Here is a 144,179-nt window from a genome sequence, read left to right as displayed (position 1 = left end):
TCTTCAAATTGTGTTGCTTTTAGTAAACATTATACAGATCACAAAATAAATAAAACAATTAAACAACTAGACTTGCCAAAACTTTCTGTTTATCATGTAGCAGATTGCTGAATTTTATTGAAGGTTAATAATTAATATATTTTCCGAAGTAATCTTATATATAAAACTAGCGACCCGCCCCGGCTTCGCACGGGTGCAATGCTGATACTAAATACACTACAGAAAAACTTTTAACGTTGTATACATATAAAAACATAGCGGCCCGGCCGGCCGGTACCGCCGCAAACGGTACGTCCCGCAATTTTTAAATCTGTAATATCTTCGAAAATATTTACTTAAATCATACGGTGTAAAGGGCCATATATAGATCTATATTAAATGAACAATGTATTCAAGGTATTTAATTGGTTAAGGATTAATGCTGTATTGGTTAAAATCGCTTCGAAAATTAGCCATTATTTGTCGTAAAAAGTAAATGACAAAAAAAAGTTATTGTGGGTTATCCATAAGAGATAGACATATGCCATCACGGACTTTTCTGTAGACCTTTTCAATGTGTACATTATTAGTACATTATTTTGATAAAACTCGTAGGGTTCAGCCTGCGTTTGCAATGTAAGCGGAGGAAATGTAATTATTTACGACATCACATTAGAAACCTCAAAAATAACAGTACTTCTCCACTATTTAATGGATGTTATTATACATATAAACCTTCCTCTTGAATCACTCTATCTATTAAAAAAAACCGCATCAAAATCCGTTGCGTAGTTTCAAAGATCTAAGCGTACAAAGGGACATAGGGAAATAGGGACAGAGAATGCGACTTTGTTTTATACTATGTAGTGATAGTGATAGTGATAGTGATTCTCGTGTCACAATGTTAGTCTGCATACTCCTCCGAAACGGGTGGACCGATTCTCATGAAATTTTCTGTGCATATCGAGTAAGTCTGAGAATCGGCCAACATCTATTTTTCATATGTACCACGGGCGAAGCCGGGGCGGACCGCTAGTATTTTATAAAGATATAAGGCATAGGCATTGTTAAACCTTCTATGTTTAACATATAATAATATATTATAGTAAAAATCAAATCAAAGTGTAATGTGAGCTTACTATTGTACCTACGTACAAAAAGCCTGTCAATAAAATGGGCATAATATTTTCTTGGTTTTGTTTGACATCGTAAAGTAAATCTTCCTTATCGAGTGTAACTACTGTACAAATGTTCTGTTTATTTGCACGAACGAAACAAAAGGCGGGAAATATTAAAACATGTAACGTCCTATGAAGGCGAACCGTTGTTTATCTTAGGCTCCCGATAAGGCAAGATCACAGACATCCCCCGTGTTCAATGCTACCATTTAGATAGCGCGCTCCTTTAAAACCTTTTCTCTAAATCTTGGTGGTGTTAACTGTAATGTATTTGGTTATCTTAAGATCGTCCATTATCCAGGTACGCCGCTAATTTTGCGTTATTTTCCTTAATTTCCACCCCATAATTTCGAGGCTAATTTAATTTCCTGTCAGAAAATCTAATTATTATAATTTTATACGTAATTACATTTTTCATGTAATTTAATGAGCGTCAATCGATTTGATTGTGAATTTCTTTGTGTATTAGGTATTATTTATCACAGTTCACGTGTATTTTTATCTCTTACAATAAATTGTGTTATGAAAACTCATTTCAACCATAGAATATATTATATTCTATCGTTTGATATTGTAAATTGTAAATGTTCGATTTTGAGATGTTAATTAATAAAATTAATAATAAAAACAAATTAACTTACATTAAATACATATTTATATTCTTGATCCTTGTTCTTTGGTCTGTGTTTCTTAATTATATTTTTTTTATCAAAACAAACAAGACTAGTTTAGTAAGTAAAGTCTACTGGAATTTAATTGTTATACCTAGGTCCTATCTACCTAGGTATATAACTGGTCATCCGTCTGGGTAAACCTTTTAGTCAGTTTTTCAAATTATTATCCTATTCTAAGATCTGAACTGGCCTTTTTTTGCTGGGTACAGTCATAGAGTGCTTCTATTTTCCTTGTTATTTTTTTTTTTTTCTTTAAGTATAAATTTTCCTTCTGAATTAACAAAAATATGAAAAAAAATAATTAATCGCACTGTTAGAGCCGCTGTCGAGTTTTCACATCGGCAGTTCATTATTAGATATTATGTTGGAACCTATAATAAAAATAGATTTTCAGAGAATTACTAGGCATAAATGTCTGAATAAATTTCAAAAATCTGGTTGTCTTAATTTCATTCAACTTTGTACTCAGTCATATTGTATAATAATCACTTAAATCATATGATAATTTTCTCAATACTAAAACTTTTTTTATATCTGCCAGGAACTCAGGAACCTGCATCGTTGATTTTGTTTTATTTTCTCATGAACCAACTTTTATTAGACGGTCACATACAAAGCGAGCAACTCGGGAATTTTTTTTACCGCCCTTATAATTGACTCGAAAGTAAATTGTAAGTAAGCTATATCGAAAGGATAGGTACATCTACCTATTCGGAATTCTATTCATAATAGTTAATTACAAATTCTCATCACAATTCGGACAATCGATATGAATATATAGAGATATTTCTAATAAACCCAGCAGCAATATATTATCTATCCACTTCAGCATGTCGCCAATACTTATTCGCTGACAGTAATCTTGAAGCCTTGCCAGGTTTTGAACCAAAATATATTGGACCTCGCAGGCCCAAGAGACTACATAGTGCGTGTTTCCGCAAAACTCTTTTCTATAATTCATGGAAATGTCAACTCTATTCGGTTCGCACAAAGCCTCAATCAGGTTTGCTCTATATATGATAGGATCGGACTATCAACGTTTATTTTCTAGGGACCATAGATCGTTTTACGAGTAATTTGTGTCGAGCGTGTTTAGAATAAAAATGGCACTTGCTAAATATTACATCGGCGATTCATTGTGAGGACGGAAAGCCAAATAAAAATCATCGTAAATCCTATTTACACGTCTTCAATTTAAAATACTTTTTAGTTAATATAGGTTCTTATTGTTTGGTAGGTACGTACATTATATTTTATCAGTGTTAGTTGGACACAAATAAAAAAGAGTATGTTTTAACATGTTTTTTTTTTTTCGCTTGGGCTAGACCTATTCTTTAGCGATGAATCGGGAAATTTCATCTTTGTCAGTCGCTTCAATAACATATTTTCTTAAGTATTCGATCAACAATATAGAACCACAAATCACTAAAGCAGAAAACGTTCTAAGAGATCTATAGCTTTGGTTTCAAAACCTTTCAAATCAAGGCGAACGAGCAGCTATCCACACACAAATATCTTAGTCACCCATCGCGTCGTAGAGATAGCATATAAACACCAAGATTTAGGGTATGGACGAACACTAGTGACAATTTATTCTCAGATACGTAAACTTTTATTTAATCTGCTAATACCTAGGGGATTTAATAAATTACATTTAGTCCAAAATCCAAATCCAACAAAAAATTACGACGAATTTTTAAGGATTAAAATTTTTACTTATTATGATATTACTTAATTAATTTTATTTGGTGAACATATTCTGTTTTAAAACAAAAACTTAAAAGTTTATTTACGATATTAAAATAGTGCACGTCGGTACCGAGATTGCTTTCTCAAATTTACGAGTAAACCAGGAGGCAGGTCGAACACGAAGTGTATTTCAGTGGGAACGGTGTACCTAAGTAATAAAAAAGATCTCACGCAATCATATTTTATCGGGAAGGCTATTTTTCGCAGGCGGATACAGCTCGTTCAAGCGCTTATATGAAATATCTCAATTTCCATCGTCCTACATAAAACGACGTGTTAACAAAATTATATTTGGAATATGGATTTCGGAAACCGAATAGTAAACATTTCACAGAACCTTTTTGTGCTTGTATTGTTATTTTTTTTTTTATTTTGCGTCAATATTTACTATATGTACATCAAAGGCACTTTTGATCATTTTACTTCATTGGTCCAAATCCAAATTGTAATTTAACAGATTTTTGTTTCTGCTCTGTTCCATTTTTATGATGTCTTCATTTGAAAATGAAAATTAATATTGTTGCACCCAATCACATTTACAGGATTGTTATTTTGTTTACATATTATTTCCCATTTATTGCCTATGCACATTAACATTAATCTACTACATATTTACTTTTTCGGAGCAAAAATTCGTGAATTCACACCGATGACCGAGAGCGAGAAACTTACAACCTAGGTAGGTTTTTATGGCAAAACTAAAAGTCCTAAAACACAGATTATGTTTGGTATTTTCTGTGAGTCCTGTTTACAGGATCAGTATTCCTCGCTACGTCCGTCATCAACAACATAGTTGGAAAAGTTTTGTTGCTTAGATTTTTATTATTTTGCAGTACTAATTTTTATGCACCTATAAAAAGAAACCTTCAGAAATATACCTTTTACATGAGTTCTAAAATTACTTTCCCATGTATTTTACGTCTTATTTTATTTCATTGTTTGGGTCCAACATGACGACGTAGGTGCTCATAAAACCAAAGATATAGTCGAACACATTTGCTTCGTTTAACAAAGGAAGCATTTTTCCAAATAAAATATTTACTGAACCATTCGGGGATCTGATTGCCGTTGTTGATATGGATACTGTTTATTTATTGTGTTGTGTGTATTTAAACTTTTTAATCGGCATTATGAAAGTTTTACTGGACCTATTACAAAATTATATTTTAGCCAAAAATGAAAAATTATCCGAAAGTGGAATTAAGTGGTAAGTATCCTTAAAATGTCTTAATTTAGTTACTTTAGTTATCAACTTATTTTTCTGTTCCATCGTCATCTTGCCTTCTTACTAATCTTCGCATATTTAGCAGCTATAAATTTTCAACATTAAATATTAATTTCAGTCAACATCTTTCACCCGAGGAGTTGAGCACGATACATATAGCCCCTAAACTTACCGCCTTGTATTACATTGATATGAATAATGCTCCAAGTTGCTAGTTCGTAACGTAAACATCACGTGTACGTTATAAATTTTGTGGCACTTTATTATGTTCACATTATCAGGGAATTTTGGAAACGTGACCGCACGTACAGGCGGTAGGTACAGGTAGGTGGTGGCGCTGGCAATAATTCAATCAAACACGGCTTAAATGGCCTTCTTCATGTTTACCAAACACGAACCCTTATCATACTGCACTGACGACGTTATCCTACTCGCATAGAACGTCTTAACGATATTAATTATTAACCTCCTACTTTCAACAATCACCTCTATTCTCCAGATGGTAGAGATCATTTCTAGCTGATAGCGAAATATGTGGACTATGTAGGGGAAATTTAAAGCAGTTGTAAAATTTTGAATAATGAGAGCGTACACGATTTTAGCTTTCGTCAGCGTTTGCTTTTTCAAAGTGTATTGCAGAGATGAGGATAAGATTTTAAAAGGTAATTAAATTAAATTAAGTGTATCTGTTTAACAAATATTACTATGCCCTATGAAATTAATACAATACTTAAGACAAATATAATTTTTAGAAATGCATTCGTATGTACAGTTTGCTTCAACGTCAATCAAACATAAAACTTAATATTATAAATAACAACAAAACAAATAAAACACCCCACAAATATTCATTTTCAATCAGCATGTTATTGGCCCAACGAAGTGTTCGAGCCGTGCTTCGGGGGTTGCGCGGAGGTCTCATGTGACAACCCGCGCAACCACCTGCGCCCCTGCTACCCGTACTGTGAGCCGGGCTGCGTGTGCGAGGAGCCCTACGTGAGGGACGACCGCACGCACCAGTGCGTACTGCCGCAGGATTGTTCACCGTATGTAATCTATTAAATAATAACCACAGTACTTATAATTGTAAATACGAAAGTTGTAATAAGTTTACATATGCTTGCTACAAATCATACAAAACTATATAATAATACATACGTTACATACGTATTTCCTGGACTAACACAGGTGCCTTAATAAATAAGTAAACACATTTTAAATGGCCCAGGATCATTTAATAATTTATTATTAAAAATAAGATATTTAAAATTTTGAAATATAAATGACATTTCTAGAACACAAATGGGAATACCGGTACCGACTAGACGATCTAGCAAATCGAGTTCAATGAAATACAGCACAAGAACACAACGACGGCACGGGAGAGCAGATGAGCTTGACATCGATGACGGTCCCCTCCCAACTCCCAACCACGTAGACAATAGTCTAAAGCAACAAAAAGCAGCAGAAATTTCAAGGATGGGAAATTATTTCAATATAGTTATAGCTCCACCGCCTATAAGAGCTCTTCAACCGAGAAAAGTGATACAAGGCGATCCTTTCCGAATTTCTTCTAAACAAATTTAGGGTATAGTTCTCCAAATAAGTAATTTTGTATATCATTATCTAGATGGAAATAAAAATAATGTATCTGTAAAAGTCAACGTTTTATTATCAACTTCCTGTATCCAATAATTCTTTTTTCCTTTTTACTAAACATCTACGTTCAACATACAACGAATTACCAACACAAACGTGTAAGTCACATTATGGACTGATAAGGAGCAGAATGAGGAAGTTGTTGTTATTAGCTCTCTTATTATGTGCGTATAAGAGATGAATTTTAATTTTATTATTAATTTACAAAAAAAATAGTATTTAAAATTATGAATGTTTCTAGATGACGTTGTAGAAGGAAATAGATTAAACAACTACGATTACGACGATATGGAGAAGAGACATTCGTTTATAGATGAAAGGAGGAATTGGAGGAAAAAGGCACTTTTAAAATCACTTGACCCTGACCACAAGGATTGGGATGAAAGAAGAAGATACGAACAAGAGAACCTCAGATATTACGATGATATAGATGGGAAACCTGGTTCTATTAGAAAGGGTGAATATGACATTGCAGGTGCATCTTATGGAAATCAAAAACAATTGGAAGAAATGGACAAAGCACATTTACAGTCCAGATACAGGAGCAGTGAAACAGGCCACGCAATCTCGCCTACGTAAAAATAACTTTATTGTTCTTTTTATTAATCTTAACAGTTCCCACGTGTCATTTATTTAAATACTTTGTTATCTTTAAAGGGACAAAGACGGTGAAAGAAAAGTTCCATTTACAATGAATTGTGAAAGACCGCATGAAAGGTAAATGAGTAAATGTAAACTGTTATATGTAATAATATTTTTTTATTTTGTTTGTTCCATTCGTCATATAACTAATGCGAAACAGAAAAATAATTTATTTTTATTTAATATTATAGATATGAAGCATGTTTTTCGGGTTGCGCTGCTATAACGTGTGACAACCCGCGAGAAAGATTACGACCTTGCTACCCGTTCTGTGAACCTGGCTGCATCTGTATGCAACCTTATGTGCGCGATGACAGGACTCATAAATGTGTACTGCCGGAGGATTGCACCAAGTGAGTAATTATTAATACTATAAATATTGCAAATGTTTAAACATTTGAGAAGTCAATTTAAACAAGTCATAAGAACTACTTCCGCTCTTATTATACCAATAAAAATCTCGAACTCAAATAAAATTAAAAAAAAAACCTTTTTTTGCAGGGGTCTTAAAGGTATTCCAGATTTGGGTGAAGATGTGTAAAGAAAACAGGTCTAAAGAAAAGTTTAAAAACAGCAATTGCATTAAAAAATTCCACATAGTCATATTTTTTTTCATTTGAAATTCTGTATGTACATATTTTATAAATAACGTGACGACCAGAAAAAGTCGACAGTATTCTATCCCACTCACAAAAATTGTTTTTTACTGCAGCTGTACTTCAACTATTGTTTAGTAATCTACAGGCAACAAAACGTTTTACTATTGTTCACGTCACTTTTCAATGCTAAGCCAAGTGAAGTGAAGTGTATTCAATATTTTGAGTATTTTAAAAGCTTTCATTTTCCTTTTCATTTTTCATCGTAGTTTCTTTGTGACTATATTTAGAACAATTAAAACATTTAAATGACGTACTTAAAACATTAAAATAAGGCAGCATGTTATTTCTTTTACTTATCGGCATTAAATGCGTGATTGGCGATGGACAATTTGGTGAGTAATGATATAAATATATTCTTACTTATATTAATTATTAACAATAATTGTTATATTTTAAGGGCCACAAATAATCGTTATTATTTATTTATTGCAGAATGTGGAGAACACGGCAGATTTGAATATTGTATAGATGAAATTCCAGGTTGCGTGATAGGATGCCATTGCCACCCGGGATATTATTTTGATACGGATTCTAAAATATGTGAACCCAAGTATATTTAAATTGTCTTTACGGGCTTGATAATTTTCTGAAGTTTTTCAATTAAGTCAATTTTATTTTATTAAATTAAATATAATTATATTTCAGCATTAAATTAACCCAAAATTACCGAAGATATTATCAAACCAACGAACCTACGCCAGCTGAAATTGCACACAAAGAAGTTGAAAGCACCGAACCTGTTCCAACCCTTGATCCCATTGACAATCAAGTTGACGAAATAACAAAAAATGCTGATGACTTAGGCGACTGGTTATATAACCAATTCTTTAAAACTATCGAAAATCAAGTCATCAATAAAACAAAAGAAAATAATGTTCCAACGAGAAGAAACGGGATTAGCCCTCTCGAAGTTAAAAGTATAAGCAGAAGAAAAATGTCGCGTAAAAAAAGAAAAAAATCAAAAGACAAAAGAAAAAAATCAAGCATGCGAAGGAAGTTACTGCGCATTACTGAGAATGACAGTGTATTTGATTCAACATCAGAAGAATCCGAATCCGATTCGAGCGAAAGTGCATCTGATGACAGTGGAACGTTTGAAATCGAGCAAGGAGAAGATAAACACACCGATGATAAAGAGCATGGTCACAAAAAGATTGTTATTATAAATAAGAAACCGAAGCCACCGCTGCCCTCATTTATTTTTTTACCGAATATGGACACGCCGTTCTATCCACCGATAGGACTCCCTCCACCACCAATTATGCCTATGTACCCATTTGTCCCTGTTCCACCCGTGCCCGCATTTCCCTGTCCAGGTACGTTAATAGCTTCAAGTAAGTATACTTATTACTTAACATGCAGCAGTGGCATGAAACTAAATTCTTTGATTACACTGTAGATCAAGAAGAAAATGGAGGTAGTACAACAACAGCTACAGTCACTACGACTACCTCAAGTATAACAACGAATACGGTACCTTCAAGTCTAACAACAGAACAACCTTTAACAACTGTCTCTACTATAGATGAACAGGATGCTGAAACATCTATAGATATTGGTACCACTGAAAAAGCTGTATCTGAAAAAGGGTAATACTAAAAATATTTTTATGAATTGGTATGTTCAAAATTAGAATTTTTACTAAATTTTATTTTAGGGTACGAGCTGGTCGCTACAAAAAGAAGAATAGAGCATCAAGACTCAAGCAACATAATATGGATGAGCCGTATCCTGGGTATAATTACATAATTATTTTTATTTTATAGTTATTAATATTTCAATAAATCAATTATAATTAATTGAATACATTAACATACGATAAAAACAATACAACGCTAACTAGTTCCATTTATAAGTTAATCGTCTCTACTAGAGTACTAATTTACATCTTCAGTATGTACGATAGTTTAATTTAAATAATTTAATTAGACATAGCTTTACTTTATTCATATACTCGTATGTTTCAGTTTTACTAAAAGTCATCCACTGCAAGGATCGTCTAGAAGTCGATCGAAACTTGTAAGTTTTTATTGATAAAATGAACTTAATAATAGTTAAATTTATAAGTTACCTGACTCCGGCAGAATCAGGATTATTAATATATATTTGAAAACACATTATTTTAGCTACAACGTTTACGCCATAAAATGAAGAATTCCGCACCAATTCAGCCCCCAATAGAACATGAAGAAAATACAGAGATTTCCTTTTTGGAAAGTGATGGTTTTGACGACACTCTAAATAATGAAATACAATCAAAACCTAATAACAACCCGAAATCTGAAAATGTAGATTTTAAGTATATCAGTGAATTAATACATAGAGTCAACCTCAACAATTCTGGTAATCCAATGAAATACAATCCAAGCGATAGCGTTGAAGTATATAGCCCAGCTAAATATCACAAAATGAAACACCAAAATTTTAATAATCCCAAGGATTCGCGTAGTGGTGATTCGGATAACTCATATTACACTAATTTAGGAAGACAAATTGCTTCAATCATTCGAAATGCAGACGCACAAAATCAACAAGTTAATATAGAAATTGAACAAACAAACCAGAATACTGAAAATCATGTTTTCTTTAATGAAAATTCTCCAAAATCATTTTGGGAAAGATCTGTGAGATCTCCAGTTAAATTTATTAATTCAAACAAAAACAATTATGATTATCTTAAAAGAAGTAATGAGTTATTATTTAACATTGAAAACAAAGTATCAATTATGGCAACTACAGAACCATCTTTAAGTTTACAAGATATAGAAAACATAGTTAATGTCATGGCAAAAGCGCAGAGAAAAATAAAGCACAACCAACATGATCTCAACAACATTAGAACTTCCAATAAAAATCTTAATTTCAATCTATGGCCGAAAGAAAGTCAACATTTAGAAAGCAATCTCCAAAACATTCAAGCAAAGCCTGTATTGCATGAAAATGAGAAAAATGTTTTTAAAAAATTGCCAGAACTACATGGTGTAAGCATGCAAAATTTTCATCGATTTACAGCTTGGTTAAGTACAGGAAAAAATAATGAAACATACAAAGACAAAACGTATTTGACTGAGACAAAACCCATAGAAAGAAAATTTATCAACACAATGGATAAACAAAGTCAATTGCCAATATCTGCAATTTCTACACGACCCGTGGCTCTAAGATCGAATAGTTCTATGATTCCAAAAATACCAATTATAGACCACCAGTCCTTCCATTCCATGTTACCAAACTACAAATATATGGAAAGAAAAAAATATTTTCAAGACAACAGTAATGCTGGAGTCAATGACGGATATGTTATTCCAATGAAACCTGTTCATCATTTTTTAAACATGCCGTTTGATCCACAACCAACATATTTTCATCATGATATAAGTCATTTTCATTATTTCTAATGTTAGATAAATCTCATTAGTTAGATACATAACATATATTTCGCGTGAAGATTATTTTATATTTACAATTAATAAGTTTTAAAAATTTTATAAACTAAAATAAATAAAAATGCACATGAATAAATAAAATTTTATTCCGTCTAATATAAATCTACTCGATTTCTTTACATTTACTTAAGGTATGTGGCATTTGCAGTATGCGGCATACATACCTAGGCTAAACATTGTGTCATCAGTGTACATATTTACAAATTCTATGAAATATATGTACATATATATCTTTACTTAACTACTAAAATATTGCAGTTTCATCGCTTTAAAATGGTATCCTTACAATATAGAACAAAATACTAATAACTATGATACCAATTTTGATTCCGACAATTCCACAAATACCTGTGCTCTTTCCGGAACAGCCGCTCGTTTTCCAATCACAACTGACAAGCTCGGGATTGTGAAAATTGAGTTGTATAAAAAAATTGTACAAATATTGATGAAAATACTCTAAAAGCTGCCGCAAAAGATTGGGAATAGCAACGGTTTATGATAGCGCTGCTGATTTCAATATGCATTTTTCCTATAAAAAATCCTCGAGTATAAAATATTCTCGTGGCAAATTTATTGAAATGGATCTTAATATCTTATAAAGGTATATTTTCTCCAAATATTAATTCCTCTCCTCGGAAAACAAAATATTTGGATGGACTATTTTAAAGTTGCTAGAGATGTCAACTATCATTGGAAATAGAGCAAATATATGAAAAGTAATTATAGAGCCATATCGTAGTATAACATAATAATATAATTAAAAAAAAATAAGAATCGAAGAATGTATTTAATAGTTAATACGTCAGAATCAATCAAATTCGTAAGTTCCACAAATACTTAATCACAATATTTTTTTATATTAAAAGATTATTATTCAATGTATGTATTAAATAAATAGACTTTATTGTATACTCGTAACAGTATTTATTATTTGGGCCGTAATCACAGTTTGAGGAAATCTGTAACAAAGTCAGAACCAACAATCTCAGAATACTAAACAAAGACTTTTCTGGGAATAATGATCTCAAGGCACCAGTAACAAACTAATCCTCTCTTAGGAACGGTATCTATTCGTTAATTTTCTGCGCGGACACTTAATTTCTCGCTTTCATTTCTCGGCTCGAGGCTCGTGCTGTGAAAATTAATTACAGAAATAAGGAACTCAAAATTTTATTATAAATAAATAAATATTGTCTTTTGAACTATAAACCGTCGAAGCAATATTTAATAAAGGTACTAAAGGTAAGCTTCAGCAAATTCTTATATATTTTCTATTGTTATTGTGTTTTAGCTGAAATAAAAAACTGATATGTATTATTTATTCACAAATATTATACGGTGGATTTTAAACTCAATCAGAATATACTTTAAATAGTAATAAGCATATTATTTCATTATACCTAAAGCTGATTCGGGAAATTTAGACAAATGGAAAGAGTTTGAAATGTAGTTACGTACCTATACTGGGTGAAACACTAATTAAAGGGGATCCGTAAAGCAGAATGGATTTGGAAACGTATTAAACTTTGAAAAGGCAAAACAACAAACTATTTTCCTACCTTTCCCATTTGAAACATGTGTGTATTGCCTTATAGTTTTATACTATGTTTTTAAGAGTAGTTTAGCTTCGGTGTCCATTTCATTTATTCTAGTATTTTCATTATACTTTCCATACAAATCATTACTAATGTAAAGGTTAAATTTTTAATGTGCCTATTCAAGCTCTCACCGTTATTCTGTCATATTCTTCAAGTATTAACATAATCATCACATAAATTATCTATAATATTATGACTCTTTTATCAAACGTTATGATAATAATAAATATGTATGTATCGTCCCGAATAAAACGTGTATTACTTCCTTGATTCAATGTTTTCTCTATAAGATAGGTTTATTGAAAGGTTGTATCGTATAACATCAGCTTTGCAAATGGAATCACAATTTATTTGGATGAGAATCGCACTATTTCCAATTTTCATATTTTCGACGAGGCCCTACTTCTATCAGTAAATCTTTTTTTACCCACTATAATGTATTAAAAAGAATTTATTTGATAGTCGATTTATGAAGATTTTACAGAAAATGTATGTATATGTCGTGGCCATATCGTAGATTTGCTCATTTCATGAAATGGCCAACATAGTTTGGCCAGATCGTTAAATCGTCAACGTTTCACGATTTGGTCATCGACATTTGGCCAGATCGTATAAAATATCTTAGAAAGTCCATAAAACATTAAAAAATTCAGAATATTTTAAGAACTTGTTTATTGTCATTTAAGTTAGTGCCGCGGTAGCGCCGGACGCGGCGAATACCAGAAGCGAATGGTTTTTTCAATAGAAAACAGTTAGGTTAGGTTAGGTTAGACTGTAATAAACAACGCACGAGCCGAGCGAGCAAAGCGAGCGTGCCGCGGCAGCGGCCGGCGAGTGCCAGAAGCGAATCGCTTTTTAAAAAAGAAACAAAAATGGTCGCATTTCGTGAAATGGCCATCCACGTTTGGCCAGATCGACGATCCGGCCAAATGTGGATGACCAAATCGTGAAACGTTGACAATTTAACGATCTGGCCAAACTAAATTGGCCATTTCATGAAATGAGCAAATCTACGATATGGCCACGACATATATATAAGAAGTAAATACGTTGTATAACTTATTTTAGTCCCACGATGGAAACAGATAGGTATAGAACAGAAAAGGATAAAATAAAGAGATCTAGACATATGGCTTGAAAGTTTAGGAAGGGTAATAAGAAGTTAAACATCTACAATAAAACTAGAAAAAGTTCCTATATTCATCGCATTGTGAAATATTTAACTTACATGAATAAAACAATAAAAAAAAAATACTCACAAAATTTCTAACTATCGTTACACTAAAACTGCTCTAAAAGAATTCTGTAAAAACAACGTAACACATTACGTCTGTGTTTGTGAATTACATCTAATGCAGACTTACTTTTGTAGTATTTCCCAAAGGTATGTTTAGGTGGAGCGCCTCTGAAAGAAAGGTCGCCTCTCACTAATTCAATCTACATTCGGTCCACGAAGTCATTAGCGGTGATTCTGTCATCCCCAACTTAACCAAATTTAGCGTTTGTACTCTTTTTTCTAATGCTACATATACCGTTATGCGCTATACAGGGGTAATTTTGTATCACAATTTCACTTGTTAGATAATATTATGGCGTTTAATGCAGTAATACGTATAGATCACTACAACTACTTACTTAGAGAAAGAATATCACTATTTACATACTAATGACATCGACTGGACTAACTACTGTAATGTGTATTAGATAAGTTTATTAATTAAATGACTATTTTTGAATTTGTCCATCCGAACTCTACATTATGTTTAACACATACAACTTTTTCATATTGTGCTTTGTATGCTTGTTAAAAATGGACTTTCTATGAGCGACGATCTTTAGCTGAGCGCATCATCACAACGAAATTTTCTAATGAAATATTCACAACAGTTACAGAACAAAGGCAAACCGCAAAAACTTTTCAAGTACTCAAGTAAAGAAATCTGATGTTTCAGGTAAGTATCTACCAACTCCGCTTGGAGTTATTTCTCGTGCAGTATAATTTAATTTCGAATTCGGGTATCTACTGCGTAATATAATAATGAAGCGTAATGATAATTATCTGTATGCGGCGAATAGTAATCGTGTTCAATATTAGATTAGATGATTTCATTAGAATTGATTAATTATGAAAACGAGAACACATCGTGGCGTTCATATGAGTTATAGTTACTTAATTTATGTACGGTGTACGTAACATCTGCCCCCCTATGCAAGTGGCTTTCTGTTAGCGTAGCGTTCAATAGAATAGACTACGAATGTATGAGATTGACGTAAGCTGTAGATACGTCTTACGTCAATCTCATACATTCGTAGTCTATTCTATTGAACGCTACGCTAACAGAAAGCCACTTGCATAGGGGGGCTGTTGCCGAATATCCAAGCGTGTTTCGCGAACTTTATTTGAAGGCTGTAGCATAATACTGTTATCGTGAAACAAAGTTCATTTCGCTTGCTATTTATTTTTAAAATGTGCTGAAAAAATAATGGAGCTACAACAACAATACAACCTATTTATAAAATCAGTTAAATTCAGTCAACAGACAGCTGATAAAATCAGAGAGATTATAAGAATTATATTTATGACATGATGTCTTTGTACCGACATAAACATAAATCCGCCCATTATAGCCGACATATGTATAAGAAATAGTTCTTTGAGTTATAAAAATAGCAGATCGTTTGTAATCGTATCAAGTCTCGAGAGTCGAGAGTGTGACATTGCCCTCGGGGTAGCAAGACGCGGGTCCGACATGACTAGCCCTTTATACCCTTTCTAGCGATATTTGAAACACTCACTTCATATTATATGCTTTAAATACAGAGATAGAGATCCTGAGTAACTATCATAATATTTACATCTTACTATAATAACTTTATTAATTCATTGATTTTCTGACTTATAGACTACAAGCCCGCATAGGACAAAAATATGGGTCAAATGAACCACCAGGGGACATATCTAGAACGATAGCAGAGCAAAAAATAATAAGATTCATCACTATGCCGTCACTTGTAAGCTGTCCAACTGAGTGCAGATGAGAATTGAAAAGTACAGGTAGACTCGGTAAATTTTGGTCATATATTTTTGTACGGCATTCTTAACCATCGATAGATCCATTAAAAATAATAAGAAACCGCTCAGTGCCGTACAAAAATGTTGGTCCACCAAGTCGGAATTTTAATTTAATTTCCGAGAGTTACCGGGGGTAAATTTGGTCATTTGACCATGTACGGCATCTGTGTCATACTATTGCTATACTGCTTTTAATCCATTATTCCGCAACGCCGTACAAAAATCATGGGGACAAGGGGAAAAAATCGAGAGTTGCAATCCCCTCTCTTTCCCCACTCCAGGAGGTCATTTGACACAACACGAAATAAATTTATTTTTAAAGTATTTTATGCATAGATAATATTTTTTCATGTGCCGTACATTTTCGTTGGTTCAAAGGGGAAAAATCTGGAAAAGAAAAAATCCATATAACGAAATGTTTGCTTTATATTTTGATAATAAAATATAAATATACATTAATATTAAGAAGCTCGAGGTGGTTAATTATCACCTTGGAAAGTCGGAGTCAGGTGGAATGGACTCCGTTAAATTGATGAACTAATAAAAAAGCTATGAACGAAAAGATGTGAATTATATGCAATCAGTCCATGAATACAGGTAAAGTCACAAGCATATGCTAGTAATATATACATATTCAAAATGTACAAGTAAAGCGCTTTCAAATGATACCAAACAATGCATATTTATCTTAACTTTATTTTTTTACTCTGTATGTTTTGTCCGCTAGAGGGCGCCACATTAGATTTTGTGAAACCCCATATAGCCTTTAGCTAGCTGGTCGCTGGTTATCCAGTGAACAATTTAGACGCTTCTAATGATATGTCATTTGTCGAATTCTGATAAGTAGTTTAGAAGTTACGAGGGAATAGATGAACATACATACATGACCTGTAAACAACCATAACCCTCCTTTTGCTTTGCCGTAGTTGGGTAAAAATATGTTAATGCCGTACTGTATCAAATGGCCATAAAGCACCCTTAAAATTGTAGCTTTCGTCGCTTTCATCAGCCTAAAAGATGTGGTCTGCACAAAAATGTACGGCATCGTTTTTTCCTAATTTATCTATGTTAATACTATTTAAAACAACGGATAAAGTGTAGAAAACTATTATATTTCATTAATCTACGATGTTTAAACTTTAACAAAATTTCTGGTTTTGCATTTCTCTATAACTTTTTTTAGAACGGTTTCTTTTGAACGGCAATACTATACAACAATTGAATTTTACAATATCATGTTAAAAAAAAAGTTCCCGTACAGGGTCAAATGACCTTACAGCTCTTTATATTAAGAATTCGATGAAATTAAGATGATTATTGGTATACATTAAAAAGAACAATTATTTTTTGACGGCATTGCTTTTAATAGTACTTTTGAGTGCTAGATAATGTTTTGGAACCGAAGCCGTACTTAGTCAAATGACCCCCTGGAGTGGGGAAAGAGAGGGGATTACAACTCTCGATTTTTTCCCCTTGTCCCCATGATTTTTGTACGGCGTTGCGGAATAATGGATTAAAAGCAGTATAGCAATAGTATGACACAGATGCCGTACATGGTCAAATGACCAAATTTACCCCCGGTAACTCTCGGAAATTAAATAAAAATTCCGACTTGGTGGACCACCATTTTTGTACGGCACTGAGCGGTTTCTTATTATTTTTAATGGATCTATCGATGGTTAAGAATGCCGTACAAAAATATATGACCAAAATTTACCGAGTCTACCTGTACTTTTCAATTCTCATCTGCACTCAGTTGGACAGCTTACAAGTGACGGCATAGTGATGAATCTTATTATTTTTTGCTCTGCTATCGTTCTAGATATGTCCCCTGGTGGTTCATTTGACCCATATTTTTGTCCTATGCGGGCTTGTAGTCTATTAATTCACATCTCTATAATAAGAATTGTCAATATGTAAAGCTTAACAATTATTATATGCTCTGATGTTTTTTTTTTCTTGTATATAGGTATAACCGGTATAACTGAGGTAGTGCCATAGAATACATAATAATACAGTGTTGCCAGTTGAGTGCGTACACTCTTGCCTCTAATTGGGTAACGCCATTTCGCCCGAGGTCTATCCGGCTTACAGCTTTGCCCTAATAAAATAAGCAGTTTTTCGGATTCGATGTTTCATCTTGTCGCTTCGTATTCTGAACGCAACTTTCGTTTCGAGAAAATTGTGTGCGGCGGCGCGACGGTCTCTTGTGAATTGTACGAACAAATTACCTTCGGTTACACGTTGTAAACATAAATGTAAACAGCATTTATTGGCCGCACTACTTATTCAAATTTTAATGCCAAATACAACGCGACGTGAACTAATAATAAATAAATAAATAAATAAAATCTTTATTTGAATTCATACATAAGTTTGACATATTGGATTGGGGTTCAGGCCCCCTTACTAGGTATAACCTGTATTAAGGGGACCTGTTCCTTCCCTAATATTGATCCCAAGTTTGCATGAATTAAAACATAAATTTAAGAAGTTAAGAAAAAGCTAATCCAAAGTCCAAATTAAACAGTGTGTGTATTGATGGGTGTATGAATATGAGTTCGGTTGTGCGTGAATGTGTGTGTGTGTGTGTGTACGTGTGTGTGTGTGTGTGTGTGAGTGTAAGTGTGTGTTTGTGTGTGTGTGTGTGCGTGAGTATTTATAATAATCATCTAAATACGTAATATATTTTCAAGACTGTCATAGTCATAATTTTTAAGCCAGGTTAAAACCGTTTTTTTGAATATATTCCTATTGAGAGCTTTGACTTTATGTTTTTCACTTAACATATTGTAAAATCGAATCGAACTAAATAGATGATTTCAACTAAGGCCCTATAATATTCTTTATTATCAAGTATTGGAGATATTTTTAATAATTTTTATGAATAATGACCAAGCAAAAACCTGTGTAACCTAAAATACTCATGGTTGTTAAACGTGTACGAAATGAAGACATATTAATATAATATATAATTTTATAACTATAATATATAGGCATAACGCTAATGTTATCTATTAATGCAGACAGAATACATTACCTAAATAAAAATATGCAATTGAATATAAAATATTCATAGTTTACAATAAAACATCTGACTTTTCTTATTCTTTGTTATATCCTTGCCTAAAATTTATCTAGAAATACAGGTGCGAAATTCAAATATTTTATAGGTTTACAGAGCGACAAATGAGATGTCCCCAGCAGTACGAACGGATCCTTTCTTGAGTTATGCTTTTAATACCCCACTTGCGGTTTCATATTTATCGTCTGCGGAAATTGTATTGGTTCGGGTATCATGGAGGCAAAAATCTCTCCCGACATTTTCATATTATTGAGAGTTATCCACGCACTAGATACGAAAATGTTTATGTGCATATGTACCTACATACGGTGATCATTCAAATTCACAACTTACATTTACCAAATATGAGATGTATCAAAGACAAATTGTCAAAGGCAAAAGCTTAGTATAGGATCAGATCGTGCCGTGTGTGAAAAATTGTCCTGAAAAAAAAATATTTATTTACAAATCCAACAAGACAGCGACGCTAAGCAACGTTCACTACCTATATAATCTCCAAAATAAATGGATACATGTTCATATTAAATTAACTTCAGTTCACAGAATACAAACGTTCCATCCCTAATTAATTTGGATTATGAAAAACATAGATATCCATATGTAATAAATAATTTCACCATATACAATAATTGCCAAAGTGGTTTGCCCGAAAAACAATTTAATTCTATTCGGGCAACGGTAAAATAACATTTACGATACGTCCTAAAAACATAATACGTCCCTCATCTAATCCTAATTTGTTGGAGGATTTGATCCGAGATCGAATTCATTAAGGGATGCGGGTTTGGGGCAAATTTGGCCGGTAGCCGATCTAAACTTTCCACGTGTGCACTGCCAATTATTTGCTCAATTACACTAATAGTTCCTAACAAAATGCTAGCAGCTAGTGTTCAAATAAATCAAATATTATTAATAAATGAAATAAATTGCCTTTTTATTATATCATATCTATTCAATACCAGATTTGAGAGAGGTGGAAATTGTAGTTAAATGCTATTTTAGATAGGTACATTTCCTAATATTGAAATCACATAATATTCAAAGTATGGTCTCTACAATCTATCACTAACAAGTATAATAATATACCTAATAAAAATAATAATATAATATTAATTTTGTGTTTATATCACAGAAAATAATTTATAATACTAAACTAGTGTTTATACAATCTAAACACGATACAGTAACAGAAGTAACAAGATACATCAGTATCTTGTTAGATATTAATTATGAAAGTTGTAGTGGATAGAGGTAGTTAAAGCAGCTTAAAATGCACCGGTGACGCTGACAGCCATAACGGCGAGCTGGTGCAAAAATTTTCTAAGTTTACCAGTTTCAGTTTAATACTGAGGCGAGATATTTGAATTTTTCAGCCGTTACCTGTGTCTATAAATCAGGTGTAAAGTCGCCCTAAGCACTGTAGAGCTGCGAGCGCCGACATTTTAAAATTCAAATTACAAGTCTTTACCGCAGCATACATGGTTAAATAGATTGTCAAAACAGGAATATTTTATATCAAGCGGAAAATAGTATAAGCATAATATTTCTCTAAACTTTGCTTTTTTTTAATACAATGAAAAAAAACTTACTAGAAACTACACACAACTGTTTTATATAGATGACTCTACCATTGCTATATTTTGATTGTAACCTAAATCAAAATAATCGGAGTTGGCAATGTAATCACAATTTTATGAATAGATATGCATGAATTCATAAATTGTACTATTGTTGCGTACGGAATTTATTTTCTTTGCTTCCTGGATAGTAATTAGTTACAATGCTTTCCATGATTAAATAATTAACTGCAACAGATATTGAACAAAGTTTGGATAGAATTTATTTTATAATTTCAAAATCGTCGCTGCACCAGCGCTGTACACGGTGTTCATATTTTGTGGTAGTATTTTCAGCCATACGACATACCTCATACATACTCATACATACCTATACTTTATATCCTAGATATATTGCAATTGTTTTCAGCGCCATCTTCACAACATTTCTTAAATCACGATTCAGCCATGCGGGTCTGTTGTAGAACCATTTATGAAGTGAGTGGAATCTGGTAGAGCAGTTTTAGAAAATGTTTGCTATTGTCAAAAGGTGGCAATTAATATAATAAATGTAATGGTACACTATCGTTATAATAAAAGAATAAAAAATCGGGTCTTATGACAATAAAGTTTTCTTTGGAGATCGTAAATAAACTATACAAATGCCTGAATATCGTGTAAGAACGGTACGTTTACGCTAAACACTGAGCATATTCCTACTTGATACCTTATATTTGTATACGTAGTATATTATTATTAGTCTGTGCTTATATGTACTTACCTAATTTTTTATAATTTATGTGACATGATTTATTGATTTTAACGCAAGTTTTAACGACATACCTAATTAAGTACACTACGACATAAAGTAGATAAGTATATATATATACTATTTATTGAATCAAAACACTATTAAAACAGAAGGATTTTTTGAAACTGCTACAAAACATAGATTCCAACCATTCTATTTCATATTTATGTGGTGACTGGATTAACTTAAAATAAAATAAAATAAATATATGTAATTCGTATTATTTATACTTAATCATCAAAATAATTTTCAATTAGCAATAGTAATAGTAGTACCGCTTGAGTTTAGCCTCCGTGTGGGAAATTTGTTCAATTAAAAATTTTCAAAACTGATATTAGGAAAACATTGTCTTATAAAAAATATATATTACCTACATACTTAAATTCAAAGCAAATAATTTATGGAAAATGATAAAGGTCATAAGGGAGATGTACCCAATGGTTACGTCATCCGTACTAGACGTCATACCATTCATTGTTCGCTTCTCAAAGGGTCGAAGATATAACTCCGAGGAGTATGCGCAGTAGAGGAAGCCGCATTGGCGGGCTTTGCGACACTTTCAACCCTTAGACCATTCAGAGTACCAGTGTCCTCATTATTTTATTAATATCGTGTTTGTTTTGACAGAAATCACACATAAAACAGCAACAAAATTAAACAGGTAGGCCGTTTTGCATGCTGCTAGACCATTAATTGTTATTTATATATCCATCTTTTATGTGAGAAGTAGTTAGTTAATAAAAATATAATGTTCACAAACTTTAAAAGCAAACATAACGTCATGTCATGGTAATTTGTTACATAACGTTCGCTTTGACATCGTTTCTAAAGAGGAGGTCAAAACGGTACTGAAGTATAAAATATGTAAGTCCATACCTACTGTTGTTCTTACTTCTTAGTCAATACACGTTTTAACTAACGAGTTGAAATGCATTGTATTGTATTCTTGTATGTTATTTAGGTAAATTTAAATTGTTAAAACAATAACGGCTTTAAGAGCCAGCTGAATAGTACCTATAGGCTATAGGTACATATTCTTACGTGTCTCAAAGTTCGTGCTCTAGGTAGAGCAAATTACATACCGTTTGTAATATTTATTATAGACATCTTAAATTCTGTCTTTTTTTAGTATTTTATTGTGTTTCTTTAATTTTATAATCTAGGTCCTATAATAGGTTAATTGCAATAAGTAGATGAATTAAGAGGACCTACAGCAGGTCTTTTATGATTTATAATTTATTATAATATACTAGCTTTCCGCTCGCGGCTTCGCCCGCTTTGTCTAAAACATAGTAAATTATATACTAAAACCTTCCTCTTGAATCAGAGCGGGGGCACACGATGCGTTGCGGCGGCGGTGCGGCGCCGGAGCGGTGTCGCTGCGTCGTCTTACATAGAAATATCTGTGGCATGTCACACGATGCGCTCCGGCGCCGCACCGGACTTGTAACCACCAAGACGAGGCGGGGAGGGGTGAATGCGGTGCGACGTCGGAGCGGCACCGCTCAGTTGTTTTGCATCACAAGGAAGGACACGCTGTGCAACGCTGCTACGACGCCGCTGCGACAGAACAACGTTACGGCGCCGCACCACTCGTGTGCCCACTGACACGGTGAAATCTTTGCGGTGCGGCGCCGCAACGCATCGTGTGCCCGCGCCCTAACTCTATCTATTTAAAAAAACCGCATTAAAATCCGTTGCGTAGTTTTAAAGATTTAAGCATACATAGGGACATAGGGAAATAGGGACATAGGGACATAGAAAGCGACTTTGTTTTATACTATGTAGTGATTTATATAACAATGAACTACTACTATACGAATATTTATACTTATCTACTATATGAATATTTATTCATTTAAAATACTGTTTTATAGAAAAATGCAAAAATATAACGAGTTCCGAAACAAACGATGCTGCAATCACAGTGGGCAGCTAACTACAAACTACATAGTTTAAAAAGGCAACATCTTTTGTGAAGAGCGCACGTTTCACGCGTATCAATTCTAAACATAAATACAAACAGCATTATTTTTAAACTTGGTTAAATATAATATAATATAACCAATATTAATAAATTTATTTATTTTTAATTATCACAATTGTCAGGGGTTTTTCTTAAATACATCATCAGGTGAGTGAAAATTTTCAATATATTTTGAACAAATTAATATTTTTTTTTTATGTAAAATATAATTGTTACTATTTCACACATTTTGACAAAAGTATTAACGTATAGAGAGATATTATTTAATTAATTAATGCGTTCGAAGTTTTTTGTTATTGCTTAGTGCGTTCTCTATGAAACATTTTAATTTTAAATAAAACAAAATAAAGCAATCAGAATAATCTTAATGTTCAAAAATATATCAATATAGTTAACTACCACTTAGTTTTAAAATAAATAGGTTTATGTTATAATAATTTGTTACGCAAACATTAAATTACTAGGCCGCGTCCCGTCATGTCATACGTTTACCTAAATTTAGTCGCCTATTTTTCGTAACGTTTGTATACATTTGTGTGGACTGATACACTGACAAAGAGCTAACTAGGTCAAAGATAATCCACCCGCGCAATGCGCTGGGTCACCATATACTATGTAACTATTAAACTTTATAAAATATACATGTATAATATGTTTTGGGGTTATTTATATGATTTTTTTTTCATTGGCTACAACTGACAACTAGCACAATGAACAGCTCAGATACCTAGCAGTATTTTCCGCATACTTTTGTATATTATAATAAAAATTGGAAAACCTATTCAAGATTTAATTGAATTTCAATATAAGATTTCCTTTCATTAAGCATTTACCTTTTTTAATGAATAATGTTATTATTTATGTAAACACATGCAATAATTCGATGTGTATTTTTGGTAACATAAAATAAAATAAATAATAATTGCAACAAATTTAAAGAAAGATTGCGTTTAGTCGGTCAGGGTCAACCTTTATCGTACATTGATTAAGCTCTATTGGCTGCAGTCCAATCGAATAATTGATAATATTCCATACATCATGGTATAGGCAACTTTATTATAATGTGTACATATCTACCTATAAGACCTTATAAGACTTTATTACAAGCATAGAAATACATGTTTGCATCATTTTACTTGAAACCTATTTACAAGACGAAAGTTAATAAGATAACTCACTACATTAATAGGTACTGTATTTTTAAAAATTAAATGTTAACTTACGTTAGGTACTGTATTTTTAAAAATTAAATGTTAACTTACGTTATGCGATGCATAATACAGTAATACCTACGTCACAAAAGCATAATGCAATTACCTACTCAATTAGGTACCTACTCTTAGTATTTTCCCCCTTGGTAGGTATGTGTTATTGTTTTTAATTCCAGCGACCAAGGTTACGCTGGTGAGTTATATAAAATAGGATAATACAAGTTCAGTCTGGCTAAAGGTTTAATTCCATTCTAGTAGTTATGTCGTGGCCATATCGTAGATTTGCTCATTTCATTAAATGACTGATTTTGGTGGTAAACAAACATTTACCACGGAAAATGACATAGGTACTAGATTTCCACCCGCAGTTTCGCCTGTGTTTCGTGTGTGGGATCTCCGGGATAAAAAGTAGCCTGTCTTATTCTGGGTCTTTAGCTACCTTCATACCAAATTCATTGTAATCGGTTCAGAAGTTTTTACGTGAAAGAATAACGAACTTCCATCCATCTATCCGTCCATCCATTGTCACAAACTTTTGCCTACCTAGATATGATTTGATTTTGTTAGAATACCTAAAGAAATAATTTTTTAATTACAATAAAATAGGTAATGCTGCCCATTGTGAAGAGGGCCCCTAATGTGATTTTGTAAATAACTTTTTGTGAGCATTAATATGGTTAACAAAACAGTATCATATTATTTCAAGCATATGTAGGTATGGAGAGCAAGTTAACAATAGAAGGAAGGAATATAGGTACTTGTCCAAGGAACAAAGACTAAACCTACGACCCGTAACGAAGTCTTGGGTGCCTATATCAACTCATTCCTTTGTCTTCGAAACACAAACAACATTGTTACTACAACCTTTTTCATCTTTACTAGGTTTCGGTTCTGTCCGCCTTTCTGGCATCAGGATGTACCTATCTCATGAACCGTGATTGTATATTATATTTGTCTGGAATTCGGTCATTTTGTACCGCGAGGTTGACTCGCACCTACTGTTTTTTATCCCTACTTAGGTACCTTTACACAAATGAAGTAGATAACCCGTCATAATCCTATTTTATATTAATTTATTTTCAGAATGACGTCACCAGCTATAAGTAAGACTCCTGAAAAACAGAAATCTGAAAGCAAATCTCCATCTCACGCATCGGTGGCCACTCAACAGGATCTCCAGGCTTCGTCGAGGTCTAACCAACAAATGCAAACAGATCCACTCGGCTGCTTTAGAATCTTCAAACTAGCGGGCCTTATGATGAAGCAAGGTTGTTAATCGCATAGTTATTAGGACGCTATGTTGCTGTTATCACAAATTGTCGAAATGAAACCTATGATGAGATTTGATTAGCCGTAGTCAGTAAACGGTTTATATTTATATTCATAAAAAAGATATTATCTTAGACCGAATAGAAACGGTTATATCACTAGTATTTTAGTATGGAAGTGTTTAATGTTTTATCAATAATAATATATGAGACTTGACAGTACTTTTTCAATAGGTAGGATGAGTTATTTTTTTCCTATTTATTTATTAATAGATTTCCGAGGCGATTTCTAAAGAAAATTTCTACCAAATTGTATTACCAATAGTTTGGATCAATTCCTAGTCACACACAAAATATTGTTGCCAGTATTTATGCGTTAACATTATTGGTACACATCTTTGAAATGTTTAATGTTATGTACTACGTGACCAAGCCAACTAGACCCTTTTCAACTGTGACGTCACCCGCCCATGTCTCGGGTACAGATAGCAAAAAAAAAATATTAATAATATCACTGTTCGCTCTCCGCTATGAATAGTCTTATTTTTCCCCATTTCGAGGGCTGTCTATGAATAACAACACAGTAAAAACTTAAACAAATAACAACAAAAAACTTAACAGTCAACAACAAGCTTTAACGATTAATAATAAAAAGTACAGAAATAACTAGCGATGCGTAACGTACGAATGCGTCGATGTTGCGAACCGTACTAAGGCGAACGCGGTACCTGAGGCGGTAAGCGGGCGGGGAGGCCGCATTCCACCCGAGCGTCTAGTTGGCTTGGTCGAATAATATATATTTTGTATGTGTTATATTTGATTCCCATGAAGTTCCCGTGTATTTTATTTAATATTAGCATTCTTTTTAAATTTTAGTTCATAAGATTACCATGTTCATTTTTTTCCTTTCATATGTTATTCAATGAAACAATGTTTTTGTTTTCAATTGAAGTTATGAACATATATTTGAATGTTATGCAATTAAAATGTAAATCTTAAAAGGACATTGACAGTTTTTGTATGGGAGATGGACCAAGTGCTGCCCAGAATGAAGACATGGTACATTTTGTTCCTCAGGCCAATACTAACATGTAAACCAAAGCGCATCAAAATCTATCCCAGGAGTCAAGAGAAAAAAAATATTTTGTTTTGAATTATTTATTTAAAAAAAAATTATTTTAAGAAAAACATGTAATAAATACACATTTTTTATGTGTAACAGGTACAGAATACGATACATAATATAAATACTGCATATTGGTACAGAATACAATAATTATACTAATCATCATCGTCGTCGTCATCGATAATAATTCTATCTAAGATTGACTAAGAATAAAGCAGGGCACCTTATCACGTCCTGATGCCTAGCCCACCCTAAAAACCATACTAAGCACATGGTGTGCGCACAACAGCCGATAGTCCTCCGACCCGTAAAACATGTGCAACAATAGTTCCTTATGGCTGCCAGTCCGGTATTGCTGGAATCGACTAATATATAGGAATGGTAGACTTAAGACGATGTATGTCTACTTCTTAAGTTAAATCTGAAGAGGTGGACATTTTCAGACGGCATATTAAATGTTGATAGATCGCTTAAATCTCTGTTATATTGTTGGATAACAAATGTTTCTACATTTCGTATATGCTCGCTATAGTAACTCGGAGCGAGTTTTATTTGGTATTTACCAACTGCGAATAAAGTCAATTCCTCAGCGGTGAGAACTGGAAATATGTTGACATTGTTCTGAACAACATTAATGTTATCAAAAGCGACTCTGTTTCGGTTTAGTCTATTGGAATCGACGTAATCAGCCAAATCATTATTAGAGTCCATCCCCTCTCTAACTATATTGATGAAATCACGGCAATGAGGATTATCTAATAAATCCACATGAAATGCATTAGTGAGCGCAGTGGCGATTTTAAGATCGGAAAAAAAGTGAGGCAAGGATATGTTGCAGTATTCCTAGCGAAATAACTTGAAATCCCGTTTCAATCTGCCGTTTACCACCTCGTAAAATCGTGGATCGTGGTTAATTGATTCGATCCCCTACTTTGAGACTGAGGCATAACTGGACATAGTAACAAGGAAATAGGTACGCACAGCCGCAACAAAACACAAGTGACGTGAGACTGCCTGCGAGCGAGCAAAACGTGTGGGCAGACTGCAGAGTGACCATCACCGCGTCGCCGCGTGCGTAGGTATACAGAGAGAAAGAGACGCAACACAAAAAAAGAATGGTGCAAGCGAGACAGTCGATGTGTATGCTAGTGAGGCATTATAATAAGGCAGAAACTATTTAATGAAAAATAATTATAAAAAACCATTTTTTTATATGTTTTCCAGGGGGGGATTTTTTTTTTTAATATTTTTTCTTTATGTATATTAATGCTAGGATCCCATTGCAATTACATTCATTCCTGGGCAGCACTTGGTCCAAACACTGGCAATGTCCTTTATTGTCAATATAGCTATTTATTTTAATCGTGTTTTCTTTTCCCAATCTATTGGTCTAAGAGCCCGTGGGAGATCGTCCTTCACCGATCTGATAACCAGATGAGACGTATTTTTTATTAAATACTAGAGGTCCGCTCCGGCTTCGCCCGTGGTACATATTTCGCAATAAAAGGTAGCCTATGTCCTTTCTCGGGTATCAAAATATCTCCATACCAAATTTCATGCAAATTGGTTCAGTAGTTTAGGCGTAATTGAGTAACAGACAGACAGACAGAGTTACTTTCGCATTTATAATATTAGTATGGATTTTTTATCAACAAATATGCCCATAATTGCTTGCCTATCGAAAAGTTTCGTTTTGTTAGAACTGCACATTTGCTTAACTTTTTTAATAATGACCGACACAAGTAATTTTAAAATGTATCAGATTTTACCTGTGGACGTCGTCAGTTCTTTAAATCAGAAATTGTTTATTATGTTTAGAATGGTTTATCAGTAAAATTAAATCTTAAAATTACTTGTATCGGTCATTATTATTATAAAAATGTAATCGTAATTGAAAATAATTTGGAAAATCCAAAAGTGCACGCCTCATAATTTTTTTTAAATAAATATTTATTAATTATTATTTTTGTTTATTTAATAACAATTAAACCACATCGAATCAGACCCTGAAAAATGAAAGGGTTCTATTCCTGAGCATACTCAAGCGTAAGAGAAAAAAAAAAGACTCGATTAGTAAAGTATTTCGGTCGCTATCGTGTTAACAAGAAAAAGGATCCGCACATACAGACACACGGACGTCCAAGACAGAACTTTTTTAAACTGTTTTTTAACTAGTTTAAATAACAAAAATGACATCAAAAATATCATGAACGTTAAAAATAGTGTTTTTTCTTAATATGTGTGTGTACATGTATTATGTTACAAGTGCAATGTATGATACATAAAGACATTTTAAGTTTGAAAAATCAGATGTTTTGCGCGAAGTGACAGTAGTACCCACCTCAACGCTTCGCTTATGAGGCGTGCAAAAGTGAAGCAAATGAGCAGTTCTAACAAAACGAAATCATAGGGATATTATTATTCTATGTTATGTTACTAGGTTACGTTGTTGAATTTTGTTCAACTGTCAATATGTTGCCTATTAAAATGGCTCTACTATAATATTTATAAGGGTGCCAGGTCAATAAATAAAAACACACTTTTATGTATTATTTTTTTAATAGTATTGGTAGGTAGGAGGTAAATAACACGCAGGAGTTCTGGGTTTTTGGATAATGGGAAGTAAAGATACAATACTATTTCAATATGTACAAAATATACAATTACCTCTAAATTCTAGCATTTAAAGTTACAGTAGAAATATGATCACAATATTTTTTATTTTCTTACTTTTCGATACATTAGAGCTAAGGAGGGGCGAACGCGTTCGGGCGCGGCTCGTGCGGTAACAGTCTAGCCCTCACTTTCACTTTTGCTGCACACTTGAGATCAAATGTTATTTTTACATTTATATTAATAACCCTATCAACTCGCACGCGAGCACGAGCCGCGGCCGAAGGGCGCGCCGCATCGCCGCTCCATCCCCATGCGCCGACCGACTTACAACTAACTATATTATACTTCTCATGTAACTAATCTTACGTCTATTAAGTCTGCATTACGTTACATTACTAGTTAACATCCGAGAAAATCCAAATATAAACGCTACAAAATGATGCTTTGAAATATGGGAAATCTTTTGAAGAACATTTTATATAATAGTAATTGACATTTTTGCATAGCAAAGAATTTTGGATGCAATTACTCGTCGGGCAAATTATATTTCTATTACATTTACCGTACGATCGGTTACTTATCGATAATTACATATATAGCTTTAATTGTCACCAAAAAATAATTACATCCCAGTGATGAAATAAATAAGAGTAAATACAGATTTAATTTGAATAAATATTTCTTTTTATTATTTTCGTGTGAAGCTTAATTTATACGTGTCTCTTAATATCGAGTCTAAATATTGTATTGCTATGTTTAATGGAGTTTATTTACATCGAGTTCCTTCATAAGGAAACAAATAATAAGTGTACACATTTGGGCATCCGTTTATCGATTAAATTATATTTTTAAAATTAATGGACGAAGTAACGAGTTCGTTAGTGTTCTTCTTAGCTAAGTCGAGAACTGTTTGCGACGGAAATATGACAAACCATACACGTTTACACACTTACAATATAGTAACTCTTAAAAGAATATACATACATGGCTGTGCTGTAATTGTTTATATAAAAATTACATAAAATATTTTGTACTTTAGTTTTTTCAAACGACGCCAGGGTCGTACATTTTCTAACTATACAATGCGCAATCCGATCAGAAGAATAAACAACAATCGAATGATAGATAGCATTCATCGCTGAAGCTACAGTCGAGACTCGGTAATGTGCAGACGTGGGAAGTCACGAGAAGTACAATATATTGTTACAGTTCATGTCCAATTTAATGACAACTAAAGTGTTACTTTGAAAGCATAAAAAGGTCAATTCCATAAACTATGTAACCTAACAAAAAATATAAAAAAACTTAATTTTAAAATTATATCAAAAAGAAATCAGTGTCAATATTTTTTGCCGCTAAAGGATTATCGACTCAAATAATTTGATAATAATCCTTCAGTGGTAAAAATATTAAAATTACGCAAAAAAAAAGAAAAGAAAAATAAATGATCACATTAAAAGTAAGTAATTCTACTGCGCTATCACGAATCTTACGAGACGGTGACGGCCGGTAGAGCAAACAAAGAGAAACAAACGGAAACACATAGCTTACGGGACCTCTGTACGGGTCTGCGCAAAGCAGAAGCGACAGCGGTAAATGAGGATGGGCTATGGCAGCGAGCAGGCAGTCTGCCGCGTGGAATGATACAACCGAGCGGCCGGACGGCCGACCATCGCTCTTATATACATATCGATCTGTAAATATACTCGAGAGATAACTATCATTTAATCAGTACACACATTGAACAGTATTTGGATCGGACGATTGTTTACCATTGTGGACGTTTCGTCGTATGCACGTTAGCCTCGAGGCGGAGATTAACGTTCATACGATTGAAACTTTCTAAACTACGCAACTTTTATTAAATAAATAGTAGAAAACCATCTGAACCGGAAAAGAACTGGTTTGATGTTTAAAAATTAAGAGAGTGCTATGAAACTATCTATGCTTTAAAACTACTAAAATGTTGTATTCTCTAAAGGGCAACGCCGCATGCGCCGTTGTTCGTACATGTACTGCTCAGCTTTCTTTATAACTAACTATATCCTACGTTAAAAGTCAGAATCACAGTTTATTTTCCACGTGTATTTCCATATTTTTATAATACGTGCAAATAGCCACATTTTTTACAACTTTAAAGAACTATCATTCGACCCAGTTTTAATTTTTCCATTAATTAACTACGGTTATCATCTAAGTGAACAAATCAAAGTTTTAGTACGTATGTATAGTATCGCTATTTACACATTTTAAATTACTTTAGACCTACACTTAAAACAAAATAACAATTTACACTAACAATAAAAATGCTCGATAGATCGCCACTCATCTAATCGGAACCCAAATTAAATACGATACTTTTATGAACTTGACTTCGCTTATTGATAGTTTTTAATAAAAATTTAAACTCCGAATAAAGTCGAACGCAGTCGACCACAACAAAATATTTTACAAAATGACGTCTTATCTATCTAACACTTAAATAAGTGACGGCTCTTAAAACTATCTGAGACTTTATACAGAGCGCACAGCGCGGCGCCGGATCAATAAATACACTATAGATACATCACCACGAACGTTCACTTCACGAGGTAATATAAGCAATTCCGGAAACGGTCGTCTCGCGTCCGCATAGCGTTCATCGTATCCACGGCGGCTTCACACCAGGTCGACCGATAACTAAATTTTAGAATAAGTTTTCACAACCTGGATTTTATTTACAATATTTTATGAAAAATAACGTCTGTATTGTCACGTCCAGGATAAAACTGTTAATCCGAGAGCATTTCGTCTAGTCCGATTTAGGTCACATCCTTGAGTGTACGCGCACTCGCGAGTGGTCGCGGCGACGTAGAGGTATCGATTGCACAGGCTCGTAGAGGTATCGATTGCACAGGCTCGTAGAGGTATCGATTGCACAGGCTCGTAGAGGTATCGATTGCACAGGCTCGTAGAGGTATCGATTGCACAGGCTCGTAGAGGTATCTTATGCACAGGCTCATAGAGGTATCTTATGCACAGGCTCGTAGAGGTATCTTATGCACAGGCTCATAGAGGTACCGATTGCACAGGCTCGTAGAGGTATCTTATGCACAGGCTCATAGAGGTACCGATTGCACAGGCTCGTAGAGGTATCTTATGCACAGGCCGGCGCGGAGTGCAGCTCATCCGATGGCCGTAGCGATGACGATGAGCAGGTGCGCGATGTTGGCCACGCGGTGCATCAGGTCGGGCGCGATTCGGTTCAGGTTCTCATTGGCGAATTCGCACGATGGGAATATGTGAACTGTGTACATAGACTGAAAAGAGGAAATACGTATATTAACAAACTGTATGTATTATATAAGCCAGAATTAAGCGGAGAACGTTATACGCCTTCTATTTTACAAGAATAGACTTTTGGGGGCAAACACACACGAAAGATATTCAATATGCGAATAGCGTAAAACGAATAGATAATTGAGTTTGCATTTTTCATATTTTTCAGTCGATAATGTAATGATAATATTGTACAAATCGGCGAACTGTAACAAGGCACAACAACAGCGCGACAATGAATGAATGAAAGAATGAATGAATGAAAAATTCTTTATGGCACACACAGACAGACAGACAATACCTGGTGGTGTCGCGGCGAGGGCGCCACGTTGACGATGCCGGCGGCCTGCTTGCGCTGCAGGTAGGTGATGAAGCCGGCCGACAGGTTGGTGGACTGCTGCAGCACGTCCATGTGGTCGCGCCCGCACGGCAGCGCCAGCAGCATGCAGTGCTCGTTCTCCATCTGATAACGATATTCTGTTAATATTCTGTCACTCTTGCAATCGCGACAGTCTCGTGAGAAGTCGTATCGGATATTTAGTACATAAAAAAACACATGAAAACTCAGTACATTTTAGATTTTGTACGAGATTTTGAGACAGGTTAAAAAAACTATGCATCGATATGTATGGCGCACACGAATACGACACGCACCTTCATCTTGCGGTGCACCTGGTCGAGCTGCGCGGGCTCGAGGCGCATGCGCTGTGCGATGCGCAGCAGCGAGGTGGCGGCGCCGTCGGCGCTGCGCGACAGCGCGTCCGCCGCCACGCCCGCGCTGCCGCCCACGAAGTGCATCTGCACCGCCGCCGAGTCGTTCTTCAGCGCCAGCAGCCCTTGCCACATCACCGGGTAACGCTAACCGACGAATCACATTATACACGTTTCATTTTTACCCCTTTAAAAGAATTTCTCAAAAGAGCCTTCGAGGTCGACTTAGGTTACGAATTTCCTTAAATAAATTACAATTACATAAAATATATTTTACTATTTCACTTTTCGACGACTACTTTAACGCCACAAAAAACTACGACGAAGTCGTTCGTTCAAAGAATAGGGTTGACGTTTTTAAATATAGTTAAAAATTTTACGTTTCCAATTTTTAGCCAACATTTTACAAACGTGTGCATAAAATTCGGGTAAAAAAAAGCGATAAGGCGGCGGCGACTCACCCTCAGCAGCATCTGCAGCGAGTCGGCCTCGCGCGGCACCTGCGAGGCGTGCGGCGGGCCGGGCGCGGCGGGCGGCGGCAGCGCGGACGCGGGCCGCCCGCTGCCGTGCGCCGGCGGCGGCGAGCGCCCGCACCGCACCGCGTACACTGCACGCACACATCCAACACCTTCACTTATTTGTCTCATTCAATGTATTTAAAAGTTATCGAAATATATATTTTAGAACAGACAGACCGGTAGACTATAATAGTGTACGTATTTCAAACAAACAAACAACAAAAATACTTTTTTGTGCACCACAGAGAAAAGTACAAGTAAGGACACAATAACGCTCAGACAGCGATCTCTTCCAGACAACCTGGTGAACAAGGAGACGCAGTGCAAAAGTTATAAAAAAAATATAAGTATTTCGTATTAAAATTCAAAATGTCTAATATCTATATTTGTTGTAAGCTAAATGTTTGCGTGATTATAAGACAGGCTCGTGCACTCACGTATATGGCGGTCGGCGGGCGAGGGCGAGTGCGCGGGGCGCGGCACGCGCGCGGAGGGCGGCCGCCGCAGCTCCAGCGGCGGGGTCGGCGCCTCGCTGCCCTCTGCTTCTAGACCTCCCCTGCACGCATGCAAATAGTGTTTTATTAAAATCTGATTGAGGGGCTGACAACATCAAATTGAACTTATTTGAGCAGTTTTTTAAGAAAAGATATTTATTCTAGCCCATCAAAAAAAATATATGTTAATATTCATCATATTTCGAAGAACGTAGACGGACTCGATACATAATTGGACGAAATCGGCTCGATAGAAAATAATTGCAAAGATTGGTCTTAAAATCATCATTAAACGATTCTATTTTAATGATGAGTCTTTATTTTTTGACGTACAGGTCTGCAATTTAAAACACGAAGTGAACTTCCATAATACGAAAATATTCAGGAAAATTGATGATTTATTTATTCAATTCGTGCCATTCAGACTTCCTCTCAAATACTATAGCAAATATTAATCAAATATCACATAAGCACTTAAATCTTCAAAATCCCAAATATTTACCTCGTGAAAGGGGACGCGCTAGCCCGAATTTCTTGTTGGGTCGCGCGGAAGTGTTGTTGATACATTTGGTAGTGGTGGTGGGAGAAATGTGGGTACATTCCATCGCCCTGCAAAAAAATCAATTATTAGTTACATTTACTTCTTATTCAATAAGTACTTATGTTACATACACATAAAAAGATTATAACAAATATTACGAAGAAAGAGGATATTTGATGCATTTATTAAAATTACATTGTAGTATACCGAAGTAATAGGAGATGTCTGTTGATGTGCAGGTGGAGGGCTTCGAACAAAATCCGTAGACTATTCCGAGTGAGCATGAAAGTTACATGGAATGATTATTTTTAACCTTTGTTCATACCAAAAAATAAAATACTGCGACAAAAATAGTATTTAAAACTCACCATATTCATTTGTCCTTGTGGGCTGATCGACGGGACACTCGTGATGGTGACTCGAGAAACTGGGGATAAATAAAGATTAAATAATCGTTTGCGAAACTCGAAAAAATAATTTTTAATTAATAAAATGAACTCGAAATAATAATAAAATTAATATCATTCAGCGAGTACTGAATTGAAATTTTGTTTTTATTTACAATCGATACAAAGTCAAGAAATACATAGAATTGATATTTATATTGAATACATTGAATAGAGTTCTTTCAGTAATAGTAGTGTTACCGGGATGGTGGTGTTGCGGCCCCACGACGGCCACCTGCTTGGCGGGCGGCGGCGGGTGGTGCGCGCCGCGCGGCAGGCTGGCGGGCCCGGCGTACGCGCCGCGGTAGCCGCGCGCGCCCGCCGCCCCCGCGCCCGCCGCCCCCGCCACCTCGCCGCCCTCGCCGCCTTCGCCCCCGCTCCTGGTTAACGCATACATATTCTTATTGACACCTGCCTTTCATTGTAACCTTCGTTTTGGACAGGCATCTAAACGATACTATGATATTTGTCAAGAGATTAGATGAACGTTAACAGAATTCTAAGAAGTTCCGTGTCGGACGACATGGACGACGAAAATTCATGTAGCACAGCATTATTAAAACTAACCTGATCAGAACCGGCGTGGCGCGATCGGCGGGCCGATGCGTCGATGGCGGCCTGTGCGGTAGAGCGGGGGACTGCACTCGGGCGTCCGTCGCCTCCGTTGCGCCCACGGGCATCATATTGGATGGCACGTTGTCGACTATCCGACGTATGTGACTCGCTTCTGACATCACACCGGCGATATCGGAAGGCTCGCCGAGAGAGATCGGTTCTTGCACCGAAGACATTAATTCGGCAGGTCTAGGTTCCCGTGGAGGTAAGATGAGTCGATCCGTTTCTATTCTTCGCTCTATTTGCGGTGGCATCAAACGCTCGAGATTCGGTGAAGCGGTCGAAACGGCTACCGGGACGGGCGCCGGTGTCGGTGTAAGGATCGGAGCCGATATAGCCGCGGGAAGTGGAGCGGCGGCTGCAGCCGTTTCGAAGGCGCACGCTAACTTGGCACTTATTTCCGAAATCATCTTTTTTGGTGGCTTCATAATAGGAGTAGGATTTGTTGGTTGACAAGAGTTCACAACTACCGGCGGCGTATGTTTAACAATAGGTTCCACTTCAGTGACGACTGGAACGATGGGCTCCGCAAGTTTTGGTATTTTTGCATCCCTAACCATTTCCTCTTTTCTCTGGTTCTCATCTGCACTATCAATAGAAGCATCAGAAAGGCTCCTATCTCGAGTTCTTTTAGTTGCTCTAGGTGATTTTCTTGTCTCCGATAGAGCTTTTTCCGTGTTAGGTTTGAGGCCAGCTTGTCTTGTGGGTCGCTTTCTATTTGTTTCTCTTGTATTCCTGTTATTAGTTGGTGTTCCTTTTACAGCATCATCCATTACGTCGTCTGTTGTACTTTTTTGAATATCCTTCTCCTGAAGTCTTCTAGATTTACGAGTATTCGTGGACGGCGATGCAAATACTTCACCCTTTTCCTCTTTAGGTTTTTCATTTAATTTAATATTTTGATCTTTTTGAGCGATGCTTAGAGTCGATGTAGGAATTGCTCCGGTATTGCCGGAAAGTGGGCTTTTAATTGTGAGAATTAACCTCGGTCGAGACTCAGTTTTATTTGTTGAAGATGTGGTTTCATCGCCAGAATCCTCATGGAAATCATAAACATCACCTGGCATATTATGAAATGTACTGCTAACAAGACTTTTTACTTTTTTGTCTACTTTATTAGAGCGACCCCTTCCACGTTTCCCATTGCCACCTCCTCGAGCCGGCTTAGAAATTTGACGCGTTTGAATTTTATCTGATTTTCTTCCCCTATTACTACGTCCACCTCTCTTACTGGAAGATGGTGATGACTTATCTGTACTTTCTGACGCATTGTTAGCGTCAAAAGATAAGTCGGTGTTATTTTCGGATGTTATAGCGTCAGATTCCTTGCAAATAAAATTATGCTGAATATGTTGTACTTGTGTTGTATTAGGGTCTGATACATAGGTATGATTTTTGGCAATTACATCTATACTATCATTACAAAGTGAATCGACTTTTTTAATAACTGATTCGATATTGAGATCTTTAGTACTCCAAAACTCGTTTTCTTCCGGAGTTTGGATGTCATGTTCAGTATTTTCTTTATCATCTGTTGATGCACGAAAAAGTGGGTCTTCATCGACTTTTACTTCTAAAACAGAGCGAGGAGGTAAATCTGTATTACTGTCTTGTTTTTCCACACAGTCAGTATTATTCATTTTATCCACGGGTATATTTTCTACGGTATTTTCTGATTCTGAACATTTATCTTGCTTTTCTTCCAAACAAGAAACAGTTTTATCTTTGACATTTGGTACTTCTTTTGATTTCATATTTACCTCCCTATTATTTTCATCACTTTCCTTTGCATCTTTCTCAACAGAATCCGCTGTTTGTGGTATTAAAAGTTTATCAGAGATGTTTTGTTTGTTTTCTAGGCTTACATTGTGTTTCTTGTCATTGCATGGTGATATAACAGTGATAGTATTTCCGACATTCACTTCCAATTTTTTTTCTGGGGCATTAGTAACTTTAATTTCATTTGTATTATCTTTTAATAATTCCTCAAAGTCAGTTTCACACTTAGATATTTGCTCCAGAGAATTGGATGTAACGGGAGTAGTATTTATTTCACCATTTTCAGCAGCCACATTTTTATCACCTAATCTATCTTCTTCATGACCAATTATATTAATAGACGTAGAATTACTTTCAAGACTTTCTTTTCTTGGACTTAAGCGAATAGGTACATTAGTCTTTGTTGTTTTTAGTAACAGCGGAGTCATAACAACGTTTGTTAGCGTTGATGTTGAAACGACTACTGCATTAGACGCTTCTGACTTAGTCAAAACTGTCGGCGGTCGAATAGTCGCAACGGATAGTACCGTAGGCTGACCCTTGCCCTGGTCAATTTGCATTACGTTATTTAACGAGGCTCCTGCCGTTATTCGTTGTTGGTTAACGGAGTGAATTACATTTTGACTTTGCCCCCTATTATGAGTAGGTTCTTGAATATTGCACATGATTGGTTTTGATCCACTTTGTATTATAGATGTTGTGGATTGATTGACGTTTGCAACATGAATAATTGGCGTCGAATTGAAAGATAGACCGGGCTCTGACTTTTGGTGCTGATTATCTCTTTTTTCTAAAAACGTGCCTTTACTGTTAATTAAAACTTTGTTAGATAAATGTAAGGAATTCATAGAACCAACATGTAAAGCATTTTGCATAGGAAGAATCCGATTTTGTGGTATAACCGAAGCATTCGATGTCTGCTGTAAGCGTGTTGGTGACAAAATAATTTTGCTACCATCATTTACGTTTTCTGTTTTTGTACACTCTGCACCGACAACCTTTTGTTGTAATATTTGTGTATTTTGTATATTGATATTTTTATTTTGCTGCACCAAATTGGAACCCAGCTGTTTTGATATAGGTGCTAGGACAGGAGTAACAGGAAGCCGATTAAAGTGTATAGGAGTACCTTGGGTTTGTACTAAAACAGAATTAGGTCTATTTGGTGAAATCATAGCTCTTGTGCCATGCGGAATATGCATTGCTTGTATAGGACTTAGAGGTGGTTGTTGCATACGAACGACTGTAACTTGCCCTGGAGATCTTTGCTGCATAGCATTTTGTGGAGCTATTCCAGCAGAATTTAAATTTTGTGGTGACGTTGTTAATATAGCCATATTAGTTAGACGTGGTGATGTGAGTCCTTCGTTTTGCGTAGTCTTGGGACTTTGTAATCTAGCATCCCCAGACATTCGCGGCGAAATAACAATTCCCTGTTTTTGATATAAAACATGATTATCAGGTATTTTGATCGTAGGCGGTTGCATATTTGATACTTGAGGTCTTATCATATGGTTTATAACCTGATAAGGTGAACTAACTCTATTTGCAACAGTAATTGGTCTCAAGGTATTTGCTGCTATTTGTAAACTTTGGGTCGGCTTAATTTGCAGAATATTTGCTGTAATTCGTGTTGGTTTATTATCTTCCTTAGTTGTTGGTGCGTTTACGGTATGTGTTTCTATTTTATTATTAGTTAATGTCCACGATGTAATAACTGGCGTTGCCGTTGAAGTTATCTGTGTTACGTTTTCTTCCTTAGACACGGCAATGTTTTCGCATTCTGTTTGTTTAATGTTAGCATTACTAGTCTGGGTCAAAACAGTTTGAACTACTGGCGTTTTTGGTTTAGATACAATAACATTAGGTGAATCCGATGTTCTGGTTTCCGCTTCTGATTTTGTATTATTATTAACAGTTGGAGAAGTGGCCATTATAGTAGCTGGTAATTTTTCTACAGCATCTTGAGATGCGTCCTCTGTTTCTTCGGTATCCGTATCTATTAAAAGCAAATCATTATCTGAAACGGGAGTTTCTGGTTTAATTTCCATTTCGCACGCATTCAAATTTTGAACAGCTTGTCTCATTTCCTCTGCATCTTCTTCTGGAATGTTTTCATTTTCAGTGGCAGATGTTTCTATTTCTCTTTGATTGTTATCATCACTGACAACCTCTTCAAAGCAATTCCCAAAAGTATCAGTTTTTCCCCCAAAACTCTCACCCAATAAAGCTGCAACTGCGTCTTCAGTTTCTTCTTGCGATATAATTGCTCTTGGCTTTTCTTCACTCTTTTTATCAGCCTTCGCCGTGTGGTTTTCTGTAGGCGAATTCTCTCTTTGTTTATCGGATTCACTTTCAATATTGGGTATACTCCGGACTGCATCTTCACTGACATTTTGAGGCAAATCAAATGTTGGATTCGAATTATCGGAGTGAGATGTGTTAGTGTCTGTCTGAATCATTGGAGGGTCTTCGGGCAAAGGTACTTCGCTTATATCTTGCACTATATTATTTTCAATAGGAGGAGGCATTGGAATGTCATCAATCTCAATGCATTTTGCTTCATCAAAACTATGCACAGAAATTATATCATCTGATGATAATTGACTAGCACTGACAGCGTCGTTATTCTTATCATCGATTAGTTCTTCGGGTTTTATTTCAAAAGGTGGGCTGTCGGTTAATCTTGGCAAACTTGGAGATTCCGAAAGGGATTTACTATCATCAGATTTTTCATTGATTTCAATCTTTTCATTAGGAAGTGGTATGTTTAAAATAGTTTTCGGTGACATGTCTATATTTCTTTCAAAAGCATTGCTGTCAGTCTTATTAATCTTCTCACTATAGTAATGGTGTTCTTTCCTACTTTGACGATCATCTCTATGTTTCTTTTTCTTCTTCCTTTTTTCCTTACATTCTTTCTTTAATCTTTCCATAAACCTTTCGCTATTAGTCACCGAATCCAATTTTATATTCATTTCGTCGTATTTGGATTTAGTTTTCATTACATCTTGTTGATCATCTGTTCTCCCATCATTATTTACAGTATCAGCAAATAATCGTGCCTCTATAGCTTTGCTAACTGCATCCACATCCAAACTATTATCATCATCTTTAATAAAATGTTTCCTTTCTTTGCGTCTTTTCTCCTTCCTTCTTTTACTGTCTTCTTTGTCTTTAGATTTTAAGTCATCGCTATGATCGTTATTCAAGTTCAACCCTTCATATTCAACTGCAGGTAACTCTATTTTATTGGATATATCTTTGTCAGACTCGTCTGACAATGGACCAAAGATATCTTCCATTTTCCCTTCTCTTTTAGCATTACCAGAAGGCGTTTCAGGCATGACATCTGTAGATGGGCGTTTATCTCTCTTTGTTTTAGTTTTATCGTCTCTATTATCATCTGTATCAAAACTGTCTCGGATACGTTCTTTCCGCTTTTCTTTCTTATTATGCCTGCGCATCTTATCTATACTTTTCTGCTTAATATCGCGTTCATTTAATAAGTTTTCACTATTATCAATTTTAACATCCTCATCAGAAAATGTGCTTTTTTGTTTCTTTTGCTTCTTTTTATGTTTTTTACGAGCATCACAAGAGTTTCTATTGGAAGGCAAAGATTCATTTTCAGATGAAATATCATTACAAATAGATTTAACAAAAGACATTTTATAATCACTGTCGTTTTCTGTATTTGATTTTACTTTATTGTCATCGCTATCACTTTTACCAAATAAATTTAAAATAGATGTTTTCTTAACTTTGTCTTCCACAATAGATTCATTAATAAAATTGTTTATACTCTTACATTCACGCGTAGATTCATTTTCCGATAAGTAGTCTCTTTTTCCACCTTGGCCAATAATTCTCTTCATTGTTTCATCATCTGACGAATCCGACATAATACGAGTGCGGGAATTTTTGCGAGAAAGTTTACGCATATCATTTTCATTTCCTTCTAAACTAAAGTAATCATCAATACTATGACGTTCATAATCAATTGAACTGCGTTGAAAGTTTTCGAGCCTTTTACTATTTTGCGGCAGATGGTCATCATCTGAGGAACTATCGAGTGAAGATTTTAGTTTTTGTCTATCATGATCAGATTCACTATCTTCATCCCAACTTGATCTTTTCTTTTCTTCTCGCTTTGCTCTGCTTTGCTTTAATTGGCTAAATTTAGCTTTTATTTTTTCTTGTCGCTTTTCTTCTTCTTGTTTTTGCATATTCTTACAAGAACGAGCTTTAACCTTATCATACATAGAGATATAAGTAGGTTCATCGTCGATTATATCAAATATAGAATGTTTTTTAGGTTCATCGGAGTCAGAGCTATCTGTACTTGTTTGTTTTCTATTTTTACGCTTAATTTCCGCATCTTTACTTTTTCGCTCTGTAGACATACGCTTTTCACGGGCAGCCTCTTTCTTCTTTTCATCTTGCTTATGCTTCTTATCATCCTTTATTTTATTAACTTGTTCTGAATTTTGCAGAGCTCCTTGCTGCATTTGTAGTTCCTGGATCTGTTGTAACTGTTGTATTCTCTTTTTTTCTTTCATTTCCTTCCTTAATGCTCGTTGCTTTTCATCTTCTTCACTTGATCTCAATTCAAAGATGGCAAGAAAGTCTAAATTATTATGCAAGTCTGAACGCATTTCCGAACTTGAACTATTTTTATCATCTTTTTTTATTTTATCATCAGTTTTACCCTTACTTTTTTCTGAAAAATCTTTCATCTCACTTTCTTTTGTTGGAGTAAATAAGTCATCAGGAGGCTTCACTTGGTTTTTCTTATCATCTTTTGTTTTACTCTCCAATAGTTTAGCAAAGTGACCTTTGTTAAACTTAGGTGTTTTATGTCTCTCACTGGATTTCGTGTCTTTGGACTCACGCCTCTCGGAACATTTAATGTCATTTTTACTCTTTTTAATATCTTCATTTAAACACTCTAAAACGTCTTGAGATGACATTCTCCTTTTATGGCCACTAATATTTGATGGCAAACTTGAACAAGAATTTAAGCGTTCTTTGCGTTTATTTTCTGCATTTGTAGAGTCAAATGAATAGTGTCTTTGTTTTTCATTATTTTCAATTTTACATTTAGAAATATTTTCGAAAGAGTTAACAGATTTGTTTTTTGAATATCCATCAATTAAATCTTTTTCTTCTTTAATTTCAGATCTCATTTTTATTTTATTTTCAAGATCTAAGTGATCATAAGCAGTTTTAAAAATAGGAAGCTTGTGGTTATCAGTTTTGAAATGCGTAATTTCCGTTTCATGCTTAATTTTTGGCTTTATATCTTCTTTTGCATCATGGTGTTCCAAATCTTTGACCTTAGGTGAATCGTACGAAACTCTGGATGTCGAGGAATCTGTTGAATCTTTACGATTAACATCCTTAGATGATTCATCTCTGGATGATTTTCTAGTTTTACTACCATCGTTTTCTTTTTTTATATCACGTTTATTATCGCAGTGATCTTTTTTAGATCGATCATGCCTATGTTTTTCATCTTTTTTACTTTTACACGAAAATGGGTCTATTTCGATAAGTTCTCTTCGCCTTTCTTTTTCTACCCTTTCCTTTTTATGATTCTGACTCTCGGATCGCGAATTTTTATCATCTGTTTGTTTTCCTTTCTCAATTTCCCGGTCTTTGTTAGATGAGCTATTCAAATTGAGAACATCAGTTATTCTATCAACTTCTCTCTCGTTTTTTATTTTATCACATCTATCTAAATTCGGTTTACTGAGTGGTTCTTCTTTTATTTTCCTGTCTTTTTCGTGTTTTTCTACTTTTATGGATTTACTGTTTTTATTCTTATCTTTATTAAGCTCATTTTTATCCTTTTCACTGCGATCTTTTGCATATTTTGATTTATCACGTTCTTCTACATCCTTGGTCGAATCTTTTTCACTGGAACCGTTATCACTGTGACTTACTCTCCTTTTCTCTAAGCCTTTGACGGAATCCATTGGTTCCTTTTCAACTTTTTCATTACATAATATACTGGGCGCAGTTAAACTATGCTTTTCCTTTACGTCTTTATCATTTTTTTTGGAATCGTGATTTACATCAGAAGATTTTTTATCTATAGAATTCACCGTATTCAATTGGTAAGATTGTTTACTAATATTACCAATATCTTGACAATCTTGACTGTGTATATTTGTATCTTGAAAACTTTCTACTTCTTTTTTAATTTCAATATCGATTTGGCCAATCTCGTTTTCATGATTGTTTATTTGTTTTTCTATTGATTGTGTAACTGGTGGTTTAGTTTCACTGTCTTTTTTAATGGACAACTTATCACTGATGTTTTCATAATTTAATATTTCTTTCACACTATGGCGCCTGGAACCCCAAAATGGCAATTCATCCCGAATTTGTTCTTCAATATTATTCAGTTCACTGACCGAACTCCCTATATTATCAATATTTTTTTCAGTTTTTATTATGGTTTCAGTTACAGTAGACACTATTTCACTATATTTTGATTCTGTTTTTACATGGTGAGTATTTTGTAATTCTCGAAAAAAGTTGCTATGGGGTTTTAGTTCAAAATCAAACTTTTCAATAGGTGCATCACTATCGAAAGACTTCACTTCTTCATTAGTACCCAAAATGGAATTGCGCCTTTTTTCGGATCTTAAACTATCTATGTCAGATTCTTTAGTATCTCCATAGGATTTTTCCGTAGATGGTGTACGTAGTCGAAGCCTCGCTTGTAATGAATTTTCTGTTTCATTTTTAGGGCCAATATCTAATTGTGTCGTTCTACTTAGACGGGGATCCGATCTATCGCTATCGTTCGATGGAGTCGACGTTTCCATAGATGTCACCGAACTGTCAGATGGAGGCGGTGGGTGCGTCGGGAAAGGATAGCGTAAAGCCCGCGGCAGTATCGGTTGTAGAATGGATCGCGGACTACCGCACGGACTGGGCGGTCTGACGGCTCCTTCCAATCTTTCAGTATCTTCGTCGAACACAGATCTCTTAGCCAGTAACGATCGTACCACTTCAGAGGGTTTCACTTCGTTTATGTCTAGCTCAAAGAGCCTGCTCCTGAGTCGGGAGCGATCCGGGGCGTCCGCGTGAACGCGCGAGCCGGACCACCGTTCATACTTTTCATCGAGGGAACGAATTCTCTCTTCTAGCGAGGGAGAATGTGGCGCGGAGCCGCTGCTCGAAGAGGACGCGGAGGGCGGGCGCGGCGGCGACGCGGGCGCGGGCGCAGGTGCGGCGCGCGGCGTGCTCGGCGCGGTGCGCAGCAGTTGCAGAGCGAACTTGGGCAACGGAAGGATCATGGGCAGCGGCGGGCGCTCGCGGGGCGGCCTGCGCGGCTCGGCGGGCGGCGCGTCGGGCTCGTCCCGCAGCGGCGTGCCCGCGCGGGAGGCGCGCGACGTTCGCGAGCCGCGGGACCCGGACCCGTCGCGTCGCTTCCGGTGACGTCGCCGGGAGCTGTGCCGTTCGCCCCGAGACCCGGAACGGGACCTTCTCGAGCTGCCGCCTGCGCTGCGATGTCTTTCCTGAGAAATAGATAACAATTTATATTTTATTTATAAGCACAGGCAAAAAATAACATTACTTGGCCCTAGATTGTATGTATTACCGGCCGGCTTGACAGGCAGCAGGTAGTGGCCCTGCCTTCCAAGCCAGAGGTCGTGGGTTCGATCCCCACCTGGGGCAAATATTTGTGTGATGAACATAGATGTTTGTTCTGTGTCTGGGTGTAAATTATCTATATATAAGTATTTATTTAAAATTATATATATATGTATGTTTATCAGCCATCTGGTTTCCATAACACAAGCGAAAGCTTAGTATGGGATCCTGATCATGCCGTGTGTGAAAATTGTCCCGAAATATTTATTATTCATTTTATTTATTACGAAAAATATTCATAACGATTATTCATGTAAATTACGAGTATTCATAATTACTTTAGAATGTTTCCTATCTTCAGGGCTGGAGTCATGTCGATGTCTATGCGCGCGATGCGGTGACACGACAACAGACTGCAACCGATCATCATAGGGAGCCTCGTCCGTTGGTGGACTAGACCCCAATTCTTCATATACCCTGTTAAAAACCAATATATCATTTAAATAACGAATTAACCTTAAATAGGTAAGTAAAATTAAGGTAGGTTACAATTTGGAAAATCAATACTGACCTGTATCTGCGATCGGCGGCATAGTCGGTTGGATCGTAATGATCGTGTGTATATCTGGGTGTTCTCGACGAACCTCGCCCAAAACTTGGTGCACGAGATCGTGATGTGCCGGTCTCATATCTGTGTAAATAGTGTTCATTCTTAAATTATTAATAAGAACCATTAAAATATATTTGAATTACCGCGACGGGATATATGATATCCTCTCATAAATAGAAAACTTTTAATTTCGTCTATGAATGAAAGAATAATTAGATGTACCACAACAAGTAATCCAGTCAATATTAATAATTTATAATATAATATGAATCACTTTTCAGAGTACTTCAGTGCTAACCGTAATCTGTGAATATGTATTGCTACTGCTTATCAATTATGTTCAATAATTTTGACTCTGTTTGAAATAAAAGTAATATGTATAGTCGGCACGGCGAACCTTGATTCCTATGACAGTTCGTGTTAATGATGGGTCGTATGATGTGTCGTGTGGATACTATACTATTTTATAGCCAAAGGCGGGGCTCGCATTCAGCCACGTAGTACAACATGTTTTTACAAATATTATAAAATGCATTTTTAACCAAGATTTTTAACGTCTGTTATGTTGTTGTTAAGTTATTTTAAGTTTTTTAACATAGATTAAGTAGGTAAAACGAAAATTTTCCAAATAAAAATGCAACTTAATATTTCCTTGTAACTTTTAACCTGTTAACCCTTAAATTGATTTCGTCAGTTTTAAAGGACATAGTATTTACACACATGCTGGCGCTGTTGTAGCAGACCTAAGCTTCGCAAATTGGTATATTGGGAAGGTACTAGCTATGTCCTTCGCGTACATGCAGGTTTTTTTAGCGAAGCGAAGTACAGCCGCGAATGGTGACCATTTGAAAATCGCAAAAAACGGATCTCTTGACTCTCCTGATAAAATTGATAATAACTGTAAGTATTTTGGCTATTTTGCTTATAATGTTATATTATTAGTTAGAATACGATTGTAAGTATAGTATTTTGACATAATTTTGACATATTTTACAATATTTGGAATAAAAATCTTAGTTTATTTTTGATGTCCTATAAAACGGACGTTGACAACTTGGAGTATACACTAGGGTATTCTTCACATGTCCTATATAACGGACGTTACCAATAACGCCTGCCATTTTCAACGTCATCATTATAATATATTTTTCTCTATTTTTATTATTTTTTACAGGAGCATAACTTGGCAATCAATAAAAAACTCCATCACTACCTCTGGCGGAAGCTGAAGAGTCTGGCATCGAGTTGAGATGACGATTTCAAAGGAAATCTAGACCTACGGGGATGTTTTCACAATGATTACAGTGTAAATCATCTGCCCCCCGCACCATACGCCCGGAATTATACAACATATCGATTTTAGAGACAATGAAGACCCAAAAAGTAGGAATTTTTACCATCAACAAAATATTATTGCTGCAGAATTACAGCCATTACATGCGGTGCGAAATGAATCTTCTCCACTCCTCAGTAGTACTTCAGCCACAGCATCGTGTTACTTACCAGAAATACTACCCAATGTTTGAAAATTTAAATGATAATACCTTACAAAGTAAAAAAAACTGGCAGCATATGCCAAAGAATCCAAAAAAAAGTCATTTAAATTTCATGTTTGTTTTGCTACTTCAGGCATGGTACATACGACTTCTTTGCATATGCTGGGGCAAACACATTTCAATGTGTACAATTTAGCGAACGGGAAGAGGACTTTTTTGGTGTATAAGATAAGTTCTCTGGCTATGTAGGACTATTTCTATTCCAATTCTAAGCACATTCGTATGCATTGATTTTTGGTAGTGTCGTTTTTTGAAATCCATTATTTTTAAAGATATCGTTAAAGTTTTAACCAATATTTTAAGACAGATCTTTGAAAAGCTTATTCTAAATATAGATAGATTAAAATGTGATGATAATTTTGAATTTCATAGTTGATAATGTGCATTTTATTAGTGTACCACGGTTGTAGGAATAATGTGCAATGTCCGTTATATGTGACGTTCCGAACATGTACATATAATTGGCAATGTCCGTTTTATGTGACATAGTGAAAACAATGGAAAAAATTAAAATTTTTAATTTTTTTTTTTCATTTTCCTCTTTTCTATCCTAATTCCAACACATCCTCAAAATTTGAACATAATACACACAAGTTATCTAGGGGTGACAATTTAAGGGTTAAACACGTATTCGCTAGTGTATATTTTATGATGAAAATGGATGTCCCCATTTAATTTGTCTGAAAAACTTATGTTATCATAGGTAAATTGATATTTTTCAGTTATTTGGTTTGATTTTTCAGTTTTAAAAATACGCACTCGTTTCCATTATCGACATTTGTTTATCGATACTTGCAGGACATCAACGTAAAGTCAGATTGAATTAATTTATCGTATCGGCTTCGCCCGTGGTACATATTTCGCAATAAAAGGTAGCCTATGTCCTTTCTCGGGTATCAAAATATCTCCATACCAAATTTCATGCAAATTGGTTCAGTAGTTTAGGCGTGATTGAGTAACAGACAGACAGAGTTACTTTCGCATTTATAATATTAGTATGGATGTTAAGAATTGTTATAATTCCAACGGAATATCATTGTAATGGTATAAAGCTACGTAAAAATTAATAAATGCCATTTTTAGACGCATCCAATACGTTTCTAATTTAATGGTGTAGACTGTAGCCATTACAAGGTCGTGTCTTGGTCAGTGTACTGTAACTGGCGACTATAACCGCTATTTAAAAAGTATAAAGATTACCTCAATTGTTCATGCCTCGCTGTAGGAAGGTAGCGACCGGTTAGATCAGTGCTCAACCGCTCAGAACTCGTAAGAGTTGAAGATCCACCATGTTTCTCCAACTGCTCATAGAATGCATCCTAAAAAGAAACAATAATAAATCAATAATCAGCCCACGTTTCTCCTTAAAAAAGTGTTAGTAAAATTTACTTTATTTCAGCACAGCACAGGACTTTTTTATAAATATTTATGGATAGTATTCGAATAGTTATTTGAACATTAATTTAATTCGATATGCTTCAACCCGATGGAAGACTTCGCCACTGCTAAGCGGACACATGAGGGTAGGCGTTCACCTGACACTCCCGGGAGGCGTAGTCGACGCAGAGGCGCGGCTGGTCGGGCTCGGCGGCCGACAGGTGCGCGGCCAGGCGGCGCAGCTCGCGCACGGCGGCGCCGGCCGCGGCCGCCTGCTCGAAGTGCACCAGCGCCGCGCCCGCCGCGCGGTCCACGCACACCGACGTCGCCGCGCCGCACCGCGATATCGCCGCCAGCACCTGGCCGTACTGTAATCATTAGTGCCCGTCCTCGCCTCCACCCGACTACGCCGGCACCCGCCGACCTCACCTCACAGTTACCCACTGCTAAGGAATGCAGTGAAAAAAATACGACTGAATGGCCTAGCCTTGCTCATCTCGCACTTGAAAATGTTACGCGTACGTACCTACACGAGCTTATTATTACTATTTAGAATGTGTGTTTCATACATTTTGTCGCAAAATGTCCGATGTGTCTGATATGTCTGATGTGTCCTAATATTACATTTCATTTAATGGAACGTAACACCGATTCATTTCATAGGCATAGTGTATCAAAGGTTGGGACAGTATTTTCTTGTGGATATGTCGTGGCCATATCGTAGGCTCATTTCATGAAATGATTGATCATTTCACAAAATGGTCACATTTCATGATGTGGCCAACATAGTTTGACCAGATTTGACGATTTTGTCATCCACATTTGGCCAGATCGTATAAAATATAGGGAGTCCATAAAATATTTAAAAGATTTAGAATATTTTTAGAACTTGTTTATTGTCATTCAAGTTAGTGCCCCGTCAGCGGCTGGTGAGTGCCAGAAGCGAATCGCATTTTAGAAAAGAAACAATTATTATAATATAGTAGGATATATAAATATAGTTATAGGATTTTAGACGCATTTTTTCTTGAATATCCGCAGTTTCCACAGTACTCGAACCTCTTCGTCATAAATTCTTTGCTATGACTTTTTCACATTGTAATTAAACGAATTAGCGAATAAATAAAGCGACCATCTCGTGAAATGATCAAATCTACGATATGGCCACGACAGATACATATTTGAAAATGAAATAAGTTATACCCATAAAATAATTAAAGTATATAATTATACAAATTACAGACTAACTAACTAGTGTATTACATGAAAAATTATGTAATGTGGAAACATTTTTAACAAATAAAAGGTGATGTAAGCATTTATTTCTGAGCATGGTAATTTTACTAGTGGCAGTTACAACCTGCTTTATCGAGAATTGGATCACATTAGCGACGAGAAGGTAAAACTTAATAGACAAGACCAAGGTATTAACACATTTTCTCATTTAATACTATGTGAGTTATTCAGATTGTAGAGATAAACTACGATAACATGGCGCGCCCCTCCAAAATTCAAAACGTTTGAAAGTATTTGTGAAAGTATTTACAATGCACCACCGAGATTCACAACGCATGTGTGCGTAATGAGACGGCCGTCAAACAAAAACAAATCCACGGATTTGTTGCTCGACTAGTCACGCTCTAATCGCTCATTATTATTATTTATTAGTAATGGCGCTGCACTGACGTATTCTATGAAAACGACACGTGCGTTGTCTTGGGCGCTCGGCAATTTATGATTAGTTGACCAACAAATCTGGACGTAAAGTACTAAAGACGAATACGTACAACTACATACAAACTCCTTCGTAAGGATGTCACTACACACATTGAAACAGTAATTTGGAGGGGCGCGCCATGTTATCGTAGTTTATCTCTACACAACTTTTTGTTGTGTATAATTATTACTACATACATAGGCAGAGGTTTTACATTTTGTAAATGTACGTATGCTATCTTACTTTATTTCAGATAGCTTAAGTTTTTGTCCTTATCGAGCGCGATCGCTAGGAGAGTGACAGCGACAGTTTTTAAATACCTAATTTGCTAGTGTCTCTCTCACTACATTTCCTTTTAAACCATTATCCTAGTATATTGAAGTTTCTCATGAGAGGCCTGCGCCTAGCAGTAAAAAAATTAACTGTTCACGATCATGATGATGTATGTAAATTATATTTGGCGATTGTATATTTTTATCGTTATGATAAAACAGTAAACAAAAAACTGCTTACATTAAATTACGTATAAAAAGTATAGGCAAACCTGCTTTTCCGTGTGTTCGGTGAGACCGTCGACCCAAACGCATGTGGTGGCGACGGGCTTTCCAAATCCGAGTTTAACTCTTGAACTGCCCACATATTCGCCATCCATGGCTCGGATCGCTTCCACCACGCTGGATATGGACGCGTACTGACAGAAAGCATAGCCCGCGCCCCCGCCGCTGCCCTTCTTGATGTCAATTTCTATTATTCGACCGAAATGCTTGAACTTATCCCGCAGTTGTTGCTGTGTTACATCCTTCTCCAAATTTCCGATAAATAACGTCCTTGTCGCCTGAAAAGGCCGTCATAAAATATGTTTAAATAGAAGATAATATATAACAATTAAAGGTCCATTTATTATTAGATAATTTAATTAATAAAATAATATCTTATTCACCTTGGGGTGGTATTCATCAATATCAGTCTCATAGGGTTTCGCCGACTCGGCGTCATCATCGCAACTTTGGTGAGGAGCCACAGAGATCTTGCAACCAAAAAAAAGTTTATCCTGCGACACTTCTAGAGCCTTTTCTACATCGGACGGTTTTTTAAAGCGGACCACCGCGTACCTATCCGCATTTTGACCAACCACTTTTACCCAAACAACTTTTCCGTGCTTTTTGTATTCGTGATAAAGACCATCTTTGAGGGAACTATCGGTCGACCTCGTAGGTAAATTTCTAACACAGATTGCAAGAGGTCTTCCGTTTGCTGTCGATGCCCCCCACTGAAAAACAAATTTGATATAATTTAGTTTAGAAGTAGGTAGTACATAGTAAACACTGCAATCATACGATAATTCGAGTACTTCGAGACTCTACGTGAGTCTCGAAGTACTCGAATTATCGTTTACTGAACTAGTTTCCAATCCGTGGCAAAGGTTTATATATCAAAGTGACTATTACACTGTAATTGGTAACATCATGCTAGAAAATGTCGACTTGTATGATACCTGGTGCGGGTGCGTCGAAGGGGTCCGGTGGTTGGCGTGGTGCGGGTGCGGGTGCTGCGGGGTGGCGGGCGGCGGCGCGGCGGGCGTGGAGGCGCGCGACGTGTCGCTGGGCTCGGGCGAGCTGGACTCCGAGCGCGACGAGCCGGAGCCCGACTGCCGCCGCCGCCGCTCCGTGCCGCCGCCGGGCGTGCTCGGCGTGCTCTCGCCGCCGGTCGCGCCCCCCGTCCGCTCGCCACTGCCGTACCACCGATGGAGAGGTGTAGTTCTGAAACACCGTTTACAAATAACGTCATTTACGTAGCCTCACTCTTGTACGTTTTTGTTTCTAAACAAACAACGAAGCGTTATACATGACAATACATGATTGCGCACAACTAAGATCGACTACACTCCACTCGTAAAAAACGAAGCAAGCCGAAACAATGCAAAAAAGTGCCAAAAATGGATTTGGATATGTGCGGACTTTTACTAATAATTATAATGAATGGGTAAGTTAATATGTATAACAAAACAAACAAACAAACCATACTATGATCCCCCGCTATGTATCTATTACTTAAAGTAACAAAAATTATAACATTAAGGGTGGTAAAAAAAATTTTGCTGATTTTCGGCGGTATGGCGACTATTTGGAACTGTCCGAAAAGTATGGCATGGCTACTTTCGTAAATGGCTGCACGACAATGATTAACTGTGCAAAAATTAGCCTGGTACAAATGGTTAAATTTGTTTTTTTTTTAATAAGGTGAAATGCAATCGTGTTTGTGCACCTCTTGCTTTGGTGTCGACTGGCTGGAGGCAGACGCGCAATTTTTTGCTCTTATTAATAAATTTTTTTAAGTGAAACTTTTATTACATCGTCTCAAACTTTTTGGTCTGTGTAGCGCATGTCGCGTGACGGTCGGATGCCGAGTAGGTATAAAGCAGTGTTCGGAACCGTTCGAACAGTTTCACTTTTACCGTGGTTTCATAAAACCACATAACATTTTTTTTTTTAATTACTGATATTTTAATTGAAAAATTTACTCCCATACGTCCCTCAAGAATTTAAAGGTGCCCACGTGGGTAAAGTTTCATTGATATTATGCCGGGTCCAGACTGGTGAAACGTAACATGCAATGTAACATGCAATGAAAGAATTCACCGTCCACATTGCTGCAATGTATCATGAAAGGTAACACACTTTGTAACAATTTCTCATCATTTCTTTCTCATTCTAGTTTGGACGTCTTGCGCGCGCGAATTGTGCATTACACGCGCATGCTACGAGCATTACAAGCCGCGCGCGGAGCGATCCGAAATTTGTCGGTTTTTCGACGAACACAAAGGGGCGCGTAGTGTGCGCGGAGCAGCCAATGTGGACGGTCGTTTGAGAACGCAACGAACATGGAGGACGAGACTGCGTGGAATGAGCAAAAGAAAGGGTCTTCGGCGTGTTTTCATGAGTTGATGTATTATAAATAATGAAGTACTGATAATCGTCATAGCAAGAACGTGGTCTTCGGACTCCATGCTTCGTGTGATCTACCGGTTTGACGCGCACGAAAAAAAAGTGTATCGAAGGGCCGTGTTCGCGGCAGAATGGCGGAAACAGACGAACGCGGGATGTTCGTAGTGAATGCGCGTTATGAGCGCGCTATGCGTCCACACCAGCAGCGAACATGCAATGAAAGGCAGAATGTAACATTGCATGTTACGTTTCACCAGTCTGGACCCGGCATTACTTCACTATTGTCCAAATAAAATTGATTCTCCGTTTAATTTTTAGGCAACTTCACGTTTTTCTATCGAGGCAAATTTTATCAATCGTGTTTCGGTTCCCAAACGTCGCTAAACAAACTCTTTAATTAAATAAATCGATAGTTAAATAAAAAAAATATTGTGTAGTTTTATGAAACCACGGTAAAAGTGAAACTGTTCGAACGGTTCCGAACACTGCTTTATACCTACTCGGCAGCCGACCGTCACGCGACATGCGCTACACAGACCAAAAAGTTTGAGACGATGTAATAAAAGTTTCACTTTAAAAATGTAATAGGTAGTTTATGAAGAAAAAAATTAAATCTCCGTGCAGTCGAAACGTCTGTTTTGGGTCCGATTTAACCTTAACGCATTCGCGTCGGTATGGCTGGATTTAAGTCACACCGGATAAGTATGGCCTACTTCTGTTTTATGGACTATCGGAAAATCCAAAATTTTTTGTAGAACATATCGTTTGACACCATTGAAGTATTATTACTACGTTTACGTACGAGAGGACACCACGAACAAAATCTGTGCGACAAGCGCGGCGATGCGGGGCGCGCGTGGGGCGGCTATTGAGTCATAGATAAGCGATGTCACTTTGTAGACATTCTGCCTATTATTACTTATAAATGCTACTATGTTACAAAAAGTGTAGTAGCGATGTCCTCTCTAGTACTCAATGTTTGACACTCGAAATTTATCCGACGTGTACGACTACGGACTAACGACCACGCAACTGGGCCGCCGGTACCAGCGCTCTAACCATCATTTTTCTTTTTGAAGTAAAACTTCTTTAGGCGCGACTAGGGAGTAACTCAGATTTTTTTTCTGACGGAAGTAACGCTTACTATAGTCTGCGTAGTTTCCGCCATTTAAAAATAATAATTCTGATTGGTTGTAAGTATATGTCATATACTACACGCTTCTTGACTTATACGCCAGCTAGTGGCAAATATCATAATCAATTAGGATTATTTATTTTCAAATTTTAAAACGGATCAATTGTGAATAGCAAAGTGAATGAAAAATTCAACAGTTTTAAAAACATTATTTTTTGAAAATCTCTAAATATACTTGTTTATTTATTACTTTTAAAATAAGTAAATTAAAAATAAAAATAAACATGTTGCGGATTATAATCAATCTATTTTAAATATTGCTGAAGACAAAGTAGTATCCATAGCAACAGATATGTATATAGGTTGTCATTCAGTTGAACAAGAAGCATATGTACGCCAACAATTTCATAAAATGTCAGTTATTGATACAGGAGGATCGCCTTATGAAATCATATTAGTTCTTAACAAATTTTACATTATTACAACCAATATTGATGTATCTGATGGCTTAGCCAACGGTTGTGTTGGAAAGTTAGTGTATATTGAACGTGATGACAGTGATAACATCATACGCTTATGGCTTGAGTTTCCTGGTAAGATAGGAGAGAAAATTAGGAAAAAAGCTGCCCATCATATTCAAACTCTAAACATTAGTAGAACAGCAGTCCCAATTTTACGAAGATCGTCATCTGTACCAATGAATAGAAATAAGACAATATTTGCAAAGAGAAATCACTTTCCATTAGTATCTGCTTGTGCGCTTACAATACATAAGTCTCAAGGTGGTACTTTTGATCAAATCGTTTATGAATACAATAAAAGTCACAGTCAGCAGCTGTTATATGTAGCATTATCACGAGTAACTGATATAAATGGATTGTTCATTGTCTCAAACACCGATGACAACAAATTTTATCGTGGAAGAAAGCGTCCAGGGGGAATAGTTGATTTACAGTGTGAATTTGAAAGACTTTCAAATTCTCGCCTAATAACACAACAGGAAGAATTATATAACCTTGTAAATGAGAGTAACATTACACTATTTTCCTTCAACTGCCAAAGTTTACGTGCTCATGTTTCTGATCTGAATGATAAAGTATTAAAAAGGTCCACATTGCTGTTATTTTCCGAAACTTGGATGAAAAATGACGAACAAATTCTTATTGAAAATTTTTATTGCGTTACCCAATACAAACGACCCAACTCAACTGCTGGTGGAGTAGCTGTATATCATTCATCTACAGATACACTGAACAATGTAACACCAATTCAAAATATTTCACCAACTATATTATCACAAATTTCCGATGAGGTTTCACAAATTGGTGACATCGCCTTGGTTCGATGTGTTAATACGAATGACCAACCTGTGATTATCGTTGTTATTTATATTTCTACAAATACTAGCCTGACAAATATCATAAAATTTATTCATCAGCAATTACTTCACTTCACAATTGAAGGTTCTCGACTTTTAAATAGTAATTATCATGAATTACCGATGATTCTAACTGGAGATTTTAATGTTAATTTTCGCTCTCAGGAATCTCAGCCGTTAATTGATTTTTTAGAAGAAAAATTTGATTTATCTATGAATACTTCTCGACTTCATTCAACAACGCGTTTCGGTACAACAATAGATGCTGTATTTTCAAGAAAAGTAGCAAATTTAGAGAGTAAAATTTATGTTTCACATTATAGTTACCACAAACCTATAATTTCGTACGTAAGAAATTATGATGACATTCAATTACCTGTTTCGAATGAATAATATTAATATAACATTTGAATAATCTTTGTAAAGCACATGAATAATAAATATAATTAAATTATAATATAATATTTATTTATTTAAGTTAATATTTAATCATTTCAGTGATATATGTCGTCAACGCCAAAGAAGTTTTACTTCAATCGCGCGTAAAGGTTACACGCACACACTTTTTTGTCACTGCGTACAGTAAGAACCGCCATACTGTTACAAATGACCCAATAATTTGTATCTGTTGGTGAATAAAAATAACTATTATAGGTAGGTAGGTAATGTGCAAATCATAGGTACATTCCTTTTTTTACTGAGTGAAAATATTATTATTTTTTTAAATTTCAAAGCGAACACAAAAGTGCAACATATACAATATACTCTATAGTGAATACGGTGACAAGGAAACAAACAGGGAAATCAATCACGATCAGCAAACTATACCATCCGCCAAACCTTCCAAAAATCGGTAGAATGGCAACACACCTTACCTTACTAGTGGCTAAGTGTATAAAACAAGTTAAATTCTAAATTCGCAGCTCGAAGTTTTGGAATAGTGCAACATGCAAACCTTTCGGTGTTGGAAGGTGGCGTGGCATATGGTGCATTGGTTCGCTGGTGGTACCTGCCATACGTGGCGGGCGTGTTCCCTCGTCGACAAAACTCCGTCGCGCTGTCGTTGGTCCCCCGCCATGTGGCGGGAGCTGCCGCGGATGCAGCCATTGCACACGTGTTATTCGCGTTTTCTTCACCTCTATGGACAAAAACAAAAATAAATCATTAATTATTCCGCGACATGTCGCATAATATTTATCTAAGGTTTATCTAAATCAATGATATCTAAATATCTATATACAGGGTGTCCCAAAAAGTAGTGATGAACGGAAGCTGGGAGGTAGAGGACCTAAAGGGCTCACCCCCATGTATGTTATGCGATTTTTCGTATTTTCGGAGTTATGACGTTTTTTTCAATTTTTCACCTATCGCCGAGTACGGTGATATTTTCACTCATGGTGACGTCAATTATTGCGGAAGGTGCTTGATTTTTTTTGTGTGCTAAGCTGAAAGATAGGCCAATTCAGTATGGTAACATTTACTATCGTTAGATCTTTGAATGGAATAAAAAAAAGAATTAAAATGCCAAGAAAGATAAAATTACCCAGTATGTTCTCCACTTCACGGGCCCGTAAAAAAATAAAATCACATAAAAAAAGTTTTCCATTTGGCTTTTAAAAACTTGCTCTATCTATCAGGTAGCTACCCTGAAAATTTCATTTTATTATTCAGAAGGCTTCAATCGAAAAATTGAAATCTAAATGAGGTAAGTGCAAAAATTGAATTAACATGATGATTAATAAAAACAAATTAAAACCAATAACAAGGTGTTTAATTACCAGAAATTTTTAAAATGACCCCGCTATTGCTCAGTGCAAGTGCGACATCACCGTAAAAAGTTGTCTTTTAAATGTCTGAATGCCCTTTTATCATTTTTAATGGTTTCTTCTGCTACTATGAATTTCCAGGTTATTTCGTTCAAATTGTGGCAGTCTCTCGTCTTTGTAGTATCCCCACGGAAAAAAATCAATAGGGTTTATGTCCGGGGACCGTCGAGGCCAGGCTAAAGGGCAAAGATACCCTGAAAGATGGATTGGTCGTTGCAGCCTGCGCATGCGCTGGTGACGCCTGCCTTAAAGCCTGGCCTGCACGGTCCCTCGACCTAAACCCCATTGATTTGTTTCAATGGTGATACTAAAAAGACCTCGGCTACTTGAGAGAATGCTACAATTTGGACGAAATAACCCGGAAATTCATAGTAGCAGAAGAAACCATTAAAAATGATAAAAGGGCATTCAGACATTTAAAAGACAACTTTTTACGGTGATGTCGCACTTGCATTGAGCAACAGCGGGGTTATTTTAAAAATTTCTGGTAATTAAACACCTATTTATGGGTTTTAATTTGGTTTTAATGATCATCATGTTAATAAAATTTTTGCACTTACCACATTTAGATTTCAATTTTTCGATTGAAGCCTTCTGAATAATAAAATGAAATTTTTAGGGTAGCTACCTGATAGATAGAGCGAGTTTTTAAAAGCCAAATGGAAAACTTTTTTTATGTGATTTTATTTTTTTATGGGCCCTTGAAGTTGTGAACATACTGGGTAATTTTATCTTTCTTGGCATTTAATTCTTTTTTTATTCCATTCGAAGATCTAACGATAGTAAATGTTACCATACTGAATTGGCCTATCTTTCAGCTTACCACACAAAAAAAAATCAAGCATCTAGCGCAATAAGTCACGTCACCATAAATAAAAATCTCATCGTACTCAGCGATAGATGAAAAATTGAAAAAAATGTCATAACTCCGAAAATACGAAAAATCGCATAACATACATGGGGGTGATTCGGATAGCTCTCTAGGTCCTCTACCTCCCAGCTTCCGTTCATCACTACTTTTTGGGACACCCTGTATAAAAACTAGCGGTACGACCCAGCATCGCCCATCGGAGTTATAGCTCATATCCTATCACCTATGCTATCACATGGATCACGTTCGGATTATATTCGTAAATTTATCTGCTAATTTGCTTAAATGTAAAAATCTTCAAATTATAGTCAGATTTGCAATATGTATTTTCCTTTAAAAACTTGATTCATAATACACAGGATGCTCGAACGCATATGAAATAGATGAAGTCGGTTAAAAAGGTCATCCAGAGAGAAATTTCTATAGAAACTGATATCAAATGAGTAAATATTATGATACTAAAAAAGAAGAAATGATCATAAGAGCGAAGAAATTATAGGATAGAAGTTGAATAACCCAAACCCAGTCAGGATTTCTTGGGAAACGGTTAATAACTCGGAAAATACATATAAATTCAGTGGGCCTCCTCATCTAACTTAAAAGTTAATTTTCTCTCAAACAGAACCCGTTTTTTTTTTTTCGGAAAATTAAAAAAAAAATCAGTACAGCGTTTGTATAGGAGCTGTACGAAATTACAGTGCCCTTTTATAAGTTCATGATATAGAAATCAGCTTATAAAAAATTCTTTCATCTAAATAACAGATGAGGATATATTTTTCTAATCCCGGATCTAAGACTAGAAGCGTCAAATAAATATGTCATAGGTTCTATTTGAAATGAATGTGTTGAACCTATAATTTGAAATAATGTTTATTACGATTTACCTTTTCATTTTTTTCGTTAATTTAATACGTTATTGCAGAATTTTCAGGCAGAGGACTGTTGTCAGGGGACTGTTTTTTCCTGTTCGATTTCAAAATATTTTTGAAACGGATGAAAAAAAGTTTTCCAAGAAATTACTTATCAATTTAGACGTCAATAATATTTAAAATAAACATCATACCATAGAGCTAATCAAAGTACGATACATACATATTACATATTATCAATTACCAGAGGACTGTGTGTGATATCAGTCCAAACGTATGTTAGCCTCACTAATGACGGTGAAAATTTAATAAAAAACGTTTTTATCTAATTATCATGGTCATTATTTTGATCAATATCTTCTACATAATAAGACTGGTTAAAACATTATAGACCGGGAGATACTGACACAAAATTTCGAGTCATTTGTAACAGGATGGCGGTTCTACAGGGGTCTTAGTACGCAATGACAAAAAGAAAAACGATGGTGTGAACGCTGGTACCGGCGGCTTAGTCGCGTGGGCGTTAGTCGAACTCGTCGGAAAAATAGCGAAGTCAAACGATTTGTAACACAAAAATTTTAGAATTTACCGATAGCCCATAAAAAAGAAGTAGGCGGTAGTGTCATGCCATACTTTTCCGGTGTGACTTACAGCCCGCCATACCGACGCGAATGTGTTGATTTAAAAAAAACAATTCAACCATTTGTACCAGGCTAACTTTTGCACAGGTAACCATCGTCGTGCAGCCATTTACGAAAATCGCCATGCCATACTTTTCGGACGATTCCAAATGGTCGCCATACCGCCGAAAATCTGCAAATTTTTTTTTTCGCCGAACCATTTGTAACACCCTAAATTTTTTTTTCAACAACTCCTGAATGATTATAAATAGAAGTGTGATAATGCCATACCTGTGGGAGGTGGCGAATGTGTATAAGATTTTTTTTTATTGTATGATTTTATTCGTATTTTGAACGATTTGTAACAGTATGGCATTAATCTTTCCTATAAGTTTGAGGTTCAACAAATATAAATACAAAATTTCAAAGATCTAGGTGGTAGAAATCTTCACTTCTATAAATTAATGATAAATTTATTTATGAAGTATGGCAGCACTTTTTCCCCCTACTAGAAGTATGGCAAATATAATAATGGTCACATTTTATCAAATAACCTCCAAAAATCCAAATGCAATACTGGTACAAAAAGTTTGGCGAAAAAAAAAATTTTTGCAGATTTTCGGCGGTATGGCGACCATTTGGAATCGTCCGAAAAGTATTGTATGGTGATTTTCGTAAATGGCTACACGACGATGGTTACCTGTGCAAAAGTTAGCCTGGTACAAATGGTTGAATTGTTTTTTTTTAAATCAACACATTTGCGTCGGTATGGCGGGCTGTAAGTCACACCGGAAAAGTATGGCATGACACTACCGCCTACTTCTTTTTTATGGGCTATCGGTAAATTCTAAAATTTTTGTGTTAAAAATCGTTTGACTTTCGCTATTTTTACGACGAGTTCGACTAACGCCCACGCGACTAAGCCGCCGGTACAAGTGTTCACACCATCGTTTTTCTTTTTGTCATTGCGTACTAAGACCCCTGTAGAACCGCCATCCTGATACAAATGACTCGAAATTTTGTGTCAGTATCTCCCGGTCTATTAATTGTATCGGACGTGGCATATCCCTTCCAAGCACTTTTGTTTCATGTCACTACATACACAACGGGATAAACGGCAACCAGCTTTACATTGTCATGATAATATCACTTCGATAAACTGACTTTACTGATGAAGTAATTGGCAACAGTTTTTTGTCCTCAAACGTAAGTTCAAATCCTTTGGTCTACCTTTTAAATGATTCATCTTTACCAAAAGAATCATTTGCCTATCCTCGCGAGCAGTGATTTTTCATGGTCGAGCTTTTCTAGGTACTTGATCAGAAGTACCATGCTTTTTGAAATAGACTATAGCATTGAATACCTTTTTACCGAACACTCTAAATGATTTGCAATTTTCCTGTAACTCCAGTTATTGTCAAAATAAAACTTAAAATTATTTTTATTGTTGATGGGTTACTAGTTACTACTCTTAGAGCCCGCTCATACATACAACTTTTGCAGCGATTTAAACTGTTCTGTCGAGTTGTGTTCTCATCTTGAATTCCTATTAAACTGCTTATCGATGGGGGTGCGCATACAATCGATTTCAGTCTTAATTTATATCCCGAACAAATCTAACAGCCTTCTATAGACAATTCCTGAAATCATTCTAATTCAGATGGACTGAACGATCGCGGATCAACTGTTTAATCGATTACGCGCTTCAAACACTATGAGCGCGTGATCGAGTTGTCCAACTTTTTAATCAAAAGCAAATCGATGCGGCTTTTCGACTTTTTTTATCGATCAACTATCGAGTAGACAGTATGCGCGCGTATGCAGTTGTTCAACTAAAAGTTGTATGTATGCGCGATCCCTTACTTTTACCCGTTTTTACTGCAAAGTTAATTAATTTTCAGAAACTGTTGATAGAACATTTACAAAACGGTGCAAATATTTGTAGAAGAAAGAAATATTGGCGGCATTTCAACAGGTTTCGAATTTGAAAGCTCGAACCGATTCTAATATTTTGTCGAAGCTGTTTCTAATATTTTGTTGTCCAGACTGCCAAATTGTTTTTTTTTTTAATTTAAGCTAACGTTTGATTAAAATTAAGCAATTTCTTATGAAACTACATAAACGGGTGTTCTATTATACATACAGCTGCATCTCTTATACGTTTTTAAACAAATCCATACTAATATGTATTATAAATGCGAAAGTAACTCTGTCTGTCTGTCTGTTACTCGATCACGCCTAACCTACTGAACCAATTTGCATGAAATTTGGTATGGAGATATTTTGATACCCGAGAAAGGACATAGGCTACCTTTTATTGCGAAATATGTACCACGGGCGAAGCCGGGGCGGACCACTAGTGTTAAATAAATTTGATGACTAATTCATCGTGTTAGGTGTTTCTCGTCCACCACTGTATATTCTCCTAATCTATATGTCGTGGCCATATCGTAGATTTGCTCATTTCATGAAATGATTGATCTTTTCACGAAATGGTCGCATTTCATGATGTGGCCAACATAGTTTGACCAGATCGTCAACGTTTCACGATTTTGTCATCCACATTTGGCCAGATCGAATAAAATATAGGGAGTCCATAAAATATTGAAAAAAAATCAGAATATTTTAAGAACTTATTTATTTTCATCTAAGTTAGTGCCGCGGCAGCGGCCGGCGAGTGCCAGAAGCGAATCGTTTTTATTGCACATTATTATAAGTCCGATTTGTTTCATATTTATTATTTTGCAGGTAACATGGATGATACCAGTATTCGGCGTTCTTTTTTTCTATCTGTATCACTTAACTGTACTATATTACTTAAAACGTAATATTATAAAGATTAAGAATTTGTTTTATTTTTTTGCTCGTAAGAGAAAATAATAAATAGTATCAAAACTTCCAACTATTACCTAAGTTGCCATACGTTGATTTTTTGAATTTGCCGCCTTTTTCCAGTCTCATCTTTCGTAATCGTTAGCCAGACTCTACGTACGCGTGATAAGCGATCGTGGCGACATCCAAATTAATTGTCTGTTTCAATTTTTTTAGCACATACACAAAACAATCTAACTTATTTATAATTTTTGCAATGTGTGGCAGTTACAGAATTTGTCTAGTGTTTGTTATACCCCAAAAAAAAAACATTCATTAAGGGTGCGTATAAAGCAAAATTACCAATCTTCTATTAGATGATACGTGTAATATTCAAGACCAAATCTAAAAAATAAAATATATATCAAACTAGATGATATGTTCAACGATTCTGTTTAATCAAAAACATAAAATATTAAAATTGACTCGATAAAAAAAAATCACCAAGTTAGCTCTAATTTTCACACTTTTACGTTTTCTACTTGACATGGTAATACTTATTGTGATTTTTTTTTTTCATAAACAATTATATTAAAACATTTGCAAGATATTTGTCAGAGCATTTTGTGTAATTACTTTTAGTTTTGGTTTTATCTGCGATAAACCACTTTTATCGTGACAAAACCAAACGTTTATCTCGAGAAAAAAAGAGCGCACTTTTGGCGCTCTTTTTTTGATATATATTTTATTTTTTAGATTTGGTCTTGAATATTGCACGTATCATCTAATAGAAGATTGGTAATTTTGCTTTATACGCACCCTTAAGGCTGTTACACGGTTCAACGACCTTGATTATTCTGTCACTACATTTGAATTTGTTTTTTTAACCGCCCCCTATAATACACATCGTTGTTGAATTAAAAGTGAACAAAGATTAAGGAATAGTAAAATGTATCGTATTGAATATATGTACTTATATGAAATGTGTTAGTGGTTTCTACCTAATTTATGCTTTCTCTGAGAGGCAGTAACATATTACATTTATGAATAGTAAATATTGTGTACTATGTATGTTGTAAAATATGTAATGTAGGAAAACTCATCTTTCAACATTAACGTTATTAAGCAAGGTCTCTACTACACGACCCATTCTGGAGACCTAATATGACTAAGCAAGTAATTATAAGTGCTTGAGTGGGGAACAGTTAAGAATACACCGATTTAGAAATTAATCTTATTCAACACGGACTCTACTATATTCTGGAGACCTGATGATGACTAGGGTGGAGAACATCTCACCTACAGAGATATAAAAGATGGAGTACATTATTTGACGTAATTCTATAGAACGGCCTCTACCATGTCATGGTGTATCTAACGGTAATGGTGAACAGGCAAATGTATTTAGCGTTCTCTGTATATCTCTACATACCTAGTAGGAATATATGCATGCAACCTGAACACACCGATAAAGTTAGGGGATTGGTAAAGAAATCACGTTTTTTTCGACTTGTTATGTATTTTAGTTAGGTGGTTAATTTTTTAAATTCCTTATGTCTTTGAAATGATGACGAGAAAAAAAAAATTGTGTTTCGATTTTTAAACATTAAAATATTATACCCATTTAAGAATTTGGTGCTTATTTATCGACTATAGCAGCTTCAAATCAAAAATATTGTAACGTTTAAAACTGTGTTTATTTCTTTCTACTGTTTATCTTTGAACACATTACAAAATGAATAATTTTTCTGCGTCTGAAGTTGCCAGAGCCATAGCAATGACTGATGTGGGTCATAGTCCGTTTTCTTATGGGAAAAGGTATACATTTTTGAGTAAAGCAATGAAATTTGGTTTGAATGTTGTACTCGTCCACCTAAGCCCAAATCGCCTGGTAGCCAGTGTCTACTCCCCGGCAGAAGGGAGGGAGGGGGGGTTATAGAACAGAGCGCCCGGCGCTCGGAAAAAAAATTCTGGTGGATTCATTTGGCCTTTTGAGTCGAGTTTGGTGTCGTTATCAGGTAACTAGATGATGCCCGATTCATTCCCCATACCAGTTTTTTAGGGTTCCCTAGCAAAATATGTCACAATCTTTAAAATAATAAACTTTTGGCAGTGGCAAAATCCAAACAAACCAGTATATTTTTATATTTTTGTATCAAACTTGGTTTATAAAAAAATACTGACTGAAAGGCCATTTCATGCAGATTATAAAAATATTAACATGTAACATATATCTTATCATTTTCAATGTGAAATAAATTATAGAAAGTACAGGAACGTTCGTCAGCGCAGCGTAGGGGACGGCTAATAGACCCGAAAAATAAGCAATAACATAAAACAAAAACCAGTCAAGTGCGAGTCTGACTTGCCCATCCAGTGTTTCGTACTTATTTGTCCTATACCATGTTATCTTGTCTGGTAGGACCTGGTTAACTGATATACACACACTTTCGTCTTTATAATATTAGTGTGATTTTTAATCATCTTTAAATTATAAATGAAGTCAGGTAACATTGTTAAAAATAAAGATATATAATAATAGAACGTTTTTGTATTAATAATAATGACAACCACCTCCACAATTACATAATTCGGTACATTTGAGCTGGCGTATAAAACACTTCAATCTGGAATTGCAAGATTTCACGCACCGACATCTTATCAATTCAAAGCTTCTCTTTTCTTTTTATTTCAGATGGGCAAGGAATATTTTGATTTTTTTAGGTCCCTAAATATATACAGCCTGTAAAACTGCCCTTAAGGTGTGTTGTTTAAGGGCAGCTTCTGTGGGAGGCAAATTTTCGATTTGCCTGTCCGTTTTTGTTAAAAATTTGTTTGCGACCCTCATTTACTGTCACAGCGGGGTACAATGTGAAAAACAAACATGTACTTATAATAATTATAAAAAAATATAAGTTCTGGATAAGAGTATCCTTAAAATATCGTGACCGTCCTTACCTATCATGCATTGTAATCACAAACTTTTCAATTTCACTGTCTGCATATTTGCCACTGTAAAGTGCTTCAAATCCTCGTGTGACATTCGGATATGCCTTCCATACCTCAAATGCAGGTGTACCTATAGTTCTTTTAGACCTTCTAGCTTTGGAACACACGATATAGTAGTAGTAGCCAAAATAATGTTAAGAACAGTCGACAGATATAGCTAGTACAGAATATCATGTATTCCAAGCTAGAAGGTCTAAAAGAACTATAGGTACACCTGCATTTGAGGTATGGAAGGCATATCCGAATGTCACACGAGGATTTGAAGCACTTTACAGTGGCAAATATGCAGACAGTGAAATTGAAAAGTTTGTGATTACAATGCATGATAGGTAAGGACGGTCACGATATTTTAAGGATACTCTTATCCAGAACTTATATTTTTTTTATAATTATTATAAGTACATGGTTGTTTTTCACATTGTACCCCGCTGTGACAGTAAATGAGGGTCGCAAACAAATTTTTAACAAAAACGGACAGGCAAATCGAAAATTTGCCTCCCACAGAAGCTGCCCTTAAACAACACACCTTAAGGGCAGTTTTACAGGCTGTATATATTAATTAGGGACCTAAAAAAATCAAAATATTCCTTGCCCATCTGAAATAAAAAGAAAAGAGAAGCTTTGAATTGATAAGATGTCGGTGCGTGAAATCTTGCAATTCCAGATTGAAGTGTTTTATACGCCAGCTCAAATGTACCGAATTATGTAATTGTGGAGGTGGTTGTCATTATTATTAATACAAAAACGTTCTAATATTATATATCTTTATTTTTAACAATGTTACCTGACTTCATTTATAATTTAAAGATGATTAAAAATCATACTAATAATATAAAGACGAAAGTGTGTGTGTATCAGTTAACCAGGTCCTACCAGACAAGATAACATGGTATAGGACAAATAAGTACGAAACACTGGATGGGCAAGTCAGACTCGCACTTGGCTGGTTTTTGTTTTATGTTATTGCTTATTTTTCGGGTCTATTAGCCGTCCCCTACGCTGCGCTGACGAACGTTCCTGTACTTTCTATAATTTATTTCACATTGAAAATGATAAGATATATGTTACATGTTAATGTTTTTATAATCTGCATAAAATGGCCTTTCAGACAGTATTTTTTATAAACCAAGTTTGATACAAAAATATAAAAATATACTGGTTTGTTTGGATTTTGCCACTGCCAAAAGTTTATTATTTTAAAGATTGTGACATATTTTGCTAGGGAACCCTAAAAAACTGGTATGGGGAATGAATCGGGCATCATCTAGTTACCTGATAACGACACCAAACTCGACTCAAAAGGCCAAATGAATCCACCAGATTTTTTTTTCCGAGCGCCGGGCGCTCTGTTCTATAACCCCCCCTCCCTCCCTTCTGCCGGGGAGTAGACACTGGCTACCAGGCGATTTGGGCTTAGGTGGACGAGTACAACATTCGAACCAAATTTCATTGCTTTACTCAAAAATGTATACCTTTCCATACAAGCATGCCCATAAGAAAACGGACTATCATACCTACCGTTTAAAGAATACAGTGTTAGGGCGTATTCAGAAAGAAAGCTTGAAACTTATAAGCGCTTATAAACGCTTATCGGCGCTTGTCAGCGCTGGTAACCTGCGCAGGAAAATATATGAACATGACAAGCGCCGATAAGCGCTTATAAGTTTCAAGCTTTCTTTCTGAATACGCCCCTAGGTTTGTCGATATCTATGGTCTATTACAATGTTCAACGGTATAGTTAAACAGTCTTACATGTGTTGGCGCGGGCAAGGAAGAAATTGGGCAACTGACGCTTTAGATGACCGTTTTATAGGGCGCAAACTTGGATAATTTTATTTTGTTGTGGCTTTGGAAAAAATGCATGTGGCGTGTGTAGACCAGCACCATATTATGGCAACAGGAAAAATATAGTACAGTTGAAGATTAAGGGTATTAGAAAAGGAAATAAAAAGGACGCAGTACGAGTCAGACTCGCGCACTGAGGGCAGCAAGGGTCTTCACACACGCGGCCTCCGTTAGGAGGCTGCGTGGGGGATGCTGTTCAGGACGATTCGTCCTCTGCAGCAGGTGTATGGCGCCGCCCGCTAATACGGGCGGGTTACTGGGAGGACGAATCGCCCTGTTTGGGAATAGAGGGCACTGAGGGCTCCGATCAAATCTATTTTATATGATGTTGTAACTTTAAATTTATGGTTTTTAGCATTGTTTCCTTTATTTGTGTCTATAAGACGTCGCCGTCATCTGATTAAATCTGATATTTGTTTGGATGACTAGGCCGAACGTTGATTTAACAAGCATCACTCACAAGTCCAACTAATTAGCGAATTGTAACATAACCCTTGTTACGGACGACAACCTAATCCCTTGTAAATAGTTTCGTACTATAAACTTGAAAATATACTCGCCATATTTGAATGCTCCCCCCACTCCCCCATGCAACTATTTCACTGTACGAACTATTGAATCGTAAACAATGGACTATTGTTAATTATTTAAAATAATAATTTAAAAAATATATTCATGAGTTTCCAATCTATAGTGGTTTAAAATTAATTCAAAAATGGAGCATTTTCGTAAATTTTCTAAAAAATCTTAGAGAAAGTGTAAGAAATGTTTTAATTTGCTATATATTCGTGATCTACTCAATAAGTTCTTTCATTTGATACCCCACACGGCATGTTTTGGAAATTTTTATTTTTTTCTTTGTATGCCATATTTAATTACCGGGGTGGGGAGAGGGGGACCACAAAACTAGTTGGCAACATCTGTCTATAGGATGTCTGGGATCTATACAATATATATCAGAAGTCAGATTTAGGTCCGTTATTTTTGCAAACGAAACTCCACTGAGAGTCCGGTCTAAGCTAACAATCGTGTAGTACGGCCGCTGCTCGCGGTCGTCAGTTAAGGATGCGAATCGAGTGTGTCCATGTCGGTAAGATTCGGATTTTTACTACCTTACTACCTTATTTTTATATCATAATGTATTATTACTTACTATTAGCTTAATATCTGATTTCTATTAGCTTAATATCTGATGATTGATTGTATTATTATTATTTGATAGGTACTCGAGCAATAATTGCATAGTACCTAGTACCTACTTAATTATTATACATGGATTAAAAAAAGAAGTCACTTATTTCATACTTATTTTACTTTAGAATAAGTCAATAGGCAATGCTTTATGGACTTCATCACCATGAATGCTACCATCAAGGTGTCCATTTCTACCTAGTTACTGTATTGCCTATAAATTGTTTTAATTTTAACGTTTCTCATTTTATCGACAAGCAATCCCTATCATAAACGCATATCTTGCGGCTGTAGTGGTGCTGTATACGTACGTCACTTACAATCTAGTGTGCGAACGAATAGTCGCTCTCAAATTTTTGTGTGATGACACGCACGCAACGCGAAGTATTGTTTTTATTTTGTTTACTGATGTGTGCGTAAAGGAGACTATTTTTTGTGGGCCCACCAAGACTCGGTAACGTATACTTAGTAATAAAATAGTTTGGAAAATCCAAAAGTACACGCCTCATAATTTTTTTTTAATAATTAAGTATTTATTAATAATTATTTTTTTTGTTTATTTAATAACAATTAAACCACATCGAATCAGACCCTGAAAAATGAAAGGGTTCTATTCCTGAGCATACTCAAGCGTAAGAGAAAAAAAAAGACTCGATTAGTAAAGTATTTCGGTCGCTATCGTGTTGACAAGAAAATCCTCCGCACATACAGACACACGGACGTCCAAGACAGAACTTTTTTAAACTGTTTTTTAACTAGTTTAAATAACAAAAATGACATCAAAAATATCATGAATGTTAAAAATAGTGTTTTTTCTTAATATGTGTGTGTATGTATTATCTTACAAGTGCAATGTATGATACATAAAGACATTTTAAGTTTGAAAAATCAGATGTTTTGCGCGAAGTGACAGTAGTACCCACCTCAACGCTTCGCTTATGAGGCGTGCAAAAAACGTGTAAAAATATAAAATTATATTATGAATTTTGAAGCTTCGTTGTTTTACAAACGAAACCGGAATCATGAAATCGAATTAAAAAGCTTTATTTTGATATCATCCCTGCTGTAGTGCTGTCTAGAAACCAAGAACAATGGCCAACATTAAAAATAACTGGAACGAAACGTTTTTATCGATGGAATAAAAATAAAACCAAAAAGCGAAAAAAACTGCCTTAAACAAATCACTTTAGAAACTGTTTTTAGTCCTATTTATATGGAAGAATGTGATTGATAGCGATTTTAAATCCTGTAATTAATCAAATAAAACAATTTGTTTCTACTAAGCTAAAAAAATCCGTGTAACGAAACGTTACATCTATTGGCTTCTTTGATAGACGTCAGATTCTTCCTGTCGTAGTTGTAATGTTTTTAACATAAACAATGTTTTTATTTTGGTTAGGGAGCCAGGTGCAAATTTGGTTAACTATTTCCTCTCAAGAGATAATTCGTCAGACGCATGAGAGTATAGTATTATAAAGCCTCGTGAACGTCAACTGGCGCTCGGTTGGGGGGGTGAGCGGTTGTAGCCTCCCACGCACATAGGAAAAAAAATACATTCATTCATTCATTTCCTCTCAGCTAAAAATTTGTCAAATTGTAGCTAACCCAATATCTCAACGAAAAAAAATAGTCAGCTGGTTACAACATGGTGTATTATACGTCAGCTGGTGTCTCGAACATGAAAGTTAAATTTAAAGAAAAATTTATTTTCCGTTATTTCCTCTCAAACAAAAATTTACCTGATGATAGCTTATATGTAACTGTGGATAAATATATATGTCAGCTGGCTGTATCTTGGTGGAAAAACCGTCAGCTGATACGGGAGGCTACAACCGCTCTTCCCCCCAACCGAGCTCCAGCTGACGTTCACGAGGCTTCATAATACTATACTTTGATGCATTTTACTAATTACCGCTTGAGAGGAACTTGGTCATGAAATCTGCTGCTGGCTCCCGGACCATTCCTATTTTAAAATGTAATTGCTATAATATTACAATAGAACATGAATAATAGCATAGCTGTGCAAATGGCTACCTATCCTAATATTATGTATCTACTCCTAGTCATAAATCACGTACCTACCTACCTACTTAACTAATAATTTCTTATTTAATCAGTTTTCCCATTCGCTAAAATCGCATAAGGTCCAGAAACTTGAGGTACACACTTATATCACTTATTTTCTATACTATTTATAACCAAATCTAAAAAATATTTGTGGTAACTTCGCTGTTTCCGATTTCCGAGCTTGGAATCGTGGCAATGTATGTGATGTTTTCTAATATTTATTTATTCATTCATTTAAATATATTGTACGGTGTACCCAATGATTCGGATGCGTCACACAAGACAAATCGCTCATTATCAGTTAGTTTTTATGTAGGAATGAGGTAAATGTTTGCACATCGTGTTTCTAAAGATTCCGGTTAAAACATGTAAAAGTTATGTCACCACTGTAATCTGGGGACTTCAAGGAACAAATTAACACACATTTCATTAAAATACGCTAAGAAATTGAGGTGGGCCTATTCTCCAAACAAAAAAAATCGTCTCCTTTGTAATGAGACACCAGGTTTCGTACTCAGCGCAAGCGATTGGCATCTCTCTAGATCTCTATGGGCTGATCTAAGTACGTTTGGAAGGTCGTTTACCATGACTAAGAAACGAGTAGATCCTAAGGTGCTGCCCTGACTTACGCCAGAATGCACCGAGTAAAGGTCTGAACGAAGACGTACGAGTTAAACGTATTGGACGCGACCGTCTAAATAGTTAGTGAAGTATTTTATCAGCTTGGGTGTAAAACCAAATTTAGAAAATATCGATAAAAGAACATCGTTACTTACGCGATCGAAGACCTTTTTAAATCAAAATAAGCTACGTCAAATTGACATTTTTTATAAAGTGCTTTTGCAGTATAATCGACAAAATTTATTAGATTTGTTTTGTCGACCAGAATCCATGCTGAGGATCGCACAAGAGGGAGCGAATCTGTTTCGTCAAATTATTATTCAGAATTATATCTCTAATAATTTTCCAAAACAAGAAGCCACAGCTATAGGGCGATAGTTATTAACTTGAGACTTACAGCCCAAAAGCGGCTGTAAGTATAGATTCAGAGTTATTTCCCAATAATTAAACAGAAACGTGCGAGTTGCGAATAACCCAGGCTATGGTGGTGTTATATAAACGGTACGCAATAGTTTTCAGTTATCAGTGAGACTTAAAGACGACGAAATGGTCTTTTAAATGATAAAGAAAGGGTAGTATTTAAAAGAGCGACTGTAAATTAAAGATTTAATAGTCTAAGATCCCACCGCAGGATCAATGTGTTCATAGTTTTTAAGCTATTGCATAGCTTCTATCCGCGGCCTTGAGCGCGGGGACCGAATCCAGAAATTTAGTAACGAAAAGCCTCACGCTACTCCGACGGGCGCGGAGGTGTGGCTTGAAGGCATAGCGCTTTACCGCGGCAATCCCCGAGTGCTACACGTCTTTTTTTTAAATATTAATTATTAAAATCTATGAACTACCTACATAATTTGGTACCTAATATTATTTTCTTACAGATATTGTTCATCGCCTCCATAGCTCAGGGGTTAGAGCACTGGTCTTGTAATCCAGGGGTCGAGAGTTCAAATCTCTCTGGAGGCAAAATATTACAATAAAATATTAATATTTGTTATTTTGAATAATTGTTTTTTGGAAATCAACACGTTCCTTAAAATTCTGTGAAATATTTGCAGATTATTTTTTTTAACAAGATATTAGTAACATAATTATTGTTTTTAATTACTCGTTAGTCGTTACAATTCTAATCATCAAAAACATATTGATAAAATGTTATCATAAGAAATTGAACTAAAACTGACACACAGATAGGGAATATACTCAGATTAATTTCGTCATTAGTCAATAATAATTAATAATCATTATCTAAAGCTTACGCTCTTTTAACTTTTTATATAATTAAAATAAGTTAATACTGATAAAATTTAAACCATAGAAATCTAAATAACAAGGCAATAGAAGTGGTAAGCGCGCATGACATTGTCGCCGCTCAGGTGGTTACCATGCCACATGACCATGACCATTCTTATTATCACGTTTAACACAAATTTCAACCTTATTTCTATGAGTTTATGTTCAAAGTTATATCTATTGAAAATTGACAACCTCTGTTGTAGAAAAGCCGAAATTTTGCGTATTGGAGCAAAAATAAACAAAACGTCTCATATGCTTAGGGATGTTATTCTAAAATAAACCGTAAATTCGTGCATTAGGAATTAGGATAGTCATATTAAAAAGCTTAATTTAATATTTAAGTTAGTTTTCACTAAAATCAAGCTGTCCAATAAAAGGCATAGTTTACTTGTGAGTTGTGTGTACTGTTTAGCTATCGGTTTAAATGTTTTGATTTTGGCGACAGCGGTTTTCATACGAATTATGACATTATAGCACTTCTATGTGTCTTGTTATTTAGATTTCTATGATTTAAACTACACTCTCATAGGTGGTGACTATAAATTTATGAAAGTACCTACAGTTAAATCGATACAGCAGTAGGCCCTGCACAGACGACAGACTATCCGTGACGCACTTTTTAGTCTGTGAAAATAGAACCTATGATATTATATGCAGTAACGCACACGACGCGCAAAAAGTCCGGCGCACAAAAAATCCGTGTAATTCGGGCAGACCGCACCGCGCCACTCCGCACAAAAGTGTGTGAAAAGAATTGAACGTTTGCTTCAACGCGCGCTAACGCAGACGGCGCACACTTTACACGATTTCCATAGCGTCTACGTCCCTACAGCTCTGCCGACAAAATGATCGAAGATGTGCGTCGTGTGCGTTGAGTCTGTGAAAAATCCGCGACCGACTTTTTGCGCGCCATGCAGACTTTTTGTGCGCCGCAGACTCGATCGCACAAAAAGTGTGCCGTCTGCGCAGGGCCGTATTATTTCTTTAACTTTGCTTGCCATAATAACTTATTAAGCTATTGCATAGCTTCTATCGCGGGCCTTGAGCGCGGGGACCGAATCGAGAAATTCCGTAACGAAAAAACCTCACGCTCCCCACTCCGACGGGCTCGGAGGTGTGTCTTGAAGGCATGCTATGCAATAGCTTTACCGCGGCAGTCCCCGAGTGCCACACGTCTTTTTTTTTTTTGATGAAACCAAAATTTAGATAATGTATATTTACAGGGTGTCCCACTGTTGGTATACTAAGCTCAAAGGAGGTTATAGTTTTGCATACGCTGAGTACGTAAAAAATAATTAAAAAATTCCAGACGCATTTTTTTTTCAAATAGATGAATTCTTAAAACGCTATGTGTACACCCATAACAAGCGAGCCGCCCAACTTTGCCACCAGCACGTGAGCTATCGTTTAAGATTATGTTTTCATAGATAAAATGCTCATATTAGAGAAGCGGTATATGCCGGCTGCGCGAAGCTAGAGAAGAAAACATGGATTTTCAGGAAAAATTTAGCAAAAAATTTTGGACGTAATTTTTTTTTTAAGTATTTTTTACGTGATCAGTGTATGCAAAACTACAAGTTCCTTCGCGCTTAGTATACCAATAGTGGGACACCCTGTATAATTAGGAGAATATACATATATCGTTACTAGGTTGCCAGTAAAAATTTGGCCGCAAGTATGTTTTATAAAATTTTTTCTAATCGATTTTTGGGAAAAAAAATTCGTTCACATGTTTTTTGTATAAAATGCAAATCACGCGGCAACCGTGATTTTTTAGAATCTTTATATCATTTGCCGTGCCGCTTTTCACCTGCCCGCAACATCTTGGCAGCCTGGTGCAAACAGGTATGATTTCGATTCATTTATACGTTCATAACGCACATTTATGAATCATATGTCAAATTAAAGCTATTATTTTTCTATTAATTATATTATAATATATGGGTGCCTAATTAAATCCGGCCGCAAATAAGGGTTGCCGGCTGTTAAAGACTTAAAGGTGATGAATATTTAAGGTTGAGTGAAAGAGAATTATAGTCCTTTTCACTTATAGAGAGATAGAGTTGGAAAATCTTATAATCGGCGCCCATCTTGTGATCGTTTGTCAATCGAGTCAATCGTCTGTACGAGTGCGTCAGCCTTGTATACAAGTTGCATTTTTATATTGATACTTTACGTGGTATTCTGTTATTGTTACTAATTGTTATTGTTGACTTTTTGTTGCTGTTGTTTGCTAAGTTTCCTTAGTTAATTGTTGGCGAAATGCCGAAAAAACTAATTTTGGTACTTTATTCAAAACGATTTCATTTACATCCATACTAATATTATAAATGCGAAAGTAACTCTGTCTGTCTGTCTGTTACTCAATCACGCCTAAACTACTGAACCAATTATCATGAAATTTGGTATGGAGATATTTTGATACCCGAGAAAGGACATAGGCTACTTTTTATCCCGGGAAATTGACGCAATCCCGGAAATCCCACGGGAACGGGAACTATGCGGGTTTTTCTTTGACTGCGCGGGCGAAGCCGCGGGCGCAAAGCTAGTATAAAATATTATCGATTATCGGAAACAATTGATACGATTTCAGTAAAGACATCTCTACACGTGTCAAAAATCGATGTGTCACAGAAATCATCTTAGGTGGAAAGGACTATTTATTTTACTCTTAAATACAACTAAACAGACTTACATACTAGAACATACAAAAATAAAAGCAAGGAGCAGTTTAGTGTATTTGGCGGCCTTATCACTTAGTAGTGATCTCTTCCGGGCAACCAGGGCAGAAGGTAATCAGCTCAATTAAGTTGTGAAGGTAGTTCGAGAGAAAAAAAGAAAAAATAAACAAATAAAATAATAATAATAATGAAGGCGTAGGGATGTGACGACCCCATCGCCCCCGGGTGGCATATCTACAATAGATATCCCAACCGTGCAGTCAGTCACCCCGCAGGGCACCTTGTGGCGAGGTGTCGGGGAGTAGCGACCCCGCGGGAACCGAGCGCTCCCGGGGGAGGTCCCTGTCCTCACCTCCGGACTGTCCCAGTGGCAGTCCGGAGAGAACAATGACGGGGTCCAGGATCCCCCACCTCTGGCTTGCCTTTGTTTGCCGTCCAGAGTGGAGCCGCCAGAGCTATATGCTCGGGGGTGGAAGTGTCTAATGGCGTAATAGCGGGGAAACCCGCTCCGGGCCCGCAGGCCCGCGATGGTGAAACCGGTGCCGCACCTCTCTACACCCCTAGCCGTTCAGCTGATGTTGCCCCCTTGTTGCCATTATCGGTAACCTTTTTGAGAGCCCATCGACCGAACTGGCGAGTCACCGTCTGCCATAATTTTCAATTTTTAATATTGAAAAGGCAGACGTCCATAGTCCCCATAGAACCAATATACCAGTCCATCTAACACCCCCTTCTATAACCCAGTTTTATTCATTTCCATTTTTCTACAATAGTCCTACATTGGCCGCGGACTGCCCAGGGCTGTATCTCTATAGTGCAGTCATGGGCAGGCTGCGGCTGGTGTCCCACAACACAGTAAATTCTCTAAAGGGCCTCTGCGTGTTGGACCTGTGTCCCCTCGTAAGCCTTCCAAAGGACCGTGTATCTTCCTTCTGGTGGTACCCGTGTATTATGGAGAGAGACATAATAATGATGTATAAACAAAATAAAAATATATGAAAATTAAAACACAACAATTTATAAATTATATACTGCACATAAACATATACGACACTACAGTAGATACAAAAATATATATATATGTCTACTATAATATACATATGTCTACTTATATTATACAAATATATACCATAAATATACATACATATAATACATAATTATATAATACATATCTTCTTCTTCTTATATATAAAAATGAATCGCAAAATGTGTTGGTAAACGCATAACTCAAGAACGGCTGAACCGATTTCGATAATTCTTTTTTTATTATATTCCTTGAAGTACGAGGATGGTTTTTATGTAGAGAAAACGTAAATATGTACCACGGGCAAAGCCGGGGCGGACCGCTAGTAATATATAATTATATACACTACTAATATAAAAATTTAAAACAATAAAAGTTACTATGCCGAGTTGAAAGCGGATGACAGAAAGTGACGACGAAGGAGGTTTTTAAAAGATGATAAATTCTTAATGGACTATATGGACTATAGCGTGTAACATCATTTATCAGACAAAGATAACGCTTGCTGGCTATGCAACTAGTGTTCTTAACCATCGCGAAGTAATTGAGTCATAATATTATATCCTCCCAAAAAAATATCAGTCATAATATGTGTGGAAGAAAATGGAGGAGGCCTTTACTCAAACGAGATCCATACCTCATTAAACAAATAAATCATATTAACACTAACTAGCAAAACATACTGACAATAAAACTAATAAATAATAATCATTTGAAATGCAAACTTGAGAGTTATGAAATAAATAAGGCTTTATGATTTATATTTTTGAATATTTTATAAGTTCTCTCATAATCGAGGACTCGAGCATTTTTGCGGGTTTTTGGCCAAACAAAGATGCCTACATAAGCTTATATTTAGAAGGTGGGACAAACAAACTTCATTTATCTAAAGATTATTGTTATGTACTCCCAAAAATATGTCTTCCTTTTCAAAATTTAAAAATTCTAACAAAAAATTAATATTGATTCAATATAGGTATGTATGTGTAACGGGCAATTCTATTAGTCACATGTTTATTTATTTATTTATTTAAAATTGAATTCAATAACAGATCACGATCTTGTTGGCCTAAAGGCGTTACATTAATTTGTACAATTATTAATTACCCATCAAAATGTGTATAATTATTATAACAATGCGATACAGTTTACAGTTATCTAAAGGTATCGGTATTACAAATGATATTTAAAAATTTTATATAATTTAGAATTAGATATGTACAAAGGAAAGACTTACAATTATTTTTAATTAAAATAATGGTTATACAATAACAATAAAATTATACAACTATACTCTGTCCATTGTATTATTTGCTTTTTGACATCTTCACGCCTATGAAGTTTTGTATTATTTAGGTTAAAATGTCATACAAATAAATACTTCATGGACAGGCCCCGCCCACTTAGTGATGTCTACACAGAATTATTCAATGATGGTTCGATAGATTATAATAATCGATAGAAATACTCTGAATATATGCGATAAAGAAAAATTCTTCTGCTATGTTAATGTAATTTAAATTTAAATAAAAAAAATAGTTTAATTTCTTTATTATTATATCATTCCTATATCATTCGTCTGATGAGAAGTCTTCTGTAATATGAATGATTAGCTCTTGTATGCGTATATTATCACATGCAATATTACGGTCCCAATCAGAGATTAGGACACGTTTAGTGTAGTTTTAACATAAAATACATCGATATGTGTTCTTATTATTACATATCTTATTAGTACGTTCACGTTGTAATATTATTTACTATGCGTGCCAAATAAGAATAGGACTGTCAAGACGCCATATTGTTCAGTAATACGCGCTAACTTCATTACCAAAGCGTATGGTGTGCAAAAAAATCAATAAAGAAATAATATTCAGTTTAAATATTTAATGTACGCTTTGTTGGTATTTCTAATACATTTCACGCCAAATTTATTATGAATGAGTAGGATTTGATAATAAAAGCACGTGTATAAAAAAAACATATATATTATTTCAGTTTTTATCAATCGGATAATATTTCCTCTAGACCACTTAACACAGCGTCATCGTCGTCGTATTCTGAATCTTCATTGCTGTCGCTGTCACTGCTATCTCCGCATTAACTATGAAAATGTTAACTTTTTATGAATACTGTTTCCATACCTGTATAATTAATTTATCCATAATCCATCAGTGAAATTCAATAAATAGTATTATTTAATGAATATAACGATTATACAATAATTAAATATAATCATGAACAATAAAAAATAATTATGTGAAAATTCTTTTTCGCACATTTTTTTGCTGGCAGTACTAATTTGAGAGTTTTCGTGTGAAGTTGGCAGCAAGCACGGTCCTATTCTTCGTTGGCACGCATAGTACGTACCTGATTCGATTTATGATAAATTTTTTTTATTTATAATCGGAATGGTAATGGTAATCAAGTATCTTTTGGACATCACCTATGGTATCACCCGTCGAGCTGCCAAAAGGCAATTCTTATAGTGGACAGACTATAGGACATCATATTTTAACGATTTGATAAACATGTTTTTTGAATATGTTATGATTTGATATGGATTAAAATAGTTAAAATAAAAAATACGTATGGCACTCGGGGACTGGTCGGTAAAGCTATTGCATGCTATGCCTTCAAGCCACACCTCCGCGCCCGTCGGACTGGGGAGCGTGAGGTTTTTCGTTACTAAATTTCTGGATTCGGTCCCCGCGCTCAAGGCCCGCGATTGAAGCTATGCAATAGCTTAAAAAAAAGATAAAACCAAGCTTGCTTATGCGTTTAAATATTATTTGTTCTTAGAATCATAAAGGATATCCAAAAATTTCACGGATTTTTTCACGCTAACTCTCTTTCACTCAACCTTAAATATTCATCATCTTTAACAGCCGGCAACCCTTATTTGCGGCCGAATTTAATAAGGCATCCATATACAGGGTGTACCACTATTGGTATACTAAGCGCTAAGGAACTTGTAGTTTTGCATACACTGATCACGAAAAAAACACTTAAACAACAAAATTACGTCAAAAATTTTTTGCTAAATTTTTCCTCAGAATCCATGTTTTCTTCTCTAGCTTCGCGCAGCCAGCATATACCGTAAGTTTCTCTATTTTATTGCTTTATTGCATCTTTGTTCTTAGCAGTAAGTCGAAAACAGGGATGATGGGAAACTATTGGATATCCGATATAAAAAAATATCCGTAACCGAATCCGAAATAAAAGTTTCGGATAGTATCGGATAGGGGCGGAGCTTAATTGAGACACGATATTACTTGTTGTTTTGATCGGCCGGGTGCAGCCGACACACAAGCCGCGCGCATTACAGTTTTATTTTAGGTACATAAGATAACAATCAATATTTATTTATAATAATTTTCATTTTAAATACACACTGATTGTAATTCAAAACTCACAGACTGATTGTAATTTCTACCAAATGGCAACATAAAGGGTGTAATCGTTAAGTTTTTTTTTTTTTTTTTGTGGTGTCTCTCAATGTTAGCCAGAAGGGCTTCTACATTTTAACGCGGACGCGTTATTATAGTCATTTTACTCATTAGGTAATGTACTTTTGATATCAGTTTAACTTTAAAGTTTTTTGATGTCTGTAATAGTTACGAAAAATTCGCCTGTACACACGTAACGATTACACCCGGTATAAATAAAACCATTATATTAGCTATTTGTATTTTACTTTTGATATTCCTTAAAATTTTAATATCCGTAACCGAAATTATCCGAAACTAACGGATAATCCGAAATAATTTCATATCCGTATCCGTAACCGTATCCAGTATAATAATCTTTCCTATATCCTTATCCAATCCGTATCCGAAACTTCATATCCTTAACATCCCTAGTCGAAAATATTGTAAATAAAGGAATTAAGAGAAATTCCCAAATAACAGATGTTTAGTTAAGATAGTTTAGAAAATAATTTGGGGCGGGTTGCTTGTTATGGGTGTACACATAGAGTTTTAAGAATTCATCTATTTGAAAAAAAAATGCGTCTGGAATTTTATAAGTATTTTTTACGAACTCAGCGTATGCAAAACTCGTCGTAATAAGTATTCATACTAATGCTATTTCGTCGTTATTCCGGCTACCACCCTAGTATAAGTCCGACATAACCGAGTTATAAACCTATCTTTTGAAAGAAAGAAAGAAAGAAAGAAAAGTTTATTTTGGTACTTTGTGTTATGTTTTACAAGTTTTAGAAGCAATTTTCAATCTAAATTTGAGATAATAGCAATGAGAGTAATACGAGAAGTAGAATAAGTGGAGCAAATTAATAATTTCATTAAGTATTGAAATGGTAAATTTTGTAAGAAATGTTAAAACATACGAAATTATGAAAAACCCTTTTTATATTTATAATGATTTATTTACGGCATGCGCCATATACCATACATACATACAACTTATTTCTAAACTTATCAAAATGATATAAATTATAAACTTTCGTAGAAAATAGAGCAGGCTCCAAGGAGATGTTCGTTTGCAAAAATAGCGGACCTAAATCTGACTCCTGATATATATTGTATAGATCCCAGACATCCTATAGACAGATGTTGCCAACCAGTTTTGTGGTCCCCCTCTCCCCACCCCGGTAATTAAATATGGCATACAAAGATAAAAATAAAAATTTCCAAAACATGCCGTGTGGGGTATCAAATGAAAGAGCTTATTGAGTAGTACACGAATAATATATAGCATACTATAACATTTCTTACACTTTCTCTAAGATTTTTTAGAAAATTTAGGAAAATGCTCCATTTTTGAGTTAACTTTAAACCACTATAGATTGAAAACTCATGAACTCCCACTAGAAGTGCGTCAGGCACAAACCTTAAGAAGTTTTAAGCACCTACTTAAGTTACATTATCTCTCTCTTACCTAGCTTATTTCACTCTTCTTTATTGTTATCGTATCTTATTTCCTATCCTTATTTTATTATATATTATTATATTTATTCATTGTATATGATATATTAATTTTATTTTGTTCATTTACGCCTTATTTTTTGCTCACCCACCTCAATCAAAATCTCTCCTTACGCATATACATACGGTAGCCTGGAAGAGATCGCTACCTTGCGATAAGGCCGCCGTTTGTACATGTCTTTCTCTATTTTATGTTCTTTCTGTATTTGTACTTTCTGATGTGTGTGCAATAAAGTATAAAATAAATAAATAAATAAATATATTTTTTAAATTATTATTTTAAATAATTAACAATATAGACTGGGGTAGAAGCCTTTAAAAATAATGAAAAGATAAAAAAAATCGCAGTCGGATGAAACCCATTAGAAAAGGAGGGGAACATGATGAAAATAAAAGGAAAAATAAATTACGGTCAATCCGAGTTCGGGAAGTGGGAGGGGGGAGCTTTTAAGAGAAAAAAATGGTTTCTCTCGATTTCCGACAAAACTACAAGTCCTACAGAAAAAAGTTCAATGGCAAAGTTGTAGGTAATTAAAAGCTCTACAACTTTTGTATTCACAATTTTTTCACATAACCTCAAAATTTAGGTGAAAAATTCAAAAAATCAAGTTTTTGGTCTTTTATTTTTATCTACTTCAAAATTTATTGTTTTTCTACGAAATTTGGTGGAAACTTACTTTATTATGTTCCAAATACACTGTAATTTATTTGATTGAAAATATTTATTTTTTCGCCTTATTTTGAATTAATACCAAAAAAACAACCTAATTTTCAATCGAAAAGTCACCCGTCAAAATATAATCTTTTTTCAAAAACTGGGGGTGCCTTTTATTCATTGAAATCTCTACTTTCATATGGTGTAAAAAAAAATAAACACCACTATAGTAAATGTTCTCAGGAAATGCATACAAACAGTGTGATAATGAGCTTTTACTAAATCAGGCACACTTCTCGAACTCTATATCTTCTCTTGTATCGGCTTTTCGGTAATATTTCAAAAGAAAAATAATTATCTGTTTAAAGTTTAATATGTTACAGCATATTTAAAAGCAAAATGATGTCGATAAAAACATTTCAGGTAGTTCGAGAAGTGTGCCTGATTTAGTAAAAGCTAATTTTCACACTGTTTGTATGCATTTCCTGAGAACATTTACTATGGTGGTGTTCATTTTTTTTACACCATATAAAAGTAGAGATTTCAATGAATAAAAGGCACCCCAAGTTTTTGAAAAAAGCTGATATTTTGACGGGTAACTTTTCGATTGAAAATTAGGTTGTTTTTTTGGTATTAATTCAAAATAAGGTGAAAAAATAAATATTTTCAATCAAATAAATTACAGTGTATTTGGGACATAATTAAGAAAGTTTTCACCAAATTTCGTAGAAAAACAATAAATTTTGAAGTAGATAAAAATAAAAAACCAAAAACTTGGTTTTTTGAATTTTTCACCTAAATTTTGAGGTTATGTGAAAAAATTGTGAATACAGGAGTTGTAGATCTTTTTATTGTCTACAACTTTGCCATTGAACTTTTTTCCGTAGGACTTGTAGTTTTGTCGGAAATCGAGAGAAACCATTTTTTTCTCTTAAAAGCTCCCCCCTCCCACTTCCCGAACTCGGATTGACCGTAATTTATTTTTCCTTTTATTTTCATCATATTCTCCTCCTTTTCTAATGGGTTTCATCCGACTGCGATTTTTTTTTGTTTCAAAAATTATCTACTCTAGTCTAATAGTCCATTGTTTACGATTCGTAATATAATATAAGTGAGCTATATGTACAGGTAAATTAGCTTGGAGAAATTTTTGCATATGTAGTGGTGTGTATATTACTCAGATCTTAGAGCGCGTTTCCACTATATCGTTCTGGCCTATACAAAAATGTTTCGATATCCTAACATTACTATTTAATTTTATACTTATTCCTAGCAATACTTTTGTTTTCAATTAAAACAAGTTTTTATTTGAAAGAAAATGGTTTTGACTTTATAAAAAAAAATATATCATTCAATTTTACGTCCTTGAGCAAACGACAAGGCGACTACCGTGAAACAATAAAATATCGTGTCCATAATAATTTGTTTCATAATTAATATGACCATAATAATTACGAAACAAAACAAATAAATAAATCGTCACTTGATAGTGGAAAGTGGAAACACGCACAAAACCAGAATAAACCAGTTTACGCTGTCCGCAGGTGCCACGTGCAGTCGTTTGGTACCGTTAGAACATAAAGCACACATTTCATTAAAAAATTATAATTATTATGTACGTAGTTTAATGGATAAATTTTGTATTTGTTGATTGTTGTTATTATTTGTTATTATTGTTATAATATTTGTTGAAGTGAATTACATGTCCCGCAGCCGGAGGCCCCAAATGAAAACTCAGATGTACTTAAAAACTACATTTAATAGCTAAAATGAGACTTTTACACCCATGTCTGCACGATGCAGACCGGAGTTAAAGAATGAATTTATACAGTTTAATAATTATAAAGACGTAAGCTTGGATGCTAACTAAGGGAAATCGCATCCACATTCTATTCCCGTGCGAACGGCGTATTCAGCAGTTTTGTATGAAGGCAGGGCCATAACTAGTGTTTAATTTGTGTGTAAGTGTTGTAACTTTATATTGTTAATTCAATATGGCTCCAGTGTTAAAACATGGTCGAGGCAAGCCTTTGACTTCTCAAACTAAAGAATTAAACTTTAAATGTCGTTTCTTTTTCAGGTTAGTAAATTTTTCATTTTAGTAACATTGTTAATGTAAAAGTTATATGTATGTTAAATGTGCAAATATTAAAATAAAGTCTCATCTTTTTCAGAGGAGAAACACATATATGTAGTTTAATTTAAAATCCCTTATATATACAGGGTTACTTGTAAAACACAGGCAACCTCGCAGGACAAGATAGCTAACATCATAAGTAACAACAAGCAAATGGTAATATATTTATGCTTCTGACTGTACATATTTAAATTATTTCCAATAATATTTAACAAATAAATAAACAGAACATCGTATGATGAATTTTAATTTGTCAAAATGACAGCACCAAGGCTTATCCGTAGACAATTTCAATGTTTTTCATAATTTTGTGAATGAATTGCCGCTTCGCGCCTATAGCATAGTGGGAGAATAGTTACATCGACGTTATTTCAAATTTTACATACATCTTGTGTTCAAAGCAAATATTCGAAGTGACTTCTTCGTTTTGAAATACCATTGTATTTCATATTGAGCTCTGTTTACAGTTTTTAAATAAATTTTTATTAAAATTGCGAAGTAATTTAATTAAGCTCAAATTCAAAAAAAGAACCAAAATTTTTCATATTTAATGTTTAGGATAGTCATATCTCATACTAAATGTATGGGGGTGTGTTTGGTGTAAAATTTTTGGATATTTCCCGTTTAATTTTTAAAAAGTTATTATTGTCATTTTACTCATTAGGTAGGTCTTTCGGTATCAGTATAAAGTTTTTTGATATAGCAATAGTTACGGGATAATCACCTGTGCTGTGTGCACACTTAACGATTACACCTTGTATACACGAGCAATGGATAGACGCTGCGCTTACTCCAAAACATACACGATTAGTCCACATGCGTACTGGCGCTGTATGTTTTGGAGCGCTATTCTTAATTCATTAAAAAGTAAAAAGTATACGCAGGTATTTGCGTACTGCTGCAGCTGTTGTACAGATTGGAAGAACTTAAGAAAGGTAACTAAATATCAGAGTTACTTGACTTAATTTTTTATGACTGATTTTGATATATGTAAGAGCGTATACGCACTATGCGGGTAACCGCATTGCGGGTAGCCGTCCGGCTGACCGCAAGCACAATTATGTACGTAATATTCATTTCTATGCGCACTTTGCGGTCTGCGGTAGCCGCATCGCAGTGCGCATAGAAATGAATATTACGTACATAATTGTGCTTGCGGTCAGCCGGACGGCTACCCGCAATGCGGCTACCCGCATAGTGCGTATACGCTCTTACTACATATGTTTTGCAGATAATTATTCTGAAGTCATATAAAAAAAAATCTGACGCTTTTCTTGAGCCAAAACTTTTATCAGACACTTAAAAGCTCTAATAAATGAACTTAATCATTTTTTTAATGTTAGATTTTTTATATTTATTAAGGGCCGATTTTTCAATGCCCAGATAAACAGCTAGATAGACTTTATTCTTCAGTTAACAAAATATTCAATTTTTCAATAGACGAATAGGACTTATCTATCGAATAACTACGTTATTTGAGGAATAAATCTATTTGCCGCTCCAACGGCCAGATAGCGCGCTATTCGACGGTTAGGCGTTTGGCGCGTCAAATTTGGGATATTTTCGTATGTCATAACATAGAATAATTAACAATCAAACCTCTTTCTATATAATTATTATCAATTAAAATCATATTGAAATTGATGTTTTTGATAGTACTGATGACCATGCCATTGAAAATTTGCCGAACGCTGCCTTTAAGTATGTCGTTTCCATCGTAAAATATATAAATTGAAACACAAATTTAACCAAACTCTTTACTCGAATCAAAACAACAATCAACAATCATAGAAGACAAGAGCAATACAAGACAAACTTAAAATGCACTCCTGACGTGAGTCATAATGACGGTTGTTGACAAATTGCAAGAGTTGACTCTATCCCGCTCTAACCTGACTAATTTAATATGTTTGTTTCGCCACTCCGAGAGCAGAGCTGCCAATATGGAAATATTTGGTCAGATAGTTATTCATCAAATAAATCACGATTGAAAAATAGGCGAGCCGTTATGAGTTAGATAAATATGTAATTGAATAAATCTATTCGAGGGGTAGTTATTAGACTGTTTATCTCGGGATTGAAAAATCGGCCCTAAGATTAATAGTTATCTTAATTCATCAATGTTATATTTAATCAGTTAGACAAATTGCAATGACCAAACATCCCCTAAACACAACAATAACTCAACCATGAGTATGTATGTGCGCGAGAACACTTAGGACGTGGGCCTGATCGGAAGGCGGTCGATGAGTGGAGGGAATACTTCCCTTATAGTGGACTAATAGACGCACTAAATTTTATTAGGTTAAGTCAGTAAAATTTCTTAGGTAAGTAAGGTCACTTACTGACCGTAATAGTTCAGGATCCATCGCCCATTTTTGGAAGTGATTACTATCAAGCTAATTTTTCGTGAGTAGCTGAGACGCCCAATAATTTCCTGTACGAAACTCTCGATCGTGGTAGCTAACAGAGGTAACAAGGATAAAATGTTTTGATTTGATGGTTCACAAATATGTATAAATTATTACTAACTGAATTTTTTTTTGTTCAATATCAAGATAATTATCTAAAATCTAAATTATTCGAAAAAATATTTGTCCTACAAAATCTATTGTTCGATCAAAGAGTCCCCTCTTTCCAATGTGTATCGATAACGAGGTCATCATAAAATATGATTACTAACCAGCTAATTTTTTTGTTTTCACCTAGTTAATATTTATATAATTCAACAGACATATTGTCCTCAAGTCTAATCCTTTGATAAATAGTCGACATGAAAGAGACCAGGTATTCTTATATAAATAAGATACTTAATAATAGCGTCGATTCTTCTTTTCTTCTAGGCAATTTACTCTTACGATGTCCGCGTATATGCTCTCGTGACAAAGCCCTTTTTGCATTACCGAATCTTAAATCCAATTTCGCTAGAAATACTTATTTATACCGTGTTTGTCATAAATATAATAAAAATTTCAGAAACCTTGATTTGTATTTTGAAAGTCTAAAATCTTTCAAAAAAAAAGTTCGACTAAACGTTAACTATGATCTTTAAATTGTACTCATGCTTGCGATATATATATATTATGTTAACAAATTTAATTTAATAATTTAAATGTAAAATTTAATTTATGCTTACTGTTTGTGACTGAATGTGTTTTTATATTTTAAGAATCATAAGTCTCATCAAAATAAAGCATACTCACGAAAAATTAGCTTGATAGTAATCACTTGCAAAAATGGGCGATGGATCCTGAACTATAATAACATAAAATGCTGACAGATCCAGGTTGAGCTTTGATCGTAATCTTAAAGAAAAGTTTTTGGTCGATATCTCGGAATCTATCCAGTTTTGGGCAAAAGTTATTCATTCCTATATTCTATTGAATAAAATTTCGCACCTATTTTTCCTAAGTTTTTCAAAAAAAATTACCTATAGGAATTAAAACATGCGAATTTTTATTCTCTTCATGCGCTCATGCGTAAAAAGTAAAAACCAAACTTAACAAAGGTGATGTCCAAAAAATGACCCAGAATCGACAGGAATTAAATATTACATACCAATGGATTGATAATTAAATATAACATAGTGTAGCTAAAGCGGTAACCCTGAAATCGTTATATGTACTTAGTATAGGAGCTATGAGCAAAATAAAATAAGTAAGAAATTCGTTTCAAACACAAGTTTACGTCATGTTATAGATTAATATGACGTTATAATAATGTTGTATCAGTTGTGTTAAACATGATAATTATCATCAACACATTTTAAAAACCACAGCAACGCCAACATAATATAACATCATTTTCAATCACAACTTAACAAAGACTCCGTTTTTTGTAGTTTTTTCTTTTGGCTCAAGATACTACAATTGCTTTAGTAGTTAGTACTCTATGTATTATTGAATATTGGTACCTAATTCTAAATAAAAATAATAATAAGTATACATAGCATAGGAGATAAGTGCCAATAAAACTGAATAATTTGGAAAATCCAAAAGTGCGTGAATCTACAAATGCACCTACGCGCGTGAGTGCGCAAAAAACCCGCACGATGATGCAGATCTGCACTCCCGCAGGAACGCGCGTAGGTGCTTCGACATGCAAAATGCAGCGTGATGCGGGGCAGTGTGAGGATCGCCTATGAATAACATCGTTTACGCATGAACCTAAGTGGACGCGATCTCCGTTCCGATACAGACTTTACAGGGTGCTCCAAAATTTCAAAATTTAAAAATTTTTTCGCTACTTGTTTTTATTTTTATTTTAATAGAAAAAAACTAGATAAAAATTAACATTAATTTTTACTTTTTGAAAATATCTAGGTTTTCATTAATGTTTAAAAATCGTCTTATTCCAAAATGACGTCATTCTTATGATGGACTTTGTTCTAATTCTAACGTCTCCACATCATTTCTCATTTTAATTTATTTTCTCTTAAAATTTGCGATAAAAAAATATTTTTTGTGGTAACAGCAGCATTATGAAGAAATGCATTTTTTTTTCTTCGTGTTCTAAATTATATTAGTATAAATGAAATGTTGTCCAACTAAAATCGAAAGGCACTGTATCCATACAGAAAAATGTCTGAGGTGTAAAAATGTATTTAATTTATAAATCAAAAATTTCGGAAATTCGAGTTTGAAACATTTTTTATAAAAAACAGCTTATGTAAAGGATAAAAATTAAAAATCAATAAACTTAAAGATTCAGAATAAATATACAATTATACATCAAAATGTTTTATTTATCATTCTAAAAATCAACAAATAATAGGAATCAGTAAACATACTAAATGAAAATAATTATGTACATATTATTATGTCCCTAGTTGTATAGAATAAAGAATCGTATCATATTCTTGTTTTATTAAATAAAAATAACTGCGTTAAAAACAACCGACAGGCGACAACAAACCTTTTTAGGAAATAGCACATATAAATAATATGTAGTAAGAGCTAGCGCGCATGAGCAACTTTGTCTCTGCAACTATTTTGTCTCTTTCATCAATTGTATGGGGCACGTAGCGACGTAACTACGTCGCTACGTGCGCGCACTTTCATACTAGCTCATGGGTGGAGACTGGAGACACAAAATAGTTGCGGAGACAAAGTTGCTCGTGCGCGCTAGCTCTAATTAATAATTTCAAATCTCTTTTATTTTTTACTTTTCTGTTTTTGAAGTCGGTTGTTTTTAACGCAGTTACTTTTTTTAATATGTACTTTATTTTTCAACACGAATAAAACGAGCCCAATCTCGATAAAATTGAGTCAATAATATACAGGGTGTCCAGCAGCAGATTTCAATGTTTGAACGCTTCTAGTTTTAAAACGCGACGTGCGAGGGGGTGTCATTCAGCGCGTGAGCTATGCGGATTTTTTAGTCGCCATGGAGCAGTGGAGCGGAGAGCATCGCGCTTATGCTATTGAGGCATACTTTTCGTGTGATTTCGCTGGCGAAAGCAAGCCGTCGCTTTAATAACCATTATCAAATTCATCGTTTAAGAGATGGACCTTCGATAAATTTGATACAGTCGTGGGTAGCAAGGTTTAGGGCTACAGGTTCAGTCATTAATAACCCTAGGCCGGGACCAGCACCATCAGTATCCACGATAGAAAACATTAAACTTTTTATGAATTCTGTAATTGAAAATCCTCGTTTATCACTTCGCACACGTTCGTCGATATTGGGAATTCCTAAATCGATTTTACAGGTCATTATGCCAAAAAAGCTTAAGCGCCATCCATACTAAATTCAGATTATTCAAGATTTGCTACGTTTCATACTGCTAATGTGTCAATAAATTCAGTGCGGCAGTTATTTCCTGAAAAGCACATATCCCGAAACGGCACCATCCCGTGGCCACCCAGGTCACCAGACCTGAGTCCATGAGACTTTTTCTTGTGGGGCTATCTAAAAACTGTGGTTTACCAATCAAATCCAACAACCATAAGACAACTGAAGGAAAATACGGGCTGAAATAAACAGAATTCCCAGTTCCCTTTGCAAACAAGTTTTTCTCAACATGCGGAATAAATTGAGGAGTGTGTGAGAGTAGAAGGGCGGCATTTGGAAAATGCCGCCCTGATGGGCGGGAATGATGGGCGGGAATGATTTTCAGGAGATAAAATCCGCACTCGTCTTCTTTTGACTTTAATAAAAATATTTTGTTTAGAAATAATACTTATTTTTTTACAAGCCCTCAAACATTGAAATCTACCACTGGACACCCTGTATAACTGAGTTCCTATGGCCACTTTCCGATTCCATCATCAAATCAGTTCTTTGTCATGATAATGTTTCATCGCTATCCAATTTACTTACATACGTATAAAAAATTTCAGCTCAATCGGTTACCGAGAAGTGAATCAAAGTTACTTGCTACATTTCAATTAAGTCATCGAGTACAGACAAAAATGCTCATAAAATAAAAACTACTGGGCCTATCCGAATAAAATTTTTATGGGACCAATTCGGCACCATTCCGCATCGAACAAAAAAGCTTCTACTAACGCCTGCATAATATATTATGTAATATAAAAAATAAAAACGAAAATCAGTAAAAATGACAATACTTTCGCCTTTATCGGCAATATCGAAAATTTCAAAAAAGGATAATTTGCGCCTGTAATCACTACATATATTAGCAACATAATAAATTATCTAGTGTATCTATTTTTTTTTATACGAATTTATTTAGCTCAGTGGGCCGCGAAAATTCCAATATTTTAAATATTTTATTAAAAATCGTGTTTTTGAAATAAAACTCTGGGTGTTCTACTCGTGCATTTAAAAAGAGAAGCTCCTTAGATATTTCCAATAAAACAAGAATGAAACTTTTTCTGGCCTAAAAACATATAGTGCAGCGGTCAGCGAGCGCCAAAAGTGAATCGCTTTTTAACACTAGAGCGCTCGAGCCTAAAATTTTCCTTGAGTGCACGCGTGGGTCACATATGTCACCCAATACGACGCACGTTTTTTTTTTCATAAAAATCGTAGTTTAAAAAGTAAACGAAGTACTTATTTATGAATCAACTTTATTTTTAAGTGATGAAACCAAAAAAATATCAATATTTTCTCATTTTACTTAAATTATGAGCTAAACATAAACCTCTGTGAAAAGTAACTAATTTTTTACTTATTGTGATCAATCAGTTTTTTTTACTTTGGAAACTACAAATTTGGTAAAAATAATCATCTAATTATAAAGTTTAAGAATAAGTTGTTTTTATCCAATAAAATTTTATTTTCAATAAAAAATAAGTATGTCCTAGCACTCGAATATGAGTATTTTATTTCGATTTTAGTTACACATATATTAATAATTTCTTAAAAGTATAAATTGATCATAAGAACAGTAAAAAATAAAAGCGGTATACTTGATTTTCACTCGTAATTGTATGATTTCAAAAACTTCCTAGAACGCTCGCGCGGGGGACATACGTCACCCATGTACTTTTATATTTTCGTAGAGTACACTTCGTTTCACCAAGGAAGCTGACACGCTGCTAAAATGTCCGGTGATTGGTAGTCGGGGAATACCTGAGACAACAACACTCTAGCACGATTCTTTAAAAAAATATTTAGCAATATATAGCACTGGGTGACCTATGTCCCCCGCGCGTGTGCTCTAGTGTTAAAAAAGAATCAATTATAATAATATTGTAGGATATATAAATATAGTTATGTATAGGATTTTAGACGCATTTTCTTCAATATAATGATATTCGCATTTTCCATAGTACTTCGAGTACTATGGAAAATGCGGATATCATTATAGAATAAAGAAGAAGTCCCTAGTAGTATAGAATAAAGAATCGTATCATATTCTTAGACCAGACTCTCAGTGGAGTTTCGTTTTCAAAAATAGCGGACCTAAATCTGACTTCTGATATATATTGTATAGATCCCAGACATCCTATAGACAGATGTTGCCAACTAGTTTTGTGGTCACCCTCTCCCCCCAACGGTAATTAAATATGGCATACAAAGAAAAAAATAAAAATTTCCAAATCATGCCGCGTGGGGTATCAAATGAAAGAGCTTATTGAGTAGATCACGAATATATAGCATACTATAACATTTCTTACACTTTCTCTAAGATTTTTTAGAAAATTTACGAAAATGGTCCATTTTTGAGTTAACTTTAAACCACTATAGATTGTAAACTCATGAATATATTTTTTAAATTATTATTTTAAATAATTAACAATAGTCCATTGTTTACGATTCAATAGTTCGTACAGTGAAATAGTTGCATGGGGGAGTGGGGGGAGCATTCAAAGATGTATTTTCAAGTTTAGAAGAGGCTGATGAAGTTAAGAGGCTGATTCAAGAATGTTCTGCCATATTTTTCATTCTGTCAAACACACCGACAGTGCAGAGATAATTATTCTAAGCCCTGACACCGATATTTTTGTATTAGGCGTTTATTTCTGGCATAAACTTGAAAATATACTCGCCATATTTGAATGCCCCCCCACTCCCCCATGCAACTATTTCACTGTACGAACTATTGAATCGTAAACAATGGACTATTTTTAATTATTTAAAATAATAATTTAAAAAATATATTCATGAGTTTTCAATCTATAGTTGTTTAAAGTTAACTCAAAAATGGAGCATTTTCGTAAATTTTCTAAAAAATCTTAGAGAAAGTGTAAGAAATGTTATAGTATGCTATATATTCGTAATCTGCTCAATAAGCTCTTTCATTTGATACCCCACACGGCATGTTTTGGAAATTTTTATTTTTTTCTTTGTATGTCATATTTAATTACCGGGGTGGGGGGAGGGGGGCCACAAAACTGGTTGGCAACATCTGTCTATAGGATGTCTGGGATCTATACAATATATATCAGAAGTCAGATTTAGGTCCGCTATTTTTGCAAACGAACATCTCCTTGGAGCCTGCTCTAAAAGGATCATTGTTTACAAATCGAAACTTTTTGAAGTGAAAACTTCTTTAGCGGCGTTGAGCACTTTTTCTGTAATGGGTATAAAATCTTAAACTCGCGTCAGGACACGTGACCTGATCGAAAAAGCGTAAGACGGATACCATTCCAAAATATCAAACATGCTCAACGTTAATAATCAAGTTTTCACTTCTGCCGGCACTCCCGGAGTGCAACCCGTCTTTTTTTTATATACTTGTATACTACTCTACTACTACTTTTGATATATAATCATGTGGTCATGTCAAGGAATAACTGAGCTATTTTCAAAACTACACGAATTATATCCGCAAATTATTTATTTTCTCAGACTATTAATTAATTTAACAAAAGATGAAATTGCTGGAATTGTTTTAAATATCATAATATTATTAATAAATAAATCATAGTTATTAATAATTTTATGCACGACACTGAGATATAACAATGTTTTTTTTTCTTTAATTCCGTAATTTTATATTTCTATATAAAAAAAATATAAACAAAAATTTATGGGAATTAATTAATTTATCTTTCAGTGTGTTTTAGTAGATATGTAAGTATATATAAAGTCAAATATTTCGTTAATAACAAGGTGCATACATATAAGTTTGGAACCGCCGCCTGCCACATTGAGATGATGTGGATCTTCAAATTCCTCGTCAAATCCAATACACTGCACTCCAACACGAATATGCACAATAGATACCGCACTATCACATGTCACTACACTATGTCACTTTTCTTGCAACTATTCCCACTGCAATCCAGGTAATCACTGCAATCCATTCAGTATGGGTGAAATGCTGCTGATAATGTGGCGGCGGCGGCACCAATATTTTGTGCGAATACTAAAACTAACGAACATGCTTGGTAAAAGATTAATTTGTATCACTATAACACTTGAAGCTCACAGCAGCTTTGAAATTCTTCTTGTGGGAAGACCATAAGTCAAAATTTAACAATAATAAATAATAATGCACTATGACTAGCGACGTTCACCGACTTTTGGGTGGGTCGCAACAGATTCCCATCTGCAAGCATCAAACAATAATTTACCGGATGATGCTTGAAGTTTACTACGTATATTTTCTACCAATACTTCTGTTGTCAATGAAGTAAAATATGGTAGAATCAGATACATATATAGATTTAAAAATCCAATAAAACATAGAAAGCAAGTTAATTATGTAAAATATAGTCAAGTTCAATTTTAGAGAACTATTTAAGCAAAAATGGCGTATTGTAAAATGATGATACCGGCAGATGGTTATTGTAGATAACAAAAAAACTTTACTTACGAGAGATGATACCGCGTTGTGGAAGCCGGCGCCGACGTAGAATTCACGGAGGATGAAGAACCTGAGTAGCCAGAGCCGGCAGGTGAGGAGCCGGCCGACGGAGCACCCGCAGCAGATGGTATCGCAGCCGGTTCGTAATATTCAGTGGTAAGAGTTCGTTCGTCGAGGACGTGTTCGATGTTATGAGCCTTTGAAGCGGACTTAATGTCCATAAAGGCAACAGTGGCACAAACACCGCTATTAGAACCCCCACCGGCACCCGTGCTTGCGTTCTCCATTCGACCCAATAACTTGACATTCTGGACTCGGCCATAGCTGTAATAAACACAAGTTTTATAACCTTACAATAACAGCATATTTTTATGAATTCGCTGCTAATAAATTTGCAACGGTATTATCAAGAGAAAAGAATACCGTTTATATTTAATATACATAATATGTACATACATAATATGAATCATCTATGTATTGCTTTAAAATTTCGTCGTTTTATTGATATGTTAGATTTATTAGTTTTTAGAGAAGTTTAAAAAAAACTGAAGTCCCATGTGGAATCAGGAGAAATAAATTAAAACATACGCAGGTATAATATGATATATCTATATGTGACGATTTTTTGTGTTTTGCCCGCGCATGTTTAATAACGTATACACGTGTGTTCATCATTACTATAATATTATTGACTACATATTTTCCAGTTGTTGCAACCGCGACACAGTCTACAAGTTTTCTGCTTTTACTTCGAAATCAAAGGTGTACTGTATGCTCTCTCTTTATAATAAGCTATTATTAATTATAACAATTAATAAAAAATCCAGTTAAAGCAATGGTTGGCACGGTCATAAATTGTCAAAAATCCCTAGACTTTCTTGTGTATTTTATGTCTTCGTATATGGTCTTGTTTATAAATTTATATCAATTGACTTATTACAGTCGACTACTTTATTGACTATACGAGCCGTTTTTTAACACGCTGATATTAGCGTATCTTTGTATGTACTCTGTACTTGTCTGACTCAGGAGTCAGTAACATAGTCGAGTCAGGACTCGACAGACTTGTATTTGGACAGATTTAACCCTTAAGGGTGCGTATAAATTACCAATCTTCTATTAGATGATACATGTAATATTCAAGACCAAAGCTAAAAAATAAAATTGTATATATATCAAACTAGATGATATTTTCAAGGATTCCTGTTTGTTCAAAAACAAAAAAAATTAAAATTGACTCGATAAAAAAAATAACGAAGTTACCTCTAATTTTCACACTTTTACGTTTTCTACTTGACATGGCAAATAATAATACCTATTACGATTTTTTTTTCAAAAACATCATAATAGGTATTAGAGATCGCGATGACAGAGCGCGACGGCGACCCCAAAAACTTGAATTTAATCCTATGGCGCAACGCTCTATGAAACTGTTCAATGGAATTTTTAAAAAACAAAAATAAATTAAAAAAAGTTTGGAAAATCCAAAAGTGCACGCCTCATAATTTTTTTTTAATAAATATTTATTAATTATTATTTTTGTTTATTTAATAACAATTGAACCACATCGAATCAGACCCTGAAAAATGAAAGGGTTCTATTCCTGAGCATACTCAAGCGTAAGAGAAAAAAAAAGACTCGATTAGTAAAGTATTTCGGTCGCTATCGTGTTAACAAGAAAAAGGATCCGCACATACAGACACACGGACGTCCAAGACAGAACTTTTTTAAACTGTTTTTTAACTAGTTTAAATAACAAAAATGACATCAAAAATATCATGAACGTTAAAAATAGTGTTTTTTCTTAATATGTGTGTGTATGTATTATCTTACAAGTGCAATGTATGATACATAAAGACATTTTAAGTTTGAAAAATCAGATGTTTTGCGCGAAGTGACAGTAGTACCCACCTCAACGCTTCGCTTATGAGGCGTGCAATATAACATTTTTAAAACAATATAAAAATTATGGATCACGAGGCGGGGTTCAAACCTGTCTTTCCCCTGCTCTCTCGGCCACCCGTAATTAAGTCAGAGCAATCCAATTTATTGTACTCTTTCGTTTTATGTGTCTACTAAGGGAACCCCTCGTCATCTATTGACATGATTTAACAACCATACAAACAGCCACATTCCATCTGTTGTAATCATTGAAATAATATTTCATATTGGTTGAGATGGTTGCTAAAATTTATTTTATTCTTGGAATTTCTTCTAATCTATAAAATTTCATATAGAAAGCGTTTATAGAAACAACATTATCAAACTCAACGCAACAATCATATCAATACCGACCTAACTAGGGACCGGGTTGGTTCAATAGATTTTTGTCTAAGGTTAGTATAACGTTTTTTTTTTTTTATTTATGCAAAAGCTACGCTTTGCATAAGATAATACAAGACGATATTTTGTAAGCGGCCGCAATTTCATCGTACATATGTGAAAAGAATGTTATTATAAGAAAAAAGGTATCAAATATAGGTTACCAACATATTAATATTCTTTCTTCGAAATCAACATGCCAACATGCAACATGTTTCAACTACCTATCGTGAGCTAAGAGACAACTGAAGTAAAATGTGGCTCAGCAATGTAATTCAGCCACATTTTGACTTGCTGTTTATAGAACGCAAAGAACAAAAATTTAAACCATCTTAGGATAACAGCTCGTGAGATCTTACAGCCTAGTTACGGACAGACAGACAGAGATATATCGAAGTTGTTAGTAAAATACAATAGGGATGAAAGAAATAATGCGTAAAAATTAAAAAGTGTTTCATTCAATGTGGATGGATGCTATCGATCGGTAAAATTTACCATATTATTGTATACTAGCTTACCGCCCGCGGCTTCGCCCGCTTTGTCTAAAACCCAATAAATTCTATGCTTAAACCTTCCTCTTGAATCACTCTATCTATAAAAAAACCGCATTAAAATCCGTTGCGTAGTTTTAAAGATTTAAGCATACAAAGGGACATAGGGACAGAGAAAGCGACTTTGTTTTATACTATGTACTATGTAGTGATGATTATATCAAATAAATTATATGTATTGAATAAACAACAGAAATATGTATAAATTTTGATGGCTTACTGGATTTTCGATAGGCCCTAAAATTATTTCTTCCTCTATTTTTAAATAGCACCTAATAAAACTGTATTCAAATATTTTCGAAAATTCACTTGCTTCGACAGGGAATCGAATCGTTCTTTATGTTTACATGATGTTGATGATACAATAAAAAATGTTAGATTCCATGATATTTATATTTTTAAGAGCAAATGTTTTTTACGAGAAACTAGCAAAACATAATCACCTTTAACATTATTTTTGTCGATTAGAAGAAAAAAATACCTAACAATGTTTTTTTTCTTTTTAGTCAGTTTAATTCCTGGTCGAAGCAGATGTAAAAGAATTGTTTTTCAACAAAATTTCTCTCTCTCCAGTATTTAATCTCCAGTATTTCAAGTACTTTCCCTCCAGGGGCCAAGGAAAATTTCCACACTGTATAAAGGTATTTTTAAACAGTTAATTCATAAGCACTATAAAATATTTTTATACAATGTTTTTCATTACCATTTTAACTATGTACTTCTCTTTTTTTTAACTAGACATTGTGACAGAGTTAAGATTACAATTTTGTGTGTTTAATCACTGATTGAATATATTTATAAAAGTAAATAATCTAAACATACTTGATTCAAATTTATTACGAGAATGTATGCATTGTAAAACTTGAATGGTATATTAATAAACATTGACGCGGCGACCGCAACTACGGCAACAGTGCGTTGTGCGCAGACTACCTAGTCGTTGGCGCGGGGCCGCGTCGTCATGACATGACAAATTACAAAACCACACAAAAAAAATGAGCTGTTGCCGCTTTTAACGCAATACATATCTCTATTGAACAATGCGCTGTTGCCACTCCGTCGGACTCGTTTTATCGACAACACGTCCGCGTCGGTATTATTATTGGCACTAACGATTCTTGACGTTGATATACAATATAAAATTAACTCGTGCAATGTCATAAGTGTACACTATTACCGTTATAAATTAGTTTTATAAAAAAAAAGACGGTTTGCACTCCGGGAGTGCCGGCAGAAGTGAAAACTTGATTATTAACGTTCAGCATATTTGATATTTTGGAATGGTATCCGTCTTACGCATGGAATATAAGGGCTAAAAAAAAGTCCGTCTTATAGCGGCAGTACACATGGGGCCAAGGCGTTGGGCCAACGTGTTGGGAAAAAATGAAGGATATCAAGATTCCTGTTCACACATTGGCGTACTGATCATTCTGCATTGGCGCTTCAAAGATGGACGTAGTCCGTAAAAGTTCTTGCAGCCGCGGCAATTTATTTATATACAGTGCGTTTAATTATTACGTACATGTGCATCAATAACAATGAGTGTACTCTGCCGTCTGCGATGATACCATTTTCCAATCTCTATTGTCCTTTTTTATATCTGTATAAATAAAACATTATTACTTATGTTTAGATTTTTTCAAATGTTTAAAATGTGTGCATTTTACATTTAATTTAATTTTAACTACCTATAAAACAAAACTTTAAAGATTAGATTTTAGATATTATTATATCAAATGATAATATTATTTATGTAATAAAGCACAATTTGATCAAAATCATGCTCATTGTATATTGTTATTTAATAATTTTTAAGAACAAGTAACTTTTTAATACTATTTTACTCATTTTATAAATATATATTCATTTTTTTATCGCATTGTATGAAAGTGAGATAAGAAAAACATCTAGAATAATATAATAAATAGAAAATAGAACATCTAATTTATTGAGTCATATGGTTTTATTTTTGTGTAGTTCATGCCGTTGATTCCAAATTATTCCTTCATGTCGATACAATTCTACGAATTGTAAAACCTCGGCGCCGACATCGCTATCGGAACATGGTTAAACGTAAATTTCATTGACGCGCAACGATACTGTCTCCGCTGACGAGTAACAACAAACTGAACAAGACACCAACGTGTGAACGCTGTTTGTGGAGCGCGCCAAGATCCTTTGATGTGTGCACAAAAAACCGACAACATTCGGTTGGCCTGCCAATATTGGTGCCAACTAGGCTAATGAAGCCAACATACCGCCAAGTAGCTCTCTACACGTTGGCCCAACCCGTTGGCCCAACACGTTGGCCCAATGTGTACTGCCACCATTACGCTTTTTCGATCAGGCCACGTGTCCTGACGCGAGTTTAAGATTTTATACCCAACGCCGCGCCGCTAAAGAAGTTTTCACTTCAAAAATACTAGGCCTTTTAATGATTACATAATATAATACAATAATTATTAATATCGATTGTAACTAAATTTTAACCTATTGTAATTCACTTTATTTATACTTTATGTATTGTGTAATTTGTGTATAAAAGTTATACCTACATAGTGATTAATTATATTTTACTCTCCATAAAAAAATAAAATCGCAATCTACTAGATAATCAATGATTCTTTCAATTTTAATTCACCTAGACACTGTTTATTTTTATCTATTGTTACTTTTGACTCAAATAACTTGAAACATTAAACACGTACATCGAACATGACTTGTAGATAACGAGAAACTTGCCGTGGCACTGGCGATGGCGCGGCGGCACCAAAGAATGATTAAATCGGTCGATGTCTAGAGCGACGTTGCCAAGTTTACTCTTACAACATGGCCGCGCCCGCCGTACCCGTTTCCGTGTGAAACCAACTCAATGCGACTGTGTTGGTGTGTATACTGCGTCTGTGTGATGATATAAGTTTTGGTAGTGTGAAACAACGACGCGCCGCGTTGTGCCGCCGCGGCTAAAAGAAACGCACCGACTAACACAGGATGCAGAGAAAGGGTAGAGGGTACAGGTACCGGCTCGGTGACGTCAGGCTACTTTCTGAATACATCATTTAAAAGTTGCGAAATACAATTTTATTAGGATAGGACATTAATTAAATAAATAAGATGATATATGTATATAAAGTTTATACATAATATATGTATATCAATATTTATTTTTATTCAAGTTAATAAGATCTTAATCTTAATTACTATTATAAAGGCGAAAGTTTGTATGGATGTATGGATGTATGGATGCATGGATGTATGGATGTTTGTTACTCTTTCACGTAAAATCTACTTTACCGATTACAATGAAATTTAGCACACATATAGAGGGTAACTTGGATTAACACATAGGATAGGTTTTATCCCGGAAATCCCACGGGAACGGGAACTATGCGGGTTTTCCTTTGAAAACGCGGGCGAAGCCGCGGGCGGAAATCTAGTACTTAAACTCATAAAATTGTTGTCTTGCCCTTGATAGGTGTACAAAGTTTGAAATAAATATGTCCATTAAAATAGGTCAAATTTAAAGAAATCGGTTATATACAAATGTACAAGTAAAGCTAATATAAGCATGTTAAAATGAAAGGAATAAACGAGAACCATGCGAGGTTTTGTGGACTAGTTCTTTTTAATAAAAATACTAGCTTTCCACTCGCGTCTTCTAAAGGATAACCCGAATAGTTATTATCCCCGTGCGAATTTCCATCTCAGGGCTCAAAACTATCCTTGTACTAAATTTAATCCAAATCGATTTAGTGTTTCAGGCGTGAAATCTTAAGAGACAGGCAGACAGACCGACAGATTTCATTTATATTTTATAATATTAGTAGGGATAAGTAGTAGGATGTTTTGTTATGCTAAGAGAAATAATAAATATAAAAACAAATTGTTAAATATTACGCAGCATAACATCTTATGTACATGTATTAAGGTGATGAATTAATTTTTCTAACATTTACGGCCCTTTTTAAATCTTCGTAATTTTTATATTATTAAAGTTGTCGTGATGAAAATTCTTGACAAGAAAGTTCAATAGTAACACAATACGTCTACCGTTTTAGAAACATGATTCCATGATATTTTCTCGATAGAAAAAAAATACAAAGTTCTCATTGTTATTTTTTTTTAATCTCTGGCATCTTCAAAATAACAAACGTAAAGTTACGACTTTTTGGATATTAACTATAAAATATACAACCTATACGTCTACCGTGTTAGAATTTTGAAATATGCGATGGTTTTGAAATAAACAAGAAATACTTGAAATTAGCGCCTGACCAGCCAATATAGCGAGAGCCGCCCTGTACCTTCCCACCCCGATCGCTGCACGAGTCATTCCCACGGTGTTTTCACTTAGTACTACATGGACGCCTACGTATTTGTAGCCATAGTACCGCCACAGTCCAATAGATGTCGTTAGTGAGGTTCATAAAAACAAAAAAATACGAGTAAATTATTTTTTCGACACAATTTTTTTTTGTTTTTACTTTTATTAATAAATAAAAAAATAAAAATGAATGTTTTATTTTTTTTATCTGGTATATTATTAGGTTTTTGACACTGGCTACATTGTGACAGACGTTTCGGCTTATGCAGCATACTAATTTGATTTAGTAATTCGAATGATAAATTATATACTAAAACAATGAGATACAATTTTATTTTAATATTGTTTAAAATTTTATGTAATTTTACAATTGTTTTTTAAAAACTACCTCGTTTCGCTTCAGCAAAACAAACTGAAAACCAAATCGTTTACATAATGACGGAACGTACACGTTGACATTGACATAAAGATGACATATAACCGTAAATTTTTTCAAGCTCACTTTTCGTTTCTCGTTTACGGTGATCGAATGGTATTTTCTGTGTGTTTCTGCAATTATACGACTTGGCTACTAATTTGGATACCGATTGTGCTGCTTACATTGTTTGACCTCTCGTTTGACCCACTGGACCCTGATTTGCATTGTGATTTGGCTGCTGTTGATGGTGACACTATGTCTCTATCATTAGACAAAATATGCTGTGTGCCGGCATGTGGTAAAACACGTAAGTACCTACACGATTAAATGGCATAAATAGATCACTAGCTACACTTTTACCTATTACACCATGTGGTGATTTAGGTGATTGCCACACACTCTTCGTTAGCTCCTAGTTGTCTTTAAAAACTCATTATCCTTTGATATTCATCACTGCTTCAATACTCCAAGCAAGAAACCACAAGTAGGTTTTTTTTAATGTGATAGGAGGCAAACGAGCAGACGGATCACCTGATGCTTAGTGATTACCGCCGCCCATAGGCACCTGCAACACTGGAGTCTGGAGGGGTCACAAGCGCAATGCCGGTACTTTGGTTGTGATTGTTTGTGTATTCTATACCTTTTGTAAAGTTGGTTATTACTACAAACTGTTCACACAAGTCACTGTTGTGCTCATACATGGTACAAGGAAATCAACTGCCTTACATGCATCAGGTGACTTCAAGGCTCAAGTAATAGTTGTTTTTAAGATCTTATGACTATGTACTTTTTATATTGTTTTAGGCTTGGATGGTGTAATACTTCATAAATTTCCAAATCCCGATTTACATCCAGACAGATTCCGTACCTGGATTTATGCTATTGGTGGTGACATACTGGCAATGAACAACCATGATGTGTTCAATAAACGTCGTGTGTGCCATATTCATTTTGAAAATAGATATCAAACTTGGAGTAAACGACTGAGTGCCAGTGCTGTTCCAACTTTAAATCTGCCAGGTGTGTATTATTCTTTATTTTTTGTCATATATGGTCAAGGTCATGTCTAAGGAGGCTAGGATCGAATTTAATAAATTAATGAAGATAAAGGATTGGCAATTGCTGGATATGGCATGAAGGACATGATGATGATGATGATTCTTCATAGGAAACAATAAGTTGTATGCACCATTAAGCAATCTGATCTGAGGAGCTGTTGATAGCATATAAACTACCAAAAGGCAGTTTTAAGCTATATAAGCAGCCTTACAGGTGTCTTGAAAACTCTTGACACTGGGGTTGGCCACTAGCCCCACAACCTTCACCATTCCGGCCTTGGCCCCTTTGTGTGGAGTATTGCCTGCTCTTCCCGTACTATGGGAAAGACCAGTGCCCTGCAGTGGGGACGTTATGGGTTGTTATTCAAACTTGTATTGTACTTAGTACTGATTACTTATGCAAAAAAGCTGCTAGTAAAAGAGTTTTAAAACAGTTTGCTTCAAAATAAATATTAATTAATAAATTTTACAGCCCTACAATGTAAATTTTGGCTCTGCATACTTCTAAATATAACATTTTCTCATGATGTGTTAAAACTTAGTGTATATGGTTTTTAGGATTTATAATCCAACGAAGACCACTGCAAAATGTAACCAACATCATACAAAGCACAACCCACAAAGCACAAGAAACAGTACCAGCAGAAGTACCCAGTACTTCAGCTTCTGAAGAAGAAGGTATGGCTACCTCAGATTATAGTTTGTGTAATTTGTTCAGTGGTGGTTGTAGCTTGAATGGTATTCTGTGATATTTTAATTTTAATTTCTATATCAATAGATTTATGAGTTTTGACTATGAGTTAACTTAGTTCTAATCATTAGCTTAGATTAACTGATTCCCACAGTTTTCTTTTACAAATATAATTTAATTTCTTGTTGTTCTAGTATTAAAGTATTTTGTTTATAGTTATCCATTTCTTCGCCCGGTTAATGATTCCCCATTTATAATTAGTATGGTGACAAAGGCTTTATTTTAAACTGACTAGGGCAAAGTGAAAGAACTATTATTATGTTTTTAAACTTAGTACAACACTTCATTAAGGAAAAAATATTTTTAATAAATATTTATAATTTACAGCTGGTTTAAAAACAACAACACCAGCAGTGGCGGCCACACTACCATCGGGACCATCAACTTCCAAAGGTGAGATATACTTGTACATAACGCCTATATGATATATTTACCAATCACTGGAATTTGTAACTCCATTCTAGCTGATCCTCTTTCAGATACAGCTAGAAAACTTTTTGTTTTAGTTATTAAGAGAAATTAGGCACATAAGTTGATAAGTTGTTATTTTTTTATGTTAATCTATCAGCGACAAAGCCCTTTCTTTATAAGAATAAAAAAAAACTCCAATATGAAACTTCTAAGTTTATTATCTACACTAATATTATAAAGAGGAAAAATTTGTATTTTTGTATGTATGTTTGTAATGAAGAATCTCAAAAACTAATGGACGGATTCTTTCACTATTGATATGCTTCACTACCCATGAGTAACATAGGCTATATTTATTACACGAAATAAATATGGGATCCCGACTAAAACTTCAATAATATAGCCCAATGTCACTGAGGGCGAAGCCGCTGGGTTTTTTAAATAAAATTATACTTCTTCGAAGCATTTAACACACAGGTTTACCAAATTCTTTTAATCTAAGGGTGTAGTAACTTCTAAACAATCAATTATGTGGTATTAGGAAATGAAGTTATTGAGTTTTAAGTAGTACCTACTGCTGTAGGTGATTAAATTATTATCTCACTAGCTTCCGCCCGCGACTCCGTCCGCGCGGATGTCGGTCTTCGCGTGGATGGTTTATTTCTCCATTTTGAGTAACTCTGACAGTAACATCTTATAAATATCTATTGGACTCAAATACGGCTAGGCCTATAATAATACCCAACGTGTGTTCGCTGTTCTACAGAACAACGTCTATGGATAAAACTGAAAAATTAAGATTATTTTTTTTCTTCGTATTTTTTCAGGATAAAAAGTATCCTATTTTACGCCCAGGATAATAAGGTATAATTATACCAAGTTTCATCGAAATCGAACCGTTAGTTTTCACGTGATGTCTTCACATACAGACAGACAGACAGACAGACAGACAAAAATTTTTTTAATCACATATTTGGGTTTGGTATCGATCCAGAAACACCCCCTGCTATTTATTTTTTCAATATTTTCAATGTACAGAATTGACCCTTCTACAGATTTATTATATGTATAGACTATGGCAAAGTTAAAAAGAAAGATAAAAATTATATGTGACATTAAACAAAAATGTATTTCTTATTTACAGAGGCTGGAAAGACAATAAAATCTGCAGCGATCGTCTCACCACCACCGGAACCATTCACTTCCAAAGGTGAGTTATACATAATATAGTAAATAACTTAAACACAATCAATTATGCGCTATATGAAACTTGTTTATGTTATTTATTATTTTTAATAAAATTAGACTTTTTCAAAGCACACACGTTTACAGAATCCTTTTAATCTAAAGGCATAGTTTGGATGTTTGTGTATCAATCCACAGGCAACCACATTTTCTTCATAATATCCAAATCCAAATCCAAAACTAAAAAACAGTAGGTAGGTAAAAGGAAAGTATGCATTAATTATTTTTTTCATTTCAGGTCCAAGAAACCGACAAAGTAAGCCAGCAAAAGCAAAAATGTATAGCAGTGAAATTGCTGGTTTAACTAAAGAAATCACAAAATTAAGAGATACGAGGGATAAATATGCATTGAAACTAAAAAAAGCTCTCAAATTATCTGAAATGTCTCATTTTCAGATAATTTGAGAGCTTTTTTTAGGCTGTGAAAAAATTCACTTATTTAGCCATGTTATTTGTGACAATGCAATTTAGAGAAACCAAAAAAAACAAAATGGGAAGGCGATTCACGAAGGAAGAAAAAATAATGGCACTATCATTGTACAAGCAGGGTCCAAAAGCATACCGATGGTTAAGAAAAATTTTTGTACTGCCTGCTCCTGTTACACTCAGTCGAATGATCACAACAGCATCATTGAAACCAGGGATCAATAATAATTTATTCGAACAACTGGGAAAAAGAGTAAAAAAAATGAATGCAAACGAAAAGCTATGCATTTTGCTCTTCGATGAAGTAGCTTTAGCTCCAAACTTTAACTACAACCAAAGAAAAGATAAAATTATCGGTTTCGTGGACAACGGATTAGAAACACAAAAGAAAATAGGAGACCATGCTTTAGTCTTCATGATAAGAGGACTATTTAAAAATTATAAACAGCCTATAGCTTACAGTTTTTGCTCTGGAAGCACACAAAAAGAAGAATTGGCTCGACAAATAACGGAAATAACTCGAAAATTAAAATCAATTGGGCTGAATGTCATGGCAACTGTGTGCGATCAAGGTGCATCTAATATGAGCGCCATCAACTATTTAATAAAAATTACAAAAGAAAATTATTTACGAAAGGGAGAAGAACATAAAAAAAATACATTTGAAATAGACAAACAAGAAATAGTTCCTCTTTATGATTGTCCACATTTAATAAAGGGGATAAGGAACAATTTAGTAACAAAAGATTTGCAATTTGTAATGAACGGCACCAGAAAACTAGCGAAATGGGATCATATAATAGAACTATATAAGGAAGATCCTTCATATCAGGGTGTGCGACTACTACCAAAACTAACGGAATATCATGTCAATCCAAAAAAAATTAAGAAAATGAAAGTAAAGTGTGCTACACAAGTTTTTAGTAGGACAGTTGGAATAAACATGGGTTATCTTGCTGGTAAGATTTATTATTATTTTGAGTTTTGACATCCTAAAGGGCAGCACAGAACCGGCCAGTGTGGAAATCCTTGGGGGAGGCCTTATCCAGCAGTGGACATCTTTTGGCTGATGATGAAGCGTTTTTTCATCGCATCAGCTCTGGTGTCTATATTACAGGAAATCCAGTTTGGGTCAAAACTAATTATTATACTATACATGACACATTCAGGAATATGTAACTAGTATGACCTTAATATTAGTAAGTTGCAATTTTTTTATCTGTTTGTACTTACCTCATGTTTTTTTTTTCAATTTACAGAAAGAGGAATTCTACAAGCTGAGGCAAAAGATACTGCGGATGTTTTATTATTCTTTAATCGACTATTTGATTCCATGAACGGCAATTATCACCAATATAAATTGGGAAATCCATTACTTGGACCTCTAACAGCCAACTCGGCACACATAAAAGAGTGGCAAAATGCAAAGACAATTTTAAGAACAATGAAATATATTTCAAAGAATGGCAAAATTTCCTCAGTCCCCTCAATTACGAATTGGTTATTCACTATAGAAAATATTGAATATTTAAGAAACATACTATCTAAACATCACAATATTAATTCAATTTGGCTTAGGCATTTTAATCAGGATCCCCTGGAAAACTTTTTCGGGTGTATAAGAAGTCACGGAGCAAGAAACACCAACCCAACATGTGCTTCATTTGAGACTGCATTTGCTGCATTACTTATAAATAATTTAAGTTCATCACACTCACCCGGAGCAAATTGTGAAACAGATCAATGTTTTGTATTTAAATCTATGGGTAAATTATTTTTTAAGAAACAGATGTCAAGTGAGATTTCCATAAATATAGAATTAGATTTTAATGATTTAATTGGTGACTACATCTTTGTACCATTGGAAAATAAAAATAATTTGGAAAATCCAAAAGTGCACGCCTCATAATTTTTTTTTAATAAATATTTATTAATTATTATTTTTGTTTATTTAATAACAATTAAACCACATCGAATCAGACCCTGAAAAATGAAAGGGTTCTATTCCTGAGCATACTCAAGCGTAAGAGAAAAAAAAATACTCGATTAGTAAAGTATTTCGGTCGCTATCGTGTTAACAAGAAAAAGGATCCGCACATACAGACACACGGACGTCCAAGACAGAACTTTTTTAAACTGTTTTTTAACTAGTTTAAATAACAAAAATGACATCAAAAATATCATGAACGTTAAAAATAGTGTTTTTTCTTAATATGTGTGGGTATGTATTATCTTACAAGTGCAATGTATGATACATAAAGACATTTTAAGTTTGAAAAATCAGATGTTTTGCGCGAAGTGACAGTAGTACCCACCTCAACGCTTCGCTTATGAGGCGTGCAATAGCAATCCCAAAATTATGGCCCAATTAGAATATGTCTCTGGGTATGTGTTGAGACTTACAAAACAAAAAGTTTTTAAAAATTGTAAAGAATGTGAAAAATGTTTTTACAATAAAAGTAAAGATAACCCAAGCCTTAATTACAAAGAATACAACTTGGCAAAAAAAAGCCTGACATACCCAGGGAATGATTTGATTAAATCGTTTTCCGAAATACAAGATGTGGTCACCTACATACTAAGTAATAAAAGTAACAAACGTAATATTAAAAATTACATAAAGACAATATTATTCACTTTGACGAGTTTTAATTATATTAAATGTAATGAGCACAAAAAATCTGCTGAAGATTTTATGGTGAATCTCACTTGTAATTTCTTTCTATGTAACTGGTGCAGAGATACAAATAAATTGTTAAATGGCACTAAAGTAGATAAAAATGAAAATGATGAAGTACAAAAAATGGCGTTTACATATTGTGAAAAAAGGAAAAAATAAAAATATACAGTCTACCCAAGCATTTTTATTGAAAACATTCACTATTTGTAATTTTAAGCAAAAAGGAAAACAAGGGAGTACTACGTGTACCTATACATTCTAGCTAGTTGTAGCTATACGTATGTGATAAAAAATATTAGTTCAGCCACTTGTCGGCAGGTGCGCCTCAATCGATATCTTTGACTGACAACTCTATCTCCGTTTGTAATAATGTACTCTATGGTCATTCCCGCTACGGCCGTCACACGGGGAACTTGTGTCGCTTGCGCAATCGTAAAAAAGGGTGACAACACGATAAGACAAAATGAGACAAATGGGGACAATAAAGAAAATAAGAAGAAGAAACATAAAGGTTGGAGGAAAAAGAATGCTTACAATTGGAACAAATTAATGAAGTAAGTTGGTTTTATTTTAAATTTGATGATAATTGTATTATAGACGATGTTTGATATGTACCCCTGTTTTAAGTACATAACGAATGTGTAAGATTTTTTCATTTATAGCATAAATAATCTTTTCAGAAATCCGGAATCCAGAAGGAAAATAAACCCACTGATTGTTCACAATGTGAACCCACTCCTTCGTAAGTACCTTTATTCAGTCAAAAATGTATGTTATCAACGCTCTACTGGTTTTATCGCATGATTCCATTTTTAGCAAAAAGCAACAAAGTGCAAAGAAATAAAAAATCATGGTGAACTTAGTGGAAGTATGGTGGACGTAATATGGAATTATGGAACAGGAGCTCGTTGGAGTAGTATTATATTTTAAAAAAATACGAAAAAATTTCAAGAATTTCTTAGTAGGTGGTAGATAAGTATGTTGTATAAAGAATTTGATGTTGATATTTATTTCATTTATACTTACTACACCTGTGCGGGAAATTGCTTAGTACTAAAACCGGTTTATATTCATATTTACATAGTAATGTGAGTTTTCATTTCGAAAAATTTTGTGTAAGTATATTAAATTGAGTTCCTGGGTGATCTGGAAACACAATTGGGCCCGGAGGATGGCGCTGCAGTCACTCCTCCTAATCACATGAACCGATTTGGATGAATATTTGTGTGCACATTTCATTGTTGTGGGATGATTGGTTGATTCGTTTTCACATTAGCTAATATTATGTATTTTTGTTGTTAGAAAGTAAACTTAATTTAATGTTTATAATACATTATTATTGGTATAAATAAGCCAGTGTTCGTCTCACATTGCTGTACCTGCCTACCTATCCTACCAGGGCCTAACTTTGTTCTGGCCATTTTATTTTGATTATTTGTAATGAATAATTACAATTATAATAGAGTGCAAAAAATAAATACATGCGTCAATATATTTTGTGTTTTTTTTAAACAATTTTTTTATTTAAAAAAATATCATTCCGACCGCGGCTTTGCCCGCGTGGAATTAGGTTATATCGTGAATCCTGTTTTATCCCACAGAAGTGTTCAGTTCGGATAAAAAGTATCCTATGTGTAAATCCAGGCAATTAGCTATATTTTATCAAAATTGGTAATGTAGTCTTGACGTGATTAAGTAACAACTAACAAAAAAATATACAAATTAACATCCAAAGTTTCGCATCAGTTTTACTGTATTAGCGATATCTTCCACTCTTGACTTTGACCGAGAAGAATTAGGGTTTATAACTTCTTTCAGAAATAGTACCTTTCATTTCTGGGCATGATGTAATATCTACGTCAGCATCAAATTCTATCTAAATCAATTCAGTAGTCCGCGTAATTAGGTACCATTTCATTTTTTCAGAGTAACAATATTTTTTGTTATTTTAAAGATTATTTATAACCTGTATTATTTTGTAATAAAGTAAACATTACGAAATAATAATAATTAATAATTATTAATAATGTCTAAGTAGTTGTTAAAAAGAAGATAATTTTGTGTTTATAAGCAAGAAAATAAAACCAATAAATCAACAATTAAATATATGTATAACAATATTATAACTGTATGACGACTCCATACATGTTTGTCCCGAGTCGGCCAGCGGCAGCGCGGCGAGTATGCAAGAATGACTACGCGCACACCCGCGTTCGCGATAGCGAGCTATTAGACTCCGCCCGCCAAGCAGTGGATTTTTTTTTGTGTATCGTCTTAAACGAGAACGTTTTACGTTACCCGTTTACAATTCACATAATATATTCAGCATTGCTAACTGATTTTTTCAAGGTTATCTACTTACGGGTACGATTTCTTTTTAGTGCATTATGTAGGTATATCAAATGCCGAATACAAAAGTAATAATGTTCATTTATATTACGATGTTATATGTAATAGTGTTATGGACTGTAGTCCATATCTTGAATTATATTTATTCATCATTTACCATTTCATATTTAAAGTTTAATAAACCATTTTTAAATATTTTCTGCGTATACATATAAATATCATTAATGCGTAATGTGAGAAACAAAATCATAGCACCCACCTTGCTCGGTTCAATGACCTATGTAGTTAAATGTTTGATAACAAGTATTTCAACTTTCACCACGAACCTGAAGCTATTGTAGGTGGTAGATGTTTCGTAAAATTTATATTGGATTTTTCGGGCGAATGAACATTAAGGTACAGACCGCATGAGTGGGTAAATACTCTACAGTTTCACTATGGCAACTATAATTAATGCAGGCAATATTTTTTTCATTATTATTATAAACATCAACTTAAATTATCAACGCTTTACGCATTTGGATCCAGATTAGATAGTTGTCATAAACTGACCCAAGTGACTGGCGTTTGTAACAATTTCGAGGAAAATAGTTTTGTAGTAGGTATGATATTATAAAGATAGCTTTTAACAATTTCTAGCATTGTGTTATAGTAATGCGGCACTAATAAATTAAATTGTACAGAACGGGCAGGCGCACAATGTTAAGGGGGTAGGTAGGGTTTCAATCTGGTTGGGTCGGGTGTCGAGCTAGCTATGGCCGGGGTAGCCTGCGCAGGTCGATAAAGCAAGTGCTGGGGTGGGGCCAAACAATACTGCACGGGGTGGTGCCACTAGTCACCACACAGATGTTGCATAACAAACTTATAAATATACTTATGACTTTTACTATAGAAATATGTACATATATGTATGTTTACAATTGTAAATGTTTACAACGTACCTACTTCATTAAAAAAGTTTTAAGCACAAAATCCTGAAATGCAATATCCTGGATTTATTAATTAATAAAAAAATAATTATACATTGGTTAAATAAGATAACTTATACTGTTCAATACTTTTAAATTTAAGCTGTTTTAATTTTAGCTAATAAGGAATTACGATGTACATACAAATTACCGCTCCGCACCACTGTATACGTAAGTACCTACACGTACGAATCGAGTCATCCGCCAAGCGACGTTGCCGCATTTCTCGTAGCTGGGGCGCCATCGCGCATCGTCTCTACAATTTACTGAACTAGCCTCTCTCAATCAACTGTAGCTGTAGTGTGTCGGTAAGTCAGCATAAAATTATATTTTTTATGCTTGTATATGTAATTAATAGAAAAAAGTGATTTTGTTGGTACGAAAATTAGTAATTGGTTAATTTTACATAATAAAACATCGAATTAACTAGCTAATTAAAAATACTTAAGGAAAATATAATATTCATATATTCTGTTTAATATACAATTTAAGTTTTGAAGTTTATAGGGAGTTTAAAAAAGAAAACATTGTCTAACCGAAACATATGTTTCAGCAATATTTGAAAATTTAACTTTTTTTGAAAATTTGCCAAATTCTTAGAGGGAAAACGATAAAAAGTAATAAAAACGCTTTAAATGTATGTTTTTTTTTTCGATAAGCTGGATAAATTATACGTACAATATAATCATACAATTTTATTGTTAACTTTAAATTATAGCTGGAAGTTATGAGAGATTAAAGTAACAAGAGTCAAGAAATTGCTTCATACAAAGTCCAAGTCCCTTTTGAGCAAAATATCTACTATACTCGGATTTTTAATTAGACGTAGCCAGCTGACCACTGTGTTGTCAGTTTTTGATGAAATAAAAACAGCGTTGTCACAAACTGAATGATTGAAAATTGGGAATGAATGAAATTGCCTCGATCGTCTAGTGAATAAATGGTGTGTAACAATATGACATCAAATAAACACAACGTAATTCGTTACAATTAACGAAAAAAATACAAAAACAATAACGTTAACAGCGTAACAATAAAAATAAAAAACTGATTGTAATTACATTCTACTAGTAACTTATATCTTATGTAGCTTTATATATTATTATTATTAGAAACTAGGGGTCCGCCCCGGCTTCGCCCGTGGTACATGTTTACGTTTTCTCTACATAAGAACCATCCTCGTACTTCAAGGAATATAATAAAAAAAGAATTATCGAAATCGGTTCAGCCGTTCTCGAGTTATGCGCTTACCAACACATTTTGCGATTCATTTTTATATATAAGAAGATAATGTTATTTTATAGTTTTAAATAATGAACTATTCACCTTAGATTACAAAATAAAAGACAGATGGAGCGTTGCCGAACTTAAACTGAATGATTTGATCTATTACCGATTCATCCGCAAAACTCATCCGAATTATTTTAGTTCCCGATTCATCCGAAAAAATATTCCCGATTCATCCGAAATCCAAATTATAATTATATAATTACCAATTCATCCGAAAAAATATTCCCTTTTCATCCGGCATGAAAATATCCTTAAATAAGACAAGAAAAAGTATAGATAGCAGAAAAAATATTTTAAAATATATTAACTCATATTTTTAATATACTGTATTAGGTATTACAAATTATATGTATGTATAAATACAAGTACTCACTTTTTTACAATATTTTTTCACTTTTTAACTGACTTCCCAAAAAGGAGGAGGGTCTCAACTGCCGAGTTGTGTTTTTTTGTGTGTTTGTACATCGATAGCGCCCAAACGCGTTGACCGATTGATGTGATTCTTTTTACATTCGACCCGAAATATATTCCGAGTGGGCCCATTTCAAGAATATTTGAAATCGATCCAGTAGTTTCCAGGCGGAGACAATCGGTCGATTTCTCGAACTTGCGAGACGATGTACACTAACTTCTACTGCACGTATCGTGTTGTAACTTTGCATACGAATGTAGATAGAGACTAACCGACTTTTAAAAGAAGAAGAAGTACCTACATACGTAACGAATTCTCGCTTGAAATTTCGTGTTGTACCCTTCTTACAACACTAAAAAGTGAATTGAATATACCTGTCCGACTTCTAAGTACGTGTTAGAAGTCGGGAAGGTTTATTATTTTTACCTTTTGGAAGTCGGTTTTTTTTAAATTTATTTTTATAAGATAAACTGTACGAATCTATTCCTACATTATCTAAAATGCCCAAAAAAAAACTAAAAAGAAAAACATTACCTACTTACTACAAAAATAATATCTTCTAATATTCAAAATCTTTTATTTGTCGTCGGTCAGGTGACACGACCAACCTGTAAAAAAAAAAAAAAATATATATATATATATATATATATATATATATATATATATATATATATATATATATATATTTTTTTATATATATATATATAGGTAGATACCATATTTTTATAATACCTTTTCCCTTCTTCCATTATATATTAACAAAAAAATGTTAATAAGTGTGCCTAACCAATTGTTCTTATTACGAGAATTTTGCAGTCGGCAACCGAACAAAAGGGCTACAGAGCGTCAGGTAGGTATTTAAAAATACGAGCTCTATATTGCATAAAAGGGGTTTTATGATGGGATAGATAACACTGGTGAGAGTTTTCGGAATGGATTAGTATTTGTTAAAATATTGTTATTTAAATGTAATTGTTAATTTTAAAAAGACAATGTAAAAAGTTTTTAACTTTGCTTTTGTCGGCATCATAACGCAAAACCACCCTTCTTTTTAAAAATTATGTCACATATTTTGCATAAATGAAAATTTAGTTGACTTTTCGCTCGCGATCAGGAAACATCTCTACTATCACTTACTGTAATCACTTTCTGAACATTTGACCCTTGCTCGTGATCGGATTTGTTGTTTTGCCTACGATTTGGATTAGTTTATCATGGATTCTACTTGTGAACCTAGTAGTTCCAGTCAGACTCAATTAGTTTTTGAGCAATCAGAACGAGGAGGACTTCTTTTATTGCGTGGTGGCTATCAGCATAACAAAAAACGCGAAAACAAAAACGGTACAACTGTTTGGTGTTGTGTGAAGTGGCAAACTCGGAAATGTCGTGGACGTGTAGTCACAAAAAACAATCTAGTTGTGAGTGATGATCCTCATACATGCCAACCAAATTTTGCTGCCAACATAATAAAGAAACAACTGAACCAATGCCGAAAATTAGCTGCAACGAAATCAGACCCAATACCAACGTTATTCAACAATGAGATGTCTTCGCTCGCTGATTTTGGCCTCGACCTAGTAGCAACAATACCGAAGTTTACATCAATAAAGAACAGTTTATACCATTCCAGAAATAAAGCACTGGGAGTGAAAAGAACCACATTTCAAACTGCTTCTGCCGTTGAAATCCCAGATGCATATAAAGACAAAATATTGCTGGCTGACTATACAGACCAAAGGAACAGAATCATAGTATTTGGAACACATAATGCGAAGCACTTACTAGCAACAGTTGAACATATTTTTGCAGATGGTACGTTTAAAATATGTCCTAAGCCCTTCTACCAACTTTACACAATCCATGGAGATTTGGGTAGTTCCGAAGAAACATCTAACGTTGTCCCGCTGGTATACGCGTTATTATTAAATAAGAAACAGGCTACTTATGAAATCCTTTTTCAAATAATAAAGTCGCAAGTGCCGGATTGGAATCCAAAAAAATTTCAATCTGATTACGAGGCAGCAGCTATGAACGCAATGCAAAAAATAATGCCTAATTGTAAAATTGTAGGTTGTTATTTTCATTTTAAAAGTGCTCTAAGAAAAAAAGCAAAAGAATTAAAATTAAATAAAAATCCCGTACATAAAGCTCACGTTGCAATCTGTGGCGCTTTATCACTTCTGCCACAACACTTAATCAGTGATGGTTATTTATATATAATGGAAGATTGTTCCAATAACGGGCAAATATTAGCTTTTAATGACTACTTTGTGAACGCCTGGATTGAATCTAGTTTTTTCGGAAAATGGTCATTCTACGGTGAAAGATTCAGGACCACAAATCATTTAGAAGGGTGGCATTCAAAGTTAAATAAAGGAATATCGAATGCAAAACCGTCATTTATTAAATTTTTAGATCTCCTATTGAAAAATATAAAAGAATTTGATCTCAAAATAAAACAATTTGAACAGGGTATTCCAATTTCATATAGAAACAAAAATGTCATAGATTTTGATAAACGTCTCGCTCATATAATTACGCAGCATCAAAACTGTGAAATTACCTTGGGTCATTGCTTAGAAAAAATTTGCAACTTAACGTAGTTATTAATATTAAAGTCTGAAATTTATACATCATAGGCTTTCGATTTATATGTATCAAACCTATACAGGAAGAATAATAGATAAGTCCTAAAGTTGATTTTTGTGTGTATTACTTAAAAAATATTATTATCCAAATCTGTATGTATCAAACCTATACAAAAAGGGTAATAGGCATTAAAGTTGATTTTGTAACACTTTATTACTAATGTAGTAATTTAAATATTGTATTTGTTACTGTTTACAGCTTAAAAAAGAATTAACAAATAGTTGTATATCCAGATTTATATGTATCAAACCTATGCAGGAAGAATAATAGATAAGTCCTAAAGTTGATTTTTGAGTGTATTAGTTAAAAAATATTATTATCCAAATCTGTATGTATCAAACCTATACTTACAAAAAGGGCAATAGGCATTAAAGTTGATTTTGTAACACTTTATTACTAATGTAGTAATTTAAATATTGTATTTGTTACTGTTTACAGCTTAAAAAAGAATTAACAAATAGTTGTATATCCAGATTTATATGTATCAAACCTATACAGGAAGAATAATAGATAAGTCCTAAAGTTGATTTTTATGGTACTGTATTACTGGTGTTATATTATATGTTACATCTTACTATTTAAAGTTTTACAAAGAAATAATATATATTTACATAATTAAAATATTTGTTTTATTTGTCAACCCTCCATCACTTTTTTTATTAATAACTATCTTTAAAACTCTCGGATGAATCGGACATACCATTTACTCTTCGGATGAATGGGGAAAATATCATAGGTATTTCAATATTTAATCAAATTTATCCGGATGAATCGGGAATAGATCAATGATTTATCGTCATTTTCAATAAAGCTATGTGTGCTGTCATTTCGCCGCTGCACTGTACGTACACGGTGCTTCTGTGTGCGTGTAATGTTACCAGATATTAAAAAATTTCCCTAATTTTTCCCCGACTACGGAAAAAAGAGGGTTATGTTTTTCGAGTTTATGTATGTATGTATAATATTTCTTTGACACGCCCTGCAGTATAAACCGTTGGACTGATTTTAAGTTGTGAGATGTCATTGCAATCATCTGAATTACATATTATGTTAGTGGCGGTAGTGACGTAGGCTATATACATAAATTAGCAGTCAAGTTTTAATTTTTATTTTAATATTATTTCGGGTTTGTTGATATTTTTTTTATAATATTGTAAAAATTCTTTTATTATATAAAGTACCTGATGCCTACTAAAGTTATATATGGACAAAATAATTTTATTCAATTTTTAATTAAATAAATTACATAAAAAAATTGTGCGTGTACTAGTGTACACACGTAAGAAGTAAAACTTCTTTATGACCTTATTTTTCAAAAAATAATTTGCTCCTTTACAGAAATACGAATCACGCGTGGTAGGGACGAGAAAAAGATGGCACGTAACGAAACAAAAAAATGTTACACTAAATTTTTTTCCAACCCCGATAAAGAAGTTTCACTTCAAAAATTTTCAATATTAACTATAATAATTACCTATATTATTTTTTATTTTTCAAAATATATGAATGCAAATAGCGGTAGTTTTTAGTCGAGAATACGGGACATTTTATTTTCATTATAACCATCATAGAGTTCGCATAAATTAAATCGCTAGCGAAAACGACTATGGCGTTTTTAAGCTTTATAAAAGTAACAATATAATGAATTATGCTTATTAAAATAATCTAATAATGATCATGAATGAACCTTTAGTGCACTTTACAAATAATCACATTCACGATCGAAAAATCCAACAGCATTACCCTGAAGATCTTTTAACCGTTTTACCGTTTTACCAATAAAAATGGCAAATTCATTTTCAAAATACTGGCAACATACGTTGAAGTTTTGTATTCCTTCATATCTGTAAAATTATTATTCGTATTTAAAGAAATAAATCAGCCAAATAATCTACAGAAAACCTGTGAAACGATGTTTTATCTTTTTTTTGTTTTCGGGAACAAATTTTACAGCGTTTTATTATCACAAGACAGCATTTTTTTACTTAAATTGCAAACCCTTTTTGACGTATTGCATGACACTATATGCGCTATAGCACTGGAGCAGCGACGTATTTGCTTTTGATTTCGTATTTTCTTTGACAAGGGCGACGGGCGGTTGTCATGCTCCATCTGTATTTTATTTTGTAATCTAAGCTATTCACACTCATTGTTCATTCATCTGATTGAATGAGAACTGAATTACGCACTATTACTTTAAAGGCTGATTTTTCAATCCTTGGTTATGGGCCGATTTTTCAATCCCGAGATAAACAGTCTAATAACTACCCCTCGAATAGATTTACTCAATTATTTATCTAACTCATAACGGCTCGCCTATTTTTCAATCGTGATTTATTTGATGAATAACTATCTGACCAAATATTTCCATATTGGCAGCTCTGCTCTCGGAGTGGCGAAACAAACATATTAAATTAGTCAGGTTAGAGCGGGATAGAGTCAACTCTTGCAATTTGTCAACAACCGTCATTATGACTCACGTCAGGAGTGCACTTGTCTTCTATGATTGTTGATTGTTGTTTTGATTCGAGTAAAGAGTTTGGTTAAATTTGTGTTTCAATTTATATATTTTACGATGGAAATGACATACTTAAAGGCAGCGTTCGGCAAATTTTCAATGGCATGGTCATCAGTACTATCAAAAACATCAATTTCAATATAATTTTAATTGATAATAATTATATAGAAAGAGGTTTGATTGTTAATTATTCTATGTTATGACATACGAAAATATCCCAAATTTGACGCGCCAAACGCCTACTAAACTACTCCAACGCAGTGTCGAATCTATTATTACTCCCAGATATTTAATCTCAGAGACTCTCTCAATTGAGTTACAATCACAGGTATCTGATTGCTGCAAGCAATTATGAGCCGTAATTGAAAATTCGTCATCAGGTATTTGTGACAGATTGCTAGCAAAAGTAACGAATTTAGTTTTATTGACATTAAGGGTTAATAAGTTTCTTTTCAACCACAACATTACTGTTTGTAGCGCGGCTTCTGCATTTTTGTGGCAGCTATTCCAAGAACTACCGTGAACGATCATGACTGTGTCATCTGCATAAGAAAGTATTTTAGCGTTCGTTATGGGCAACTCACATAATTCATTGACATATATTTGAAACAGTGTCGGTCCTAGAACACTTCCCTGTGGGACGCCATAAGAAAGAGATTCTTCAGTGCTAATATACTTGTTATGGCACAAGGAACAGAAATAGAATTGAAATGCCATTTTTCCGATTAGCTAAAGTTAAAAATTCATTTATGGGTCAAGGTATACGCTTTTACAATAGAATTCCTCATAATATTAAAGAGTTTAGTAGTTCTAAATTTAAAACTTATATAAAAAATGTACTAGTTCAGAGAGCGTACTACAGTATTCAGGAATATATGGACGATAAAAACCCATGGAGGGTTGTCGCGAAAAAACCACAGGACAGTTCTTTGGCATGTTATTATAATATTTTTATTTTATTTTATTTTATTTTGGTACAGTAACAGATTGCAGAACAATTTCTTATATCTAGCTCTTATCTAATAATACATATAAATTCTACAACCCAATTAATACCATACACAGCTTTGAACCAAAAAAACAAAAACCGTTTACATTATGACCATGTTTTTGTTCCTAATCCATATCTATACCAAGCTATAGCCAGGAACAAACATAAACCAAGAAAAAAAAAATTCTAACAGAGAGAAAAAAAAAAAGCTACTATTTAAAATACAAAAAAAAAAAAAAAAATACGTTGTTACAGCAATTTATAAACATTACTTCTAAAAACATCCAAACTACCCAAGAATAAGTCACAATCCGGATCTAAATTATTATACAGGCGGCACATTCTGTGTACAGGATTGTTATGCGAAACATTGTTTCTGGTAGGTGGTATGCTGAATAGACGTGGGGTGCGTGAAGGGCGGGTAGGAGCTCTAAAGTTAAGGCTAGCCAAAAGCTCGTTCCCTAATAACCCATTGGCTATTTTAAGCAGATTGCACAAATCAGTCAGGGTCCTACGGCTTTCTAAATCCATTAGGTGGAATTTACGCAAACGCTGATCATATTCAGGTATTTTACGCCGTAAACCTAATTTACCACATAATGTACGTAAGAAACGCCTCTGCACAGCTTCAATGCGGTTTATGTGATTATTGTATATTGGAAGCCACACCGATGAACAATATTCCAATATACTTCTTACTAGGGTTAAATATAATATTATCCACGACTTCGGATTTTTGAATGGTGAGGCAGTACGTAAAACAAAGCTCAAACTTTTATTGGCCTTACTGACAATGTAATCGTAGTGCGGTCTAAATGATAGTGAAGAATCGAACATAACACCTAAGTCTCTAACGACCTTGACTCGTTCCAGTGTTACATGACTAATGTTATAATTAAAAATGATCGGCCTTTTACTTTTAGTAAAACACATTACTTGGCATTTTTTAACATTGAGGGTCATACGATTGGTATTGCACCATTCACTGATGACATCTAAATCCCTTTGTAAGGTCTGACAGTCACTATAATCTTGTATTCTGTGGAAAATTTTGACGTCATCCGCGTACGCAAGAGTATTACATGAGATTAATTCAAGAAGATCGTTAATATATATCAAGAATAGCAGTGGCCCCAAGTTGGAACCCTGCGGTACACCGGAAGGGGATAAGAATGGAACAGAGTCATAGCCATACAATGCAACCAATTGTGATCTATTAGCTAAATATGAACTCATCCACCTATACAGACTACCATGTATGCCAAGATGATTGAGTTTTGAAAGAAGGATAGTGTGATTTACAGTATCAAATGCTTTGGAAAAGTCTGTATAAACCGAATCCACCTGTAATTTACTATCAAATGATTCTGTCAGATAATTAGTATAAATGAGTAAGTTTGAATTTGTTGAGCGACCAGCTACAAACCCATGTTGTTTGTCGTTTAATCTATGTTTGATATGACTATACATATGTTCGTATATAATGCTTTCAAATACTTTAGCAAAGCAGTTCAAAATACTAATTGGTCGATAATTTTCGACATTTCTCTTATCACCGGATTTGAAAATTGGTGTCACTTTGGCTAGCTTCCATAAAGACGGAAATGTTCCTTCGATTAAAGACTTGTTAAATAACAGAGTTAACGGTTTAACGAGAGATGAGGAACATAAACGTATAAAGACTGGTGGTATGCCATCGGGCCCAGTGCTTTTGGTTAAGTCGATTTTCTTTAGATAAGATAATACTACGCTCTCAGATATGTGTATGTTGTTTAGTATGTAGTTTGATGAAGCAAATTTGGGAATGTAGGTAACTTTGCAATTTTGCTTATAAACCGAAGAAAAGTATGTAGCGAACAAATTGGCTATATCATGTCCTGTGTCAGCAACTTGATTTTTGTAGTACATACTGCGAGGAATGTCGTTTGTAATTTTCTTGTTTTTTGTATATCGCCAGAAAGACTTCAAATCTTTAGTGAGACTGCATTAGATATTACCAATATACGACCTGAAACAAGAATCTATTAATTTTTTCGATCTAGATCTTAGAATTGAAAAAGTATCATAATCACGAGGATTGGAGTACTTTTTGTAACGGTGATGAAATTTCTCTTTAGATTTAAGTATTCTTTTTAAGTCCTTCGAGAACCATATGGGATAGTGATTCCGGTGGCGTTTTATTCGTGGTGTATATTTTTCGATAATAGTATGAATATTATTATAAAATAGTTGGACAAATTCATCTATCGGTAAGTTCAAAGCAAGTTGTTGCCAGTTTATTTTTTGGATATGGTCGTTACAACTATTGAAATCGGTTTTGTAAAAACACAGCTTGTCAAAAGAATTATTTTGATTCAGAGATGCGAGCATGTAATTGAATGTGATTTCCAAAGGAGGATGATGATTGTCAAGGCGGCTTAAAGGAGCGCCGTTAGTAATTTTGTATAAATCTGGCGTATTTGTGATTACAAGATCTAAGAACCTACCGTTTGTGTTGGCTATGTTGTTAATTTGGGATAATGACGTGCACTGTAAAAATTCGTAAAGTAATTTTGTTTTTGGACATGAGTAACTATTGAGGCCGCCATTATCTGACCATATTAAATTGGGAAAGTTAAAATCACCTAATATAAGAGTACTACAATCAGATGAGGTACCTAAAAAATGGGAACATTTTTCCATATATTCAGATACCACACTCGTTGACAAGTAATCAGGTAGGTACACTATACATAGGTTTAATACAGCACGATTTTTTAATTTAATATGTAGCCATAGGTCTTCCAAGAGTTCGGACTGCAAATCATTCCTTTCAACGACATCAAAATCTTTAGACAAGGCTACCAGCACGCCACCACCATGACTTTTGTTATGTGCACTACAGAATGCTTCGCTTCTATCTCTACGTATCACTTGATATCTATTATCAAAAATTTCACTCGAGAGAACAGTGTTATTTAACCAAGTTTCACAAATACATATGATGTCATAACTATTAATCAAAATGGAATTAGAAATTTCTATGGTTTTACTCTTCATACCACGTATATTCTGATAATAAATTGAGAAAGCCATTTTCAAAAACCAGAAAAAATTAAGAAACAAGTTAATCTAAAAAAGATAAAAGTATTAATATAACTAATGCATTAAATCTAAACTTTTACTGTCCTTAATGAATATATATTGCGATCCGGGGTCTTTTCTCACAAATATGCGGCCACTACGAACCCAAACGAATTTGTACGATAACTCCTTAGCTCTCATTCTTGCTGCAATGTGTAGAGCCTGATTTTGAGGAGATAAGTGCTCTGATATATAAACGGGCTTCTTTTCACCGGCCATACCTAATAAGGCAGTATTGAGTTTATTATCAGGATTTGCTTTATTATATCTATAGACAGCGGAGTAAAATTCATCTCGTCGTCTCTCGCTGTTAAATTGCACAATAATTGTACGAGGAACATTCGTGTTTTTGTTCTGTTTAGCCACACGGTTACACTTCACGACATCACCATCGGCAATTTTGTGTCCAACAATAGAAGCGCACTGCTGTATTAAGTTAAGGACATTTTCAGATGGGTGCTCAGGAACACCTTTTATTTCCAAATTTTTGTCCCTAAGACTTTGTTCTATTTTGTTAAGTCGGTCAGACAATTCATGGACAGATGATTTTAAAGCATCATTTTCAGATTTTAATTGCTAGTTATCCTTCGACAAAGACTTTATATTTTCACGCATCTCATCATTCATATCGCTAAAAAAAGAAACAGATTTGCGAAGTTCCAAGAGCTCTTCCTTAAAGGTGACCAATTCCTTCTTTAATACTTGGGATAGCAAAGATGGTATTTCAAGCCTAAGGGAATCGAGAAGTTGATCCTTCAAAGAACCGCTTACTTGATCAGTTGGACTTATAATCGATTGAGGTCCTGTGGGAGGTACCTTAACTTCCAGAACTTTTGTGTGAGTCGGACGACGGGCTGTGACAAAGTTAGGAGAAATGTTATCCTCATCGCTACACGACACCTCAGCACCAGTATCCGACTTTAACGAACGTACAGGAGTGTTGGAATTGTCTCCCTTGGGACGCTTATTTCTACATGCTTGACAGGTCCAATTCTTCTTGTGCTCTTTAGTCATAGAATTTAAGAAACGCCTTTCAGATATGTTTGCGCACAGAATGTCATAGGGTCAACCGGGGCAAATGCAACTATGGGGCTATGGCAACTAGTTATCATAACTAATTTATTAGAGTTGTTGTAATAAATCGCCACCTATGATTCAATAACTCAACGACTAATAAATCTTACAAGTAATAGATGGTGCCCCTACGATGAAAACTATTTGATTGATAGGCCATTGTGTCAAACCGCTATTTTGAAGTTGGTGTGCGTAAAAACAGGTGTCGAGTTTTGCAGACAAAAAAATTGTTTAGGAGTGATTTTTTGCAGGTGTTTTTGATTGGACACGATTATCACAAGCCGTTAAGCTTATTTCATTTATATTTTTAGTGCGTTAGTTGACTCTATTTTGTGTTATTGATGCAGTTACAATTGCCTCATGAAAATTTCACTGTGGGGTTATTGCAACTGTGAGGTTAGTTACAATAGCCCCTTATATTTTTGTATGAAACTAAAAACACTAGTGATGTGACAGTGTCGATATTTTTATTATGTATCCTTCTTGGTAGTCAAAATATACTTTCTTTATGATTAATTAAAGAAGAACCATCGATTATTTCTTCGATATTATACCCAGAGACGGGTTCATAAGTAAAATTCAAATTAGATAAAGCGTGGTTAAAGAATATAAGTAACTAAAAACGATAGGTAGGATAGTTCTGTGATTGTTCAAGTAATTTTTAGTAAACGGTTGATTAACTAATAAACGTATTTTGTTTGGTTTACGTTTTTAACAATATTTAACACAAAGAATATTATTTGTTCTGACCAAAAACTAAAATTGACTTAGTAGGTAGTACACTGTTATTTTTTTTTTGTTGCGATTTAAAGTGGTAAATCAAAGTAGGTACATGAGTTTTTCCTCTAAATAATGCGGCGCCATCTACGATAGCAACGTTATTGTATAGATAACGTTATTGTATATATATATAGAATAATAAAAATATATCGATGAATAAGTTTTTTGCATTCCCCACACTAATTCTCTAACAAATAGTTGCATTTGCCCCACAATCAGAAAAATAAGATTTTTCCTGAAAACTCGTCCTTGCTACACGGTAATCCAGTTCAAAATCCTATGAATAACATGAAATCTCATAAATATATTCTATATTCGTTGTTTTATATGAAATAGAAGAAGAGCTATGGCAGTTAGTTGCATTTACCCCCGACTAGGGGTTAATGTAACTTTTTCTACCAATTTTAGGAAATATTCTCACTACCAGTTATTTATAAGACTACTGTATTGCTTGATTGGTTGAAAATAATCTTGAATAAATACAAAAATCACTAAATGGATCAAATAAATGACCAAATATAAAAGGAGATAACTGCAACCGATCAAACTTGAAACTTGTTATTTTTTAGTTGCATTTGCCCCGGTTGACCCTATATCTTTTCACATAGGCTACATTGTATGAAGTGTTTCCCGGAGATTGGGGTCAAACATCCAGCACAGGAAAAATTATTATTTTTAGACGCCATTTATTTTATCTTATATGTCTATAAGATAAACAAGACTTTTGTATTCTGATTACAAATAACTTGATGAAATTCAATAAATAATAAAAGATCAAATTTTTAAATCATTAGTCTCTGTGAGGCACACGCATATGTTTTACCACTCGACGTATCGGAAAGTTCCTTAATCTTTGACGAGCGATGAGTAGACGACGACACTGGGGCTGTGCGTGCGAAAATCACCCGTCCGCACTAGCAATAACGGTGGCGTTCGCATACACAATGAATCACACTTTTTCTTCGTACCGTCAGATGATATTTTGTTGCACTAATTACTTTGAAATTGTTAAACGAAAGAAACACTTTATTTCTTCAATTGCACAGAAACAGAGTTAGTTTTAATTTATAATGTTACTTGAACTTTCGAAATAAACAAAGTTTTGCACTGGCTAACTCGAATTTGATTATTTAAACTATTATTTATCACAGAACAACAAACTTGCGAAGTTAACAGTTTACCGGTTGGGTCAAAGATGATATGAGATATATTATAATGTTATATGTATTTTGTAAAACTGACATGATTTAAAAGAGCAACTATGGAGTTTCTTGCCGGTTCTTCTCCGTAGATACTGCTTTCCGAATCGGTGGTAAATTTTAAAATATGTAATGACGTTTCAAAAGTGCTTCTATAAGAAGTCTAATTGAATGAATAAATGTTTGAGTTTGAGTTTGACACGAGATTTTAGTCCATTGAGTAAAAAGTTCTAGAGTGCGTGCATGCGTCCATGGAGGAATGTGTTTATTTTACCAATTATAGACCTAATTAAGGGCAATCTATCAGTACCAGTCACAAGTTGCACATTTGAGTTTTTTGGAAGAAAGAAATATTTTTTTGATCGATTGATGTGTAGTATGGGGAAATTGTTTGAGCCAAAATCATTTTTTACTGCGTATAACTCAGAAACGGTAAGATATAGGAAAAAATGATTAAGGTACAACTTGTAGATAATTTTATGGCCTTTCAACTTTTCCTTGAAAGTTTTTCTCTACCATGTACCGTTTTTGAGATTTAAGCGAAAAATGAAAAAATGGACCCATTTCCCCCCTCCCCCCACTCCGGGGCTCCTCCTAGTGTACCGGGGTTTTAGTATGTTTATTACCTAGGGACTCTTGACATGTTTCCGAAGAAACATCTTACGTTACTAACTCACGCACTCTAGACCCCCCTTGGAGGGACTCATTCAATGGACTATTTATATATATTAAGATTAGAAGATTTAAGTACATTAACAAATTATTTAAATACAATAACGATATTTTATTTTTAATTAATTTTAATGTTAAACTATTTTTACAAGTATTATTGAGAAAGCAATGAATAACTTTGTGTTTGTATTGTGCTAGGTGTTATAATAATCCATACTAATAATATAAATGCGAAAGTAACTCTGTCTGTCTGTCTATTACTCAATCACGCCTTAACTACTGAACCAATTTGCAATTTGCATGAAATTTGGTGTAGAGATATTTTGATGATTGACCTCGGATAGGTTTTATCCCGGAAATCCCACTACATAAAAATTTGATTTGATTTTTATAAGATATCTTTTTTTAAACCAAACTTCATATTTGGTTTCTGGATACTGGACTTGTTCATTTAGAGTTCAAAAACGAAACCCTTATTAGGCCGGGAGATACCGACACAAAATATTGGTTCATTTGTAACAGTATGGCGGTTCTTCAGGGGTCTAAGTACGCCTGGTGACGTTTGCCTTGTTTTTTTTTTATTATTGAAGAAAGACTATTTAGGGTTCCGTAGTCCGACAAGGAACAGAAAAGATAAGATAAATTCTTTCAGTCCATCCGTCCTAGTCTGTCACAGCACAATATCTTCTACGTTTATGAATTGATTTGCATGAACTTGGTTCAAGGATACTTTGGATATGGATCTCAATTTTAATAATACAAAAAATGAAAATTGCCCTTTTTAAGGGCAATTTTCATTTTTTGTATTTTTTTTTGCGCACCCCCTTGTGTGGGGTATCGTTGAAAAGGTCTATGTAAATGAGGCAGTATCCATACAACACTTTTTTATCAGCTTACCATTTGCGAGATATAGCCCGCCAAACTCGTTAACACGGTGTCCCCCCCCTGTAATTTATTAAGTCTTGGGTCTATAAACTTCAAATCACTCACGTAAATAAAGTGGCGCGGAAACTCATAATTAAAATTGTTTTGGGTATCTTATGGTGAATACTGAATAATATTAAATTTAAAAATAAAAATAGCCATCAGATAGAATCAGAGCCTCAGAGGCATTGTTTTACTCAAAAGTACAAAACCTAAACCATTCACAGAAAACTCGATCCCTTCAATCACGACCGGGCTGTCTAATGAAAGGACGGAAAGCGCCGCTAGCAAATTTTTGTCGATTATTCTTTTATTTGACCTACTAACAAATTAAAACTGAGTCGTGTATTGTGGCCCATTTTTGAGATGCTTACTTTAGTTTAATTTATTTTATTCCAATATTTTTTTTACGTCTACGATGTATTGTCGTACAGTGCATTTTTTGGGTAACATTAATTAGACCGCTGTGTTAGCCAAAGAAACGTTTTTCATCAATCACAATTTTTATGAGTGACATCACATATTAAAATAAATGTTCGAAAAAAAAAATTAACTGTAATAAATCAGATGATAAACAGAAATTACATGCGCTGCCCATTTATGTGTGCCCAGTTACTACAAGTGACAAGAAAGAGTTCATCTACAGTAGGTTGTAAATAGTAATGATACTTATTTACTAATAGCACAGTATTACAATATCTATACAGTACGGAAACGAATGTACTTGTGCAGAGAAACGGAGGGGAACTGGCGGGGGTTCGGGCGACGCGGGCCGCGTAAGGCAAACACGCTTAGTTTGCATTATCTAGCGCGAAAGGACGACGCAGTCGTATTTTTTGTGTAATAATTTTATTATACATAGGTACTTACATATTCTATTGTGACGCGCACAAACTGTTCCGTTTACGATGTAAATCTACATTAAAATCCCAGAAGGAAACAATATTTCAGAAAGATTGTATTAATTGTATCTGTTGAATTAAAATTAAAGCTATGTATATGTTGTCCTCATTATTTTCTAATCAGATTGTACATCTCAATGCGAATGCATTACTTAGTTAAATGTTATAAATTATTATATACAATTAAGAACATCCAAAAATAAAGTGTCCACGTAAATAATATTTAGCAGTGCAATATCTGTAATTATGCATATATTTATGAACAAATAATTACATCAGATTTATTTAATAATTACATCAGATTTGGGATATGAATAAATGATTTCATCATAATATTAACTAGCTGCTCCGCGCGGTTTCACCCCCGTGGCTCCACCCCTATTGGTCGTAGCGTGATAATATATGGCCTATAACCTTCCTCGATAAATGGGCTATCTAAAACCGAAAGAATTTTTCAAATCGGACCAGTAGTTCCCGAGATTATCGCGTTCAAACAAACAAACAAACAAACAAACTCTTCAGCTTTATAATATTAGTATAGATAATCACAATTGTTTTATTTCCCATTTGTTGCAACCCAAGCGTATTTTCGTGAGGCAGCGTAAGTACCTACGCTGGCGGCGGCATCGCGCGACATCAAAGGCGTTTCCTTACTGTAGGAAATAATATTGTAATACTGTGCTATTAGGCTGGAAGATACCGACACAAAATTTCGGGTCATTTGTAACAAGATGGCGGTTCTACAGGGGTCTTAGTACGCAATGACAAATAGAAAACTGATGTTCATAACGCTGGAACCGGCGGCCTAGTCGCGTGGGCGTTAGTCGAACTCGTCGGATAAAAAGCGAAAGTCAAACGATTGTCGATTTGTGTTACAAGAGACCCCTGTAGAACCGCCATCCTGTTACAAATGACCCGAAATTTTGTGTCGGTATCTTCCAGCCTAATACTACATGTGCTTTCAAATAATAAGAACTTTTTTGACAAATCATCATAAGAAATGCATAGTTTTAAATTTATTACCTCGTTAGTAATTCATATTACAAAGCAGTTTCGGACTGCATGAAATTTACAATAAAATTTTTAGAAGATTGTATTTCTGCAAATTCAAAAAAAACTAACCCAAGATCCTTGCATAGATTGGAAAAGAGAAAACATTATAAAATTTGTCTAAAACATGTCTCAGCTTGATCTAGGGATACTTCCTGCAGAGTTCTAGAGTGGGCCGCGAAATAGTTTAGGAGCTACATGTACTATAATGCCGAAGGGCGGCAATATCCCTCTACTATTATCTAGTGACTAGACTTGCCTTAGAACATGAAAAGCTGAAGAGTTTGTTTGTTTGAATAATTACTAGATAATATTGGACCAATTTCAAAAATACTTTCCCATTAGTCATGGGATATGTTGTTGATGCCATATGCTACATAATATGTACCATAGGTGAATATTTAGTATTAGCATATTTTTTAAACTAATATTTTAAATTATTAATAAATTACATATTAATATTTCAAAGAATATTTTTACAAATTAATTTACCTACTCACAATTTTTTATATTGTTTGCTATAATTTAATTCAAAATCTATTATCTAATTGACTGTTTTGACAAAAAGCAACAAAATTATTTTTTTTATACAGAGGTAAGAGATCACCAATACAATGCCAAATCTGAACTGAGTAATATCGACTATAGGTTTTTTTTAATCCAACTCAACCCTAGCTAAGTTGTAACCAACAGTTATTTGTCTATTAATTTGAGATTAGCCTTCCAGATATGATGCAAACAAATTATGAAATCAAATGTAAGTTTATACTTATATTATAGCTTAAGCCCTATTTTTAGTTTTTACTAAATTGATAACTGTGTATAGAAATACTTTTCTTTTAAATGTTTATAATTCTCTTCATACATTTCATTCAGAAGTGTGTACAAAATATTTATGTATAAGACATTTAATTCTTATTATCTCTCATAACTGATAACGTATCGTGAAAAGCAACCTGATTTAAATAAATACATTTTAATATTATTATGTTAACAAAAAAGTTACAATAATACAATATATTGTACGAATACCCTGTTATCTAAAACTAAAACGATGCGAGCGAGGCGACGCGTGCGACGTTGCCGGCTCAATGACCGGTCGGCATCGCGTCAGTTTGGCAACGTCGCTCTTAAATTATAGCGGTTGTGTACATATTATTATGAACAATCCGCGTTGTTTATTCTCTCTCATCTGCTTTGCGCGCATCGATTAAGAGTGGAGCCGTAAATAATTGAATACTAGTGTTCTAGTATTATATAGTTCCAGGCAGGAATTAGGATCACAATTATATTATAAATTTTATTTATTAGCTATAATTCTAATAATAACATAAACATGTAATAAATATTATTTATAACAAATTTACGTTAATTCTACTGGCCTAACTTTTAATACAGAATACCTACTAAGGTCTACCATCAATGTAAAACCAAAACAGCTGTGATTGTCACCATTGAGAGTTTTCAACACTACATTAAAATAATGAAGGACAGCTGTACATCCAAACTTAGTTGATAAATTTTTTATATTAGCAGTTGAAAACGAGAAGCTACGATACTTTGGAACCCAAAGGGATGCAATGAAAACTAGATATTTCTTGATACAGTGATCTAATAAAATATAAGTGACAAGAAAATCCAAGTATAACAAAAATTAATCTTCTAGTCTTAAATTTTTATTTTGTTTCATTCCTCTTAACTTTGAATCCCATAATATTAATACCTACCTACCTAGGTAAGCGAAAATCTATGATGTCGTCAGTAGGTAATATCTCACTTATAAGACTTCTTAGAATAAAAAATGTAGGTATCTATCTGGGTATATTAAATTATAAATAATATAGTCTTACTCTTTAGTGTCGAAAAAGAACACAAACAACACCAGGATCAAAATTTGCCTTTGTTTATTTCAGACAAATTACTTCTGATTCGAGGTAGATATAGATAATGTCAATGTTTTGCCTAAGCGTATTTTCATTTTCGTAAAAAAACATGTAAATAATATAAAAAAAACATGGGTATCATTTAAAATCTAAACAAAGCTCGTTGACAGTTGCCAAAACTTCGAAAGATGTGTCTCTTCCCATAAATCGAAAGCGTTGTTTACATAATAATATTAGACGTAAGTAATTTAAAAAATAAATTCGTTTTAGGGAGATACTAGCCCTAAGTGATAAGTAAAACATTTTGACTTACGATTTTAGAAATAAAACAGCATTCCCATTAATTACGAAAATCAATCTATGGTCTCTCGTAAACAAAGTTAAAATAAGATAATTGAAAGAAGGCCTAAATATTATAACGTTAATAAACACGAAGAAATGAAAAAACTAATTGTATAAATGTATACAGTATGAACAAATAGATGAACGATGCCAGTCATGATGCATTTTCTTCTGTATACCTACGTACGCTTTCATTATAATGTTTTGGTTAGGTAATTATGTGTCTAATTTAAATATCAGCTCCTTAACTTACTAAGTAAATACTGTAAACAAACCAATAACATACCGTTTAAAGTGCTCTCTTATTCGATCTTCTCGTATGTTATCGGGTAAATTTCCAACCCACAGGTGCCGAGTCTCTCTAACCATCTTGCTTCGAACTCCACATTAGGAATCATTACCCGTTCGCGTCACTACGTGGCAAAAATCAAATTTGCACACCACGGTGCCTTGCACATTTTGATAAATCACTTAATAATACACAAACAATAACATGTTGATCACACAAGTTGCACTTTTCACAAGTTGACACAATTTTTTTTTCACTTCACGTCATTCGAAATTTTTCACTGATCGCACACTTCACTATAAACACAACGTAATAAACGCGAGCGTACTCTCCGCAGCTCTCGAATTGACAGTGAGCCTAGCCTCGACGCGAGTTTGCCGATAAGCTCCGCCTTCTGACCGCTGCCGCGCAAAGTGGAGTGGGGTGTTCAGCTCCTAAACTAGAAATCTACCAAAAAATTTCAAAAAAAAAAGTTCTTCTTTATATTTATTCTTTAAAAAATTATCTTCAGAGTTAAAATATACTAACTAAATAATTTTCATATGTATATTAATGCGATATTACATTAATATTGAAAATTACTAGAGGAAATAAAAAGAAAAGAAATTTGCAACATAAAATATGGTAAGTTAACCTGATATTTAACAAAATGACTCGTTTTAAAATAAATGACCGCATAATATAAAGCAAAGTACATTTTTAAAAATGAGTAAATGTGCCGCTATTTCATATCCGCCGGCCAGCACACCCAGTATTATATCTATCTTTGTCTAATTGTTATAACTTTGTCTCGCTTACACTGAGAAGAGAATATACAAGTGTTGCAGCATTTTAAAATTTCCCCACACTTGTGGAGCTTTTACAATGATATTTTGTACAATTATTTTGAATGATCAAAAATGTAAGTAATACGGAGTGTTTTTAAAGATATCATTCCCATGGGTTGCTTTTACTACACGGGTGAAGTCGCGGGTAAAAAGTTATTTTATTAGGTAATGTCGCACATTGGTTTTTAACCGCGCGGATGTTTTAGTTGACGTATCTGCAGTCTGTACTAGTAGTATAAAATTAATACGGAAAATTCTGTGATTTGATGTAAGATGAAAGCGAAGCGGTAAGTACAAATTATTTCCACAAGAATATTTTGTTTAGTATGAACTATGAACTATGAAGTATGGCTATGTTCGCAATGCGGAAAAAATTCGGGCGTTTTGCTCAGTCGTGCAACGAAGCTATTGAGATCATCCATTCATTTTACACGCTTTTATTAGCTACACCTGTCTGTTTGTATATCTGTGCTTGTGTCTTTTAGACCTTGTCCGCATAGCGGTTATAACCGCGCGGATTTTATTCTCACTACGGAAAAATTAAAAAATTCGCACAATTTTTGTCAGTTTAATTCAATTTTCAATCGACAAACACGTGTAGGTATAGTCGAGCCAATTTACGTCTATCAATTTTATCTTCGAAGAGAGGTAAGTGGTAACCTGCTTAAGTCAATCGAACTTGAAACACATATTTTATTAATTTATGATGATTCTTATTCACAAGTAATCGATGCATTCGATTCTAGATGTCAGATTTCGATTTTTAGAGTATCGTCTCTGGTATTTAAAAAGAAAAAAAGTTTACTGACCATTTTACTGACACAAAATTGTAGGGACGTCAGTTTTTTAATTCAGAAACTGTTTAATAAGTTTATAATGGTTTATCTATAAAATGAAATCTTAAAATTACTTGTACCGATCCGACCGATATGACCGATCATTATTATAATAAATAGGTATGTAATCGTAATTGAAAAAAGTTAAGCAAATGTACCTACCTACAGTTCTAACAAAACGAAATATTATCATTATTTTATCATGTTAGTCGTCGTTACAGCTGTTATGTTACATTGTTGAATTTTGATGAACTGTCAAAATATGTTGCCTATTAAAATGGCTCTACTATATAATAATTATTCAAATCAAATCTTATCAAATCATTTATTTATTTCTCCTCACAATTCCCAATCACATAAATTAATCTACATGCATACAAAATTATCAAAAAATTAGCTGGAGTTGGAGGAGCTGGTGTCTGAAATGGGTTTTAACCGGTATCACAGATCACCAGTCCCTTACCAAAATACAATTACAAAAATATGTTTCACATAATTCAAAAGTTTGTGGTTAGGTAGTGAGAAGTGAGAACGACATAAGTTTATTATTAATAATGTAGTTAAAGTATATTAATTATATTATAATTATTAATGTAGTTTTAAAACTAAAAAGCATGCTTTGACTCATTACATGAAATTATTGTATTGTTATCGGTCCTTGGTGTACAAACCTTTAAAGTCGATTTTTTGTTTGTATGTAACCGACTGGTTACCTTATACCTACAAACATACAGTGTATAGCTAGCAGTGTATAAAAGCGTGTAAATCTCCCTCCAAATTACTGTTTCAATGTGTGTAGTGACATCCTTACGAAGGAGTTTGTATGTAGTTGTACGTATTCGTCTTTAGTACTTTACGTCCAGATTTGTTGGTCAACTAATCATAAGTTGCCGAGCGCCCAAGACAACGCACGTGTCGTTTTCATAGAATACGTCAGTGCAGCGCCATTACTAATACATAATAATAATGAGCGATTAGAGCTCGAGCGTGACTAGTCGAGCAACAAATCCGTGGATTTGTTTTTGTTTGACGGCCGTCTCATTACGCACACATGCGTTGTGAATCTTGGTGGTGCATTGTAAATACTTTCACAAATACTTTCAAACGTTTTGAATTTTGGAGGGGCGCGTTATGTTATCGTAGTTTATCTCTACACTGTACAGTACTCCAAAATTAATAATGCGCATGCAGATCTTCGCCAATTGTCGTATTTCCGTATACACCCGAATCATTGAATCATTCATTGAATCGTAAGAGCCCAAAACAATGCACTTGCATTTTACACCTTGTTCAAAAGAAATAGAAGTCAATTAACGGGCATACACAATCGAAAAAAATTCGGGCGGTAAGTGACGGTAGCCTGCCACTTGCCAGTCAAAAATCCGTCAGTCGTCTTTAAATATTGGTGGTGACTGCACGTGTTCTCTTTGTGTTGAATTATATAGAGCTGCTATTACATACCCTTCTTGGTTTTGGTTTTCAAAGTTGAATATCTCGATTAAATTATTATTTACACAGGTGAAAGCAGTAGGGAAAGTGAAAATGAAGAAGAGCATAATGAAAGTTCCGATGCATCTACAATGTCAGAAATAAAGATAATCCCTGATTCTGATTGTTTTATTTTCTTTTTGTAATTGTAATAATATTGTGGAATGATCTGTAAATACTTTTGAACTGAGATTCTAATGATAGGGACCCAGTGGTAAGAAAAACCGTGGCAGGCCGGCTGAGAGATGGCTAGACGAAATTCTGAAACTAGCTGGAGAAAACTGGATGAAAAAAGCAAATGACAGACTAGAATGGAGAAAACAGGAGGAAGTCTTCACTCTTAAGAGGTCCTTAATAAAGATTAATTAGATAAGCATTTCAACAAGAATTTAATAATAATATAAAAAACTATGTATTTACTGTTTAACTTAGAATAATTTACTTGAACACTATAAATGTAAAACTATGTAAAACTATATTATATTTAATTAAGGAAATAAAAAGGCTTTTTTATTTTTTATATTTTATTTATTAAAACTATATTTTATACAATATAAACCTTCTGTTATTTTAACGTAATGGTAAGAATGGTTTTATATAAATAAATAAATAAACCTTATTTTCTTCCAACATTACAAAATTATCGAAACAAAATCGTTACTTATAAATCAATATTAATCTCTTCAAGCACAAAACACATAATTTTACTAAATTATGCATGAAGAAAATGCATTTAACCACTCTATATACATATGGTCTTCGGAAGCTCCGGGAATATGACAGTTACCGAATACCGAGCAGTGACGAAGATTTCTATGCGCATTATTACTTTTGGAGTACGGTAATAAAAAAAATGAATGGATCTTCTCAAAAGTGTCGTTGTCGCACGACGCGGACGCGCGACGGAGCAAAACAAGCGATTTTTCCAGTCGGTCATAAGTCATAACTCATAGCCATACGTTACTTCATATTACACAAAAAAAAATTTTATAATACATAATTATTAGCACTTTATTATAATTTGCGCCGCTTCGCTTTCATTTCGCATCAAATTACAGAATTATTTTCCTCGCTCATTTTTTACCACCAGTGCGGAATGCGGATGTGTCAGTGTCGCTGTTATCTCCACCAAATCGGATTTTTGAAGGATTTGGTATAGTGGTACCAGTATTTCAATGAATGAGTTCACACATGTATTCGGGACAAAAAAATTGGTTGTCTGTATAGTCGGTTTACTGACGATAGTTGAACGTGACAACGTCCGATTGTGCTTCTTTGTCGCTCGTTCCGCGATCGTGCTTGCACTTCAAATGGAACGCCTCCAAGCGAGGTAACGCCGCATGAGTCATGTTTTTTCGTGCGTGCAGCCGGCTCAATCTAATTATAAGACGTTGTCAGTTGTCACGTCAAAAAAAACGGCAAAAAATCAGATTAATTAAGATCAGTTAAGATCAGATTTTACGACTCATTCTGATTTTCAATACGCATTAGGCTAGCATGAGACCTACATACCATTCCCTCTCGCCTAAGAGAAGGGGCCAGTTTATTAAAAACTAGCTTTCCGCCTGCGGCTTCGCCCGCGTTTTCAAAAAAAACCCGCATAGTTCCCGTTCCCGTGCGATTTCCGGGATAAAACCTAGCCTATGTCACTCAGAAATGATGTAGCTTTCCAACAGTGAAAGAATTTTTCAAATCTGCCAAGTAGTTTCGGAAACTATTCAATTCATACAAACAAACAAACAAACAAAAAATCAAACCTTTCCTCTTTATAATATTTGTATAGATAAACTGAGTACAACGTGACGATTTTTACTGATAGGGCCCCATAAAAAGAATTTCCTACGGGCCCCAGATGGTATAGTTACGCCACTGCGACTGGGCCGCCGGTACCAGCGTCCTGACCATCATTTTTTTTTGTCATTGGGTACTAAGACTCCTGTAGAATCGCCATACCCTTACAAATGACCAAAAATTTTTAATTATTTAGTTAGTTAGTAATTATTAATTGTTGGAAATAATTTTAAAGCTTTCGTTTCATTGTAGTTTTTTCGAAATAATCAAAGTTAATTCAAATTGTGTTAAAAAAATAAATATAAGCATGGATGAAGGTACAAACATTGAAAAAAATGTTAATGAAATAATCAAAATCCAAATTACTTAAAATAACCGTAAATATTTTTCAACCAATTATGTATTATGTATACCACTTTATTTACACATTAATGAGGTTATTGCTAACTCTATGAATATTTTTTTTTCAACACTGAACTTAGCGCAACCTGCTGGTGCGTTTCATGTTCCAATTAAGCATCAGCATAATTCGGCATTGTGCGGCACTGAGTCGCATTATGTTCTGTAATTGGAAAACAGCCATCAATTCACGCGCATTACTTTTTCTAGTGCTCGATTGTGCGCAGCATTGCTGTAGTTGGAACATTCAACGTTAAGCATTATGCCGCATAATGCGCTCTAGTGCTGTAATTGGAAAACGGGGATTGAAACATATTGATAGACTTACAGACAGATTACAGACGACAGTTGAATGTTGACATAAGTCAATTGTGACATAAGTCAAGGCCAGTCGTCTGTCAAGTTGATTATTTTTAATAAATTATAAATTGGTCTTCAAATTTCCCAAAAAGTAATAAAGAATTAGTTAGAGATATTAGTATTACTTTATAATATTTATTAATCTTTCGCACGGCTAACTATATTTTTCAAAAAAAAAAAAAATAATAATTTATCGTGTTGCATTGTGACATTATTGAAAAAATTAAATGTTTTTCATTATACGTACCTAGTGAGACTGCTCTAGCTACCATTTCAAAAAGTTGCCTATGTATGGTTTCTCTTTAAATTGAATAAATTAATATATCATATAAAATGTTTTTTAAAGTCTTAAAATCGTTGAAAAATTACCGATATGTCCAAACGATGAGATCATATGCTAACCAGCAAATACCGAGTCCTGCTTCAAGTGACGCAGTTATGCTCAGTGAAACCTGTGTGAAAAGGCTGAAGGAGCTGTGCCATGATAATTTCTTTTTGAGACTTTGTGTAGAGAGTGGAGGATGTTCTGGATTTCAGTATAAATTCAGTTTAGATAACAATCTTTCAAATGACGACAAGTATGTATTTATGTAGTATTTTTATCATTTGGAAATAATGCTTCATAAAATTTTATTTAAATTTAAACTTGTAACAAAAATTATAATATTTAATTACTTTTTTCAGAATTATTGAAAGAGATGGGGTGAAGGTTGTTATTGATGAAACTTCATTAGATTATATAAAAGGATCTACCATAGACTACCACACAGAGCTAATACGATCTGCGTTCCGGGTTGTACAAAATCCAAATGCCGACGTAGGTTGTTCCTGTGGAGCTAGTTTTTCAATTAAAATTGATTAGGTAATTATTTATGAGTAAGGCAATAAACTTGTACAAATGTAGTGTTTAGGTTATACATATTAAGTAAATTATAGAAAATGTTCAGGACTTTTATTTTCTACTAGGTTTCCGCCCGCGGCTTCGCCCGCGCAGTCAAAGAAAAACCAGCATAGTTCCCGTTCCCGTGGGGTTTCCGGGATTGCGTCATTTTCCCGGGATAAAAAGTAGCTGTTCTTTCTCGGGTATCAAAATATATCCATACCAAATTTCATGAAAATTGGTTCAGTAGTTTAGGCGTGATTGAGTAACAGACAGACAGACAGAGTTACTTTCGCATTTATAATATTATTATGGATTATGGATATTATGGATTTCAACCATAATTCAATCCTTCATATTTCTGATTAAATGACTGATATAATGTTATCCAATTTTAAATATCCCTTTTTATAAATATAGAATCAACCATAAATAGCTGACCAATAATGGCTGAATAGGATTTTAATGATAGTTGTTTTGTAAGATTTGTTTCCGGTCGGATTAGGATAAATATTGAAAAATTGACTAGCCAGGCAGTGCTGGAGGCAAGAAGCTAGTAGAAGTCAAGTAAAGGACAATTTTTTCATAAGTGAAATTTATGGTTTCATACCCAAAGAGGAAAATGAGTGTGTGTAAGTCAGTCTCCTGGAGAAGTTCTCCATAGATACTGCTTTCCGAATCGTTGGTAAATGTTAAAAATAAGTACCTAATGTCGATTCGAAAGTGCTTCTAAAAGAAGTCTAATCTATACCTACATATTATAATAAATCTGTAGAAGGGTCAATTCTGTACATTGAAAATATATAAATAAATCATCCACTCGAAGACGCGATATCCCCGCGGACGGAGTCGCGGGCGGAAGCTAGTTGAATAAATAAATGTTTGAGTTTGAGTGAGTTTTCAAAACATAACGATCTCACGACATGAACCTGTTAAAATGATGACAGTCGTCTATCGTCGTCGCATAAGAGAAGACATGACCTCCTTTAAAATGTTTATTTAACAAACTATTAGTTAATATAAATTATTAAAAACAGTGTGGGACCTAACACGCTTCCTTATGGAATTCCAAATGATGATTCTAAGACTAAGAAAGAAAAAAAAAGAGTTTATTTTCTCACATCTGTTAGTTAGGTACATAAACACCATCCGGTTCTTTTTTAGCAAGAGCGCGTATGTATATATGAACACATGTATTGAATGCACAATACCACTGCACCGGATCTGTAATTTTGCAGTACGGCTGGATCGGTTTGTAGTCGCAAAATCGGAACTCAACTTCAGCAAGATCCGTTTTTTTTGCCGTGTCTTGAAACCGAATGCATGTGTGACACAAAACTGTTACCACTAAACCAAATCCTGCAAAAATTAACAAACCGATCCGGTAGAGAAAACCTCGACACCGTGTAACCGAACCGTAAATTTTCAGCGAAAATAATGAGATTCAGAAAGTAAAAAGGAAAGTTTGAAGCACACTGAATTATGAAAATTAAGCAGTAGGTATCGCAAATATATTATTATTTTTTTGTAATTTTTAGTTCAGCACCATCTTTTTTATTATAATATTTTAGGGTAGGGTAGGTAGTCGAAATCAAACTCCATTGAACGCTCTTTAAGGTATAAAGCTTTTATTGTACAATTATTACATTGAAAATACAAAATGTTATATTAATGAGATTGAGAAACATTAATAGTAGGCCATACATTATCCAGCTTTGAAGGTGGCAATGTAATCTTAGCTTCGTTCTTGTTAGTGGAATTAGCAGCAGATCTGAAAAAAGAAAACAAAGAGACTTAATGTTTCGGTCGCGTTTTCAAAGCAAAACCCCTATATTTCCCGTTCTTGTGGGATTTCCGGGATAAAAGTAGTTGGTAGCCTATGTTTTATTCTTATTCTTCAGCTACCTACATACCAAATTTCATTGTAGTGGGTATACCAAATTTCATAGTAGTATTTGCGTGAAAGAGTAACAAACATCCATCCATCCATCCTCAAAAACTTTCGTATTTATAATATTAGTAGGATTATTAAGCAGGATAATTACTAAAGTAACTAGGTAGTAGGTACTATTTTTTGGAATGTAAAGTTTATTAAGCTTGAAAGCAGCTCTATAACCTACCATTTACCAATAGCAAAATACGAGATAACAATTTTGCACGCCTCATAAGCGAAGCGTTGAGGTGGGTACTACTGTCACTTCGCGCAAAACATCTGATTTTTCAAACTTAAAATGTCTTTATGTATCATACATTGCACTTGTAAGATAATACATACACACACATTAAGAAAAAACACTATTTTTAACGTTCATGATATTTTTGATGTCATTTTTGTTATTTAAACTAGTTAAAAAACAGTTTAAAAAAGTTCTGTCTTGGACGTCCGTGTGTCTGTATGTGCGGATCCTTTTTCTTGTTAACACGATAGCGACCGAAATACTTTACTAATCGAGTCTTTTTTTTCTCTTACGCTTGAGTATGCTCAGGAATAGAACCCTTTCATTTTTCAGGGTCTGATTCGATGTGGTTTAATTGTTATTAAATAAACAAAAATAATAATTATTAAATATTTATTAAAAAAAATTATGAGGCGTGCACTTTTGGATTTTCCAAATTATATTATTTTCTATTCGATTGAAAAAATTGTTAGCACTTGGCACTACCAGACATTTTTGTGCAGTTTACAAATACCGGAGTAAACGGTTGTTTTAAAAGTAAGACATACCTAGGTTCGCATTTGTCATGATACAAACTATGCGCATAAGTACTATAATTACATCTGACTGAAACATGATACTTGGTATCGATGTACATGAACAACCTTATAACATAAAAAGGTTATTGCTAGTAAGTTTTTTTTTCTATACTTACTTAAGTATTTATAAAATATAAGCGTTTATAAAATTTATTCCAGATAATAAGTTGATCTGTTACAGCTACTAGAACGCACCTATTTTAATAAAAATTTTAAAATAGGTGCGTTCTAGTAGTACCTAGTGTCTAAAAAGGTAGTTCCTGTCTAAAAATGTAAGTACCGTTGAATATTAATTGGTGGGAATTTAATCTTATGTCCTCAATCAAGTACATAATGCCATTTTTAGCTGGCCGATGACACGCATTATAGGTGCATTATAGCTAGGTACTTAAGTACTCTACAAAAATCTATACAAAGAGAAAAGAGTAAAAATGTTTGATTTTCGACATTGGTTTAGGTATGTATTAGTACGTACTACATATCGGATAAATATTAACAAAAGGTTGGATGAATCGCTTTGATGTTATGCAACTTTCAATAATTTTAGTGCCAGTCAAGGTAATGTCATAGTCTGCTACTTATTAATTCTGGTTATGAATATAAGTTTGAGTGGTTTTAAATTTTAATACATATATTGGAAATGCCAAACTTCATTTTATCAGTTGGTAGAGCCAACTGATAAAATGAAGTTTGGCGTGATTGCGTCCCTTCAGATTCAAATTCAGGTCTAAATAATGGATCTTCAAGAATAAAAAAAAAAAATAATGTGTGTGTGTAGTTGTGTACCTGTGTGCTTCTAACGTGTGTACACTACTAGTGTAAGTAAGTACTACTAGTGTAGTAAGTACGTAAGAAGCACTTCCACAAACTTCTTTATGACAAAAAATAATTTACTATATGCAACTTTACAGAAATACGTCGAATGACGCGTGGTAGGGATAAGAAAAAGATGGCGCGTAACGGAAAAATGTCACGCGTAACGAAAAAATATTACACTAAATTTTTTTCCAACCCCGATAAAGAAGTTTCACTTCAAAAACTATCACAAAATAACTTACTGCTGTAATTCCGGATTGAAAGTAAAGGCATCATTGACTTTCTTAACATTGTGCGGTGAATAGCGGTTATAAAACCCCCAAATGCTATTCATCAACTTGCTGTTGTATTTGAGTGGCGTCAGCTCCATTACTGAAACATTGAATAAACACAATATTTATAAAATGCGATTCTTAAATTATATTTACGAGTAGTAGTTATGTGGATATTGAGGAATTTAATACATATAAGATTATATTGTTTAAAGGTAATTTAATTTATGATGTTCGTCTAAAGTTCATAAGATTTATCTTACATTTAGTATTGAAAAACTTTATAGGTTCCACTCCTTTTTTAATGTTGGAAACTTTCATGTCTCGCTGCGTTTCTCGAATACGAGCGGCTGAGAAAGCGGATGGTGGTATGGCTGCCATTTTCTCTTCACAAGCTGAAATTGTACATGATAATATAAATTATTGTTTGTTAATTCTGGAGTACCTAGCTCATTACGACCTAAATAAGGTTAATAACCTTAGATAAATACACTTTAATATGGATTAGGTACTTATCACACCACTCAAGAATTGTAGTAAAAATGAACAAATATAACACATCAATGCGTATTTGCTTTGAACGAATAAAAGGATAATTTTTTTCTTTATTTATTATAAACTATATATAACAGTAGCTGACTAGGTAGGTGTAGCAAGTTCTAATTTTCCTTAACTTGAATCATATCATACCTTTACACACGGTAAGGATGAAATCTTTTAGCGATCGAGTATTGAAAGCTTGTAGTTTATGGCTCCGAATACTTGGGCCGTTAGAGAAAATGGAACTGATATCCAAATTCAATGCACTAGGCAGCACCATGAAATCGCAAAAAATCAAAGTACTAAAAAAGAATTAACAGAGAAAGTGACCACAAAGACGACTAAAGGAGATGGCGACCAAGATGTCACTGAACAAAATGGCTGCAATGGAACACCCACTGACCCTTGTGGTTCTTATCAGTTTCTAGCAGCTTGATGGGTCACTTCAAGATAAAGACCACTAAAACAACTTGTGTATAGACGTAATAAAAGAAACATTAAACATGCTACGAATAAAGATCTGTTGATATATATAATATCATAACTAATATTAAAATCATTTCAGCGCGCGCATAAAATTATTTATTGTTTTATTCTCAACAGTAGTTCAGATAGTAGTAGTATTCAATTTAC

At 34.4% G+C, this 144,179-nt stretch overlaps 8 protein-coding genes, 1 long non-coding RNA gene and 1 other non-coding gene across 13 annotated transcripts; 8 read left to right on the top strand and 2 right to left on the bottom strand.

Moving 5' to 3' along the window:
• The first annotated feature begins 5,385 nt into the window (after positions 1-5,385).
• LOC149481044 (uncharacterized) lies at positions 5,386-6,392 on the top strand. The gene is made up of 3 exons (XM_089705500.1): positions 5,386-5,467; positions 5,668-5,851; positions 6,101-6,392. The coding sequence occupies exons 1-3, from the start codon at positions 5,386-5,388 to the stop codon at positions 6,390-6,392; spliced, it is 558 nt and encodes a 185-aa protein (XP_089561626.1).
• Positions 6,393-6,594: 202 nt separating this feature from the next.
• LOC149481043 (uncharacterized) lies at positions 6,595-7,647 on the top strand. The gene is made up of 5 exons (XM_089705497.1): positions 6,595-6,628; positions 6,706-7,039; positions 7,122-7,181; positions 7,298-7,459; positions 7,608-7,647. Exons 1-5 carry the CDS (start codon positions 6,595-6,597, stop codon positions 7,645-7,647), a joined length of 630 nt encoding a protein of 209 aa, XP_089561623.1.
• Positions 7,648-7,999: 352 nt separating this feature from the next.
• Positions 8,000-11,163, top strand: LOC149481042 (uncharacterized). The gene is made up of 7 exons (XM_089706110.1): positions 8,000-8,097; positions 8,198-8,315; positions 8,411-9,081; positions 9,165-9,354; positions 9,423-9,500; positions 9,733-9,784; positions 9,892-11,163. The coding sequence occupies exons 1-7, from the start codon at positions 8,043-8,045 to the stop codon at positions 11,161-11,163; spliced, it is 2,436 nt and encodes an 811-aa protein (XP_089562236.1). The 5' UTR covers positions 8,000-8,042.
• An 18,303-nt stretch (positions 11,164-29,466) lies between these two features.
• Positions 29,467-132,954, bottom strand: spen (spen family transcriptional repressor split ends). Of its 3 annotated transcripts, none has more exons than XM_089705998.1 (19): positions 132,580-132,954; positions 94,991-95,305; positions 57,249-57,431; positions 52,331-52,595; positions 51,776-52,105; positions 51,380-51,670; positions 49,277-49,477; positions 48,942-49,060; positions 46,147-46,266; positions 45,914-46,052; positions 36,138-45,499; positions 35,772-35,950; positions 35,493-35,551; positions 35,086-35,192; positions 34,527-34,645; positions 34,033-34,178; positions 33,515-33,718; positions 33,162-33,323; positions 29,467-32,841 (listed from the first exon to the last, which is right to left on the bottom strand). In XM_089705998.1, the coding sequence occupies exons 1-19, from the start codon at positions 132,660-132,662 to the stop codon at positions 32,707-32,709; spliced, it is 12,519 nt and encodes a 4,172-aa protein (XP_089562124.1). In that variant the 5' UTR covers positions 132,663-132,954; the 3' UTR covers positions 29,467-32,706. The 3 variants fall into 3 exon arrangements, with proteins under 3 accessions (XP_089562124.1, XP_089562125.1, XP_089562126.1); XM_089705999.1 differs by having other exon boundaries at positions 57,303-57,431; XM_089706000.1 differs by lacking the exon at positions 94,991-95,305.
• On the top strand, positions 72,914-72,986 carry TRNAT-UGU (transfer RNA threonine (anticodon UGU)). Its single transcript has one exon. It is a non-coding gene; the product is annotated as a tRNA-Thr (tRNA).
• Positions 102,641-106,466, top strand: LOC149481040 (uncharacterized). The gene is made up of 6 exons (XM_089706085.1): positions 102,641-102,903; positions 103,401-103,616; positions 104,213-104,332; positions 104,733-104,798; positions 105,961-106,026; positions 106,300-106,466. The coding sequence occupies exons 1-6, from the start codon at positions 102,648-102,650 to the stop codon at positions 106,464-106,466; spliced, it is 891 nt and encodes a 296-aa protein (XP_089562211.1). The 5' UTR covers positions 102,641-102,647.
• On the top strand, positions 109,537-110,580 carry LOC149481039 (uncharacterized). The gene is made up of 3 exons (XR_016316965.1): positions 109,537-109,721; positions 109,848-109,909; positions 109,984-110,580. It is a non-coding gene; the product is annotated as an uncharacterized LOC149481039 (long non-coding RNA).
• On the top strand, positions 114,892-117,605 carry LOC149481038 (uncharacterized). Its single transcript, XM_089706008.1, has one exon. It carries the CDS (start codon positions 115,401-115,403, stop codon positions 116,787-116,789), a length of 1,389 nt encoding a protein of 462 aa, XP_089562134.1. The 5' UTR covers positions 114,892-115,400; the 3' UTR covers positions 116,790-117,605.
• A 5,333-nt stretch (positions 132,955-138,287) lies between the features above and the next one.
• Positions 138,288-139,782, top strand: LOC149481036 (uncharacterized). Of its 2 annotated transcripts, XM_089706015.1 has the most exons (3): positions 138,288-138,861; positions 138,968-139,145; positions 139,250-139,782. In XM_089706015.1, exons 1-2 carry the CDS (start codon positions 138,617-138,619, stop codon positions 139,143-139,145), a joined length of 423 nt encoding a protein of 140 aa, XP_089562141.1. In that variant the 5' UTR covers positions 138,288-138,616; the 3' UTR covers positions 139,250-139,782. The 2 variants fall into 2 exon arrangements, with proteins under 2 accessions (XP_089562141.1, XP_089562139.1); XM_089706013.1 differs by lacking the exon at positions 139,250-139,782 and having other exon boundaries at positions 138,968-139,225.
• Positions 139,783-140,764: 982 nt separating this feature from the next.
• On the bottom strand, positions 140,765-143,924 carry LOC149481035 (uncharacterized). The gene is made up of 4 exons (XM_089706011.1): positions 143,697-143,924; positions 143,270-143,401; positions 142,977-143,106; positions 140,765-140,934 (listed from the first exon to the last, which is right to left on the bottom strand). The coding sequence occupies exons 1-4, from the start codon at positions 143,824-143,826 to the stop codon at positions 140,832-140,834; spliced, it is 495 nt and encodes a 164-aa protein (XP_089562137.1). The 5' UTR covers positions 143,827-143,924; the 3' UTR covers positions 140,765-140,831.
• Positions 143,925-144,179: the final 255 nt, after the last annotated feature.

This window comes from Colias philodice, chromosome 17 (genome assembly GCF_061535455.1).
Source record: "Colias philodice isolate Cphi_HAF_F1 chromosome 17, ilColPhil1 Martin Lab GWU primary, whole genome shotgun sequence".
NCBI classification, from domain to species: domain Eukaryota; kingdom Metazoa; phylum Arthropoda; class Insecta; order Lepidoptera; family Pieridae; genus Colias; species Colias philodice.
This window is presented reverse-complemented; position numbering and strand designations above follow the sequence as displayed.

Excerpts from the sequence above, each read along its gene's own strand:
- LOC149481044 (XM_089705500.1), top strand. The coding sequence starts at position 5,386 with ATGAGAGCGTACACGATTTTAGCTTTCGTCAGCGTTTGCTTTTTCAAA. Across the intron at positions 5,468-5,667 it reads TGAGGATAAGATTTTAAAAG|CATGTTATTGGCCCAACGAA; the intron begins GTAATTAAATTA and ends ATTTTCAATCAG. Across the intron at positions 5,852-6,100 it reads CTGCCGCAGGATTGTTCACC|AACACAAATGGGAATACCGG; the intron begins GTATGTAATCTA and ends TGACATTTCTAG.
- LOC149481043 (XM_089705497.1), top strand. The coding sequence starts at position 6,595 with ATGAGGAAGTTGTTGTTATTAGCTCTCTTATTAT. Across the intron at positions 6,629-6,705 it reads GTTATTAGCTCTCTTATTAT|ATGACGTTGTAGAAGGAAAT; the intron begins GTGCGTATAAGA and ends GAATGTTTCTAG. Across the intron at positions 7,040-7,121 it reads GGCCACGCAATCTCGCCTAC|GGACAAAGACGGTGAAAGAA; the intron begins GTAAAAATAACT and ends TTATCTTTAAAG.
- LOC149481042 (XM_089706110.1), top strand. The coding sequence starts at position 8,043 with ATGTTATTTCTTTTACTTATCGGCATTAAATGCGTGATTGGCGATGGA. Across the intron at positions 8,098-8,197 it reads GATTGGCGATGGACAATTTG|AATGTGGAGAACACGGCAGA; the intron begins GTGAGTAATGAT and ends TATTTATTGCAG. Across the intron at positions 9,355-9,422 it reads AAAGCTGTATCTGAAAAAGG|GGTACGAGCTGGTCGCTACA; the intron begins GTAATACTAAAA and ends ATTTTATTTTAG.
- LOC149481040 (XM_089706085.1), top strand. The coding sequence starts at position 102,648 with ATGACATATAACCGTAAATTTTTTCAAGCTCACTTTTCGTTTCTCGTT. Across the intron at positions 102,904-103,400 it reads GCCGGCATGTGGTAAAACAC|GCTTGGATGGTGTAATACTT; the intron begins GTAAGTACCTAC and ends ATATTGTTTTAG. Across the intron at positions 103,617-104,212 it reads TCCAACTTTAAATCTGCCAG|GATTTATAATCCAACGAAGA; the intron begins GTGTGTATTATT and ends TATGGTTTTTAG.
- LOC149481038 (XM_089706008.1), top strand. The coding sequence starts at position 115,401 with ATGGATTCTACTTGTGAACCTAGTAGTTCCAGTCAGACTCAATTAGTT.
- spen (XM_089705998.1), bottom strand. The coding sequence starts at position 132,662 with ATGGTTAGAGAGACTCGGCACCTGTGGGTTGGAAATTTACCCGATAAC. Across the intron at positions 49,478-51,379 it reads CCGAACACACGGAAAAGCAG|GTGCTGGCGGCGATATCGCG; the intron begins GTTTGCCTATAC and ends CAGTACGGCCAG. Across the intron at positions 32,842-33,161 it reads CCTCGCCGCGACACCACCAG|TCTATGTACACAGTTCACAT; the intron begins GTATTGTCTGTC and ends TCCTCTTTTCAG.
- LOC149481036 (XM_089706015.1), top strand. The coding sequence starts at position 138,617 with ATGTTTTTTAAAGTCTTAAAATCGTTGAAAAATTACCGATATGTCCAA. Across the intron at positions 138,862-138,967 it reads AATCTTTCAAATGACGACAA|AATTATTGAAAGAGATGGGG; the intron begins GTATGTATTTAT and ends TACTTTTTTCAG.
- LOC149481035 (XM_089706011.1), bottom strand. The coding sequence starts at position 143,826 with ATGGTGCTGCCTAGTGCATTGAATTTGGATATCAGTTCCATTTTCTCT. Across the intron at positions 143,402-143,696 it reads CATCCTTACCGTGTGTAAAG|CTTGTGAAGAGAAAATGGCA; the intron begins GTATGATATGAT and ends GTACAATTTCAG. Across the intron at positions 140,935-142,976 it reads TTCAATCCGGAATTACAGCA|ATCTGCTGCTAATTCCACTA; the intron begins GTAAGTTATTTT and ends TTCTTTTTTCAG.